A 143,475-nucleotide genomic window follows, 5' to 3' on the forward strand; every position below is an offset into this window, starting at 1 on the left:
TGGTCTGTCCTTGCAAGCCTGGGAGCCTTAACTCAGCATTCAGTCTCCATAAAATAAAATATATAATCGTAATGTACTTTATTTTTCATTATTTGATTTTTCCTTTTCTATTTGGGTTAAAAAATAGAATCAGACCAAACACTACTCACTCAGTTCCAGGTTGGAATGGTGTCCTCAGGTCTCTGCTGTTAGAGCACCCTCTGTATAGCTTGGAAAAAGAAAACCTTGGAAGTAGTAATCTCTCCGGTTAACTTTGGACAAAATTAGGTTGTAGGTTTGGAGTTCTGATCTGGAGCGAATGCCATGCTGTGAAGGGTAGAATCCTGCATATGCACCTCCTGAAAAATCCAAGTTTATCTAACTACAAATCTATCCTTTTGTAAAAAAAACATGTTGAAAAATGTGAGAGCTCACATTAAGCTGTCTCTCTCTCTCTCTCTCTGAGTGGGGCGTGTTAATAGGCAGTTACTTTATAGTATTTTTTTGTTGCATGTATTTACATTGTGTGCGCATGGTTCAGGTAATCGAAATCTGAACGCTCTTCCAGCATTTTGAAGTCTGTTTAAAAATGATTTCCTTTGGATATTTTGTAAAAAATGTCCAGCTGCATAAGGACCAACCACTGACAACCAGTAGAGTAAATTCCAATGTCATTTTATTCAGTATCTTGGCAGTCACATAACTGTTTAAAACAATTGTATTGCTATATTTCAGACGGTAGTGTTAGCCCAAGCTATCACCGGATGATGGATCAGGCTACCTGGATGCCTGCTTCTCTACAGCTTATGATGTGATGAAACGGTCCCCAACATACACTTAGTATACAACACATTAGGAACACCTTCCTAATATTGAGTTGCACCCCCTTTTGCCCTCAGAACAGCCTCAATTCGTTACGGCATGGACTCTACAAGGTGTCAAAAGCGTTCCACAGGAATGCTGGCCTATGTTGACTCCAGTGCTTCCCACAGTGCTGTCAAGTTGGCCGGATGTCCTTTGGGTGGTGAACCATTCTTGATACACACTGTTGAGCATGAAAAACCCAGCAGCATTGCAGTTCTTGACACACTCAAACCAGTGCGCCTGGCACCTACTACCTTAACCTGTTCAAAGGGACTTAAATATTTTGTCTTGCCCATTCACCCTATGAATGGCACACACAAAATCCACGTCTCCAGGCTTAAAAATCCTTATTTAACCTGTCTCCTCCCCTTCATCTACACTAATTGAAGTGGATTTAACAGGTGACATCAATAAGGGATCATAGCAGCAGGTAGCCTAGTGGAGTGTTGGACTAGTAACCGAAAGGTTGCAAGATTGAATCCCAGAGCTGACAAGGTAAAAAAAATCTGTTGTTCTGCCCCTGAACAAGGCAGTTAACACAATGTTCCTAGGCCGTCATTGAAAATAAGAATTTGTTCTTAACTGACTTGCCTAGGTAAATAATAGTGCAGTGATTGTGACTATCTGTATTGGTCCCTGCTTTACAGAACAATAGGCCCATTGTTTGAATGTCTGCCACTGACAAACAGTCGGACCTTTTCCATTAGCCCTACTCCTCCTGATGTACTTACTTGCACTGCTGCGTCTCTACATCATCAAGGTCTCCTTTTCAGATTTTCTCAGGTAATTTTACTTCCACCTGTGCATGTTTTTCAGAGATCAGGAGAAAAGGACAAGAGGCCGTAGATTTTACATTTACATTTACGTTTACGTCATTTAGCAGACGCTCTTATCCAGAGTGACTTACAGTAGTGAATGCATACATTTCATACATTTTTTTTTTCTTCTGTGCTGGCCCCCCGTGGGAATCGAACCCACAACCCTGGTGTTGCAAACACCATACTCTACCAACTGAGCTACAGGGAAGGCTATTTTAGGCAGTTAACTTGAGATGCATCCCCAGTCAAACACAAAGTATCATGTCCCTAAAAAGTAGTGGGCATTCAGTAAAGCTCTTGACAGAATATTTTCTTCATTGGCAGGTACAGTAGTAGGCCTATCCTACAAACAAAGAGAAATACTGTAATGGCCTTAACCCTTTTCTGGGTTACACCCAATGACTTATATAAACACTAGAGTGATAAGGGTGCTGTTTTGAAGCCACCACGCATCCATCTTGGCACTCCCCCACTGTCGTAAAAGGTTTTTTTTGGAAGGTATAGAAAAGCATTTATTAATGTCTACATTTGTTTTTTTCCACGTTTATTATATTACAGATACCTTAATGCATAACATACACATTTAAAATTAAACCGGTAGCTTCAAAGACTCTCACTTGCCAATACATAGCATCAGCAATCCTGAGGTGCGTTCAGGTCACTTGAACGTTTGCTACGTTGCGGAACGGTTTGCACTGAACGTCACGTTTCCCCTAAACATTCTTGAACAGGCTTTGAGGTATGTTGTTCCCGTTTGGTGGGTGTGGCTTGAAACAATGAGTTAAGTATTTAAAGGGCAGTGGCCATGCTGACAGCATTACCCAACTCACAACCTCCGTTTTTCAACTGGTCTTTCAGTACAGCACGTCTTCTGTTCAATTTAACGTAATATAGAAACGTACTGTACACATCCCAGGGTTTACGCCTCGATCACACAGACAGTGTTTGTGCGCAAAATGGTATGCAGCATCATCTGGATATTTGTGCAGCAAAAGTTAAACCTTCACCTTCTATTACCATTTCTGTCAAGCCGTCAACGCATACAATTTGTTGTATATGTTCTATAAATCCAATGTATGTACCACACAAAACGCACTGCAAATGCCTCTGCAATGCAATGCTGCAAGGCAAACACAGAGTTCCGTTGGAAAGGAATGTACTTCTGTACCAGAAGTGCAAAAGCACTGTCGGTGTGATGAAGGCATTATACAACATTGATACGCCACAACTGAGGTGTGTTCAGTTTGCTTGAACATTTGCTACATTGTGGAACGGTTTGTACTGAACAATATGTTTCCTCAAAACGTTCTTGAACAAACTTTGTGGTATGTTTGCTTTTGTTTGGTGGGTGTGGCTAGGTGTTGCTTGAATCAATGAGTGACGTATTTAAAGGGCAATTGGTGCTTTCAAGACAACTGGTGCTGCGTTCAAAACAACTGGGAACTTTGAAAAAAACAAGCTCCGACTGGGAAAAATCGATTTTAACTCAAGCGTCTTTCTAGAGCTCCGACTTTCCGGCCTGAAGATTACTGACGTCATGATTTGACCTCATATTTTTCAGAGTTCCCAATTTTTTTAACATGGCATTAGAAGTCAAAAAATGAGGTCAAATCATGACCTCAGTGATCTCCAGGTCGGAAAGTCAGAGCTCTAGAAAGATGCCAGAGTTTCCGACTTGGAATTCCGAGTTGGATGACAATTTTTCCCAGTCGAAGCTTGCTTTTTTCCCCGACTTGCCACTTATTTTAAACGCACTGAATTCAGAACTCAGAGATTTCCCGAGGTCCGAGTTCCCACTTCTTTTGAACGCAGCAAGTGGCCAAACCATGCTGATGGTGTTGCTCAACCCACAAACATTTTACAATTTATGCCACAACCCAACCCCGTATTTCAACTGGTCGTTCAGTACAGCACCATTTCCGTTCAATTGAACGTTACAGAACGTAAAAACGTACTGAACGCAGCCCTGGATACTACAGGGGTGTATTCACTAGGAACCAAGCGGAACAAAACGGGGAGGGACCTACCTGCATTTGTCCAACAGAAACTCTTGTTTTCCTTGCAAAACGCAACTGTTTGGACTTTGAACTAATGATTACACACCCCAGGCGTGTATTCATTAGTCGGATTCAGTTGTTGCAGAACGTTTTGCAACTGAAACAGTTTACTCCAAACGGAAACGTTTTGAAACGAAAACGAGAGTTTCTATTGCACAAATGCATGTAGCCTACGCAAGTCCCTCTCTGTTTCGTTTGCTTCCATTTGGTTCCTAGAGTAAACGGTTTCGGTTACGAAACGTTGTACAACGGAATCCGACTAATAAATACACCCCAGGATCCATGATGATGACTAACCACGGAAAGGCAGTATGACATCACCAACCCTGCCTTTACATGCCAGGAATCATTTGCTAGTTGTTGGTACTCACACAAAGGGAAGCTACTTCGAATACTGTATAATTTCATCAAAGGAACAAAAACTACTATAGATAGTTCAGTTATTTGGAACCGCGGAGAAACACAAAACAATTGTGTCCGAGTTACAGTGAAACAATGTCTTTCATCCCAGGACAACCAGTTACTGCTGTTGTGGTAAGTTTTGGAACAGGCTACTCTTCATTCAGTAGCTACGGCATCCATTGTTCAGGTCTAAAATCCTTCAATCAGTGCCTAGATGCAAACTATAAATAGGTAAAGTATTTATTCCAAAAAATGTAGACTAGCATTACTGGTTACAAAAGTGAATTTAACATTGTGGTCATGCGTGCTTGCTTACTCTTGGCTATGTAACTGTCTGAACTTACCCTTGTCAAAATGGTTACATTGTAGCAGCAAAGTTCCTATGAAACATTGATTAGAACCTATCGAACAGCAAACTTCCAACAGTATGTACGTTTTACTCCTTTATGTTGTAACGTTAGCTGCTGTATCCAGCTGGATAACAGTTTAGGAGCACTTCATTTAATGGGCTATGAAGTTAGTTGTATTTCATTTTCACATGATGAGAAATCTTTTCCCCTAAAATACATGTATCTAGTTAGCTAATATTACACAGTGCGGCCTTGCCAACATGTTTTTTCTTTAGGGGTAGCCTGTTATCTCTACATTATGGATAGCAGCTAGCATTATTAGCCAACTTGTTTGCTATGCTGCATGCATGAAAGTGAATTGTTTCAGAGAAGGGTGTCACCTACCTACCTGAGACTGCTTGCATAACGTTAGCCTACTCTATTGACACAGCCATTGAAGTGACATGGTCAATAGTCTGTAATTCATGAAAGGCCATGCCTCTCAACACACTGTTCATTCCTAACATCCAGCTAGAAATATGAGTCATGAAGTAATTGCCTAGTGACAATGGGTTTTATTTCCATTAATACAGAGATCCTGGTGGTCAGCCTGCATTATACAATTCCATGAGTGTTTCCATGTTCTCATCACCAAGAACTTCAGATCCACTGAATGATGGTTAACCATATTGACCACTGAGTGCAGTGTTAAGAAATTCTGACCACTGACACTCCTCTTATTCACCATCACACAGACTTGCTTTGTGCTGTAAAGAGCAGTGAGCTGGATGTGCCAGAATCCACCATCTGTTTTATTGAGAGGGCAGCTGTCTGAGGACCATGACGATAGCTAGACTGAGAACTCAACATAACACACGACAGGGAGATTATCTTTGTCCCTTCAGGGAACTAGTCTATTCATAACCCTAGTGTTCTGGACAATTCCACAGACAATTCCACATAATGATGCTGAGACTTAGATTTTTCATTTTAAAATGATTGGCAAACAAAAACCAATTATCAATGACTACTTTTAACAATTTCCACAAACATTTAGAAAAACACATTTACTTGAACAGTGCAGATGCAACGTTTGGTAACAGAATCATGGTTTGTGCTGTCATTCTGTTACCAAACTTTGGTTACCAAACCATGGAGATGCCCTTCTGCATTCTTAAAGGAAGCTCAGTGCACGATGTGAGGGACTCTGCACTGAATTTTACATTCTATGTAAGTCATCACCTCATTCTAGATATTGTGGCTAGTTATGCCATTGGAACTATTGGTAGTCATTTACCACATTTTTATAACATGTTGCAATGGTGGAATGCGAACAGATACTTGGTGGTTGTTGAAGTTATGAGTTCTTTCCTCTCCCAGCTCCACTTTCAACTTTCATGTGCTTTACAGCAACGAATTGAAATCTGCAAACTTCGCCAGGGGGAACATTTGATCCTGGGTTTCAGCATTGGAGGGGGAATAGACCAAGACCCTGGTCAGAACCCCTTCTCTGAAGACAAGTCCGACAAGGTACGAGTAAAACACATGGAAATACTCTCCCTGTCAGTTCTTAGTGAGCTCTGCTCTGGCAAAACTCTAACATCAACAGTAAACTAAGGTATTAGAGAGGCAGGCCTGAACACATCGAGTCTAGCCTCAGGTAGCTACTGTAGTAACACTGCAGACCCAGATAGCTGATCGCATACAAGAGCATGGATGGATTACTCAAACAGTGACATTTTATAGTTCGGATTTATCATCAAACCAGTCAAATGAATTGACGTTAGTTAATACATTTTATATGTAGATGCACAGATTTTGGACTTTCATATGTATTTCTCTCTTGCTGTATTGATGTTTTCTGCATGATCACAGGGCATCTATGTGACACGGGTGACACCAGGGGGACCAGCAGAAGTTGCGGGCTTGATAATGGGAGACAAAGTAATGCAGGTATGCAATTTTCTTACATTAATTGCTTCAGAAATGCATGTTTCAAACTTTTGACCCCGATAAACATTTTAATTTTACCTTATTGATACATTTCCACAAGGTGGCACCATTTACTAAATTTCACTTGGGATGATATACACTACAAAAGTATGTGGACACTTGCTCGTAGAACATCTCATTCCAAAATCATGGGCATTAATATGGAGTTGGTCCTCCCTTTGCTGCTATAACAGCCTCCACTCTTCTGGGAAGGCTTTCCACTAGATATTGGAACATTGCTGCGGGAATATAGTTCTATTCAGCCAAGAGCATTAGTTAAGTCAGGTGTTGATGTTGGGTGATTATGCCTGGCTTGCAGTCTGCGTTCCAATTCATCCCAAAGGCGTTCGATGGGGTTGAGTTCAGGGCTCTGTGCAGGCCAGTCAAGTTCTTCCACACTGATATCGACAAACCATTTCGGTATTGGCATCGCTTTGTTCACGGGACCATTGTCACGCTGAAACAGGAAAGGGCCTTCCCCAAACTGTTGCCACAAAGTTGGAAGCACAGAATTAATCTAGAATGTCATTGTAGCATTAACATTTCCCTTCTCCACACCATGAAAAACAGCCCCAGACCATTATTCCTCCTCCACCAAAACTTTACAGTTGGCCCTATGCATTGGGGCAGGTAGCGTTCTCCTGGCATCCGCCAAATTTAGATTTGTCCGTCGGCCTGCCAGATGTTGAAGCGTGATTATCACTCCAGAGAACGCGTTTCCACTGCTGCAGAGTCCAATGGCAGCGAGCTTTACACCACTCTAGCCAACGCTTGGCATTGCACATGATCTTAGGCTTGTGTGTGTGGCAGCTTGGCCACGGAAACCTATTTCATGAAGCTCCTAAACGGAAAGCTTAAAGATCATGTAGGTTTTCTGAGTGTGAGATGTTATTGGTCCCAGATTTCAGTCTGTTTCAAGAGGAGATTCAGTTTGATACTCTGTAGTTAGTGTTGCAACCGAGGACAGACTATTTTTAACGGGCTACAGCACTAGGGGGTCCTGTTCTGTGAGTTTGTGTGGCCTACCACTTCGCGGCTGAGCCATTGTTACTCCTAGACATTTTCACTTCACAATAACAGCACTTACAGTTGACCAGGGCAGAAATTTGACAAACTGACTTATTGGAAAGGTGGCATCTTATGACGGTGCCACGTTGAAAGTTACTGAGCTCTCCAGTAAGGCCATTCTACTGCCAATGTTTGTCTATGGAGATGTGCTCAATTTTATACACTTGTCAGCAACGGATATGGCTGAAATAGCCGAATCCACTAATTTGAAGGGGTGTCCACCTACTTTTCTATATATATATAGTGTATATGCCAATTAGCAGACGCTCTTATCCAAAGCAACTTTAGTCATGCGTGCATACATTTCATGTATGGGTGGCCCTGGGATTCGAACCCACAATCATGGCGTTACAAGCGCCATGTTCTACCAAAGCGAGTCTGCATGATGGTGAATAAGAGGAGTGTCAGTGGTCAGAATTTCTTAAAAACACTGCACTCAGTGGTCAGTATTGGTAACCATCATTCAGTGTATCTGAAGTTCTTGGTGATGAGAACATGGAAACACTCATGAAACTATTCACTCTATACCAATATTCCACTTACATCGCAGCAAGAATATATAATACTGTAATGACAAACTATTGTAGGACTTAACATTGTTGATATCTGTCTCCACCAGGTAAATGGATGGGATATGACCATGGTGACACACGACCAGGCACGCAAACGGCTGACGAAAAAGAATGAAGACATTGTGCGGCTACTGGTGACCAGGAAATCGCTGGAGCAGGCTGTCAGACATTCTATGATGTAATGACTCCAACGCTAGTGCTTTAGTTCAGACAGTTTGCTATCGGACGTGAGACAATGCCAGTGACCGAGAGCATAGTATTTCAAATCTTTTCTCACATACTGTAAGTTTGGGCTGAATTCCACATCTATTCTGTCAATTCAGGAGATGGAATGAAATTGAAAAGTGTAATTTATTTTCATGAAGGATTCCTGAGATGAAAAGGAATTGATTATGGCTGTTCTCGCATATTCCCAAACAGGGTACACTCCATTTATACCATGTCTCTACAATTCATCAGTATGGTTCTAGTTATTGGGATCATTAATAATGCCTTTAACTAGCTGACTTGTGTATTACTTGTTCAGTTATTAGTACATTTCATTTCATGACCTCATGATTTGATTTACTCTACATTTTATATCTATGTTTTCGAGTCAATGTCTCTACAAGCCAAAAGAAAACAATTCAAAGGAACTATAGACTAACAAATGTAACTGTCATGTGGTGTAACATCCATATATTTTGCATGAGCAGTTTTGTAGTGGGGATAGAGGTTGTTATGCAACATATACATACAAAGCACATATGGTAATGTCCAGCATTAATCTGCAACACTAATTTGTATGTCTTCCATAGAGGTGTCCTCTTTATATGACTTATGTTTTTGAGTTTAATATATGGCTTTAATAACAATTTAGCACTTAAGTGCTTAACACTGCCATGTCGTCTGGAAAATTAATGAATATTCATCATCAGGCTTGGATGATATATTTTGGAATCTTTATTTTGGTATCATCCATGTTGTGCATCTACCAAAGTAACAGGCACAGCTGAACTGCATACTTTTTATATTTCATTTTACAATATTGTACTTCATGTCTACCAAATACTGTAATATTCATTTGAGGATTTTAGTTTTGTATGTCGTGCAGGAAAACAGTAACTACATCCAGATGGTTGAGAAGTAAATCTGGTGTTGCATCCATGACTTGAAATCAAGGCTAGGGCATAGTCAACCTTTTACAAGTGCCTTTCTCACGTTCATATAGAGAAAGTGGCATGTTGGATTGTTCATTAGGTCACTTGCTGGTTGATCTTAGACAGCTAGTTGCACACTGGAATAGTTTGGACCAAGGTTGAAGGATCTAATGAATTGAGAGATGTTTCATACACAACAGCCTTAAATGAAACTCTAGTGATTGTACCACTAAATTGTGATGGTGCGAAAGTGTTTTTTGTATTCAAGCCCTTTTCCATTCCTATTGTTCAATGATATGTAAACTTTATCACTGCATCAGCCGTACAATAAACAGCAATGCCTCACTTATTTAATCCAATCTTCTCAGTACCTATTAAAATGGATCAAAGATGTTGTAATGCATATTCCAATGGTACCTAATATACATACACCCTAGTATGTCCTACTAATTTAGTATTTGATATGGCTTTGTTTTTTTGGTTTTTTTTAGATTATAATTACATAAAAACTAGGTGGTTTGTGCCCTGAATGCTGATTGGCTGACCGCCGTGGTATATCAGACCATATTCCAAAGGCATGACAAAACATGTATTTTTACTGCTCTAGTTACGTTGGTAGCCAGTTTATAATAGCAATAAGGCACCTTGGGGGTTTGTGGTATATTGGCAATATACCATGGCTAAGGGCTGTGTCCAGGCACTCCGTGTTGCGCATAAGAACAGCCCTTAGCCATGGTTTATTGGCCATATACCACACCCCCTCGGCCCTTATTGCTTAAATATCAATGGCAGAGTGACACAACTAACTCCACACCCAACCTTTAAAAGAATAAACACTTCAAAAGACTGACCAACATTTTGGTAAATGTAGCCTTGTATGAACATTTTCTATGAGGTTGATTTCTATCTACATGTCAACTGTTAAACTATCTATTTTACTTGTTCTCCATAAGTACTCAGAGTATATGAGGAAAACCTTTGAATTTACCATTTTGACATATGATTGTATACTTTACACTTCGAATGTTCTTTAACATAAATCAAAATCAACTGAAAGAATGCATCCTTTTTTGGTATATGTTTGTCAGGCACTTTGCAAAATTGACTTGTCACCGATCGGGGATATTCTCTGACAGACCAGGGAATATGTGGTTCTGTGACATGAGCAGGGATAATATTTTCTCTGTGTGCAGTGTATGTTGGAAGAAGTAGCCTATGCCAAGACAAGCTAATTTTATGAAAAAATGAATGATGAAAAGCAGCTGTTCTTCACAGATCCACAGCTGCTAATTAAATGGTGTTTGTTAGCATTAGAAAGATGGGGGGGAGGTGTGAATTTTAGATTTGAGAAGCTGTTAGAGCATCCTGGTGTGTGCATAGATTCATGGTGTGTGTGGGCAGTTGCACAGCTTACCACCACCCTGTCACTGACCATTGTATGAAGCATATTAATCAATAGAAATACAGATGTGGGTATATATGTGATACAGTATTTCCATAGGTTGACTTTTATTGTTGACATATTGATAGATTAGATCTTGCATCATACTGTATTTGGTCCAATTGTCTTGATCTTTGGCCTTTATCACCACCATTGGCTTTAGATATCTTCATGTTACCAACTTGAAAGTAATCAGATGACATTTCAAAGCAGTGAATCTATTACCTGACCTTTCCTTGTGTACTCAGGCGTTTTATATGAGCAGTTTCTCCACTTTCATCTCTTAATATTGCCACTTGTCTAAAAACAAACACTCCTCTTTTAACTGCAGGTGTGGAGACAACACCCGATGCACCACCCAGAGAGCAACCTGGTCCATCCTCTCCCCAATCTCTTCCCTTTAAGAATAGCAGCACATTCCTGAATCAACCAGGTTCATCCTCTCCCCAATCTCTTCCCTTTAAGAATAGCAGCACATTCCTGAATCAACCTGGTCCATCCTCTCCCCAATCTCTTCCCTTTAAGAATAGCAGCACATTCCTGAATCAACCAGGTCCATCCTCTCCCCAATCTCTTCCCTTTAAGAATAGCAGCACATTCCTGAATCAACCTGGTCCATCCTCTCCCCAATCTCTTCCCTTTAAGAATAGCAGCACATTCCCGAATCAATTTATCACATCAGCTTTTATCCAATTCAGCATCTTTTTATTCATGGCTGTCATTATCAAAGAAATACATGGCACAGTTTTTAATAACTTACTAATAATATTGCTAATGACATACCCAAATGGGTTATGCTGTTCCCAGAATCAGGGGAAGGGGGGCTGATCGATTCAGTGTGAGGCTTAGCTAAAATCCCTTTTGAGAAATAATTGATGAAGTGTGTGTGTGTGTGTGTGTGTATCTGTGTGTGCTTTCTCAGTATGAGAGAGTGAGTCTGTTGACATGAAGACATCAGTAAGAGTTTTGTTTGTCTCATAGGGACTTAGCTACATACATTATTTTGGTTCCATTCCACTTGCCTAAACACTACCCAGGGAGATATGAGCTATGACGTGGGGCTACAGTGAATGTGGTTGAGCACACATTTTCCACAAAGAAATCACACCAGTAATCCATTAGAATTGTCTGTGTTCTCACCAATACGATCCAATTGTGTCATATTGTCCACAACATTATCACATTGCTTGTTGCTAGGTAACTGGATTTATAATGAGCGAACCACCTCCATCTCAATAAATAACAATACTACAGTACTGTATACAGTACTACTCATCCTAATAATATGTAGAGTAGTTGTTGTTCATGTTGAGGTAATCAGTTCATTGAATTAGAAACTCAAACCAAAACGATGCCAAACAATAACCTCCAAATATTACTATTACTATACACTTCAGTGTTTTGATGCCCAAATCCTAGCAAAATGCATAGTGCATAGTATTGAAAAGGTATTGTTGGATATTATTAATCCTAATCAGACAGGTTTTGAACATGGACAATGCATTGGAGATAATATAAGACAAGTACTGTAAACAATAGAACACTATGAAAAATATGGGAAACCAGGCCTGGTATTCATAGCTGAGTTTTGATAAAGTACAACTGGAATTTATATATACATGTCTGGATTATTACAATTTTGGAGAATCTCTTATACAATGGGTTAAAGTTATGTATATTAACCCCAGGTGTAAAATAATAAATAATGGCTACTTCTCAGAAAGTATTAAATTGTCAAGAGGAGTAAAACAAAGTTGTCCACTATCGGCATATCTTTTTATTGTGGCCATCGAAATGTTAGCTATTAAAATCAAATCCAGCAATGATATCAAGGGGCTACAAATCCAGGGCTTAAACACAAAGGTGTCATTGTACGCTGACAATTTATGTTCTCTTTTAAATCCGCAATTTGGATCCCTGCATAGCCTCAGAAGATCTAGATACTTTTTCTAACCTCTCTGGATTAAAACCGAATTATGATATCCATATTAGGCCTACGTATTGGATAAAAAATGTGTTTTTTTTACTTACATTACCATGTAGTTTACCAATAAAATGATCCGACTGTGAAGTGGACATACTCGGTATTACTATCCCGAAATAAATAAATAATCTTACTACAATACATTTAAATAGAAGTTAGGCAATATAGATTAGATCTCGCTACCATGGAAAGGACAACACCTATCTATTTGTGGAAAAATCACCCTGATGAATTCTTTAGTCATACCCCAGTTGACACATTTTTTATGGCCCTGCCTACACCTAACAACTTATTAAAAATACAGTTAATTCGGAAAGTATTCAGACCCCTTGACTTTTTCCACAATTTGTTACGTTACAGGCTTATTCTAAAATGGATTTAAAAAATAACAAATACTCATCTATCTACACACAATACCTCATAATGACAAAACAAAAAGTATTTTTTGCAAGTGTGTGTGTGTGTGTGTGTGTGTGTGTGTGTGTGTGTGTGTGTGTGTGTGTGTGTGTGTGTGTATGTATGTATGTATGTATGTATGTATGTATGTATGTATGTATGTATGTATGTACACTGCTCAAAAAAATAAAGGGAACACTAAAATAACACATCCTAGATCTGAATGAATGAAATAATCTTATTAAATACTTTTTTCTTTACATAGTTGAATGTGCTGACAACAAAATCACACAAAAATAATCAATGGAAATCCAATTTATCAACCCATGGAGGTCTGGATTTGGAGTCACACTCAAAATTAAAGTGGAAAACCACACTACAGGCTGATCCAACTTTGATGTAATGTCCTTAAAACAAGTCAAAATGAGGCTCAGTAGTGTGTGTGGTCTCCACGTGCCAGTATGACCTCCCTACAATGCCTGGGCATGCTGCTGATGAGGTGGCGATGGTCTCCTGAGGGATCTCCTCCCAGACCTGGACTAAAGCATCCGCCAACTCCTGGGTAGTCTGTGGTGCAATGTGGCGTTGGTGGATGGAGCGAGACATGATGTCCCAGATGTGCTCAATTGGATTCAGGTCTGGGGAACGGGCGGGCCAGTCCATAGCATCAATGCCTCCCTCTTGCAGGAACCGCTGACACACTCCAGCCACATGAGGTCTAGCATTGTCTTGCATTAGGAGGAACCCAGGGCCAACCGCACCAGTATATGGTCTCACAAGGGGTCTGAGGATCTCATCTCGGTACCTAATGGCAGTCAGGCTACCTCTGGTGAGCACATGGAGGGCTGTGCGGCCCCCCAAAGAAATGCCACCCCACACCATGACTGACCCACCGCCAAACCGGTCATGCTGGAGGATGTTGCAGGCAGCAGAACGTTCTCCACGGCGTCTCCAGACTCTGTCACGTCTGTCACATGTGCTCAGTGTGAACCTGCTTTCATCTGTGAAGAGCACAGGGCGCCAGTGGCGAATTTGCCAATCTTGGTGTTCTCTGGCAAATGCCAAACGTCCTGCACGGTGTTGGGCTGTAAGCACAACCCCCACCGGTGGACGTCAGACCCTCATACCACCCTCATGAAGTTTGTTTCTGACCTTTTGAGCAGACACATGCACATTTGTGGCCTGCTGGAGGTCATTTTGCAGGGCTCTGGCAGTGCTCATCCTGCTCCTCCTTGCACAAAGGCGGAGGTAGCGGTCCTGCTGCTGGGTTGTTGCCCTCCTACGGCCTCCTCCACGTCTCCTGATGTACTGGCCTGTCTCCTGGTAGCGCCTCCATGCTCTGGACACTACGCTGACAGACACAGCAAACCTTCTTGCCACAGCTCACATTGATGTGCCATCCTGGATGAGCTGCACTACCTGAGCCACTAGAGTGAAAGCACCGCCAGCATTCAAAAGTGACCAAAACATCAGCCAGGAAGCATAGTAACTGAGAAGTGGTCTGTGGTCACCACCTGCAGAACCACTCCTTTATTGGGGGTGTCTTGCTAATTGCGTATAATTTCCACCTGTTGTCTATTCCATTTGCACAACAGCATGTGAAATGTATTGTCAATCAGTGTTGCTTCCTAAGTGGACAGTTTGATTTCACAGAAGTGTGATTGACTTGGAGTTACATTGTGTTGTTTAAGTGTTCCTTTTATTGTTTTGAGCAGTGTATATATATATATATATACAGTGAGGGAAAAAAGTATTTGATCCCCTGCTGATTTTGTATGTTTGCCCACTGACAAAGAAATGATCAGTCTATAATTTTAATCGTAGGTTTATTTGAACAGTGAGAGACAGAATAACAACAAAAAAATCCAGAAAAACGCATGTCAAAAATGTTATAAATTGATTTGCATTTTAATGAGGGAAATAAGTACTTGACCCCTCTGCAAAACATGACTTTGTACTTGGTGGCAAAACCCTTGCTGGCAATCACATAGGTCAGATGTTTCTTGTAGTTGGCCATCAGGTTTGCACACATCTCAGTAGGGATTTTGTCCCACTCCTCTTTGCAGATCTTCTCCAAGTCATTAAGGTTTCGAGGCTGACGTTTGGCAACTCGAACCTTCAGCTCCCTCCACAGATTTTCTATGGGATTAAGGTCTGGAGACTGGCTAGGCCACTCCAGAACCTTAATGTGTTTCTTCTTGAGCCACTCCTTTGTTGCCTTGGCCGTGTGTTTTGGGTCATTGTCATGCTGGAATACCCATCCATGACCCATTTTCAATGGCCTGGCTGAGGGAAGGAGGTTCTCACCCAAGATTTGACGGTACATGGCCCCGTCCATCGTCCCTTTGATGCAGTGAAGTTGTCCTGTCCCCTTAGCAGAAAAACACCCCCAAAGCATAATGTTTCCACTTCCATGTTTGACGGTGGGGATGGTGTTCTTGGGGTCATAGGCAGCATTCCTCCTCCTCCAAACACGGCGAGTTGAGTTGATGCCAAAGAGCTCCATTTTGGTCTCATCTGACCACAACACTTTCACCCAGTTGTCCTCTGAATCATTCAGATGTTCATTGGCAAACTTCAGATGGGCATGTATATGTGCTTTCTTGAGCAGGGGGACCTTGGGGGCGCTGCAGGATTTCAGTCCTTCATGGCGTAGTGTGTTACCAATTGTTTTCTTGGTGACTATGGTCCCAGCTGCCTTGAGATCATTGACAAGATCCTCCCGTGTAGTTCTGGGCTGATTCCTCACCGTTCTCATGATCATTGCAACTCCACGAGGTGAGATCTTGCATGGAGCCCCAGGCCGAGGGAGATTGACAGTTCTTTTGTGTTTCTTCCATTTGCAAGTAATCGCACCAACTGTTGTCACCTTCTCACCAAGCTGCTTGGCGATGGTCTTGTAGCTCATTCCAGCCTTGTGTAGGTCTACAATTTTGTCTCTGACATCCTTGGAGAGCTCTTTGGTCTTGGCCTTGGTGGAGAGTTTGGAATCTGATTGATTGATTGCTTCTGTGGACAGGTGTCTTTTATACAGGTAACAAACTGAGATTAGGAGCACCCCCTTTAAGAGTGTGCTCCTAATCTCAGCTCGTTACCTGTATAAAAGACACCTGGAAGCCAGAAATCTTTCTGATTGAGAGGGGGTCAAATACTTATTTCCCTCATTAAAATGCAAATCAATTTATAACATTTTTGAGATGCCTTTTTCTGAATTTCTTTGTTGTTATTCTGTATCTCACTGTTCAAATAAACCTACGATTAAAATTATAGACTGATCATTTCTTTGTCAGTGGGCAAACGTACAAAATCAGCAGGGGATCAAATACTTTTTTCCCTCACTGTATATAAAAAATTATGTATTTACAAAAATATGTATGGGGGATTGGAAATGATGCAGACAATTACATTGATAGAAGCCACATCTATCTGCAATATTAAAGCTGATCTACCCCCTAAAAAATATATATTACTATTGTGAAAGTATTCATTCAGGTATTCTACTAATAATTCTACTATAATGCTAACTAATCAACTGGACTCTTGTCAATATCAATTTCCGTTGGCTTTGAGAAGACAAAATATAGTATTGAAGACGTCAAAGGGAAATTTCACAATGTGAATTTAACCAATTAGTAGGCAATGCCTACTCATAATTGGTTGAAATCACATGAAGCACACCAGATGATTCGGTGGAAAAACATATCTTCCTCTATCTTTTTGACTACAAAACATAGAAACGTGCCATTTTCACATATGTTGATGTTGGGGTAGTGCTGGAGATGATGAATATGAAGTAGAACATATTTGACATTTCCCTTTAATTACTTTTTTGTTATCTGCATTCATTTTAATCGGATCAATCAACCATTTCACACTTGAGGAAAACACGTCGATTTAATTAAGAAATCAGATTTCATGCAAGACAATGAAGCCGTCATCCATTACACATACTATCCTGCAAATGACGTGTTACTTTCTACAGGGAAGTGCATAATTATCTGGCTAAATGTGGATCATACACGGGCCACACCTCCCACGCTGAGGCAGGGTAATTGTGTTTCCATAGTGATGCAATCTGCTTCCATCACTTTTGAGACACCAGTTTGGAATCATGTGATCATGGCACCATGGCTTCCAATCTCTGCTTCTTCTGAGGGAAAAGGATTTTCAAGCCATTCCTTATGATGATGGTTTACCACATAGTTAAGACAGTGAAATAATGTAGAGCACAATGTATTTATAGCTGTTGGTCAATTCCAGTCTTCACCATTTGAGTGGGAAAAAAACCTAGATTAAGAGCATTGCTCATACTCACTCAGTACTAGGGATTAGGAAATACATTACATTGTGATTAAACAGAAGCACACATTTGGAGGGTTTAAGTGGAAAATGTCCAAATATTGCCTTTAATAACTCTCTTGGCTTGAAATTTGTTTCTCATTAGGAACAATATTGCATACTATTGGAGATCAGATGGTATTCACGTGTTAACACCTGATTTATTTCTGAGGCCACCTGGGACAGTTTAAAAACAATGTCAAATGCTCATGGTAGAATGCTTGAAGATGTCCAAGACACTTCCTCTTTATTCTTAAATCACCCTTTATCACAGTGGTCTAAATGTCGTCATGAATATAAGAAGGCATTTTTCACATAAATATGAGAGGAGTATATCGGAGTTATCAGAAATAACAATGGCAATGCTCACATGATTGAAGGATATTCACCTGTTTTCTATTGTTTTCTACCTGGGGCGGCAGGTAGCCTAGTGGTTAGAGCGTTGGACTAGTAACCGCAAGATCGAATCCCCCGAGCTGACAAGGTAAAAATCTGTCGTTCTGCCCCTGAACAAGGCAGTTAACCCACTGTCCCTAGGCCGTCATTGAAAATAAGAATTTGTTCTTAACTGACTTGCCTAGTTAAATGAAGGTAAAAAATAAAATAAACAGGACTGAGAGTTTTGCATGACCTCACCCACATTACAGCTCCAATACTAAGCATTATTTTACCACTTTTGAGAAAATCAGTGAAAATACTTATGTCAATGGCATGATGATGAGAGGCCAATGCATTCTGAACATGGAGTTCTTTGTAGCCCCCTGTAAAGTTCTACAATATCCACATTGAAGTAATGATTGTATACACAGAGGGCCTAAAACAATATGTGTGGGCAGGAGTGTGGGTAGTTATACATATACAATATGATTCCCTTTAGCTGCTAAGGCCAGACCCTGAGCAAGTGCGGAAAGGCCGGTTGTCATGGAAATAAGAGCAGCGTTTATGTACGTATCTTCACCTCTCTCTCAAAGTTCACAATATCCAAGGAGAAAACAAAACGATTAAAACATTTTGGAGAACAAATGTCTCAATACAAATCAAATTCTCAATCATGTCAACCTCACAATCATCTCTATAATGACAGCAAATTGATTAAGCTTTTAACTGGTAGAGCATTTAGGATATTTTTAGGCAGCAAATTATCTCTCATCATTATTGCCATAACCACTCTACCACCCACAAATATTGGGACTACGCGAGCTCCACGGATTCAATTGGGCAGCAGGTGGCTTTTCTTCACGCCAGAAGAATCCTTAAAACCTCTTCCCTCCCACGCAGACCTCTGCTCGATATCGAGGCGTTTTTCTATCGCGCAGGAGGGCTAGGGAAAAACTCAAGCTCATGTAATTTAGGGAAATGAACTGTAGATGTGAATGTGTGCTACTTTGGGCTACTTCAGTTACGTGAGTGGAAGGCAAGCAAAGGAATTAACCATGCCGTGTAAGGATCGTCTTGAGAGAAGGTATGAAAATACACCTTTTTTGGATTGTAATAATTTTAAATTAACGGTTAATTATAACATGCAACACATGTACTTCTCCGATTTAGGTGAATTCACTCTCACTTAACAGCTAGATACATTATTTAATGTCTATCAAAGATATCAACTTTGATAACTTGTACACAAGTTATAATATTGTAATTTTTAAGCATATTTTATGATTATACCACCAGTTGAAGACATTCCACCCAGACCAGAAGAGCTCTCCATGACTGTATGTAATCTGTGAAGAGAAAAAACATCATTTTATTTTATTTATTTATTTATTTATTTCACCTTTATTTAACCAGGTAGGCAAGTTGAGAACAAGTTCTCATTTACAATTGCGACGTGGCCAAGATAAAGCAAAGCAGTTCGACAACATACAAACATACATCATAAACAGGGTATCTTTTTCTTTGCAGATTTTATTTAGCAGTTATTAAAAAGTGTACACATTTAAAAGTGACAATGAACTTGACAGTAATAACTGAAATATTGTCCTAATTTGCTGTCAGTGTTTGGAGAAAAAAAGAACAACAGCTAATATCCTCCAGCATTGAAAAGGAAAAAGGGAGCTCCCAGAGCTGACACTGACAGCTCACTTGTTGATGCTCAGTTAGTATCTCTCTTAACCATATATTGGGATTAGGTCTAGTTGTAATGATTCTGCTCTGCTAGGTTTATCACAGCCCCGTGGTAGAATAGTGCCAGGGGTGGTGATGTAATGTCCACCAACAAAAAGAGCAATGGCTTTACATGAATGGTACAAATAGAGGACCAATTTCAAAAACTGAAGTTGCATTGTCATGTCTTACTATTTCCAGCCCTGGAACTGCTGGGGAAACTAATGTTGGCTAGGACAGTGGGACATGGGTGGAATAGGTGGGGGTTAGACTGTACCTGCGGTTGTCCCAGGGCTTTGTAGTTGTGTGTGTGCTGGTGGGTGGGTGGGTGGGGCAGAGCATGCATAAGAAGGTTAGGTCAGACGAGATGACAGACCTTTTCATGTCTGCCCGCTTATGAAATCAGCGAACCGTCACCTCCAGTCAATTTGCCCCTGACAGTATGGGTAGACTGCATCTGTTGTATCTCTAGGCTTTGGACTGTTTGGAAAAGAAGCCCTGAGCTAAACCATGAGTGGTGAGTATGCTATGCTTAAAGAGTATCCCACTGGGCACAGATGTCAGTTCAACATCTAGTTTTGATTTACATTTGGTTGAGTTGTCAGCTAACGTGAATTCAACATGAAACCATAAACAAAAATCACCATGTTATTGGATTTAGGTGAAAAGTTGGATAAAAAATACTAAATTCCCTTACATTGGCAACTTTTTGCAAATCCAGTCAGTTTTCCACGTATAATTTTTTTGTGGAAATGATGTGGAAACAATCTTGCCCAGTGGGATATTAAAGGTAAGGCAGATTGTGTCAGTTTGAAAAAAAGTGGGAGTTTAAGGGACCAGTTGATATTTTCAGCATATTTTCTTGATATTCATTGTGTTGTTTGATTTTTGCTTCTTTGTTTACAAAACTTGTTGCATAGAAAAGCTGTGATTTGCTTCTGGCTTTTACGTGTTAGAATCATACTGTAGTGTTGGTACTCTGTGTTCCTGCGTATTTTAGCAGGATAGTTTGAAGAGGCTCAAGGCTTTCTTGTAAGTTAGGCATGAAATACCATCACATTTTTAAGCCAACTTCTCCATACATACCATGGCAAGGCTAATGTAGGTTACCTGTGCCCTGGCTGGTGACATCCAGGGACTCGTCCAGTAAGAAATGCATGCACACAGGGCATGTTCATTAGGGGGAAATATTCAGAACATTGCAGATATAAATATAATGTTGCCTATAGAGCTGCCAATGTCTATAAACCCCTACAAAAATGTCCATTAATTATAACCCACATAATAATTTACATTTCCTGTTTTTGCAGGATTATTTTTCCTGCTGTAGCTAACTGGCTCAAATTAAGATCCTACTTCTGTAGTATGTACTGTAGTTGAATCGTCATTAGTTTCAAAATAATGCCTGTTTGCTGCCTGTATGCACCCCTTTGGGAGTAAAATCAATATTAAATCAAATTAAATTGTATTTGTCACATGTGCCGAATATAACAATACAAGACCTTACCATGAAATGCTTACTTGAAAAAGCCCTTAACCAACAATGCAGTTCAAGAAATAGAGTTAATAAAATATTTACTAAATATACTAAAGTAAAAAAAATCGAAGCGATCAAATAGTAACACAAATGTACATAACAATACAGAGTCAATGTACAGGGGTACAGGTTAGTCAAGGTAATTTGTAAAGTGACAAATCATAGATAATAAACAGCGAGTAGCAGCAGTGTAAAAACAAAGGGGGGGGTGTAAGTAGTCCAGGTGGCCATATGATTAGTTGTTCAGCAGTCTTATGGCTTGCGGGTAGAAGCTGTTAAGGAGCCTTTTGTTCCTAGACTTGGCGCTCTGGTACCGCTTGCCATGCGGTAGCAGAGAAAACAGTCTATGACTTGGGTGACTGGAGTCTTTGACAATTCTTTGGGCCTTCCTCTGACACCGCTTAGTGTATAGGTCTTGGATGTCAGGAAGCTTGGCCCCAGTGATGTACTGGGCCATATACACTACCCTCTGTAGCACCTTACGGTCAGATGCCGAGCAGTTGCCATACCAGGCGGTGATGCAACCAGTCAGGATGCTCTTGATGGTGCAGCTGAATAACTTTTTGAGGATCTGGGGACCCATGCCATATATTTTCAGTCTCCTGAGGGGGAAAAGGTATTGTCGTGCCCTCTTCATGACTGTCTTGGTGTGTTTGGACCATGATAGTTTGTTGGTGATGTGGACACCAAGGAACTTGAAACTCTCGACCCGGTCCACTTTAGTCCTGTCAATGTTAATGGGGGCCTGTTAGGCACTCTTTGTCCTATAGTCCACGATCATCTCCTTTGTCTTGCTCACATTGAGAGAGAGGTTGTTGTCCTGGCACCACACTGCCACGTCTCTGACCTCTTCCCTATAGGCTGTTGTCGATGATCAGGCCTACCACTGTTGTGTCATCAGCGAACTTAATGATGATGTTGGAGTCGTGCTTGGGTGAACAGGGAGTACAGGAGGGGACTAAGCACGCACCCCTGAGGGGCTCCAGTGTTTAAAATCAGTGTGGCAGATGTGTTGCTGCCTACCCTTACCACCTGGGGCGGCCCGTCAGGATCAAGTTGCAGAGGGAGGTGTTTAGTCCCAGGGTCCTTAGCTTAGTGATGAGCTGTGTGGGCACTATTTTGTTTAACACTGAGCTGTAGTCAATGAACAGCATTCTCACATAGGTGTTCCTTTTGTCCAGGTGTGAAAGGGCAGTGTGGAGTGCGATTGAGATTGCATCTGTGAATCTGTTGGGGCGGTATGCGAACTGGAGTGGGTCTCGGGTTTCTGGCATGATGGTGTTGTGAGCTATGACCAGCCTTTCAAAGCACTTTATGGCTCGCGTCACTGGGCAGCTCGTGGCTGGGTTTCCCTTTGTAGTCCATAATATTTTTCAAGCCCTGCCACATCCAATGAGCGTCGGAGCAGGTTTAGTACTATTATATCTTAGTCCTGTATTGACGCTCCTTGAAACCGGAAGCTCTAGCCTTTAGCTCGGTGTGGATGTTGCCTGTATTCCATGGCTTCTGGATGGGAAATGTACGTATGGTCACTGTGGGTACAGCGTCGTCAATGCACTTATTGATGAACCCGGTGACTGAGATGGTACACTCCTCAATGCCATTGGATGAATCCCGGAACATATTCCAGTCTGTGCAAGCAAAACAGTCTTGTGGCATAGCATCCGCGTCATCAGACCACTTCCATATTGAGTGAGTCACTGTACTTCCTGCTTTAGTTTTTGCTTGTAAGCAGGAATCAGGAGGATATAATTATGGTCACATTTGCCAAATGGAGGGCAAGGGAGAGCTTTGTATGCATCTGTGTGTGGAGTAAAGGTGGTCTAGAGTTTTTTTTTCTTTCCTATGGTTGCACGTGACATGCTGGTTGAAATGATGTAAAACAGATTTAAGTTTGCCTGTTTTAAAGTCCCTGGCCACTAGGAACGCCGCTTCTGGATGAGCATTTCTTGTTTTCTTGTTATAAGGACATATTAGGTGAATTTCCTGGGATTAGTTATATGATATGGTTTAGAACAGGCCCTTACCATACTGGAAGGAGCAGTGAGGGAATCTGATACACTACTTGTCTTATAGGATTGCCTTGGACCAGGTAGGATGATAGGATCATCATTCAGAAAATAACTCATATTTAAATGCAGAGCTGTGACACTGCACTGTATGTATTTGTCATGCATTTCATCAACGCTCATCCAGTACTGTTTGAGTATTAGCAACAATCATCAGATTCTTGAGTGCTCTTTTGCAATCCATTTTAATAATTTTCTGACTTCAGTGTTGCTGAATTGATATTAATATGTCCAACCAACTCCTGTATCAAGCAGTCATGTACACTTCATATACATTTTTCCTTCACTACATTATAACAGAATGCTTATGGTCTCCTCCATCTCCTCTCCTCCAGTTTCACAGGAAACCTGCCTCCTGGACCAGGTGCTGGAGCTGATTATGAATGAGAAGCCCGCCAACACCGCCAGCCTTTTCCTGAACGAGGACGCCGACAAGCCCTCCCTCCCTGAACGAGGCCTCTGGCGGTGGCTACATAGGGCCATGCAGAAGAGAGCGGCCAGTGCCAAGGACACGATGAGCTCCATCACTAAGGAGAGCGTCAAGGGCTTCCTGAGACGCAACCTCTTTGTCCTCCTCACCATCGCAGCAGTGGCTCTAGGCAAGTGGACAAAATACTTTGTTACTGTCTTATTGGGGTTAGGGTTAAGGTGATGTTAAGAGCTAAGCTTATGGTTAGTTTGTTGATTGTTTGTTTATAGTTAATACAATATTAATTTTTTTAAACTATAGTAATTGCAGTGTTATTACACAGGCATATGAGCTGCAGCCCCCAAGTGTAGACTCCTGTGTCAAGAAGACTTGAAATACATACAGGATTTTTCATCAATGATCCAGCCTTTATATCATGTCTCCTGTGTGTGTATCCAGGTGTCATGCTGGGTTTTGCCCTGCGGCCCCACAACCTGACCCTCAGGGAGATCAAGTACTTTGCCTTCCCTGGAGAGCTGCTGATGAGGATGCTGCAGATGCTGGTTCTGCCTCTCATCGTCTCCAGCCTGGTCACAGGTAGCTGGTCACAGGAGTTCTGCTTTCTTAGCATCATTATAATTATTTGCAATTACAGTATGTATTGCTTTTGTCAAACTCAAAATGATTTACATTTCAAGGACATCTCTCACACCTTCTGCATGTTATTACTCTACATTTTCCATACTTCTTGCTATTTTGAGTTCAAAGTTAGTTGGTACAGTAATAGTCTTGTGGTAGTAGCTAGAGTATTCATGAGAAAATGATGAACTTTGTCTTGTCTTGCAGGTATTTCCTCTCTGGACAGCAAAGCATCTGGGAAGATGGGAATGTGGGCTGTGGTTTATTACATGGTGACCACCCTCATCGCGGTCTTCATTGGCATCGTCATTGTGATTGTCATCAAACCAGGGAAAGGCCATAGGGACAGCCCAGTGGTCTCTGGCAGTACCATAGAGCCGGTACAAGCAGCTGACGCCTTCCTGGATCTCATCAGGTGAGTAACTATTGTAGGATCCCAGTGACAGTAAGTCAATAGAAGATATTAATAATGGGTTGTCCTTTATTCACTGTGATAATAGTTCTGCATTGTTTATCTTTCAGGAACATGTTCCCACCAAATTTGGTGGAAGCCTGTTTCAAGCAGGTAAGGGAATCCACTTGCCAATTGATCAATCAGCTATTCTTCAATAAACTGTGTTAAAATGCTTACTCACCAAATACATTGTTAAGGACTGATACTCTTTACTTATACAATACATACATGTATTCAATGCATGCACTGTTTCCACCAGTACAAAACAGTCTACAAGAAGACCATCTACACCAAGAACGTGACCGTTACCCTCAACCTGACTGACTCCCTAAACGCTACAGAGGCTGCTGTGGCTGCTAACATGAGCAGAGTGCTGCAGACCATCCAGGTGGGTGACACATCGGTGGTGGGGTGACTTACCCCAATGTCAAGTCCTTTGGGGGAACAAGTGCTACAGTTACTTTGGATAAGTGTAAATGTGATGTGATGTGAAGGGGCTGTTCTGCTCCAGGAGACAGTGGTGGAGACGATCCCAGTGTCTGGTTCCTCTAACGGGGTAAACGCCCTGGGTCTGGTGGTGTTCTCCATGTGCTTCGGCCTGGTCATCGGCAGCATGAAGCAGCAGGGACAGGCTCTCAGGGACTTCTTCGACTGCCTCAACGAAGCCATCATGCGCCTAGTGGCCATCATCATCTGGTTAGTAGTCAGATTAGTGGTTGCAAAGTAACGTGTTAATGTACTCGTAAATGCCTTTACCATTACTTCTCACATACAGTATATATCGCAAAACCGTTGCTTTCGGGAGAATTGTGTGGGCTACAAATATCTCTCTCTCTCTCTTTTATCTCCTTTCCTTCCTCTCCCCATCAGGTACGCTCCAGTGGGCATCCTGTTCCTGATAGCAGGTAAGATTGTGGAGATGAAGAATCTGGCCGAGGTGGGAGGTCAGCTGGGGATGTACACGGTGTCTGTCATCGTGGGTCTGCTCATCCACGGCCTCTTTGTCCTGCCCCTGCTCTACTTCCTGGTCACCAGGAAGAACCCCTACACCTTCATCGCTGGCCTGCTGCAGGCCCTCATCACTGCCCTGGGGACGTCCTCTAGGTGGGTGTAGGAACAGATTCAGGGTCAGATGTAGCTAATTCATTGCCCTGGGGATATCCTCTAGTTCAGTGGTTATCCGGTCCTCCAGTAACCCAAACAGCACACATTTTTGTTGTAGCCCCAGACAAACTCACTTGATTCAACTCATCGAGGGCTTGACGATTGGTTGACAAGTGGAATCAGGTGTGCTTGTCCGGGGCTACAACAAAAATGTGTGCTGTTGGAGGTACTCGATGATTGGAGTTGGGAAACACAGCTAGTTGTTGTTTGGACCATTATGATCTCACAGCGTCCTCTATTCTCTGCCACCCTGCCATAGCTCTGCCACCCTGCCCATCACCTTCCGCTGTCTGGAGGAGAACAACCGTGTGGACAAGAGAGTGACACGCTTCATCCTGCCCGTGGGTGCCACCATCAACATGGATGGCACTGCCCTCTACGAGGCTGTGGCAGCCATCTTTATTGCTCAGGTCAATGACATGGAACTCAACTTTGGCCAAATCCTCACCATCAGGTGAGTGTTAAGACACCATTCATCTGATAAGCCACAATGCTACCAATGAGCTAGACCTTCAACTATGAAGTTATTTTTAAGTATTAAGTGTTTTTCAACTATTAAGTTATTTTTAACAACACATCTTTTTTAAAATCTCAACTTGGAAAGAATATACAAAAGCATATTAGCTAATTTTGTAACTACATTAAGAGGAGACTCATAACTCATAACAATGAGTTTTCGTGGTTTTGATAAGATGGATTTTGTGGTCTCTGCCGAACTTCTCCATGCTGTTGACTTTCTTCTATTGACTTCACAAGCCAAGATGGATTACCTCAACCACGGAGTGTTGATTTAGCTCAGGGATGGGCAACTCCAGTCCTCGGGGGCCGGAGTGGTGTCACACTTTCCCCCCCATCCCTAGCAAACACAAATAAAAAAATCACATGCTTCGTAATAAACAGGTATAGACTAACCGTGAAATACGTACTTATAGGTCCTGTTCTAACAATGCAGTTAAAGATATACAAAAAAGTATTTTTATAGTCACAAAAGGAATAAATACACAGTGAATAACAATAACGAGTAAAAATAACATGCTATATACACAGAGTACCAGTACCGAATCGATGTGCAGGGGTACAAAGTAATTGGGGAAGTTATGTACATATACTGTAGTGGGGGTAAAGTGACTAGGCAACAGGATACATAATAGACAGTAGCAGCAGCATATGTGCAAGAATATGCTAATTTAAGAGATGGCTAGTCATTATTAGCAGATACATTATGGGACACAGGTCAAGTTATTATCGGCGTGCAGTGGTTAGTCTACAACCATGTCCTCCCGGATCAGCCTTAAGTATTTTTCATACATCACTCACCACCGATTCCCTAATGCAATGTGTGTTTCTCTTTCTTATTAAATGGTGCCATCCCTCCACAGTATCACAGCAACAGCTGCCAGCATTGGAGCAGCAGGCATCCCGCAGGCTGGTCTGGTTACCATGGTGATTGTATTGACATCGGTGGGACTGCCCACAGAGGACATAACGCTGATCATTGCTGTGGACTGGTTCCTGTAAGTCTGCCTAAATGTCACTGTAAGGCCGCCACCCCACTATAACAGAGAACAGATCCCCCTGAAAGGTTGGCCATGCATTATGCGCATCAGATTATTGATGAACTGTTAACAACTAGCCCTCTAATGTTGTGGTGTTGTATACGCTTTTCTGCATGCCTCATAGTTGGATTTACACACGATGGTTAGAATATTTTTTTTTAATAACTTGTGGATGGATTACTCCAAGGATTGCATTGTGTTTTTGTGTGGCTGCGCAGAGGTTGACACCCTGAGGGAGTGTGTGTGTGTGTGTGTGTGTGTGTGTGTGTGTGTGTGTGTGTGTGTGTGTGTGTGTGTGTGTGTGTGTGTGTGTGTGTGTGTGTGTGTGTGTGTGTATGCACTATATAATGTCTGTGTTTTATAATGTATGTGCCTGTGCAGGGACCGACTGAGGACCACTACCAACGTGCTGGGGGACTCTCTGGGGGCGGGCATCGTGGAGCACCTGTCGCGCCAGGAGTTGCAGAGCCAGGATGTTGAGGTGGGCAACTCGGTGATCGAAGAGAACGAGAAGCCCTACCAGCTCATCTGCCAGGAGAACGACTCAGTGAAGCGCCACAACAGTGAGACCCCCATGTAGGGGTCAGGACAGGGGAATCTATAGGCCCAGTCTGAAAACAATCACTAGCCTCTACTGTACTTCTTCTTTTACTCAACGCCACTCCAACATTGCTCGATCTAATATTTATATATTTCTTCATTCCATTATTTTACTTTTAGATTAGTGTGTATTGTTGTTAGATACTACTGCACTGTTGGAGCTAGGAACACAAGCACTTCGCCACACCCACAATAACATCTGCTAAATATGTGTATGTGACCAATATTTGATTTGATTTTCAGTGTTTGTAGATATGGAAGAACTGGGTACAGTAGATGTAAACAATATGGGGAAAGATATTGGATGCCTAGGTTGAGCCATCACCAAATTGCTAACACCTATCTGGTTAACTTCAGATCTGCAAACACTCTAGGGATAGTGGTTTGGAATTGTTTTGACACTCTTAACCATATCACCAACTCTTTTGGTTATTTCAGTCCAAATCTGAGTCCATGGATGCATTGTCTACTCTAGAGGACACTGATAAAAGAACCGGACAGGGGAAATCACATTTTCCATAGATATCTAGCTATCATATTGATTTCATTTATCCCATTTTTTCATATCAGTAGAGAACACTTTAGACTGTTGTTATGTACTCAGTATCTGATTCATTTACATGATCAAGAAAATAATTTCCATTCAATGACCTTTTTAAATATGTGAATAAATGGAAAATCCATTCCTATACTCACCATCACGTAGATGGTTTTGTTGCATGACTTTAATTTGTATTATATTGACACTTTTAGCATCATTGACGTAATCAATTTGAGTTTATAGCAGCCTCAGTTGTACTTCTGTAGTTGGTGGTTGTTGTTTTCATTGTGAATCTACCTCTAATATAATTCAAGTGAACATTATGCTTTCTCTTAAGCCATTTGATTTTCTGCCCCAAACATTACCTAGAGCAAATGTTGTAGGCCTATCATATTATCAATGCTACCAACTTTGATAACCAGTTTTTCAACAGTTTTGAAAACAGACATTGACGTATTGTCATCAGTTTTGATATAATGTACTTTGCTTGATCTCTGTCAATAGCATCAATGTGAATGTACATTATATATTTGTACGGATATCTGTAATAATATTTTACACTTGGGTGATTTCTATGTTACTTATTGAGGTAAATTGGGGTTGTTAGACTTTTTTATTTTTGAAAACAATATTGGTAACAAAGATTTATTTTCAGTGTTAACTCTAGTGTTTCTTAACTGAACATATGTTGATACTAGTGCCCTGTTATTTTAACACAAGTCACTCAAGGCTGAAGTATGTGAAATGTTGATATACATTTGGTCCATTTGAAGAATATGAGCAGGGTGATCTAAGTAGATTTATTGACTAAAATAACTAAAATGCTCACTAGATATTCCCTTTCCTTGATGCTGTAATCTTACATGGTCATTTCAGTTCATTTCAATTCAACATCCAGTGCTTTATGGATGAACCACTACCACCTGTTGTGGTAGTGGTTCATTTATGATTATGGCTTTTCTCTTTTATTTGACTGTGGGAAAAAAAGTGGAAAAATGTTATGCCTAAAGCAGTTACATGTATATACATAATTTAAAGGCAATTAAGTTCGATGTTAAAGAGGCATTCCAGAAGATTTGAAAACAACCTAGTTATTATAAACCCTCTGCAGTTCTAACATTTTTACCTGTCATCATTTAGTGCACAAGATACGCGCTCATTCATGTCATGTAGCCTAATTTGTGCCTCTTGTTTTACGTATTAAATAGTTGATTTATGTTTTCGTGAGATGGTTTACATTTTGATGGCTTTAGTATTTTGATGGAAGAATATGAAAGTTGCAACAAATAAATGTCTCAGGAATTGACAACAATTGTGTGAATCTGTAGGCTGTGACAAGTGTGGTCGAGAGAGACAGAAGCCTTGTTTGTACCTGGTGCTTTTAGGCTCACATTTGTTGACAGGTGTATACACTCAAAACACACATTCTGATAAGATTGTTTTCAGATCTTCCTGACCACCAACGGAGGTAGTCAGGCACGCACTCCGTGCCTGACTACCTCCGCACTCAGCACGTCTCTGGATATCTCACAGGTGTAGACAGATCTGGACAGTAAAACCATTTAAAGCGGCATTATCCTTCCTTCTAAAATCATTGACAGCTGGCACCATTGACTTATGACATCAATATGTGTTTTAAAATAAATAAATATTATTTTGGAAGAATATCTGTCAAATAATTTGCACACAGGGAGGGACCAGGAAATGTGGTCACAATGCAGACACAGTGGAGGGATAACAGACACATTTTACTACCATGTGTAGACGCATATCTGAAAATGTGGCATAATCAGAATGTGGACAAGATCAGGACCAAGGATGCATGTTAGCTCCAGGTATAAACGAGTCTATTCAGACAGCAAGAGATTCCCCAGGAGATTCCTGTTCTTTTGGGTGATCTGAGGAGATTGTGTAATAGCATGGCTGTATTCTTAACACACAGAAAAGGGCTACCCCTGGTGGAGAATCTCCTGTTTTTGGCCCTGATTCACCATGGATTCTTCCTCCGACCAGTCTAAACTGCAGTACTGAACACCTGTGGTGCATTCCAGCTGGCTTCACACTTACAGTACTGCCTCTCATTGAGTAAAGCCTCCACATTTTTGCCAGTTAATAGGTCTAAACCTGTAGGTAGTGATATAGTGTCAAACTGTCTTTGTTGAAATTAACAAACTGTCAAATGGAGTGCCAGAGCAGCTTTGGGCATCTCAAACAGTGTTGAGTCAGAAGCTCAATGCTATGGGAAGCATTAAACACCTTTTATCTGGGAGTGAAGATGCTTGGCACCTCAACATCAAACCGAGTGCATCCACCCAGACACAGTAAACAGAAGCAGCGTGTGGTTTCAGCCAGAGGGGAACCAACGCTGCCTCTCTAGGCGACACAGTTTTGTTCCAAACTATTAATACAGCAGTTATTCTGCTTGTTTTATACCAGTACCTTTGAGAACTGTACCTATAAGAGAAATAATAGGGTAACCTACTTGAACCAATGTATACAAAACGATATCAATATTTAGGTGTTCCTAATGTTTGGTATACTCAGTGTATATAAGCACATGGATACTCAGTAACCCACTGTGGCCTGTAGTCCAGCAGTTAAAGCCTCTGACCCCGGCACACATGTATGTCAGCATAGGTTAGAATCCGGCCCACTGCCTTTTGACTGCCCCTCCCCCAGTCTTTATCTCTTCAATAAAGCAAAACAATTACAAAAATATACCTTCAAAAAGTAAACAACCCACTAACCTATAATATAGATTTTTGAAGAATGAGCCTATGCGGCAATAAGACACAATGAAGAAAATCTAACTCTTTCAGGTTAATTTATTTATAAAAGATCCACTGAAGATGTGTTTAAACATACAGTGCATTTTTCTAAATAACATTGTGTTTCAGGCGAGAACAAGCCGTCTATGAAGTTGAACAGCCATACATAGATGGTGAAGACCGGTTTCTCGGAATAAAGAGTAATCAGAAATACTTGGCAAATACTTTGGCATAGTTAGCGACAGTGTGTAAAAGACATTTAGCTATATATCAAAACCTCTCATGTACTCTGCAATGTATGGCGATGACAGCTCAGCCACTACACACTCCCAGCCAGATAGATAGTGACACGAGACGACTGGAGAGTCAGCAAGCTTGGCTGAGTTAGGATGAGAAGCCGCTGGAAGTTTACTTGGCCTGCAATGACAAGAGAGATAGTTCAGTTCAATACATCTTTATTGTCCCAAAAGGCCAATTTAAGTGCAGCATAAATGTCAGACACTAAGTTTATGCGGAGAAAATACAGTACAATATTGCTGGAGTAAAATGATAAACAGCTGTCACCTATGACAATAATTCTCCTTCTGTGGTAACAGCAACCTCACACTCATTCCACATGGAGGGCATCCCACCCATCCTTCTTATCCTGAGAGAGAAAAGTGTGGAAAATCATTGTCTATGGTGACATAACCAGGGAGAACTACAGCACACTTTTCAAGAATGCTAACATTACCACTCTCTCTAATAAAGCCATTTGGATGTACAGGCTGGATTTCATCTCTCCCACCATAGGAATGTTTATGTAGTATTTTAAAGTAGTATACGTAACTGCAATGTGCGTTAGATTAAATTGAGCCCTATGTGTATAAACAAGGTGCATATTTCCCACCTCCGACATGACTGGCAGGTTGCCATGAGGGTGGAGCCACATGGTCCTATGTGCTTTGGTCCTCTGCCTCTGGAGCAGCTTCCTCAGTAACCTCTTGACCCTTCTATCTCTGGGGTCAGCACACTTCACCGCCTTCTTGGTGTACAGTCTGCAGCCACAACAGATAAAGAACATTCACCAAGCCAACTTTTCAAATGAAACATACAGAACACACTATAGATATGGAGCATGGTTTCAAGAGAGCCTTCTCTGAACCAAAGCTTCAACAAAGTTGGCTAGCGAGGCATCTTTTCTTTTTATGTCTTGTTATTCCCACATATTTCCTTCCTCACATCCCTGGCAATTATAGTAGAATCTGAGCCATAACAACATGACCTGGATAGATGACAATGCCTCACATCTCTGAGAGAAATATTTTCTATGTCTGCAGGTTGCTTGGAGATAGTTGGAATACTTGCATGATGGCTTGTATGCTGCAGTCTGGCCCCTCCGTCTGCACTTCAAACCTCAGCACGTCTTTGGTGCGCACGTTCCCCTGGGAGTACTGCATACAGCACTGAACGTCTCTCTGCATCTGTACCCCATCACCTGAGAAAGAGGGAGAGAGAGAGGAAGTGAGGGGGAGAGAGACATACCCTTATGTCAGACTCGTCAAAGCACACTTACGGTATATGATGGCTGATCGCTATTGACTCATAAGGAGGGTTGTTATGATAGATATGAGCTCAAATAGCTAATATTTTTGTAGGAATGCAAGGCATTTCATTGCACTGTTCTATACAGTATAGTTGGACTATGCAAGGTTAATATGTAATGGTTGCTCTTGCTGACAGGATATGTAATATTGTGTGCAGACAGAGTCAGGAGTATTGCACACCCCCTATACACACAAGAATGCCAGAGGAATTAGCTAGATCATCCCATGATCCCCAACAATGTACTGTTATGCCAGTGGCACTGTGACTACATGACAAGCCTTTTCATCCAATCAGAGTGAGTAAACACAGTAACATTAGACGAGATAACAGTTACCATATGCATGTCATATAAAAGCTGCTCTGAACCTTGTCATATATTATCATTGACATCATCTATCACTTTTTCCCATGAAAGTCTATGAGGTATTCAGTTAGCTTGTTATTAGCATTCAAGGTTTTGATGTGAAATCATTGTCTTCCTGCATTCTAGCCCTCTGTTTACATCCATGGCTCTCCCTGCTGCTGCTCCAGTATTGGCTCTATTCCCCTCTCCTCCCTCTCTCCTCTAGCTTCATCTCCTTCGCCATCACTTCCCTGCTAAACTGGCTCCCAGCAGGGTGCATACTGCCGACGGTCTAGTGTAGGTGTTATTGTGTCTTACCTTCCACTGCGTCCAGGAGAACGACAGTCAGAGAAATAACAGTCACAGTCTGCAGCAGAAACATGGTGAGACTGACAGGGAAGTTATCCGCTGTATTACCTTCCCCTCTATTGCCGTGTCTCTTATATTTCTCCCTCCCTCCTTTTCACTCTCCCTCCCTCTCACACTCTCCCTCAAACACACACACTCTCCCTCCCTCTCACACTCTCCCCCTCCTCTCTCTCTCCTCCTCTCTCCCTCCCTCTCTCTCCCCTCCCTCTCTCTCCCCCCTCCCTCTCTCCTCTCTCCCCTCCTCTCCCCTCCTCTCTCCCCCTCCCTCTCTCTCCCCCTCCCTCTCTCTCTCCCCCTCCTCTCTCCCCCTCCCTCTCTCTCCCTCCCTCTCTCTCCCCTCCTCTCTCTCCCTCCCTCTCTCTCCTCCCTCCCTCTCTCTCCCCTCCCTCTCTCTCTCCCCCTCCCTCTCTCTCCCTCCCTCTCTCTCCCCTCCCTCCTCTCTCTCTCCCCCTCCCTCCCTCCCTCCTCTCCCCCTCCCTCTCTCTCCCTCCCTCTCTCCTCCCCTCCCTCTCTCTCCCTCCCTCTCTCCTCCCTCCCCTCTCTCTTCCCCCTCTCTCCTCCTCCCCCTCTCCTCTCTCTGCCCTCTCTCCCCCGCCTCTCTCTCACCCCTCCCCTCCCCTCGCTCCTCTCCCCCTCCCTCCTCTCCGCCTCCCTCTCTCTCTCACTCCTCTCCCCAACTCTCCCCTCCTCTCTCCCCTGCCCTCTCTCTCGCCCCTCCCTCCCCTCTCTCGACTTCCCCCTCCCTCTCTCGCTCCCTCCCTCCCTCCCCCTTCCCTCTCCTCCTCTCTCTCCCCATTCCCTCGCTCTCCCTCACGTCTCTCCTCCTCCCCTCCCGCCCTCTCCTCTCTCCCCTCACTCTCTCCTCCTCTCCCACTGTCCCTTCGACCCTCCCTCTCTCTCCCTCCCTCCTCTCCCCCTCCCTCTCCTCCCCCCCCCTCCCCCCCCCTCTCTCTCCCCCTCCCTCTCCTCCCCCTCCCTCTCCCCCCCCTCCTCTCCCCCTCCCTCTCTCTCCCCCTCTCTCCCCCTCCCTCCTCCCTCCCTCTCTCTCCCCTCCCCCTCCCCTCCCTCCTCCCCCCTCCCTCCCTCCCTCTTCTCCCCTCCCTCTCTCTCCCCCCCTCTCCCCCCCTCCCTCCCCCTCCTCTTCCCCTCCCTCTCTCCCCCCTCCCTCTCTCCCCCTCCCCCTCCTCCCCCCTCCCCTCTCTCCCCCTCTCTCCCCCTCCCTCTCTCTCCCCTCCCTCTCTCTCCTCCCCTCCCCTCCCTCCCCCCTCCCCCCTCCCCCCCTCCCTCCTCTCCCCCCTCTCCTCCCCCCCCCCTCTCTCCCCCCTCCCTCTCTCCCCCTCCCCTCTCTCCCCCTCCCTCTCTTTCCCCCTCCCTCTCTCTCCCCCTCCCTCTCCCTCCCCCCCCCCCCCTCCCCCTCCCCTCTCTCCCCTCCCCCTCCCCTCTCCCCTCCCTCTCTCTCTCCCCTCCCTCCCTCTCTCTCTCCCTCCCTCTCTCTCCCCCTCCCTCTCTCCCCCTCCCTCCCCTCTCTCCCCCTCTCTCCCTCCCCCTCCCTCTCTCTCCCCCTCCTCTCCCTCCCCCTCCCTCCCTCTCCCCCCTCCCTCCCCCTCCCTCTCTCTCCCCCTCCCTCTCTCTCCTCCCTCCTCTCTCTCCCCTCCCTCTCTCTCCCCCCTCCCCCCCCTCCCTCCTCCCCCTCCCTCTCTCTCTCCCCCCCTCCTCTCTCTCCCCCCTCCCTCTCTCCCCCTCCCCTCCTCTCCCCCTCCTCTCTTCCCCCTCCCTCTCCCTCCCCCCCTCCCCTCCCTCCCCCCCCCCCCCCCCCCTCCCCCTCCCTCTCTCTCCCCCTCCCTCTCTCCCCCTCCCTCTCTCTCCCCCTCCCTCCCCCTCTCTCTCCCCCCTCTCTCCCCCCCCTCCCTCTCTCCCCCTCCCTCCCTCTCTCCCCTCCCTCTCTCTCTCCCCCTCCTCCCTCCCCCTCTCTCTCCCCCTCCCTCTCTCTCCCCCCCTCCCTCTCTCTCCCCCCTCCCTCCCTCTCCTCTCCCTCCCTCCTCTCCCCCTCCCTCTCTCCCCCCTCCCTCCCTCTCTCCCTCCCTCTCTCTCCCCCCCTCTCTCTCCCCCTCCCTCTCTCTCCCTCCCTCTCTCTCTCCCCTCCCTCTCTCTCTCTCCTCCCTCTCTCTCCCCCTCCCCCCCCCCCCCTCCCCCTCCCTCTCTCTCCCCCTCCCTCTCCCTCCCCCTCCCTCTCTCTTCCCCCCTCCCTCTCTCCTCTCCTCCCTCTCTCTCTCTCCCCCTTCTCCTCTCTTCCCCCTCCCTCCCTCTCTCCCTCCCTCTCTCTCCCCCCCCCCCCCCTCTCCCCTCCCTCTCTCCCCTCCTCCCCCTCTCCCCCTCTCTCCCTCTCCCTCCTCTCTCCCCCCTCCCTCCCTCTCCCCCTCTCCCTCCTCTCTCTCCCCCTCTCCCCCTCCTCCTCTCTCCCCCTCCCTCCCTCTCTCCCTCCCTCTCTCTCCCCCCCCCCCCCCTCTCCCTCCCCTCTCTCTCCCCCTCCCTCTCTCTCTCTCCCCCCTCTCTCCCCCCTCCCTCTCTCGCTCCCCCTCCCCCTCCCTCTCTCTCCCCCTCCCTCTCCCCCCTCCCTCCCTTCTCTCCCTCCTCCTCTCTCCCCCCCCCCCCCCCCTCTCTCCTCCCCCTCCCTCTCTCCCCCTCCCTCTCTCTCTCCCCCTCCCTCTCTCCCCCTCCCCCCTCTCTCCCCTCCCCCCCTCCCTCCCTCTCTCTCCCCCTCCCTCTCTCTCTCCCTCCCTCCCCCTCTCTCTCCCCCTCCCTCTCTCTCCCCCCATCTCTCCCCCTCCCTCTTCTTTCTCCCCCCTTTATCCGCAAGCCCCCCTCCTCTCATCCTACCCCCTCTCCCTCGCTCCTCCCCGCCTCCGCCCCTCCCTCGCTCTCCCCCTCCCTCACCCCCCACCCCCCCCTCTCTCGCCCCCTCTTCTCTCTCCCCCCTCCTCTCTCACCCCCTCCCTCTCTCTCCCTCTCTCTCGTCCCCTCCCTCCCTCTCCCCTCCCTCTCTCCCCCTCTCTCTCTCCTCCCCCCCTCTCGTCTCGCTTCCCCCTCCCTCTCTCTCCTCCTCTCTCTCTCTCACCCTCCCTCTCGCTTCCCTCTTCTCTCTCTCCCCCTCCCCATTCTCTCTCCCCCTCCCTCTCGCTCCCTCTCTCTCCCCTCCCTCACTCCCTCTCTCTCCCCTCGCTCTCTCTCTCACCCCTCCTCTCTCTCCCTCTCTTCTCTCTCTCCTCCCTCTCTCTCCCCCTCCTCCGCTCCCCCTCCCTCGTCCCCCTCCCCTCTCTCCCCCTCCCTCCCCTCTCCTCCCTCTCTCCCCCCCCTCCCTCTCTCCCGCCTCCGCTCTCTCTCTCTCACTCCCCCTCCCTCCTCTCCTCTCCCTCTCTCCCCCTCCCTCTCTCTCCCCCGCCCTCCTCTCCTCTCCCCCTCCTCTCTCTCCCTCCCTCCTCTCGTCTTCTCCCCCTTCCCTCTCCTCCCCCCCTCGCCGCTCTCTCCGCCCTCCCTCCTCTCTCTCCCCTCCCTCTCTCTCTCTCAGTCGGCTCTACTCACTCCTCTCCCCCTTCCCTCCTCTCCCTCCCTCTCCCTACCTCTCTCTCCCCCTCCCTCTCTCCCCCTCCCTTCCCTCTCCTCTCCCCGCTCCTCTCTTCCCCCTCCTCCTCTCTCTCCCCCTCCTCCTCTCCCCCTCCCTCCTCTCTCCTCCCCCTCCCTCCTCTCCCCCTCCCGCCCGCTCTCTCCCCCCGCCCTCTCTCTCCTTCCCCTCGCCTCCTCCTCTCTCGCCCGCCACTCTCTCTCGCGCTCCTCCCTCTCCTCCCCTCCCTCCCCCTCCTCTCTCTCCCCATCCTCTCCGCTCTCCTCCTCCCTCCCTCTCTCTCTCTTCCCCCTCCCTCTCTCCCCATCCGCTCTCTCTCCCCCTCCCTCTCTCCCCTCACACTCTCATCTCCCCCTCCCTCTCTCCTCTCCCCCTCCCTCCCCTCCCTCTCTCCCCTCCCTCTCTCCCCCTCCCTCCTCCCTCTCTCCCCCTCCCTCTCTCCCCCTCCCTCCCTCATGTGGTTTTTATCCATGCAAATGACTAAGGCATCAGTAATACCGACATGGTTCAAAATACAAGAAAGTTACACGCAGCCAGTTTCCAAAACCAACCACCACCGTACGCTTGAAGGCTTTAGCTTATCTGTGGTTCAAGCATCAACAATTCACATTATTAAAGAGTGAGTTGAACCAACAGCAGCAGGATGTGATTACCAGGAGAAAACACAAGTATTAGGTGTGTCTGCTCCTGTTATGGTTTTCATTTAAACTAAATATGTTAAAAACAGATGTCAATAGTCAGATGATGACATAAAGCGGCAACCAGCTCTCTACCATTAGACAGATCACAAGATTATGATACATATTGAAAACAGGAGCTGATCTGCCAGACTAATGTACATTACAGCTTCCATATTCCATAGTCTCAACTGTGACAGACTTTGTATAGAAGCTTGATTCTAACATCCTCAATACAACACCTAACAACCTTGTCAAGAGGTTTTGACCTCTCTTGGTGTAATGGCAAAGGTCTTGGCCTGACAAAACAAGTCCCAGAAGGCTACCACATGAATTTACAACATTTGGTGTCAGAAATGGGATGCATCGTGCTGCCCACGAGAGTATCCAAAGTGTAATAGAGAAGTTGGCAAGTGCATTACTTAATTGCCTTTAGGACCAGTGTGGAACAAGCCCCCAAATTCACCACTATAACTAAATAATAAAATGTCAAATATAAAATGGCTTATGTTAGAGGAAATGGATACAAAGTTAACGCTGGTTGGCGTTTGAGGCTTGAATGACCCGGAGACCCAGAGTGGTGGCTTTGGGAAGAGACCGTTTGCTTTGGCAGGTTGGGTGTCATTAGAACCCAGCTGATGCTCCCTACGATGTCAGAAACCTCCCTTCTAACCAAGCAATGAAACTATTGCAGAATTACAGCACGTTCTCTAATGCCTTTGGTATTCAATTAAATAAACGAGGTTGAAAAAGGAAGTGTAAGGAATGCTATAAAAATATTTGATACATAAAATATACACAAAGTTAAAACTGAACAAATGAAATAAAACCCTTGTCTGAAAAACAAACCAAAAACTGGAGAAAAAAAAAGCTTTTGGACAAGAAACCCCAAATAACCCTTTGGACTAGAAAACCCAAATAACCCTTTGGACTAGAAAACCCAAATAACATTAGTCTTTTCATTTTGAGACTGAATACCCACTGTTTAATGTACCTTAGAATAAATGCTTCCAGTGAATACAAGGAAGTGTTAAGCTTTTAACTACTGTAACATTAAGACACTTCATATCTTGTTTTGTATTTTACAGCAGTAGCTACTGGAAATGTATTGTTCTATATAATTATGTTGTTGTACAAAGGAATAATACACACCTGGAGAATTCCAAATTCAATGAATAGTCAACGTGGTAAAACACACCGTCAATGAATACAGGATAAATTATGCTTTAAATCCCTGCTGAATGGTGGGATTTAGGTAGTGGTATTTATTAAGATGACAAGGCCACAGTGTAATCCCTACTGTGTGCATACCTGAGCCCTGGAAGTGAAACTATGCAGTCTGTTGAGGGGTGTGGAGGGGGCAAGAATTCAACCCTTAAGAAATCAGGTTTGGTATCTTTCAGCTGCAAAAACATACCTTCCCCATTACTCCAGTCTGCTCCTGAGCCAAACACATTTCATGCATATCTTTGGGGCGATTAATAGATCATTGTAAAAGTATTTTAAAAAACACAAGTGACTGTAAATCCACCTATGAAGTCATGGACTAAACCAGTATTCCTTTTTGAGGAGGTAGAGAGCCGGAGGAGGGATAAGTATGTCCTGGGGATGTTGTAGGGCAAGGATAACTATACCTGTGGTCCAGGCCAGGGCTGTTTAACCCAAAAGTGTTATTAACTAGGCAAGTCAGTTAAGAACAAATTCTTATTTACAATGACGGCCTACCGGGGAACAGTGGGTTAACGGCCTTGTTCAGGGGCAGAACAACAGATGTTTACCTTGTCAGCTCGGGGACTCGATCTAGTGTTAAGTTAGGTTTCAGGGGGCACACCTTTGTCCACTTTTGAGATGTATAATTTATCAAGCACATAACATTTGGTATGGAATGTCTGGAACAGTGTGAATGAATGGGTGATTATAGTCATTTTGGGACATGGTCTTCTCTACAACTTCCTGAAGATTGATCACTTTTAATCAGCTTTATGCCCCAATTTAAAGGGTGTTTCACAGTTCTTTATGTTCTGATCTTGTAAAAAGCATGAGTTGACACAATCACCAAAAAGTTGGGGATGTTTTGACTTAGGGAATAGTAAACTTTAGAAAAAAATAAATCAAGTCACATATTCTATATATGCTCACAATCATTTAAAATGGGTGTAAAACACAAACACTTCTTCATGGTTACATAATGAATGATTGAATGTTCTTATCTTGACATAAGTGTAGATGGAACCATCTTACTTTATATGAGAAGTTCCTTATTTACAGTGGAAAATAAAATGACGTCCATCCATGCAACATGTGAGGATATTTTATTATAGCCAGGGCACTAGATGTTCTATGCTGCCTGGCATTCTTCCGGTGGGAGTAGACTGGGACCCTTTGAGGCAGTCCTCAAACTAACATCTCTGGTTCACACAGGTTTGTATTTATACACTGTAACACTAAACCAGAACATGTTTGGTTAAACATAGAAATCAATTATTTAAAATCATTGCAACACTCAATGGTCTTGACAGTGCTCAATGTGGGAAAACTGAACACTTTTCCAAAATGGACGTGTTAATCAAAAACTGCAAAAAGAAAAACGTCAAATCGAAAAGGTAGGGGACCTTTTAATAAATAATCCTCCCAATTTTACTGGTGCTAGGAAATAAATTACAATGACATTAAATGACAGACATTTCTCAGAAATACTGAAAAGTAACCATGGGATGAGTTACATCCATCAGATTTGATATATGTTTAATGAAGTGTGTAATTGTTCATTAGAAATAATTTGGGAATGAAATATATTGTTCTGCAGGTGGGCTAAACTGCATCCAACCCACTATTCTGTTGATACACTAAAGCAGAATCTATTCAGGAATGCACAAGGATGTTGGGTATTTTTTGTCCAGCCTTGATTTCCTCCAGATACATTTCATTTGCCATAGCTCCAGACCACCAGCACAGCCACTTTCCCCGGCATGTGTGTCTGTCCTGGCGTGAGCCATCGTAATCTTCAGAAAAGCTCATATTATGCTTTTTTGATTATGGACCTGTCCTGCAGCTCAAGTCCCTCCCTCTGGCCCGATAGTTTATAGAAACAGCAAAACAAACAGGATATAATGGTATGATACGTAAATATAGTCTCTAAGCTTGGAACCTGCAGACAGAGTAATAGATATTAGGAAAGGAAATGCCCAACGTCTTACCCCTTAGTCCGCAAAATATAGACCTGGTCATTTGCTAGACCCCCTGTAAAGCATTGTGTCTGCTAGAGGTTTTAAATGATTTTGGCTGGATAGAATTTGATGTCTCGTACTTTCCATTTTATTAAAATGTTAAGTCTATATTTTCCTCACATTGGAAACTGGCACAGTGTAGTTGTTGCCTAAACAGCTGGACACTACGGAACACTAAATGAAGATGGATGTATTTCTTTTGGAGAAGAAAATGACAGTTCCCAATAAAGCTTTCTTGATTAAAAACGACAATTATTAGATTTACAAACATTTGTATGATTTATTTCAACACACATTATTTACAAAAAAAAAAGTCTGATTCCTTGCATACAAGACTAATTGAAGGAGGATCATCAATGATGTCAGTATATACTGTACATGTTCAGGAAGGGAACTCCTTGCAACCAGTACCAAAACCTTCTCAAATATGTATTTACCAACTCAGTGATGTCACTTCAAAAGCAAGACAGGTCAGTCTGGTTTCCAAATGCCTCTGATCTTTGAACTGCTTGCTTTCTTCTGAGAGTGTCTAGACATCTAGAGTACCTTTAAAGAGAACATAGAAAAACAAAATAGTCAACCATACTATTCAAATCTATTATTAATATATACTACCGTTGAAAAGTTTGGGGTCACTTAGAAATGTCCTTGTTTTTTAAAGAAAAGCATTTTTTTTTACCATTAAAATAACATCAAATTGATCAGAAATATAGTGTAGACATTGTTCATGTTGTAAATGACTATTGTAGCTGGAAACGGCTGATTTTTAATGGAATATCTACATAGGCGTACGGAGGCCCATTATCCACAACCATCACTCCTGTGTTCCAATGGCACGTTGTGTTAGCTAATCCAAGTTTATCATTTTAAAATGCTAATTGATCATTAGAAAACCCATTTGCAATTACGTTCACACAGCTGAAAACTGTTGTCCTGATTAAAGATACAATAAAACTGGCCTTCTTTAGACTAGTTGCGTATCTGGAGCATCAGCATTTGTGGGTTCGATTACAGGCTCAAAACGGACAGAAACAAAGAACTTTCTTCTGAAACTCATCAGTCTATTCTTGATCTGAGAAATGAAGGCTATTCCATGCGAGAAATTACCAAGAAACTGAAGATCTCGTACAATGCTGTGTACTACTCCCTTCACAGAACAGCGCAAACTGTCTCTAACCAGAATAAAAAAAGAGGAGTGGGCGGCCCCGGTGAACAACTGAGCAAGAGGACAAGTACATTAGAGTGTCTAGTTTGAGAAACAGATGCCTCACAAGTCCTCAACTGGCAGCTTCATTAAATAGTACCCACAAAATACCAGTCTCAACATCAACAGCGAAGAGGCAACTCCGGGATGCTGGCCTTCTAGGCAGAGTTGTAAAGAAAAAGACAAATCTCAGACTGGCCAATAAAAAGAAAAGATTAAGATGGGCAAAAGAACACAGACACTGGAAAGAGGAAGATTGGAAAAAAGTGTTATGGACAGACAAATCTAAGTTTGAGGTGTTCGGATCACAAAGAAGAACATTCGTGAGATGCAGAAAAAATGAAAAGATGCTGGAGGAGTGCTTGACGCCATCTGTCAAGCACGGTGGAGGCAATGTGATGGTCTGGGGGTGCGTTGGTGGTGGTAAAGTGGGAGATTTGTACAGTGTAAATGGGATCCTGAAGAAGGAAGGCTATTACTACATTTTGCAACGCCATGCCATACCCTGTGGACGGCACTTAATTGGAGCCAATTTCCTCCTACTTTATTTATTTTTATTTTCTGTCACCTTTATTTAACGAGGTGGGCCAGTTGAGAACAAGTTCTCATTTACAACTGCGACCTGGCCAAGATAAAGCAAAGCGACAAAAACAACAGAGTTACACAAACAAACGCACAGTCAATAACACAATATAAAAATCTATGTACAGTGTGTGCAAATGTAGAAGATTAGGGAGGTAAGGCAATAAATAGGCCATAGAGGCGAAATAATTACAATTTAGCATTAACACCGGAGTGATAGATGTGCAGATAATGATGTGCAAGTAGAGATACTGGAGTGCAAAAGAGCAAAAAGATAAATAACAATATGGGGTATATGAGGTAGTTGGGTGTACTATTTACAAATGTACTGTACCTGTACACAGCCATCGGTAAGCTGCTCTGACAGCTGATGCTTAAAGTTAGTGAGGGAGATATAGGTCTCCAGCTTCAGTGATTTTTGCAATTCGTTACAGTCATTGGCAGCAGAGAACTGAAAGGAAAGGCGGCCAAAGAGGTGTTGGCTTTGGGGATGACCAGTGAGATATACCTGCGGGAGCGTGTGCTACGGGTGGGTGTTGTTATGGTGACCAGTGAGCTCAGATAAGGCGGGGCTTTACCTAGCAAAGACTTATTATAGATGACCTGGATCCAGTGGGTTTGGCGACGAATATGTAGCGAGGGCCAGCCAACGAGAGCATACAGGTCGCAGTGGTGGGTAGTGTATGGGGCTTTGGTGACAAAACAGATGGCACTGTGATAGACTGCATCCAATTTGCTGAGTAGAGTGTTGGAGGCTATTTTGTAAATGACATCGCCGAAGTCAAGGATCGGTAGGATAGTCAGTTTTACGAGGGTATGTTTGGCAGCATGAGTGAAGGAGGCTTTGTTGCAAAATAGGAAGCTGATTCTAGATTTAATTTTGGATTGGAGATGCTTAATGTGAGTCTGGAAGGAGAGTTTACAATCTCACCAGACACCTAGGTATTGTAGTTGTCCACATATTCTAAGGCAGAACCGTCCAGAGTAGTGATGCTAGTCGGGCAGGCGGTTGCGGGCAGAAATCGGTTGAAGAGCATGCATTTAGTTTTACTAGCATTTAAAAGCAGTTGGAGGCCACGGAAGGAGTGTTGTATGGCATTGAAGCTCGTTTGAAGATTTGTTAACACAGTGTCCAAAGGGCCAGATGTGGTGTCGTCTGGTAGAGGTGGATCAGAGAATCACCAGCAGCAAGATCGACATCATTGATATATACAGAGAAAAGAGTCGGCCCGAGAATTGAACCCTGTGGCACCCCCATAGAGACTGCCAGAGGTCCGGTCAACAGGCCCTCCTATTTGACACACTGAACTCTGAGAAGTAGTTGGTAATCCAGGCGAGGCAGTCATTTGAGAAACCAAGGCTATTGAGTCTGCCGATAAGAATGCAGTAATTGACAGAGTCGAAAGCCATGGCCATGTCCGGCTGCACAGTACTGTCTTTTATCGATGGCGGTTATGATATCGTTTAGGACCTTGAGCGTGGCTGAGGTGCACCCATGACCAGCTCGGAAACCAGATTGCATAGTGGAGAAGGTACGGTGGGATTCGAAATGGTCGGTGATCTGTTTGTTAACTTGGCTTTTGAAGATTTTAGAAAGGCAGGGCAGGATGGATATAGGTCTATAACAGTTTGGGTCTAGAGTCTCCCCCTTTAAAGAGGGGGATGACCGCGGCAGCTTTCCAATCTTTGGGGATCTCAGATGATACGAAAGAGGTTGAACAGGCTAGTAATAGGGGTTGCAACCATTTCGGCAGAATTTTAGAAAGAGAGGGTCCAGATTGTCTAGCCCAGCTGATTTGTAGGGATTCCGATTTTGCAGCAGGACAATGACCCAAAGCATCGCTCCAAACTATGCAAGAACTATTTATTTAATTGTTCTTTTCTCACCCATCTACACACAATACCCCATAATGTAACACAATATCAGGAAGGCATTCCTAATGTTTTGTTCACAGTGTGATAGATACTGTGTGTGTGTGTGTCTATCACACCATGTACAAAACATTAGGAACACATGCTCTTTCCATGACAAAGACTGACCAGGTGATCCCTTGAAGAGGAGGAGACCGGTTAAAGAAGGATTTTTTTTAGCCTTGAGACATGGATAGTGTATGTGTGCCATTCAGATTGTGAATGGGCAAGACAAAAGATTTAAGTGCCTTTGAACAGGGTATGGGATTAGGTGCCAGGCACACTGGTTTGAGTGCTTCAAGAACGGCAACGCTGCTGGGTTTTTCACACTCAACAGCTTCCCGTGTGTATCAAGAATGGTTCACCACCCAATGACATCCAGCCAACTTGACAACTGTGGGAAGCATTGGAGTCAACATGGGCCAGCATCCCTTTGGAATGCTTTCGACACCTTGTAGAGTCCATGCCCTGACGAATTGAGTTTGTTCTGAGGGCAAAAGGGGGTGCAACTCAATATTAAGGTGTTCCAAATGTTTTGTACACTCAGTGTAATGTAATATATATATATATATATATATACTTTGGATTGTTATTTCTTGATTTGATTATTTGTATTTGCAAGATATTCTACTGCACTGTTGGAGCTAGTAGCATAAGTATTTTGCTGCACCTGCTATAACACCTGCAAATATGTGTACGCGACCCATAAACTTTTATTTGATTCATTACCGATTCAGTATAGCCAATGAATCAGGCTAATGCATCACAGCAGGATCATCCAATTACAAAAAATCTATTAGCAATCTGATGAGGATAAAAACATGGTAGAGGTTTAGTAAAGAAGCATGCTTGGAAGAGAATGGAAGAGAACTTACCTTCCAGAAAAGCAAACTCATCTATGGCCTCGATTGCATTGTCTGTTAGTGGAAACAAAACAAAAAAAACAATAGTTAGGAACAACTAGTCAAAGGCTAGCCCAGGGGTAGGCAACCCTGTTCCTGGAGTAGGGTCTATGGTTGCCTACCCCTGGTCTAGCATAAGTGGCCACCAATCCTGGTCCTGTAGTGTTAGGCCTATACCTGATTCAACTTACCAAGGTCTTAGTGGTGAGGTAGAACAAAAGCCTGCACACCAACTCAAATACACACTTTTGCTGTAGCCCCAGACAAACACCTGATTCCTCTTGTCAACGAATCATCAAGCCCTCAATGAAATGAATGAGGTGTGTGTGCCCTACAATGAAAGTGTTTACTGTTGGTGGGAGTTGGTGTGCAGGCTTTTGTTCTACCTCAACACTAAGACCTCGATCAGTTGAATCAGGTATAGGCCTAATACGTGTTTAGTACTGGGATGGAACTAAAGTCTGCAAACCCTGTGGCTCTCCAGAACCAGGGGTTGGTAACCATTACACTAAGCAATAAGCATATAGTATATAGGATCAATGTTTGGTCTACATGTCCACTTGACATTACTAACCTAAATCTTTCCTCTGCAAAGTTTTCCTCTTTCCATGCTGGGCATACACCAGGGCATCTTTGGCAATCATCTCAACAAAGAGTTCCTGGAAGACATGAACTGAAGTTTAGTATAGAGTGAGTAACATCCAGGGATGTAGTGCTGCCGGAGCGCAAAGGAGCGGCGCTCCCTCACTTTTCAATTTTAGAATACATGGAGCAGGTAAAACTATTTCTGGAAAATTCATTCTTATGATTTCTAAATCAAATGATATTTAATTACCACTAAAATTCCATGAAAAATGATAGAATAATGACAAACCAAATAAATATGTATAGCAGCCTAGAGGTAAATGGTGGTTTCTTCCCTGTTATCTCTGACAGTGGCTAGAATTATTAACTATAGGCTGTGTGTGTGTACTGCAGAGACCCGTAGGAGGCTTGACCACTTTGGCCAATTAGAACTCAAGTCACTGTGCGTCTGCCTTGATGTTCATAAAACTCCACGAACCCCCTCTTGCGCAGTGGAACCCAGAACAATGTGTGACCACTTGTTTACAGAGACAGCGTCCTGCCGAGGACACCCAAACCAGAGTAGCCACCGCAAAGCCCAAGGAGCCTGACCCTCTCTGGAAGTTGCTAAATAATTGCTTGGCTATTGGTTGAGACGTAGGGCCCGTTCTAGCTTGGTATGTCAGGATGGGCAATTGGAAATGTGAATTGGGCCAAGTTGGAGGAAATAATGCATTTACAGAAATACAGGGTGTGGAGATCAGGGTGCCTTGTGAGAATTGGGAGGTGTGAACAACGTCTAGTATTAAGGAAGTCTCGAGGTATTGCTAGCTTGAGGTAGAGTATCTCATGATAAGCTGTAGACCACACTTCTACCGAGAGTTTTCATCTATATTATTCATAGCTGTCTATTTACCACCTCAAACCGATGCTGGCACTAAGACTGCACTCAACGAGCTGTATAAGGCCATAAGCAAACAAGAAAATGCTCATCCAGAAGCGGCGCTCCTATTGGCCGGGGACTTTAATGCAGGGAAACTTAAATCTGTTTTACGTCATTTCCATCAGCATGTCACATGTGCAACCAGAGGGGAGAATAATTCTAGACCACCTTTACTCCACACACACAGAGATGCATACAAAGCTCTCCCTCGCCCTCCATTTGGCAAATCTGACCATAATTCTATCCTCCCGATTCCTGCTTAGGAGCAAAAACTAAAGCAGGAAGTACCAGTGTCTCGCTCAATACAGAAGTGGTCAGATGACACGGATGCTACACTACAGGACTTTTTTGCTAGCACTGACTGGAATATGTTCTGGGAGTCATCCAATGGTATTGAGGAGTATACCACCTCAGTCACTGGCTTCATCAATAAGTGCATCGACGTCCCCCCCCCACAGTGACCGTACGTACCTATCCCAACCAGAAGCCATGGATGACAGGCAACATCCGCCCAAGTTAAAGGCTAGAGCTGCCGCTTTCAAAGAGTCGGACACTAATCCGGATTCTTATAAAAAAAATCCCGCTATGCCCTCTGACGAACCATCAAACAGGCAAAGCATCAATACAGGACTAAGATCAAATCGTACTACACAGGCTCTGACGCTCGTCGGATGAGGCAGGGCTTGCAAACTATTACAGACTACAAAGGGAAACCCGGCCGCGAGCTGCTCAGTGACGCAAGCCTGCCAGACAAGCTAAATACCTTTTATGCTTGCTTTGAGGCAAGCAACACTGAAGCATGCATGAGAGCACCAGCTGTTTCAGACGACTGTGTGATCACGCTCTCCGTAGCCGATGCGACCAAGACCTTTAAACAGGTCAACATTCACAAGGCCGCGGGCCAGACAGATTACCAGGACATGTACTCCGTGCATGCGCGGACCAACTGGCAAGTATCTTCGCTGACATTTTCATCCTCTCCCTATCCGAGTCTGTAATACCTACATGTTTTAAGCAGACCAACATAGTCCATGTGCCCAAGAAAGCGAAGGTAACCTGCCAAAATGACTACCGCCCCGTAGCACTCACGTCGGTAACCATGAAGGACTTTGAAAGGCTGGTCATGGCTCACCTCAACACCATCATCCCGGAAACCCTAGACCACTCCAATTTGCATACCGCCTCAACAGATCCACAGAGGACGCAATCTCAATCGCACTCCACACGGCCCTTTCCCACCTGGACAAAAAGAACACCTGCGTGAGAATGCTGTTCATTGACTACAGCTCAGTGTTCAAGACCATAGTGCCCATAAAGCTCACCACTAAGCTAAGGACCCTGGGACTAAACACCTCCCTCTGCAACTGGATCCTGGACTTCCTGATGGGTCACCCCCAGGTGGTAGGGGTAGGCAACATCTTCCACGCTGACCCTCAAAACGGGGGCCCCTAAGGGGTGTGTGCTTAGTCCCCTCCTGTACTCCTTGAACACCCACGACTGTGTGGCCAAGCACGACTCCAACACCATCATTAAGTTTGCTGATGACACAACAATGGTTGGCCTGATCACCAACAACGATGAGACAGCCTATAGGGAGGAGGTCAGAGACCTGGCAGTGTTGTGCCAGGAAAACAACCTCTCCCTCAACGTGAGCAAGACAAAGGAGCTGATCATGGACTACAGGAAAAGTAATCTCTGTATACCCATCGCAAGACCCACTGGTTAATGCTTATTTATAAAACCCTCTTAGGCCTCACTCCCCCCTATCTGAGATATCTACTGCAGCTCTCATCCTCCAGATACTTGACCCGTTCTGCCAGTCACATTCTGTTAAAGGTCCCCAAAGCACCCCTTGAATTTGCATACCGTCCCAATAGATCCAGACCATGCAATAGACATCGCACTGAACACTGCCCTAAGAGGAATGTCTATGTAAGAATACTGTTCATTGACTACAGCTCAGCCTTCAACACCATAGTACCTTCCAAGCTCATCATTAAGCTCAGAACCCTGGGTCTGAACACCGCCCTGTGCAACTGGGTCCTGGACTTCGACGGGCCACCCCCAGGTGGTGAAGGTAGGAAACAACACCTCTACTGCGCTGATCCTCAACATAGGGGCCCCACAAGGGTGCATGCTCAGCCCCCTCCTGTACTCTCTGTTCACCCATGACTATGTGGCCATGCACGCCTCCAATTCAATCGTCAAGTTTGCAGACGACAACAGTAGTAGACCTGATTACCAACAACGATGAGACAGCCTACAGGGGGGAGGTGAAGGCCCTGGCGGAGCGGTGCCAGAAAAATTACCTCTCCCTCAACAAAACAAAGGAGCTGATGGTGGATTCAGGAGACTGCAGAGGGAGCACGCTCCCATCCATGGGACCACAGTAAAGAAGGTGAAAAGCTTCAAGTTCCTCGGCTTACACGTCAATGACAATCAAATGGTCCACCCACACAGACAGTGTAGTGAAGAAGGCGCAACAGCGCCTCTTCAACCTCAAGAGGCTGAAGAAATTTGGCTAGGTCCCTTAGACCCTCACAAACTTTCACACATTGAGCGCATCCTGTCAGGCTGTAGAACTGCCTGGTACGGCAGCTACACAGCCTGAAACCGCTGGGCTCTCCAGATGATGGTGAGGTCTGCCCAACACATCACCAGGGGCACACTGCCTGCCGTCCAGGACACCTACAGCACCCGATGTCACAGGAAGGCCAAAAAGATCAAGGACATCAACCACCTGAGCCATGGCCTGTTCACCCTGCTATCATCCAGAAAGAGAGGTTAGTAAAGGTGCATCAAAACTGGGACTGAGAGACTTAAAAACAGCTTCTATCTCAAGGCCATCAGACTGTTAAATAGCCATCACTAGCAGGCCTCCACCCAGTATCCTGCACTGAACTTAATCACTGTCACTAGCCGGCTACCATCCAGTTACTCAACCCTGCACCTTAGAGGCTGTGCACTAAGTACATAGACATGGATTCACTGGTCACTTGAATAATGTTTACATACAGTTTTACTAATTTAATATGTATATACTGTATTCTAGTCAATGCCAATCCGACATTGCTCTCCCTAATATTTATTTATTTCTTAATTCCATTATTTTCCTTTTAGATGTGTGTATTGTTGTGAATTGTTAGATACTACTACACTGTTGGAACTACATACAAAGAAGCATTTCGCTACACCCGCAACAATAACTGCTAAATACGTGTATGTGACCATTAAAATTTGATGTAGGCTTACCCTGGCGTGACATTTTGATAACCATTTAAATCTCTCTCGGACAAGGTGACTTATCAATATATTCGGCTCTATTTACGCTCAGATTCAAAACTGCTAATTAGCATCAAAATAGACATCATGCAAAACTACAAATCCCTGCAAGCGCCACCACGTCATCGCTAACTGATCCCTTTGCTAACAGGTATTGTGTCAATAAAAAAAAGAATTGTCTATTTAAAGAAATGTAGCATATCTATTCACTACTACATCTAGCTAAGATTATATAGTTAATCCAGAGAATCTTAGTTTTACCTCAATTTGGCAGTCTTGTCCAGATCAACATCGCATTTGTAGTTCCTTATGATCACCAATTAGCATTTTATTTTTGGAAGGGTAAATACATACAAATATTTGTTAGGAGAGATTTACGCAGCTATGAAAACGTCGCGCCAGGGTAAGCCTACACGAAACACAGCCCTTATTTTAATTGTTTCCAAAATCCCCTATGGGAAAAATGAAAAACGGAAAAACGATAGGAACCATTTCCCTGTTTGACCTCTAGGTTTTATGGGTATTATGACATCCTGTGGTACTCAATTAACTAACTACAACAAGGACCATAAATCAGCTGGCTAGCTAGTTACATGGCATTAGTCCATGTTGACTGTAGGCTACCAAATATGAAAACAAACTATCATACTGGTAGCTACCCCACGTAATAGTTTTAACTTACTGTGGCTTTAGCTATGATAAACACAGACTCTTGACTGGCGAGGGACACGTCTGGGTCGGCTTTCATCAATGCCTTGATGCGGGATAGCGGTAACTTCGCGAGACGGTTCTGGGTAGCTCCTGCAACAGGCCCAGTTTGTTTGTTCTCTCCAGCCTCGTTCCCCCGTACCTCTTCCTCGCCTTCACATCGCTCTGGGTCCGACTCTGTGGGTCCCAAGGGGGCGACAGAGAGTGCAACATTTTCCGCCATTCTCTTGTAGCCACATACAGTTCGGAGCTAGCATGTGCTACTTTCCTAGCGTAGAAAATGGGTTCGAATTCGAGAATCACACATTCGAATGTCCCTCCCCTTTCATTCCCGCCAACTATTCCTTGTGTCTGATTGAAGAAATTGCCGACTTCATGAGGCGACGATTGTCTCGAACGGAAGCCAAACAATTGTTCACAACTCCTCAGCGCTCCTAAACGTTGTGAAACATTGACTACAGAACGCCCACGATGCTGAAAAGAAATCATGACAGATCATGACACTAATTAAGAACTTTATCATATCTGTTACATTCAATTGCCTTCTCTATTGCTGTAGAAATGTGAGCAAGTATTAATTGTTTGTAGATAGACCTGTCATAAATATTGAATTTGATTGGCCTACCTTTCAATAAAATGTGCAATGTTTATCGTTACATTATATTCACGTGATATAGAAAAGTGCTCCAGCTGCGTGTCCAGAGATTTAGTGCTGCCTTGTCTATATCAGTCTCTAATGGATATTAATACACGGTGATAATAGGATTGGCAGGGTGATGCCCTGAGGTTTAGTGATGGTGAGCCACTCCAGTCACACACACTATAATCTCTACTGCTGGACTTGAAGGATGAGGGATCCGCAACTACCAGGTAACACTTAAAACTATTATTTTGTGAGTAGTTAGTTATATGCGAAAGAGCATATAAAGTGCATATAAATAACTTTTTTGCTGTTGTTTATTTTAGATGCAGATGTGTTCATTACGCCAATATGGGTTGACATATAGTCTAATTGCATGTAGTCTACTTATTTAGGCCTTTAATTTGGTCCCAACAAATTTAGATAAAATACATAACATGTTCTATCAGATCAATAAGACAAAAGCAGTCATTTATTGTGCCCCATAACAATATGAGTTGCCATTTCTATAGGGCATTATGAAATGCTGTATGTAACTGCAATAGTAGAATAGAATCAAACAAATGAATCCAAATGGTGGTTTTAAATTGGAATTCTGTGCAAACCTCATTGCTTTTTACCTGGGAACTGCTGTTATTACATTCATTTCTGAATCAATGTACTGTATAAGGCAACAGCAAGGCAAAAAGAATGGCATGCATTTAATATTAGTGTATGTTTAAAAACATTACAGGTTACAGAGAAATTATAAGGAATTGTATTGCATCAGAATATATTATCACAAAGTTCAGGGGAACCAATCCAGTTGTAACTGATCATTGTGTTGTGTAACAGTTTAACCAGATAGCTTCTTGTAGCACAGCAAGAGAGTGCACTACTGTACCAGTGAGAAAAATTGGTTGAAAGATGTCTTTTCAACGTCTTTTAAACCAAAAATAAGTATTTTCAACATCTTGTGCTCTCCCTATACTGAGTGTTATCTATTGCATTTTCAGTTGTATTTTCAGAACAGAACTAACCTCCTAAACTGAGCTCTGTCTAATCCTGACCTGCATTGGGACTGTTTCCAAAGGGCAGAGCAACATCTTTGATGTGTCAGCATCCATTAAATATAAACCAGATTGAGATGACAAGTATATAGAGATGAGCTAAAGCTAAATGTATAAGTATATATACCCTTATCACTTTTAAAATGGTTCTGTGCTCATAAAGGGATAGTTCACCTAAATAACAAAATGACACATTGGTTTCCTTACCCTGTAAGCATTCTATAGACAAGGTATGACAGCAATCCATGTTTTGGTTTTGTTTCCTTTTCATGGTGGCCTACCAATATCAGCATTGTTCGCTCATCATGTCCAAATAATCCGAAAGTATATGAAATTGATTGTGAATGGGATTTGTGACAGGGAAGTTAAATCCAAAGCATGGATTGGTGTCATACCTTGTCCATAGACTGATTACAGGGTAAGGAAACCAATATGTAATTTAGTAATTTGGGTGAACATTTCCTTTAAGCCTGACTTGCCTAGTTAAATAAAGGTTAAATAAAAATAAAAAAGCCTGATGCACCTGTTGTCTTGGGCCGTCATGACTTTAATAGTATTTTCCAGTCTATTGTTTGAAGGCTACATTGGTTCATACCGTACGCTACATTACAGAACCATGGGATTCAGTCCCATCCTATTTTTACATTTAATTCACGTATTCATACTCTTTACAAGAGCAATGTCTTGGGATATCATGGATTAAACATTGTTAAAAAAAGTGCTTCAATGCCCAATTATTACTTTTGATTCAGTTTATTTCTCAAAGCAGTGTAGGAATGCACAATACAGTTATACTGTACATAAGATACTGTATAACACTATAATGGCCTGCCCAGGCCCAAAATGAGATCCTCTGCTCTGACCTTATTAGACCCAGGCCCCATTGGCTAATCCTACCAACTATTTATTATAGATGTTGGTGCTGACCTCACAGTCATATATCTCCATGACCCAACCTGACCTTATCTGTGCCCACAAAATAAATAATGTAGTGATGCTGTGTGTAAGGTCAATCCCCACCTCCTTTTATGCTTCGAGCTGATGATCTTCAGTTCAAGTACAAGGCCACATATCATTTAGGGGATAGTGCTTGATGTGCCATATATTGTAATCAGCAGTATGCACACATGCCAATCACTGCCTTTTCTCCTCTTACTAGACAGTTTAGTTTAGTTTATTAATACGACCATTTTAAAAAAATAAGCACACATAAAACTTGGAAAAAGCCGTACATGCACATGAGTAAAATCCTTGAGGATAACACAATAAAGTCTGGGACTTATTTCCATTGTTAAATGCATTGCTCTTTATGTCGTTTTCCTTTCGATTTGTAAATCGTTCATTATTGATTGATTTACTGTATCTGAGGGACTGAATTATTTGTTTCGCTGGGATAAAAAACTAAACAGATCCATGTATTTGACCATAGGGAGTTCTTAGAGTCAATACTGCTGTGCTATTTCCTAGTGTCGCTGTCTCCAATATGCACTAGTAAGAATAGTCAATGTCACTTAAAGCTGTTAAGATGATTATTTAGCTGGCCGGACATTCCGTTCAAGTCAACAGGAGTCTCCTGCATGGAGATTAGTGTGAGCCAATCTCATTATGACTGTCCTGCAGACTGCACATTTACCCAGAGGTAATGGTGGAGCTCCACGTCTGCAATTAAATCACCTTTTGTAACGATGACCTAAAAGACATATTGACGGCTATTATGAATCCTTAAGGCCAGTCAGAGCATCAGCAGAGCCGTGCCCCAAGCCTCTAACAAAGAATGCCAGATAGAGAGAGTTATAATATGTAACAGTTTGAATCGATGATCCTTTGTATCAATGCTCAATGATCCATTTGATCCAATAGGAGCTAACAGGAATAAGAAAGACGGGTAAGTCATTTGTATCAATGCATGATAGAAGGGAGCAGTAGAATATTTAAGAAGTTGTGTGATGTTATTTTATGTGAATAGAGCTAACTGGAGAGGCCAGAGAACATCTACCCCCAATAGTCCCAAATCGGAATCCCTGCCATTGAACACAGGGAACCTCACACAAATTAAAATCTCACCTGTAATTCATTTTTTTTCTTTGTGTCTTTTAGGACTCAAATCCAGACTAGCATGGCCGAAACGCAAGGACAAGGAAGATAAGAAAGCCAAGCCAAGTGAGACGAGTGTAACGCCATTGGACAAAACACCCAAAGTCCTTTCAACCCGTCCTATTATACCAGAACTGACCCCAGAACAGAGGATGAGGCAGACACCGTTTGAGAGGGTGCTTTATGACATGAACCATGACCAGAGGGTAGTCAACGACCTCATACTGGGCCGGAGGATCTCCTTCTACGAGCTCAGGGGGGAAATAGGGTGTGGGAACTTCTCCCACGTTAGATTGGGTATCCATGCTCTGACTAAAGGTAAGGAGGGATTTATTTGTTTGTCATCTTTTCAGTAGTTAGTTAAAATTATTAATTGGTTAATTCATTAATCTAGTCAAGCCTGACTGGTACAGTAACCAGAGTGAGAGTTGAGCAATACACTGTACCTCGTCTCCAATGATATAATCATATGTTCCATTCAGTACACCAGCTGATGCCACTTTGGAAAATGTAACAAAATGGACATTACAGTTCCTACTCAATGGTTGGGACCTGGCAGTATGAAGATATAGCTCTCTAACACATTCCTACTGACTGGTTCCCTCTGAGCTGACCCTGTCTCTAGCCTCCCCTGCCTGCCACACAGACTCTGTCTCCAGGGGGGTATTATAACAGGGTGAATACTGATGCCAGAAGACAAGGGGTGGTCACCTGAACTAAGCACCTCCTGATCGCCTCAGATTCCCCCTCACCCCCTGTGGTGAATTCATGTTTTATACAGCTCTGTTTAATTTCTGTAGCGGGCAGTTAGAGATCCCTGCAGGGAAATAACACAGGAGAGATGGCGAGATGGGGGGTGGGGAAAAGGAGAGGTCTTCATTTACCCTCACATTCTCCTCTCAGGCACATGTTTCACTGGACGTTATATAATTTGGTGAAACTTCAAATTAAATTACACCAGTTGCCATGTCTCATCACCCTTCCTGCTCTCTTATCATTTCTGTATTGATTTCTCCCTCTCCCCCCTTCTCTCTCTGTGTCTTTCTCTCTCTCACTCCCTCCCTCAGAGAGGGTCGCAATCAAGATTTTGGATAAGCTTCGGCTGGACAAGAAGTCTCAGTCCCTGTTTGCCACAGAGATCAGCTGTATGGAGAAGCTGTCCCACCCTAACATTGTTCGTCTCTATGAGGTGATTGAGACCACCAAGCGCCTGTACCTGGTGATGGAGTACGGTAGTGGAGGAGACCTCTACTCACGTATCACCAACCGGGGGCGTCTGTCTGACCTGGAGACCAAGCTCATCTTTGCCCAGATTATCTCTGCCATCAAACACATGGTGAGCTATAGCCAGTCAAAGCATTGAACAGTAGACGGGCACAGATGTCAATTCGACTCTGTGATTAAGGCAGCTTCCTAACTTGAGGATTGGATGCATAACTTTTGCATAAATCATGCATTGTCTATGGCCAGGATTTGGCAGAATGTATCCAATTATTGTAGGCTATTCTTGCTTGATTGATTCAGAGAGCACATCGTCATTTTGTAACAACATCCAACTAACGTACCCCCACCCTACCCCTTTTTGTTATAATTTCAGCATGACAACAACATCGTCCACCGAGACCTGAAAGCAGAGAACATCTTCTACACCACCAGCTACTGCATCAAGGTGGGAGACCTTGGCTTCAGTATCGTGAGTGCTCCATCTGAAGTCCTCACCACGTTCTGTGGCTCCCCACCCTACGCCGCTCCAGAGCTCTTCAAAGACAAAGGCTACGTGGGTCGTTACGTGGACATCTGGGCCTTGGGAATCCTGCTCTACTTCATGGTCACCGCCACCATGCCTTTCCACGCCGACAACCTTGGTCGTTTGAAGCGCTGTATCATGCAGGGAGCCTACGCCTTCCCTGACTATGTACCCAACCCCTGCCAACTGGCCATAAAGGGCATGCTGAGGTCCTTGCCCGCCGACCGTGACTCCATCTCCCTGATAATGACCAGCACGTGGCTGAAGAGCATTGAGTACCCTCGGGCGTACGCCCCCCTGCCCCAAACACCCTTTCACCTGGCTGAGACTTCCCAGGCCCTGTGTGTGGAGGAGCAGGAGGTGAAGTCGGCCCTGTCGGATCTGGGCATCAAGGGAGTCCACCTGCAGAACAACACCTATACAGACAATCGCAGCCCCCTGACGGGGACGTACCGTATCCTCCTCCACCGCGTCCAGAAGAGGAGGTCTGTGGAGGCGGTGGGATACGCAGCCCTTTACCCTGAGGACTTTGGCAGTAAGAACGGCAGGACGACCACTGCTGTTATGGACAAGCACAACCCTACCAGTGTCTGTGTTATCCTATAGACCAGGGATTTTGCAACAGTTTTTGAACCAGGGACTGGAAAATTATGGATCTTCTCTTTGGATTAAAACAAACAATTTTGGTGGGCCACTTATATTGAAATTGAACACTTGAGAAGTGAAGTTCTCCCATAACTATGAACTATCTGAGGGACCTGTCAGCATCATCTCAGGAACCAGTGCTGCTCCATGGACCTCCATGGAGGTTGAGAAATAATGCTACAGAGTCTGGCCTCCTGTATAGCCAGGCTCCACCAGAAGAGAATCACAAGACAAACACACACGCACGCACACACAGACACCACAAACGCACACACACATACACACGCACAGACACACACGCACAGACACACAGGCACAGACACACACGCACACACCACATACACACACTACACTCACGGATCTGTTGTCGCTTATTCATCGCAGTACAGATGATGGATAGATAAATAGCACCATCTTGTGCTCCTATTAATCATTACATTTCAGTACTCCTAAGAAATCTGTGACAGAAAGATACAATGGTGAAAAGGTTAAGATTTCAGGGTTGTACTGTAAAGTACATTAATTATATTGAAGCTTTATGTACTAACAAGGCTACAGTAATTGACTTCAGCTTGTTGTGACGTTACATCACTCAATAGGTCTATGTTTTGTACAATTGGCTTACAGCGAGAGACAAAGGATTAATAATGCTATCAGCATCAGCATCTTCCAAGCCTACTTAGTCCTGTGCTTCGTCAAAATATAACCGGGGTTGTGCTCGTGGAAGGACATGGCTAATTTGTCTTAGCTGTGATACAGGAAAAGTGCTTTGTTCAGATATTAATTGTAAGGGAGTCGAGCACGAAGCACTGGCCAATGCCCTGATATTTGAATTACAATACTTAGGTTTATCCTCAAACACTTGTATGCCTTCAACATTAATGTAAATATAACGAATATAATCTTTAGGTAAATATATTGTAAATAAGATGCTCTATTGACAAGTACATTGTAAAATTTGTAAAACATAGATGTTTTGTGCACAGATCTTTATTTTGGCTATTCAGTGGCTTGGAAGTGCAATGTTTTGTCTGAAGATGAACATCTTTATTATGATATAATGTAATTAAACTGCAGTTACACATTGCTGATGTAGATATTTATGTACAATCATTTTATAAATGCTTTACTGATATACTTTATGTGGATTAAGTATATCACTAAAGTATTTATAAAATGTTAATAAATATTATTTGCCATTGGATGTGCCCATTAATGCTCAAAAGAAATGTCATTTGAATATGAGCCTGACTTGAGTAAAAAAAAAAATATTGCATTGTGTATTGCTATGCCATTTAAATAATACAAAATAAATAAAACATACACATCAAGACAAATTCATTAAAAAAATGATAATAATCGATCACCTCTTGTGAGTTCAGGGGGCATCCCTGGTGCTAGTAACAGTGGAAAGGCCTTTAGGGAAGACTGACAAGTTTACATTGTGAGTATCCCCTGAGTGGAAATCTTATGAGTAGCATTTGAATGTCATCTGTGTACTTGAAGCACATATTTGTTCATTTTTTACATCATGGACATCACAGAACCTCAACATCTTACAGAAAATAGATACTATGAAAAATACTATGAAAGTATAAAACTTCCAAAGCCTTTTTAGAGGTTTTGCAGGTTCTTATGAGGTCACTCATAAAAATCAGGACGGTTGGATTGTATAAACATTAGCAGTTTTTCTAACTGCCCTCCCATCTTACTCAACATACATTTCCCCTGAAGCTATTACCACCTCTATGATCCAAGCAGTGATAAAAGTGTCAGCACTTTTCCTTATCTCTCATTATTGTGTGCCAGTTTCTTACAGTTTGTACATGTACCTGTTCTGTTCCTCTCCATTGATTGGCAGTCTGGCAGGGCAATATATTTTGCAATAATGAGATGAACCCCAGTCATGCCTTTGTTAATAAGGATCCGCCCCTTTAAAAAAAATGTTTTGCCTAAAATTACATACCCAAATGTAACTGCTTGTAGCTCAGGACCTGAAGCAAGGATATGCATATTCTTGATACCATTTGAAAGGAAATACTTTGAAGTTTGTGGAAATGTTAAATTAATGTAGGAGAATATAACACATTAGATCTGGTAAAAGATAATTCAAAGAAAAAAACGTTTTTTTTGTATTTTTTGTACCATCAACTTTGAAATGCAAGATAAAGGCCATAATGTATTATTCCAGCCCAGGCATAATTGAGATTCTGGCCACTAGATGGCAGCAGTGTATGCGCAAAGTTTTATACTGATGCAATGAACCATTGCATTTCTTTTCAAAATGTTGTACCAAGACTGCCCAAATGTACCTAATTGGTTAATTAATACATTTTCAAGTTCATAACTGTGCACTCTTCTCAAACAATAGCATGCTATTATTTCACTGTAACAGCTACTGTAAATTGGACAGTGCAGTTAGATTAACAAGAATTTAAGCTTTCTGCCAATATCAGATATGTCTATGTCGTGGGAAGTGTTCTTGTTACTTACAACCTCACGCTAATCACATTAGCCTAGTTAGCTCAACCGTCACGCGGGGGACCCACCGATCCTGTAGAGGTTTTAAGACAAGCATGTGAGTACAAAATGATGGAGAGACAAACTATCAAATTATCTCCAAGCTGGTGCCTAAGTGGAGTCCTGACTTAATCACTTTGAATGTATACTTTTTTTTAGGCTATTGCTAAATAAGTCTGAAACATTGCTTTTCCTTTTGTCTTCGAGGGTGCAGGCTAATTCTTTCAAATGAAAGGACAATAATAAATCATGTTTCTGAATGGAGCATTTTGGTGATAAGGGGTAACTAATCACATCCATTATCCAGTGTGATGTTTGGAATGGTCTGTTTGTTGTGGTTCTGGGTAGCTTTATGTCTTAGCTGAGTCAATAACCTGAGGTGATGCCGAAGGTTGTTGTGTGTGGTTGCTACTTTAATGTATTGTCTTTCAATGAATGACACATGATTCCTTCTACAGTTGAACAGTTCCCTCCGCTGAATATCATAATGAAGTGTTGAAAGCCTGTGCTGAAGGTTTGTGGAACTTGTGTGTCTACTGTTCACACTTCATTTCACAATTACCCAATTCATTTCAGCTTTACCTCAAGATTTCTGATTGGAATGAGAGTTCGGTATCTGCAAAAACATGTTGAGTGGATAATAATTTCAGCAAGAATGTAATAAGAAGCTAATTCTCTCTGTGCTTACACATAGATGGGGGCAGGGTAGCCTAGTGGTTAGAGCGTTGGACTAGTAACCGAAAGGTTGCAAGTTCAAATCCCCAAGGTACAAATCTGTCATTCTGCCCCTGTCATTGAAAATAAGAATTTGTTCTTAACTGACTTGTCTAGTTAAATAAAGGTAAACAAATGATAATTTTCTTAGTATTTCATTCCAACCATGCATCTTTGAAATAAAGAAAAACAAACTTCTATGAACTGAGTACTGAGTCACTAGTGAATGTCTGCTCAAATTCAAATGTTGACCTGTTTCCTTTTGGCATTGCAACAGCATACTTTCAGATTAATCACTTGTTATTCTCTTCCTCTCAAGTGAGACTGTTGAGAAATATGAGGTATGGGCCAAAAACAAGTTTATAGATAGTTTATAGTCTCACAGTGCTCCTGGAAAATACAAAGAAGTCAGTGTTCTGGAACATTGATCACAGTCCATGTTCTTCATATTGCATTGTATTGACAGTTGTATTGACAGTTGTATGCCTTGTTCACTGGAAGTTGGGTATGTGGCTTATAGTTCAGAAGCAGCCATTCAGATGTCTGAGATTGATTGAATACATTACTCTTGAACCCTGATAGAACATCTTTGAGTGTAATTTCATTGTAGTAGTTCAGTGGCTGTATAGCAATAGTGTTAAATCAACATTAATAAGAGGAATAGGCCACTAGTAGCGATGAAAGAGATACTGTGTGTGTCCTTGGAAAGAAACAGAGGCAAACCAATTAGACAGGGTTGGATTTATATCTCATTGTGTAGTCTCAGAGATCTTCTCATGGGAACCTTGTCCTCTGCAGCATATTGGAGCCTCCCTGTCACACTCCACTGAGGGCAGGGACAGGATGTGATACAAAGAGAGATTTATCCTGGGGCATTACACTTGCCTTAACTGTAGCAAGAATGAACATGTATAAACTGTGATTGATTCTCTGCCCATCATACTGTATCACATTTCAGGTAGAAATGTGGCATTACAAGTGATAAGCTTCAGAGAGCTGAAGTTCTGTGTCGGTAAATGCTGAAGGCAATGAGAGGAGTGAAAGCTTTTTTTTTCAAATGAAACGTGTGCAGTATAAAGAGTTAATGTATAGAGTGTAATGATCTGTCCTTGGAATCATACAATTAAAAAGGATGAATATGAAGACAACTGTGGGGAAGATGGTTAATATGGACATCATGAAAATATGTCTTTCTATTAATATATATTCTTAGTTAGTTTTATGTATTTCCTATTGACATATGCATTGATATTTCTGAGATGTATCAACATTTTGTACTTTATTACATTTTTATTACAAATGTGAACTTATACAAATAATGTTTTGACATAGTAGTGATTGAAATCAAAATAGAAATTGTAGCTTTATATAAAAGTTTAGTGGTCAGGGGCCCTATAGGCAGCATGTAGTCTACGTATAGGCAGAGGCAGCACAGCACACACACAATAATGCTAAGCTGCCAAGTGGCTCATTACTAGCAGGCACCATTCATGGTTAGTCATCTAATGCTAACAGTGAATACAGTAATACAGTATAGTTGTCTTGCTATGCTACTGGATTGCCACCTTAACATTGGAACCTCAGGTATTCTCACAGAAGCATGTGATATAAACTCATTAAGCCAAACTGTAATATAATGAGTAATATAATGATGAAGCTCACATTCTACTTACAGGATGATATGTCATATATTTGCCCACACATTTCACTTGACATATGGAAATTGGCATACACTGGTTAAAAGACTCTCCAACGAAGCAGCAGCTCAACTACATCCCCTCATTCTCTTTTCTCAGGAAGCTATTGATACAAAAAAGCCATAATTAGATAGTGTAAACTTGTCAAACGCAGAAACATTTCTAAAATGATTAGTTAAGAGTGAGAGTTGTACCTAGTTGCTTTGCTGCTTATCAACAACAGTCATCAGATTCTGTACCCACTTCTGGCTGGGATTGGCACAAACAGTCTTCTGTTTCTTCAGCATGAACCTACAGATATGAGACACGTGGTGGGATAAAAAGTGTTTGTTTTCCGTTAGACACTCAGACTCAGTATTGTTTTTTATATTCACATTCTACGAGGAGAAAAAAAGGAAATCAGAATATGTAGAAAAATACAAAATGTCTCTGTCAAAAAGCCTTCTTGGCATCCATTGCAGGCAACTGGAGGATTTGTTCTACCTTACCAGTGTCTCAATGATTAACTGACTGTGTAGCTTTGTTGTTCTTTGGGGAGTGAGGACTTAGTGACAGAAGATGAGGAGGTGTTCTAACACACTCACACAACAGCCTTGATGTTGCAGTCGCCATCTGTTTCCTGTATCCTGTAGCTCATCACGTTCCTCTTGGTGTTCTTCTTCAGGCCAGCAACGTGCTTCAGACAGCAGTTCCCATAAGAGCCTGACAACAACCAGGGGGAAAGGAAATGGTTACTATTATACTCCTTTTGTGCTTACATTTCAATGTAATAAATTATAATGTACTAACATCACAGGAGGTTGGTGGCACTTTAATTGGGGAGGACGGGCTCGTGGTAGTGGCTGGTGCGGAATGAGTGGAATGGTATCAAATACATCAAACACATGGTTTGATGCCATTCCATTTGCTCCATTCCAGCTATTCCAATGAGTTGTCCTCTCCTCAGCCGCCTCCACTGACTGACATTTCAGTTACACATGGTTTGAAATGTGCAGTTGAAGTTGCGAAATAGTACAGTGTGATCATTTTCTAAGAATGTTTTTTTGAGTAAATGTATTGCGTGTATTGTGTATGTATTGTGTGCAAGAGAAGACATATCACCAGGACTATTCATATTCACAATTTCTAATAAAGCGAATATGAGAACTGCCTGTAAGTGCAGCATAAGCCATGTATATAACTATTGAAATGGTTGTGAAATCTAGTGCCAGGTGATTTGAGACAATGTTTTGAAAGGAGCGGATCACAGAGACAAACATCAGTCTGTGTAAAATTGTCTGGTAAAAAAAATATTTGGAGCCGACAGATCTTTCTCTTCTGGACAAAGTATGGATCAGTTGAAGCTTGTAAAAAAAAAAAAAAACATTATTTTGAAATAACTGACTTTGTGCAGGATAATGCTCTCCATTATGAGAGCTTACCACTCTATCTGCAACAAGTTATTAGTGTACAGAATGTGGAGTGGCTATAAGTAAAGTTGATTTTTCAACAATACCTTCATTACAAGAACAAATCAGGACAAACAATAGGTTTTAACTGTTACACCAATTACAGGGAACATAAGCTTCAGAATAATTCGTCTATAGAATGTACAGTACAGTAAATGTAATTGTGCCTACCTTGAGCCATGCTGAGGTACATGCATGCCAGGAGAAGGAGAAAGAACAGAGCCTGGAACTTCATGGTGTCACTGCTTCTATGGTCCACTGTAAGAACAGGACAGGATGTAAAGCCTGAGAAACGTTCTCTTTTTAATACCACCACACTGTCAACGGGATGTTTTCCTGATAGGGCCACCCCATTTACCATACTGGTATGTTTGTTTCCCAGACCCCAATCCTGACCTCTTGATTTCAAACACTTGGATGTGTGTAGCTGTTTTGTGCAGCTATGTTGGGTTTGGCAGAAGCTCTGACTATGTTCTAATAAAAGTTAACAGCATGCATACATCAGATTAACCATAACCTCTGTCTCTTAAAACAGCTGCATCAACTTGTTTCTTTTACCACTTAGAAATGCAAAAGTGCAGAATGCTTACAGCATAGGCTAAAAGTTAGTTAAATATGAATTAAGAATCAGGCAAACATATAAACAAGCATTAGGTCAGCATATATATATATATACACACAAGCCTACCAACAAAGCAGAACATGTCGCAAATAAGCTTCTCAAAACACAAAATATCCTTGAAGAAATTACCTGTCTTCTCTGTCTTGTTGAGTTCCCTACTGATTTATACAGTAGCTGCCATTTGATACCTTCTTCACCCCTCCACCAACCCTGTTCTCTTAATCAGCCACACCTCCTCTCGCATGACAACTAGTAGTACAGTATGTTTTACAATTGCTGGGAAGAGGTAGAATTTGAACAACTTGAGCATCACAATCAAATGCCACTGCAATGCTTTCCTTGGCTTAAGTCCAGTGAAAAGATGAGTGACAAACTGTTGAAGACCCTCACAAACTTCTAAAGATGCACCATTGAGAGCATGCTGTCGGGCTGTATCACCGCCTGGTACGGTAATTGGACCGTCCGCAACTGTAGGGCTCTCCAGAGGGTGGTGCGGTCAGCGCAATGATTCACCAGGGGCACACTGCCTGCCCTCCAGGACATCTACAGCACCCAGTGTCACAGGAAGGCCAAGAAGATCATCAAGGACTTCAGCCACCCGAGCCACGGCCTGTTCACCCCGCTACCATCTAGATGGTGACGACAGTACAGATGCATCAAAGTTGGGATCAAAAGACTGATACACAGCTTCTATCTCCAGGCCAACAGAATGTTTAATAGTCACCACTAGCCGGCCTCCGCCTAGTATCCTGCCCTGAACCTTAGTCAGTATTACTAGCCAGCATCCCTGTGGAATGCTTTCGACACCTTGTAGAGTCCATGCCCCGACAAATTGAGGCTGTTCTGAGGGCAAAAGACCACTCAATATTAGGAAGGTGTTCCTAATGTTTGTACACTCAGTGTATATATTTACATTCTGGATTTTGACATTGCTCATTATGATATTTCATTTATATGTCTTTCTTTTCATTTTTGGGATTTGTGTGTATTGTTTTGTATTGTTAGGTATTACTGCACTGTTGGAGCTAGAAACATAAGCATTTAGCTGTAAATAAGCATTTAGCTGCACCTGTGATAACATCTGCAAAATATCTGTACTCAACCATAATTTTTAAATGTTTTATGTGATTATGTTTTTTGGGAGGGCTTCCATTTCCCTGAGGCCCCTCATTGCAATTGGAGAAGGATCTAAGGTACAAGGAGCCAGGCCAGCAATCAGTGTACAGGACCAGAGTTTGTTTTAGTCATTTATTAACTGTAAAAATCAACTACATCCTTAGAATTAAGAAAATGTGGACCACACGCAGACTCCTTAATATCTTTTGTATAACAGCAATGAAAACACTGTCTGGAAACCCACTGTCTGCAATTGATTGAATATCAGCCTGTGTGTTTATGTAAGATTCAATACCTGATTTTGACACAAGCAATTATGTTAAAAGTAGCGTCCATTGTTGTTGAAGCTATAAGAGGACGGGCTAATTTTAATGGCTGGAATAGAATAAATGGAATGGATTCAAACATGTGGTTTCCATATGTTTTATGTGTTTGATACTGTTCCATTAATTCTATTCCAGTCATTACAATGAGCCCACCAGCCTCCTCTGATTTAACAATACATAAGGGCTGAGACAAGAAAATAATATTTAGGATGTCTTGGGTGGCAGTTTTTTTGTTGTGTTGGTCATTGCTTAGTAAAATTAATTTGCTAGGAACTTGCAAAGACTTGCATTATGTTCTGAAATGTAATTGTCCCATCAGTCTGAATTTAAATGATTACACCCTTTTAGTTTTGAGACCATTTTCCTTGTAAAAAGAAAACTCTTGCCATACTAGCCACTATGTGACATCCCTGAACTTGATTCATATTAGATTTGTATAGCATCCCCAAAGTCAATTGGGCAGTTGGGAAAATACTTGTACCTCCCATTTGGCAAAGTGTTATTGAGACCAGATGGTATCAGTCAACATAATACAAGTGTAAATATCTTCAAATCAACTTGAAAATGTGACTTACTTTGATAGTTTTAAGATCTAATTCTCCCAGGCTTTTTATCTACTTATCCTCAACAATTTGATTCTATGATCCATTTGTATCCATTGAAAAGTTAACACTTTACATATTTTGAAAGTAGTGACAGATATCAAACAAACAATCATCACACTGGGAAGGAAATATGTTGCCATTAAAATAATGTTGTTGGTATCCTTTGGCCAAAAAATTATGCCCTAATGGCCCTTGAAACTTTAAAAGCTATGCAATATACAATTACGTAAAATGAGAGAAAAGAGATGCCCATGAATAATTTACTTCCATTTGACATATTACTCAACAATGTCTCAGGAAGAACATTTCCAAGAACATGGTGTATTTAAAAAAAATTGTTTACCCCATCTCAAACTGGCAGTAACTGGAGGAGGTGAGTTTCTGTTTATTGTGAAACCAAATGTTATGTAAAAAACTGCCAAAGAAATTATGTTGAAAATGTTTAGATAAAACGTAACGTGATCTTGTTACGCTTTTACAATAAAATATTAAATCTTCTTGTCAAAACTAAAGGGGTCACAATCAAGAAACAAAAGCCTTACAGTCATGATTGATAGAATTTCCTGTAAGATGTACTGCACTTTAGAAGCATAAGCATGCTTGGTATTAATCCCAAAGGAAAAAAATACCTAAAATGTATTCTGTTTCTTCTTTCACTGCAGGATAAGATATATTTAGAAAATTAAGCCTGTATAGGCTACTTTTCACTTACGTGGTTGTGACCATAGAAATAAGAATGACCTTGTGTTTTATTATAGGCTGTGTTCTATTTTAAACATGACAGCTCTACACAAAAATACATGTATTTGTTTTATGTTCATTGCTTGGATAAAAAGCACATAATTATCCTGTGAAGGCTGATGAGGACTAGCCTGACTGACACGACTCGTAGCAGGAGGACTTCGAGTTAGGTCGAGGACAGGCCTAGGTTAGAATAATATCCTTATAGCATAGCCTACTATTAGCCCAACCAGCCGAAAGATGGCGCTATAGCTCCTTTTACGTCGTTTCTCGTTTTCCGTCAGATTAATGTATTCAGCTGGTAATTTACTAGTGTCTCTAGTGGACCGTCTCGTAAATAAAACATCCTCCATTCAAACTGCAAAGGCGTCAGTTTCCTCCTTAACTCGATCTAATGGCTCGTCGGTGGAGAAAAAAACGGGGGAAATATATTTACTACTGTCTTATTGAAACAAAAAAATGCACAATTATCACGCACACTTGGCTCTTGTAATGATGTTTACGTCATCTTGGTTGGGTATTTATTTAAATGTTGTCGTTATAAAAAATAATATTATACCGGGATTCATGACCAATGCTTTCTGTTTTATAGTTATAACAAATGCACTCCACGAATACAATTTATTCAACACTTATGTTTTATTTTACACATATAACCACATAAGAGGTCCCGTGACCAAAACGTGCCCCAGCCCATGGAAATCAAATGCCCGTGCAAACGGATTCGTTCTGGGCGCCGGCTCTGAAGCAAATCAGCAATCTGTTCGCTAGCTAACCCGACCTGTGTCGATTTACAGTTTGCTGGTCCAATCAGAGGCCCTAGTCTGCATTTGAACGCGGCACGTGTATAACTACAATCAGTTAGCAAGTCTGACGTTTCCTAGTTTCGACTAGCACATCAACGCGGCTACTGTGCCACAAAATGAGTGACAAAACCTGGACAGATATTTTCCAAGTCATAAGTCAAAGTAGAGTCACGAGGCTCCAAGTCAATGCGCTAGTTGGAACTAGGAATTGCTTAAGTGTCCGATTTACTAACTGGTTGTAGTTCTAGGCTACACACGCCGTGTTCAACAATTCAGAAAGTTGCACATTTTCCAATGTCCTAGTTCCGACTATAATGTGAACTCGGCACAAGTCAAAACGTCTCTATATCACAACCGTCCATGATTGGGAATCCCATAAGGCGGACACAATTGTCCCCGCGTCGTCCGGGTTTGGCCGATGTAGGCCGTCATTGTAAATAAGAATGTGTTCTTAACTGACTTGCCTAGTTAAAAATAAACATCCCACAACATTGAAAGTCTTGAACGCGCCTAAAACAGCTCGTCATACAAGTCAGATGAGCAAAGTCATATGACCTAGTGCCAGTTAACGGAAGCAGAGGAAAACAAAGCACCACTCAGCTGCGGTAGCGTATAACGTTTATCTGTTGATTTTACGATTAGTTAATTGAACTAACTATTGTTAAGACGCAGCCATGTAGCAAGCTGATTTACCGTAAATGAATATGGCACATTGCTGTTGTAAGTCTGGCTTTATATGGCAGCATATGTTACCTAGCTAATGCAGATAATTTGGTCAGCAGTGCTTCTCATCTGTTCCTCTTTTGCACTTTTAGAGTTCAGCAAAGCCCGTGCCCTGAAGATGGCAGATAATAACTTTCTTTCAGTCTTGGTCATAACACTCTGTACGGTCATTACATGTGGTGAGTTTGCCCTTGTTCAACCAACAAGCTCTGATTTTAATAGCTGGTAATCTTGCAGCGTTCAAAACAACTGGTAAATCGGGATTAATCGGTCATCCAACTCGGGAACTCATGCTGCGTTCGCATGCTAGTCAGAACTAGGAAACTCGGAAATGTAGTTCAAATCAAATTACATTTATTTATATAGCCCTTCTTACATCAGCTGATATCTCAAAGTGCTGTACAGAAACCCAGCCTAAAACCCCAAACAGCAAGCAATGCAGGTGTAGAAGCACGGTGGCTAGGAAAAACTCCCTAGAAAGGCCAAAACCTAGAGAGGAACCAGGCTATGAGGGGTGGCCAGTCCTCTTCTGGCTGTGCCGGGTGGAGATTATAACAGCACATGGCCAAGATGTTCAAATGTTCCTAAATGACCAGCATGGTCAAATAATAATAATCATAGTAGTTGTCAAGGGTGCAACAAGTCAGCAACTCAAGAGTAAGTGTCAGTTGGCTTTTTCATAGCCGATCTTTGAGAGTATCTCTACCGCTCCCGCTGTCTCTAGAGAGTTGAAAACAGCAGGTCTGGGACAGGTAGCACGTCTGGTGAACAGGTCAGGGTTCCAGCAGGTCTGGGACAGGTAGCACGTCCAGTGAACAGGTCAGGGTTCCATAGCCGCAGGCAGAACAGTTGAAACTGGAGCAGCAGCATGGCCAGGTGGACTGGAGACAGCAAGGAGTCATCATGCCAGGTAGTCCTGAGGCATGGTCCTAGGGCTCAGGTCCTCCGAAAGAGAGAATAAGAGAGAGCATATTTAAATTCACACAGGACACCGGATAAGACAAGAGAAATACTCCGGATGTAACAGACTGACCCTAGCCCCCCGACACATAAACTACTGCAGCATAAATACTGGAGGCTGAGACAGGAGGGGTCAGGAGACACTGGCCCCATCCGATGAAACCACTAGTAAGTTGAACGCTGTATAACTACAATCAGTTAGCAAGTTGGACATTTCCGAGTTTCCTAGTTCCAACTAGGATGTGAGCGCTGTAAAACAACTTAACTCAAGGTCAAATCATGACGTCAGTGATCTTCAGGTCAGAAAATCGAGTTGGAATTCTTGTTTGTATGACCGTTCAAATAGATTTTTCCCAGTCGGAGCTAGTTTTTTTCCGAGTTCCTAGTTGTTTTGAACACGGCATGAGGCTTCTTTCTACAGCTCCAACCTGAAGATCACTGATGTAATGATTTGACCTTGTATTTTTCAGAGTTCCCAGTTTTCTTGAAGGCACCATCTGAACCAGTATCTTGGCTTGAGAAGAAGAAAAATAGGACAACATCTTCTCTGGCACCCAGGATCCTGCAATTCAAAATCCCATTAACCAGCTCTGCAAACATAGTCAAATTGTATTTCTCATGATCGCCGAATAGCTTACAACAGATGTTGACTTTACCGTGAAATTCTTACTTACGAGCCCTTCAACAACAATGCAGGGTTAAAAAGAAAAGGTGAGCAAATAACAAAATAAAAACAAAAGGGAAACGGTAACAAAATAACCATAACAAGGCTATAAAAAGAGTACCGGTACTGAGTCAATATGCAGGGGTACGAGGTAATATGTACATGTATGTAGGTGTAAAAGTCACTAGGCAATCAGGAAAAGGTCTAAATAAAATCAATGATCTTTCGGGATACTGTGCTGCTGGATCAGCCAACCTGTGAGTGGCAGTAATTAGTGAAGTTATTGGAGGTGCTGAAGGTGAATTTAGCGCATGCGCACTTGGTCAAAAACTATTTTTATTTATACCTTTTTTGGAAGTGCATACTGTGTGTAACGGCAGTAATGACTATAGTTGTTCTGCGAAACTCGATATTTTGGTGAGTACCATTATGACGTTTGCAGAGCTTGTTAATGGGACTTTTGCCGCGTTCAAAACAACTGGGAACTTGGAACTCTACAGCTTCAAGACAACTTGGAAGTGGGAAAAATCGTTTTGAACAGTCATTCAACTCGGAATTCCAAGTCGGGAACTCGGGCCTCTTTCTAGAGCGCCAACCTGAAGATCACTGACGTCATGATTTGACAGTTTTTTCCCGAATTCCCAGTTGTCTTGAAAGCACCATCAGAATTGAAGGACCCTGGGCGTCAGAGGAGATCTAGTCATATTCATCGTCTCCTCAAGCCCAAGTACTGTTTTAGGAATAATCAATTTTGCTAAACAGCCCTATCTGAAAACTGCAATATCATATTCCTGTTCAACAGATGGGAGTGTATCCTTGTCTGCTCCAGCCACTGTAAATCTGGAGGTCAACGGTTCAGCCAATATCACCATAACACCTAGGTAACTTTTCTTCTATCTTGGCATCTATTGCCAGTTTGTATCAGTATTCTATGTATGTCTATTTGTTGTGATGTGTTATGTTATAATGCAGTGTTTGGCATTTTACTTCTTTTTGCAGCTCTGCTCTTAATGTGTCCGCACTTATTTCTTTTAACTTCACTGACTCCTCTGCAAATGTTACCTCGATACTTCAACTGCCTCAGCAGGTATACTTTTTATACCACTCAAACTCACTGAAAAGCATGACCAAAACACCATGTAATTGATTATTAATGCAATCTGAGATCTGAATCTATCATATTTCAATGAACTACAGTAGCCACAGTGTAAAAACCATCAATACTAGCGGCTCTGTTGTAGGCATAACTGTTTTATATATTATTTATATGTGCTGTATTTCTGATTTCCAGGTACAATTGTCTGCAAACGCCATATCAAGCACATTTGAGGTTCATGCAGAGCATGTGGGTCAGGTGACCTCCTATTTATACAGTAACAACACTGACATTGCAAGGTGAGTTGTTCTCAGTTTCTGTCTTTTAGTGAATTTCAACTCTATGAGAATTTCCCACGTCACATTTCAGACAGATTTTAAACCAACACAATGTACTAAAAGTCTCTTGTTTATGTTTTCCAGCTTTAAGACCAGAATCCGTTTCTTGGTCATTAGAAGCAACATCATCGATATCATTAACCAATTAATTGGTTGGATTTACTTCCTTGCATGGTCTATCTCATTCTACCCTCAAGTATATGAGAACTGGAGAAGAAAAAGGTAGTGCCTCAAACGGTCATATTTATTTTTTAAACAATTTAATCTCAGCCTTAAATGATTTAGAGTTAAAGGGCATCTGGATTTGATTTCTGACTTTGTCTATTTGACAGTGTGGTGGGGTTGAACTTTGATTACCTGGCACTCAACTTGACAGGCTTCATTGCGTACAGTGTCTTCAATGTAGGACTCTTCTGGGTTCCGTACATAAAGGTAAGAGCTCTGCATGCCCTCACTAACAGTGTAACAAATTGGGACGAATCCTAATTTGAGATCTACACGCACAACTCAGATTTCTGTGTCATTCATGCATTGACACCAATAGGGATTTGTTCAAATATTTTGGTCTTCTATGGACCTATTGACTTGGTTTTTACTCCATATAGTTGTTATATTTTAAATATATTTTTTTAGGAAGAGTTTGTGAAGAAAAATCCAAACGGTGTGAACCCAGTGGATGCCAATGATGTATTTTTTAGTCTCCATGCAGTTGTGCTGACACTTGTGTATATCTGTCAGTGTGCCATCTACGAGGTGAGTAACAGAAGACTAGTAAAATAACTTCCTAGATGTCCCCCTTTGGTTATAGGCCGGAGACGGATGTTGGCTGGACAAATAATGATCATATAATGATCAGCTTATGTTTTGATTGTTGGCAAAAAGAGATACTGTATGTCTGATCCTTTGAAAGGAAAGCATTGTTGTCAAGGCCTCAAATGAACATTGACAGTTAAACGCTTGTTGAAAGTAATGACTGTGTTCCTGTGTGTCTGTGGTAAAGAAAGGAGGGCAGAAGGTGTCCAAGGTTGCTATTGGCCTTCTGGTGATTGGCTGGACATTCGCCCTGGTCACCCTCTTTGTTGCTGTGGCCAATAAGATCACCTGGCTGGAATATCTCTATTATTTCTCCTACATTAAGTTAGGTGTCACCCTTGTCAAATACATCCCACAGGTATGGATTTCACAATATTTGACTGCATATTGAATGGTTTTACCTTATACACAATTATCATTTGTCACAGTAGATATTGTTGATTTTCATGATCACCACTACATTGTCTATCATCAATACACTGTCTGTGTGTGTCCTCAGGCCTACATGAACTACCAAAGACAAAGCACAGAAGGGTGGAGCATTGGCAATGTGTTGCTGGACTTCACAGGAGGCAGCTTCAGTCTCATTCAGATGATCCTTCAGTCGTATAACAACAGTAAGGCTCCTCACGCCTACCATAGATCACCAATATGCAGACACCTCAGTAAAACATAATTAGCCAAAGTGAAAACCACAGTCAAAGGACAGTCCCAACAATTGAAAATGTGTCAATTGCAGCCATTCATTGTTTATTTATATAGCTTCTATCTTCATGGGTTTTTTTTACTTTAAAAATATATATATATATATTTTACAATTATTCCTGCACATTAACATAAGAGACAGTGGCACAATTATGTAGAAGAATTTCCTTTTCATGCCCACCCACCCACGCACGCACAAGCCCGCCCACCAATTCACCCATCTCTTTCCCTGTGGCTGGGAGAAGAGCAGACAAATCATAAGAAAAAAAGTTATCAACATAAAGAATAACAACAACTTAACCATAAAGAAAGGGAAAAAATAAAATGGTTTAAATAATGGTATTAAACATGTTATAATAGTAAATTGAAATAGTGATACATTTTGATGTTGTTTTTCAGATTAGTTCCATCAGTCACACATTCTGCCTTACTACATCACATGCTGAATTATTTAATGGTTTATGTCAGGGGTTCATAGAATGTTTCTATTGTTTCCTAGATGAATGGAAGCTCATCTTTGGCGACCCCACAAAGGCTGGACTTGGTTTGTTATCCATATTCTTCGATGTGGTGTTCATCATTCAGCACTACTGTCTATACCAGCATAAAACACATTACGAGCCTATGGGTGACCAGAAATAGGCTAATAACCTCTCACTCTCTACCTCTGCCAGTGAAACTGGGGCCAAATTAGTTCCTATAGGGATTTATTCTATGCAGTGTTCACAGCCATTGAATGAGAAGCTATTTTAAACACAGGGCCTTTGCTTAAAAAGTACTTTTTTTCAAAATGATTGTTTAGGATAATAGGGGTTTCTTTTTGTTCCATCATTTGTGAAGAAATTATTAGTTATGGTTTGATACCACTAAGGGAAGAACTCTAATCTTTTTTAAAACTGACTGTATAGGCCTATCACTTTTACATCTGTCAAAGCAATAGTTCATTTTATACAATACAATTGTTTATTTTGAAATGTGTTCTATATTTGAAAGGTAATTTCTATTTTGAAATGTAAATAGAACATCATGCTTTGTCAAATTAGTAAAATGTTTTCCGCGAATAAAGATTAGTGTGATGTTTCATTATGCTTAAATTGATTTTATGATGGACTACAGTGCACAGCACAAAATTGGCGGTGGGGACTATTTCTGTTTTGTTGCACAAATGTGTAAACATGTCTCCCCCTAGAGGTTGTAACATTTATTTGTCCAGCCATAACGCGCATGTCTACCGCGGAGTATTGTGGGTGTCAGTAAGGAAGTAAAATGGCGGACCTGGCAAACGAAGGTAAGGAATCGCTCAGGGAGAAAGATAAACAAATCTAATGAATGAACCACAATAGCGAGTGAATGTCAGCAGATGTGCAGGGAATGCTCCGTTGTGTTTGCAGCTCGATGTGGAGGCAGCAGTTTGACTAAACATTAGAATACGTTAGATCCCCGGCCTTTGCTGGCTATATTTGACAGGGATGTGGAGTGGGGGGCGGCGGTCTGGACGGTGTGGCACAACCGGGGGAGGGGAGGGGCAGTTAACTTTTTGAAAATATCACATCTTTCTAGAACTAGCTAACATAAGCTACCTACCAATATATCAGCATGTTTTTGTAGCTAGTTAACTAGACAAGAAAAGCAAAGAAATTAAATACTCACGAATGAACAATAGAAATCACATCTGGGTCACATGTGGGAAACACCGGGTGGAATTTGTCTCCTCGAATAGCCTTTTTAAACCTCCCACCATCTCCATGTAGCTTGATCTACTATGGTCAGAAACTAGCTAACGACAAAACGCAGACAACAATGTCTATGTCCGACCGTAGCTAGTGTTTTGCACGGCGGTGCTGCTTACAGACAGAAGTTCAGAACTAGGTCATTCTTGTTCTTGCTCATTGCCGGAGGTTACAAGTCACAGGTGTCTGACCCATTGTAACGTTAGGCCCGACAGACTACATGTTCCAAATTCAAAGCGTAAGTAATTTGCTGTACTAGCCTAGTGACATAACAGGATTAGCAACGTGCTAAACTAGCTATATGGATTTGAATGACTTTGATATATATGATCAAGTCAATCCATTTCATGTAGCTAACAATGCAACCCTGTCTCAGAGCATTTCGTATTATTCTGTACATAACTCAGAGCGTTTAGTTTGATATGTTATGTTTTGCTTGGTATGTATTAATTTATGGATGTTTATCACCCATTCGTATGATATAAATTACAAATCGTATATGTTAAGAATTTGCAAAACGTACAAAGTTCAGAATTTGCAGAAGGTATGATGTGTTATGAATTACTTTTACATTTTCCCACGGGGGGCCAGCACAGAAAAAAAAAAAAATGTATGAAATGTATGCATTCGCTACTGTAAGTCGCTCTGGATAAGAGCGTCTGCTAAATGACGTAAATGTAAATGTAAATGATTTTTACATTTGAATCGTTTAGCAGACACTTATCCAGAGCGACTTACAGTAGTGAGTGCATACATTTTCATATTTGTTCATACTAGGTGGCTAACGTTAGCTGGGTTAGGTCAGCTGAAAGTCTTACGGTTAGGGGAAGGGTTAGCTAAAATGCTAAGTAGATGCTAAAAATTTGTTAAAGTTGCTAAAATGCTAATGTTGTCTGTGATGAGATTCAAACTTGCAACCTAGACATTCGCGTCATACGCCCGCTCCGACCAACCACCCGACTTTCGTTCTTGCCTTAAGTAACCATCTGTCTTATGTAACTGTACCAAACGTAACATATCATACTAATTTGAGTGTCTTTGATTAACATTTACTATGTTACGTCTAGTCTATGAGACCAGGCTGAACATTGATGCCAAGATGGTACAATGATGCCAATGCAAATAGATATCTTGTTGAGCAGGGCCAGTATTGAACAGTATCTATCGCTGAAATGCGCAATCTACTCAGCTGCACATAATGCCTCAATCAGACGAACAGTGTCATTGCGTTTTGGTACACCAGCAGTACATTCATTTCCAATGGAATGCTGCGTTTGCCTTACAGCATTGTGTTGCAAAAGCAGTGCATTTTGTGTGTTGTTTGCATCAAACTGTATGTGTACACTTGACATAAATGGTAGCAAAAGGTGATTGTTGAATTTTGTTGCACACATATCCAGTAATAATTTTGGATTACATGGATGAGCTAGACACTGCAAAATGTATTACTCTGCATTGATGCCATGACACTGTCGGTCTTTATTATACATTTTATCTTAATTGTTTTGCACTGGCTCTATGCACACTGACGCTCCAACACACTACATACACTCACACACACAAAATACACATGCGTATTGACCCCACACACACTCACACATAGGGTGTTTCTCAAAATGCATACTACCATGCTCCGAGCCCGAGAGGGTGGGAGTATGAGGCCAAATCAAAGTATGCGAAATGGAGCACGGAGGGCACTTCTCAAATGCGTACTCCGTTTGTACATATTTTGAAGAATGAATCGATGCAAGCTTCAATGGAAATTATGCAAAGAAATATGACACAACCATGTAAAAATGACCTACATTTTCTTGAAATCAATCAATCCATTATTTGAGTTGAAGCAAGAGAGAAAATACACACTGACTTCTGAATGGAATTCTGCCTATTCTATCTTATGTGATGCCTGACTACAATATTGTATCTTAATATGTTAATAAATACATGCTGTGTTAATTTTGGCATGGTTACCTGCCTACAATACCCACTGTAGTGTGCGTAGGTCGTAAACCAACATTAAGTCAATAGAGCTAACTGGTCTAGCTACTAGTTTTAGCTAGCCAGATAGCCATGTATAATTGTTAGCTAGCTAACCACGGAAAATTGACATCTACCTTGGATAACATTGCTTTTAGGTCATTTTTGACTAGCTAGCTGGCTAGCTAGATTACGACTTCCATACAGTAACAGTCAAAAGTTTGCACACACCAACTCATTCCAGGGTTTTTCTTTATTTGTACTATTTTCTAAATTGTAGAATAATAGTGAATTCATAAACTATGAAATAACACATGGAATCATGTATTAACCAAAAAAGTGTTAAACAAATCAAAATATATGCTATAGATTCTTCAAAGTAGCCACCCTTTGCCTTGATGACAGCTTTGTACACTCTTGGCATTCTCTCAACCAGCTTCACCTGGAATGCCTTTCCAACAGTCTTGAAGGAGCTCCCACATATGCTGAGCACTTGTTGGCTGCTTTTCCTTCACTCTGCGATCGAACTAATCCCAAACCATCTCATTTGGGTTGAGGTCAGGTGATTGTGGAAGCCAGGTCATCTGATGCAGCACTCCATCACTCTCCTTGGTCAAATAGCCCTTACACAGCCTGGAGGTGTGTTTTGGGTCATTTTCTTGTTGAAAAACAGTCCAACTTAGCGCAAACCAGATGGGATGGCATATTGCTGCAGAATGCTGTGGTAGCCATGCTGATAAAGTGTGCCTTGAATTCTAAATAAATCACTGTCAGTGTCACCAACAAAGCGCCATCACACCACCTCCTCCATGCTTCATGGTGGGAATCAGACATGCGGAGATCATCCGTTCACCTACTCTGCATCTCACAAAGACACAATGATTGGAACCAAAAATATCAAGTTTGGACTCATCAGACCAAAGGACAGATTTCCACCGGTCTTATGCCCATTGCTCGTGTTTCTTGGCCCAAGCAAGTCTCTTCTTTATTATTAGTTTCCTTTAGTAGTGGTTACTTTGCAGCCGTGAAGGCCTGATTCACACTTTCCCCTTTGAACAGTTGATGTTGAGATATGTCTGTTATTTGAACTTTGAAGCATTTATTTGGGCTGCAAGCTGAGGCTGGTAACTCTAATGAACTTATCCTCTGCAGCAGAAGTAACTCTGGGTTTTCCTTTCCTGTGGTGGTCCTCATGAGAGCCAGTTTCATCATAGCGGTTGATGGTTTTTGCGACTGCACTTTCAAAGTTCTTGAAATTGTCCGCGTTGACTGACCTTCATGTCTTAAAGTAATGATGGACTGTCGTTTCTCTTTGCTTATTTGAGCTGTTCTTGCCATAATATGGACTTAGCCCTATTTGGTAAAAGACCATCTTCTGTATACCACCTCTACAACTGATTGGCTCAAATGCATTAAGAAGGAAAGAAATTCCACAAATTAACATTCCAGATGACTACCTCATGAAGCTGGTTGAGAGAATGCCAAGAGTGTGCAAAGCTGTCATCAAGGCAAAGGTTGGCCACTTTGAAGAATCTCAAATTTTAAATATATTTAGATTTTTTTAACACTTTTTTTGTGTTATTTCATAGTTTTGATGTCTTCACTATTATTCTACAATGTAGTAAAAATAAAGAAAAACCCTTGAATAAGTGTGTCCAAAGTGTGACTGGTACTGTATATCTAGCTGATAATTATGAAGTAAAACATTTGCTTTGTGTATATTTTGTTTTGTCTCTATTGTGGCATTGTCCTGGCTGGAAGAAGGTTCAGTGAATGTGGAGATATAGCGTGAGGTAATACATTTGAGAAGCACTCCCACTACTGTAATGTTTTATACGTTCTTCACACTCTCGTCCTCACAAAAACGTACTCAAGAGAATGTCCTCGGAGTATGCACTTGGAGCATGAGTGTGGAGTACGGTAGTATCATATTGAGAAACACCCTTACACACACTTTCACACTTCACATACGCTGCTGCTACTCTGTTAATTGTATATCCTGATTGCCTAGTGACTTTCACCCCTACCCACATGTACAAACTGTATTAGCTCATCTACCTCGTACCCCTGCACATTGACTTGGTACTGGTACTCCTTTTATATTACTTCGTTATTGTTTTTGTGTCACAATTACATTTTTTTTTGGAAAATATTTCTTATTTTTTTAACCTTGCATTGTTGAGAAAAGCTCGTAAGTAAGCATTGCACTGTAAAGTCTACACCTGTTGTATTCGGCGCATGTGACCAATACAAATCTATTTTTATTTGATCTAGGCATAAGAGCACAGCCACCGGAAGTCCAAACTTTCAACTGGCTCTCTACTCTGGATTTTTTTTCTGATTTCACCATGTAAAAAAAACTGCCTTGTAACACTTTTCTTCAGTGCATGCTCGTTCATTCAAATGTGTGAGATTTAAGATGTGAAATTGAAGGTCGTATGGCTAGCTTCAAAATAAGAGGCTTAGACGGTAGGCCCTATGTGAATAGCTAGAAGACTAATGAGATTAATGCCTGTAGCCACTCTTTGCTCCAGAATGTCACTGTGTTTCTCTGGAGTTAGTCTATTTGACAGCTGCTCCGTTGAAAGACACTGGAACTCCCATTCCATTTTGTGAAACCCTCTCACTTCTTTTCTGTGGCCTGGATTCCTTTCTCATTTCGTCAGATGCACAAGGTCATAGGAGACGTGTTTGCTATTTGAATCTGCGACAGTCATTGGACGAAGCCTATCACACACATCATTCATTTCTGTCAGTTTCTAATTTCAATCAAATGAGAAGAATAATCAGTTGTTTTGGTCTCGACAACTTGTTCCGCTTACTGAAACTCATCTGATTTTCCTTCTGTTCTTAGCAGGAAGAATGTGAGATGTTCAGTTTGTGATGGTTAGAGGTAGGGATCAAAATTGACAGCATGGACAAGGGTGAGTGGAGATGGGTGAGGGCTCTATGCTGAGTGGGTAGGGGACCCAGAAGCAAAACCAGGTTGCACTCGATCTTACTTTAATCTGAGATAATATTTTGGTCCGAGGTGGATCTTTGTAAGTTTTTTCCGAATAATTTTTCCTTGTTAAAGATAGTTTGGGTGCAATATTGTGCAGGCCTTTTATCTTGTCCAGCACCTGAGTTCCAGTGATGTGAGCAAGTGTCACCTCACTGATTTCTAGATAAGTTATCCTCTCATGGAAAGAGCTGAGGCTATATGCTGCACGAAGTAGATTAGGTTATACTGGACAAAAATATAAACGCAACAATTTCATTTATTTTACTGTGTTAGAGTTCATCTGAGGAATTCAGTCAATTGAACTAAATTCATTAGGCCACAATCTATGGATTTCACATGACTGGGAATACATATATGCATCTGTTGGACACAGATACCTTTAAAAAAAAAAATGGTCCTCACAAATGCAATTGTGTTCGTTGTCCTTAGCTTATGCCTGCCCATACCATAACCCCACTGCCACCATGGGGCAGGCACCATGGGGCAGGTTGGCATCAGCAAACCCACAAATTCTCTAAAACTATGTTGGAGGCGGCTTATGGTATTGAAATGAACATTCAATTCTCTGGCAACAGCTCTGGTGGACATTCCTGCAGTGTCAGCATGCCAACTGCACGTTCCCTCAAAACTTGAGACATCTGTGGCGTTGTGTTGTGTGACAAAGCTGCACATTTTAGAGTGGCCTTTTATTGTCCCCAGCACAAGGTGCACCTGTGTAATGATCAGGCTATTTAATAAGCTTCTTTATATGCCACACCTGTCAGATGGATTGATTATCTTGGAAAATGAGAAATGCTCACTAACAGGGATGTACACAACATTTGAGAGAAATAAGCTTTTTGTGCATATGGAACATTTCTGGGATCTTTTATTTCAGCTCATGAAACATGGGACCAACACTTTACACGTTGTGTTTATATTTTTGTTCAGTGTACAGTATTTTGTAGCCTTTACTGTATCTTAACAACAGACATTCATCTTTCAGTGTGAACACACTGAAATAACTAGCCTAGTCAGAAAGGCTATACAGAACATTTCAACAGGCTAAGTATAGACTAGAGTGTGAAGGGTATATCGAGTTTAACCCAGCATTGTGACACATTTTTATTAAATCAAGGATGTGCAGTTTGTTTTATCCACTTCATTAATTTGATCAAGTAAAAATGCCATCGAGTTTATTTTGTGACAAAGCAAATCCATTCAGTGTCCTTTAGGTTTTCATAAAAAGGGGAATGTTTCATTGCCATATCACAGATAATAGCACTAGTGTGGTTGGAAACCTCAGTAAAACAATGTAATTATGCAGAAGTTCTCGTCAAAGGCCTTGTGCATCCACCATGCATGTTTCACACCTGGAGGGCAAATGAGCAATGCCAAGCCATTACAAAGCCTTTTGCCTCAGCTGGGGATGACTGAACACACACACACACACACACTTTCACATTCTTCACACACGCAGTTGCTACTCTGTTTATTATCTATCCTAATTGCCTAGTCACTTTTACCCCTAACTACATGTACATATGACCTCAACTACCTCATACCCCTCCACACTGACTCGGTCGCGGTACTCCTTGTATAGCCTTGTTTTTTACATTTAATTGTGTTGCTAATTTTCTTCGTTTTGAACTCTGCATTGTTGAGGAAAGTGCTCACAAGTAAGCATTTCACAGTAAAGTTTAGACCTGTTGTATTTGGCGCATATGACAAGTATAATTAGATTTGATTTACTAGGCCTACATATTGAAAAGCTATCTTTTTAGGTTGGAAACAAAAATCTCTAATCTGGACTCATCAGACCAAAGGACAGATTTCCACCGTTCAAATGTCCATCGCTCGTGTTTCTTGGCCCAAGCAAGTCTCTTCTTCTTATTGGTGTCCTTTAGTAGTGGTTTCTTTGCAGCAATTTGACCACGAAGGCCTGATACACGCAGTGCCTCTGAACTGTTGATAATGACGTGTCTGTTACTTGAACTCTGAAGCATTTATTTGGGCTGCAATTTCTGAGGCTGGTAACTCTAATGAACTTATCCTCTACAACAGAGGTAACTCTGGGTCTTCCTTTCCTGTGGCGGTCCTCATGAAAGCCAGTTTCATCAAAGAGCTTGATGGGTTTTGCAACTGCACTTGAAGAAACGTTGAAAGTTCTTGAAATTTGCTGGATTGACTGACCTTCATGTCTTAAAGTAATGATGGACTGTTGTTTCTCATTGCTTATTTGAATTGTTCTTTCCATATTATGGACTTAGCCCTGTTTGGTAAAATAGGACCATCTTCTGACTGGTACTGTATCTGCTTAATATCAGCTTTTACTGTTCAGTGTCAGTAGCTAGGCACATCTGCCTTCCCATCCTTCTAAATTAGGCTTTGCTGGCCTTTCTGTTCTGCATTTTTCTCATACCATGACCATCTCAACTTCACCATAGTTCAACATAGCTTTCTTTCTGTCATTTTATTGCCTTTAAAATGGGTGCTTTCCTCCTTTATACACATTACTGATTTATCATTTCAACAAAATGACGTTGAACCGCTGTGGAATAGACGTTGAATTGTCGTCTGCCCAGTGGGTAGAGCCTCCTCAATTAAATTATGACTGGAGTTCTAATTATAGCTTGGGGAAAAGATTTACTAGGTCCTGGCTGAGGTTCTATCAAAGCTTTGTGGGCACTGACAGTGACAGGGGAGTCCACTTACACTGACTTGGATGCCTGAGCCCTGAGGTGTGTTGTGTTATGGGGAAGGTGAAGTAAGTGCACAGTTGTACAAAACTTGTCACGGTTTCATTGGTTTCACTTTGGCCTAACCTGCGGGTCTTTGTCAGCTCTGTAGAATTCAACTTGTAATATTTGTAGTCTAGAAATGCAGACAAGGCTCATAGTAGGAGAGGGGTTTTTATAGACAAAGTGAAGAGACATCCATCATAAAGCTTTTGCCCAAAGATGTGCAAAATGAGATCTCCAACAGCGACACATTCTGATTTCTCTTGCAGAGAAGCATGCCATAGCCCCACCAGTGTTTGTGTTCCAGAAAGATAAAGCTCAGAAGGTGAGAAACACTCATTTCATACCTCTTCTGAAAATGTAAACAGTGTGATGGCATGCTATGGAGCGGACTTGGCTTCACACTGACTGGATAATTTCCTTGGTTTCCTCTGTCTGAATGTCTGTTATGTTCTTCCTCTCTCATTCTTTCTCTATCTCCATCTTTCTCTGTCAAACCCTACAGAGATCAGTAGAAGGGTCCAGTGCAGAGGATGGAGAAGGTAAGGATGAGGAGGGTAACCAAGCAGGTTCTAGTGCTTTGGAAAATTGAAAATGCCTGTCTTATATTTTGCACTGAACAACAATAACTGCGTTACAGTTCATATAATGAAATCCGTCAATTGAAATTAATTCATTAGATCTAAACAATGGATTTCACATGACTGGGAATCTAGATTTGCATCTGTTGGTCACAGATGCCTTAAAAAAAGGTAGGGGCGTGGATCAGAAAACCAGTCAGTATCTGGTGTGACCACCATTTGCCTTATGCAGCGTTACGCATCTCCTTCACATAGAGTTGATTGTGGCCTGTGGAATGTTGTCCCACTCCTTTTCAATGGCTGTGCGAAGTTGCTGGATATTGGCGGGAACTGGAACACGCTGTCATACACGTTGATCCAGAGCATCTCTAACATGCTCAATGGGTGACATGTCTGGTGAGTATGCAGGCAATGGAAGAACTGGGATATGTTCGTCTTCCAGGAATTGTGTACAGATCCTTGCGAGATGGGGCTGTGCATTATCATGCGGTGATGAGGTGATGGCAGCGGATGAATGGCACCGAAATGGGCCTCAGGATCTCATCACGGTGCATTCAAATTGCCATCAATTAAATGCAATTGTGTTCGTTGTCTGTTGCTTATGCCTGCCCATACCATAACCCCACTGCCACCATGGGGCACTCTGTTCACAACGTTGACATCAGCAAACAGCTCGCCTACACGACACCATACACGCTGTCTTCCATCTGCCCGGTATAGTTGAAACCGGGATTCATCTGTGAGGAGCGTACTTCTCCAGCGTGCCAGTCGCCATCAAAGCTGAGCATTTGCCCACAGAAGTCGGTTACAATGCCGAAAGGTAGTCAGGTCAAGACCTTGGTGAGGATGACGAGCACTCAGATGAGCTTCCCTGAGATGGTTTCTGACAGTTTGTGCAGAAATTCTTCAGTTGTGCAAACCAATAGTTTCATCAGCTGTTAGGGTAGCTGGTCTCAGATGATCCCTCAGTTGAAGAAGTCGGATGTGGAGGTCCTGGGCTGGCGGGGTTACACGTGGTCTGGGGTTCTGAGGCCGGTTGGACGTACTGCCAAATTCTCTAAAACGACATTGTGGTAGAGAATTGAACATTACATTTTCTGGCAACTGCTCTGGTGGACATTCCTGCATGCCAATTGCACACTCCCTCAACTTTAGACATCTGTGGCAGTGTGGTGTGACGACTGCATGTTTTGAGTGGCCTTTTTTCCCCAGTACAAGGTGCACCTGTGTAATGATCATGCTGTTTTATCAGCTTCTTGATATACCGCACCTGTCAGGTGGATGGATTATATTGGCAAAGTAGAAATGCTCACTAACAGGAATGTAAGCAGTCGGTGACTAAAATGTGTATATATATTTGTGCACAAAATTTGAGATCAATATTTGCGTGCGTATGGAACATTTCTGGGTACTTTTTTATTTCAGCTTATAAAACAAGGGACCAACACTTTACAGTTGAAGTTGGAAGTTTACATACACTTAGGTTGGAGCCATTAAAACTTGTTTTTCAACCACTCCACACATTTCTTGTTAACAAACTGTAGTTTTGGCAAGTTGTTTAGGACATCTACTTTGTGCATGACACAAGTAATTTTTCCAACAATTATTTACAGACAGATTATTTCACTTATAATTCACTGTATCACAATTCCAGTGGGTCTGAAGTTTACATACACTTAAGTTGACTGTGCCTTTAAACAGCTTGGAAAATTCCAGAAAATGATGTCATGGCTTTAGAAGCTTCTGATAGGCTAATTGACATAATTTGAGTCAATTGGAGGTGTACCTGTGGATGTATTTCAAGGCCTACCTTAAAACTCAGTGCCTCTTTGCTTGACATCATGGGAAAATCTAAAGAAATCAGCCAAGACCTCAGAAAAAAAATTGTAGACCTCCACAAGTCTGGTTCATCCTTGGGAGCAATTTCCAAATGCCTGAAGGTACCATGTTCATCTGTACAAACAATAGTATGCAAGTATTAACACCATGGGACCACGCAGCCGTCATACCGCTCAGGAAGGAGACGCATGCTGTATCCTAGAGATGAACGTACTTTGGTGTGAAAAGTGTAAATCAATTCCAGAACAACAGCAAAGGACCTTGTGAAGATGCTGGAGGAAACCGGTATCTATATCCCCAGTAAAACGAGTCCTATATCGACATAACCAGAAAGGCCGCTCAGCAAGGAAGAAGCCACTGCTCCAAAACTGCCATAAAAAAGCCAGACTACGGTTTGCAACTGCACATGGGGACAAAGATTGTACTTTTTGGAGAAATGTCCTCTGGTCTGATTAAACACAAATAGAACTGTTTGGCCATAATGACAATCGCTATGTTTGGAGGAAAAAGGGGGAGGCTTGCAAGCCGAAGAACACCATCCCAACCGTGAAGCACGGGGGTGGCAGCATCATGTTGTGGGGGTGCTTTGCTGTAGGAGGGACTGGTGCGCTTCACAAAATAGATGGTTCATGAGGAAGGAAAATTACGTGGATATATTGAAGCAACATCTCAAGACATCAGTCAGGAAGTTAAAGCTTGGTCGGAAATGGGTCTTCCAAATGGACAATGACCCCAAGCATACTTCCAAAGTTGTGGCGAAATGGCTTAAGGACAACAAAGTCAAGGTATTGGAGTGGCCATCACAAAGCCCTGACCTCAATCCCATAGAAAAGTTGTGGGCAGAACTGAAAAAGCGTGTGCAAGTAAGGAGGCCTACAAACCTGACTCAGTTACACCAGCTCTGTCAGGAGTAATGGGCCAAAATTCACCCAACTTATTGTGGGAAGCTTGTGTAAGGCTACCCGTAACGTTTGACCCAAGTTAAACAATTTAAAGGCAATGCTACCAAATACTAATTGAGTGTATGTAAACTTCTGACCCACTGGAAATGTGATGAAAGAAATTAAAGCTGAAATAAATCATTCTCTCTGCTATTATTCTGACATTTCACATTCTTAAAATAAAGTGTTGATTAAATGTCAGGAATTGTGAAAAAGTGAGTTTAAATGTATTTGGCTAAGGTGTATGTAAACTTCCCACTTCAACTGTGTATGTTGAGTATATTTTTGTTCAGTATAGTTACTTTGCTAATCTTTGCTCATTCTGTCTCCTCCAGACTCTGATAAAGATGAGAGTAGTTACTGTCCCCCGGCCAAGAGGGAAAGGACATCGTCACTAACACAGTTCCCACCCGCACATTCAGGTAATTGTGCATTTTGTTTAATTAAAATACTTTCCTTAAGTGTGTGGAGAAAGGGTGTGTACTCATTTTATTTATCTTTGTCTCTTGCAGTTTCTAAGAACAATGTGTTCATGCCATCCAGTTTCTGTCAGTCCCCGACAGGAAATAATAATTCGGATTCAGAACCTGGTGAGTTCATGAATAGTTATCTTAAGATCTCCTTTTCCATCTTCTTGATATTTGCATGATAAGGAAAACTACCCTTGAAGGATCCAATTTTTAATAAACCAAGTTCTGGCTTAGCTTCCAGCTATCTCACGTTCCCTCTCTCTTTCTCCATCTTTCTCTGTTCTCATGTCAACAGAGGAGAAGACGGTTGGGTTTCGCCTGAAGCCTCCCACCCTGATCCATGGACAGGCTCCTAGTGCAGGTGGGTGCACTCTCTCGAGTCAATGTTATGTTAGTTCCAAAGGCTTTATTGTCCATTTAAGGGACAAAGGAAAGGGGTTTTGGGGGTCTAGTATACAGGCTCCGTAACAGGAAAAAACACCATGTACAGAACATCACAATAAGATTGCAAAAAGATGGCCCTTCTTTGTCTGGCTTTGGTCTGTCCAGAGCCTTATATTTAGGCCAAGTATAATGTGTTGCAGGTGTCCCGAGCCAGAAACCCAAGGAGCAGCAGCGCAGTGTACTACGACCCGCAGTACTGCAGGCCCCACTGGCCACCAAATCACTAACCCAGACCGGTAAGCACACTTTCAGGATGGCTGAACCTTACTCTTCAGATCCTCTCAAACAGCTTTACTACTTTGTTCTGTTCTGCGATGGCCATTCTCCTTCAGCTTTCTTTCATCTCAATGTGCTTCGACAAAACATTTGTTGAAGGTGAAAGGAATCCAACCAGTCTCTTCTTGTGGTCCTGATAGGGTTGAACAGTGGTACAAATGGAGTGAACAGGTCATCAGAGGGTCTGCCAGTCACCCAGAATAACACAGAGAACTGTGATGACACGACCACGTCACAGGTAGGCTGAGAGGTGAAAGGGCGTCAAAAGTTTGGGGACACCTACTCATTCAAGGGTTTTTCTTTATTTTTAATATTTTCTATATTGTAGAATAATAGTGAAGACATAAACTATGAAATAACATATATGGAATCATGTAGTATCCAAAAAAGTGTTAAACAAATTTTAGATTCTTCAAAGTAGCCACCCTTTGCCTTGATGACAGCTTTGCACACTCTTGGCATCTCTCTCACCTGGAATGCTTTTCCAACAGTCTTGAAGGGGTTCCCACGTATGCTGAGCACTTGTTGGCTGCTTTTCCTTCACTCTGCGGTCCAAATCATCCCAAACCATCTTATTTAGGTTGAGGTCGGATGATTGTGGAGGCCAGGTAATCTGATGCAGCACTCCATCACTCACCTTCTTGGTGAAATAGACCTTACACAGCCATGAAAAAGAAATTATAGTCCCACCAAGCACAAACCAGATGGGATGGCATATCGCTGCAGAATGCTGTGGTAGCCATGCTGGTTAAGTGTGTCTTGAAAGCTAAATAAATCATCGATAGTGTCACCATTGCTTGTGTTTCTTGGCCCAAGCAAGTCTCTTCTTATTGGTGTCCTTTAGTAGTGGTTTCTTTGCAGCAAATCGACCATGAAGGCCTGATTCAAGCAGTCTCATCTGAACTAGAGGTCGACCGATTAATCGGAATACCGATTAATTAGGGCCGATTTCAAGTTTTCATAACAATCGGTAATCGGTATTTTTGGCCACCGATTTGCCTATTTATTTATTTTTTAAACCTTTATTTAACTAGGCAAGTCAGTTAAAGAACACATTCTTATTTTCAATGACGGCCTAGGAACGGTGGGTTAACTGCCTTGTTCAGGGGCAGAACAACAGATTTTTACCTTGTCAGCTTGGGGATGCAACCTTACGTTAACTAGCCCAACGCTCTAACTACCTGCTTTACATTGCCAAGGTAAGTTGCTAGCTAGCATTAAACTTATCTTATAAAAAAAAACAATCAATCAATCATAAACACTAGTTAACTACACATGGTTGATGATATTATTAGTTTATCTAGCCTGTCCTGCTTTGCATATAATCGATGTGGTGCGCATTTGCGAAAAAGGACTGTCTTTGCTCCGACGTGTACCTAACCATAAACATCAATGTCTTTCTTAAAATCAATACACAAGTATATATTTTTAAACCTGCATATTTAGTTAATATTGCCTGCTAACATGAATTTCTTTTAACTAGGGAAAATGTGTCACTTCTCTTGCAAACAGAGTCAGGGTATATGCAGCAGTTTGGGCCGCCTGGCTTGTTGCGAACTGTGAAGACTATTTCTTCCTAACAAAGACAGCAGACTTCGCCAAACGGGGATGATTTAACAAAAGCGCATTTGCGAAAAAAAGCACAATCGTTGCACGACTGTACCTAACCATAAACATCAATGCCTTTCTTAAAATCAATATACAGAAGTATATATTTTTAAACCTGCATATTTAGCTAAAAGAAATCCAGGTTAGCAGGCAATATTAACCAGGTGAAATTGTGTCAGTTCTCTTGCGTTCGTTGCACGCAGAATCAGGGTATACAGAATCTGGCTTGTTGCGAACTAATTTGCCAGAATTTTACGGAACTATGAAATAACATTGTAGGTTGTGCGATGTAACAGGAATATTTAGACTTATGGATGCCACCCGTTAGATAAAATACGGAACAGTTCCGTATGTCACTGAAAGAATAATGTTTTCGAGATGATAGTTTCCGGATTTGACCATATTAATGACCTAAGGTTTATTATAGTTAAGTCTATGATTTGATATTTGATAGAGCAATCTGACTGAGCGGTGGTAGGCAGCAGCAGGCTCGTAATAGTCAAATAACTTGCGGCTGAACTTGAAACTTCGTGATTTTACCGTTCATGTCTTCCATAGAGAATGTCTTGATCTACTTCAAATATGGTCTGTGTTTTGTGCTTAAACCGCCTCGGCATTTTGAAAATCTCACTAGGTAACATTTGTCAACATATTTTCATAAATCCACTCTACAAAAAAATGTATCTTCGCTTATATTGATCAGAGTTATATCCTATGGATATCTACACAGTTATAAAATTGGCAAGGTGGTGTAAGCCTAAACCAAACACAGACCTTATTTTAAGTTAATCTAAAAAATATCCTATGGAATAAATGAAGGAACCGCTTTTCAGATTTTGCTAGAAGGTGTCATGGGAATTATGACTCGCACTTTGGTAGTCAATTCTTACCATGCCCATTATTAAAATAGGATTTCCTGCATATAGAAATTACAGTTTTTGTTTTCAGCATTCATCACAGGTAACTTAAACTCTATTTGTATTATTCAAACAGTTGAGTATTTGTCTCCTAAGCAGACTCTTCAGTATCGTTGTCACTTCAGAGCTGTGTGTGTGTATATATATATATATATATATATATACATACATACATACATACATACATACATACATACATACATACTAATAATCGGCCGATTAATCGGCACCGGGTTTTTTGGTCACCCAATAATCGGTATCGGCGTTGAAAAATCATAATCGGTCGACCTCTAATCTGAACAGTTGATGTTGAGATGTCTGTTAATTGTGACTGCACTTGAAGAAACTTTCAAAGTTCTTGAAATTTGCTGGATTGACTGACCTTCATGTCTTAAAGTAATGATGGACTGTCATTTCTCTTTGCTTATTTGAGCTGTTCTTGCCATAACATGGACTTGGTCTTTTACCAAATACGGCTATCTTCTGTATACCACCCCTACCTTGTCACAACACAACTGATTGGCTCAATTGCATTAAGAAGGAAATAAATTGCCAAATTACCTTTTAACAAGGCACACCTGTTAATTGTAATGCATTCCAGGTGAATACTTATGAAGCTGGTTGAGAGAATGCCAAGAGTGTGCAAAGCTTTCATCAAGGCAAAGAGTGTCTACTTTGAAGAATTTAAAATATAAAACACTTTTTTGGTTACTACATAATTCCATATGTGTTATTTCATAGTTTTGATGTCTTCACTATTATTCTACAATGTAGAAAATAGTAAAAATAAAGAAAAACCTTTGAGTAGGTCTGTCCAAACTTTTGACAAGTACTGTATATAGTTATCAAGCTAGTTCATAACAACAACAAAAAACACAACAGGACAAGCCACAAAGGCAGGTTTTATGCTTGAACATTCATTATGGAATTTCCATGAATGTCTCTCGCTGCATTAATCTTCTTTCAAGGAGAAGAAAAGCAAGAGGGATGAGAGCAGGACAGGAGGAGGGAAAACTGATCCTCCTGTGGAATACACATTTGTATTTGACCAGAGTGTCAGAGCCAAGCTGACCTTGAATAGTTAACTAAAGTGCATGTCATATGGAATACTTTTGAAAGATGTTGTGAAGTGCTCTGGGCTTTGCCTCATACCTAACAACAGCCCATTGGGTGTGTGGGTAAATCACAATTTAGCAGCGTCTTGTGGCCTTGCATGCTTTGTTACATTCTTTTGATCTGTTCCTTTTTTGTTATTTGTCTGATCCTTACCTTTTTCTCCATTGGTCTAGGTTGAGCAAAGAAGTGAACAGAAAGGCTCTACATCAGCAGAATCAGGGGAAACCAATTATTTCCTACAATACAGAAGCACTCCCAGGTTAGCCGTTTATGGATTCTGTCTACAATGGATATGATCAGTCATCTGTTTATTAGGCTACTCTTTCATCTCCCCTATCTAACATCCTTTCTCCTGTATGTTTCCCACCCAGCTTACAGAAGGCTGAGAACAAGGCTGACGACAGGGATAAGTTTGTGTTTGGACAGAACATGTCGGATCGTGTCCTGGTAAGACTTGCTCTTTGTGAGACTAATCTAGTCATCTTTTATCCGTTTTTATCCGTTTTTTTCTATCATTTGTCCCTCTTCCAACTAATGATGGCATCCACAAAGTTGTGTTAAAGCATGTTGTATAACATTCTTGTTTTGCAGAGTCCGTTGAAATGTGAGCAAGCAGCCGAGGGCAGCAGAGATCCCCCCACCGCCCCGCCCTGTGAGCTCCTGTCAAAAGACAGCAGCCCTGATAAAGGTGGGTAAATAAAGACCATACTGGATATGAAAGGAATGTTAAGAGGCTTATGTAATGGCAATGTAATGAAGGAAACACCTGGCTTTTTTCAGGCCCCTACTATGTGACAGTGTTTAAGTGCGGTTCTGGTTCTCTTGTTTGCAGATAACAATGTGACAGAGTCTTTGGAGGAGTCGGCGGCGGCCTACACTAAAGCCACAGCCAAGAGGTGTTTGTTAGAGAAAGTAGAGGTCAGAACTGGAGAGGAGTCGGAGAGTAACGTTCTTCAGGTATGCAAGAGGTTTCCTACATGTTTGGTGTTTAATGGCTTGATTTCAATGTCAGAGAATGTTTAGTTTACTTTACCATGAAATTGAGCAATTGTTGATTGATAGTTTTGTGTTTACATGTCTCCTCAGACAGTTGGAAATAGGCTGAAATGGTCCATGGTCATTCTCTGACAGTGGCATGTTTTTTTGTCTCATTAGGTCCAGTGCAAGTTATTTGTGTTTGACAAAGCTTCCCAGTCTTGGGTTGAGAGAGGCAGAGGACTGCTAAGGCTCAATGATATGGCTTCCACAGAGGAGGGATCGTTACAGTCCAGGCTGGGTACAGTCATTAATCATGAATTAATCATTAGTCATGAATCAAATCATATCAACAATTTAGTTAATTTAAAAATCTCAACACACTTTACTGTCATGCCACACTGCCCTGGATTGTATCGTATGATTCTATGGAGTTATTTTTGTCCATCTGTCAAAATGCAACTCCCATTTGAAGGTATTACATTGGTTATTCTATGCATTGTTTCTGACCTGAGTTTGTATTATTTTCTGTGCTGTAGTGATGAGGACCCAGGGCAGTTTGCGTCTGATCCTCAACACCAAACTGTGGCCTCAAATGCAGACGGACAAGGCCAGCGAGAAGAGCGTCCGCATCACAGCCATGGACACTGAGGACCAGGGGGTCAAGGTCTTCCTCATATCGGTATGAGAAAGACCACATTAGTTATTACTAGAGTTATATATTTAAGAGTGTTTGACCAACTTTTAGAATGTTTAATATTGTTATAATGCTGTCGGTTACAAAGAATAGTTTAAATATTCCCCATGTAATGTTAATGGGGAACTAACATGGCTGCCATAGAATGTTGAAGTGTCATGTAAATACATCAAAACGCAGAAACCGCATTGGCCCAACTCTCTAAATACATGGCTCTGGTTATTACATAGATGTTGAGTATATCTAACACTTCCAGAACATCCAGTTTATTGCTGATGTGTCATGTCTGTTCCAGGCAAGCTCTAAGGACACAGGGCAGCTGTACGCAGCGCTGCACCATCGTATTCTGGCCCTGCGGAGCCGCTCTGACCAAGAGCCAGAGCCCAGGGTCCCCATCCCAGATGGCCACATCCCTCATCCCCAGTCTAACGGGGAGGATAGTGATGAGGACGAACCGCTCACACCCACTGCCAACACCACAGGTAAACTATATAACCCCTTAGCCTAGCTGTTACCCTAACTTTTCCAATCACCACAAACTGATCTGAAGACCTCTTACTGTGATTGTTCAAAAAAGTGATCTAATGATATCCTGGACACAAACTAATGGTCCAAAACTGTTATCTGGACATGATCTGGGGAAAGTTGTCTGGCGGTCCAAGAAAGTTATCTGGACATTGCCCCTAACGGTCCAACAAACACATTTGAAAGTCCCAGTAAGTGACCTTCGACACCCTCACTAATGGTCCAAGGAAGTGATCTGGGGGGGTTCAAGGAGGTGATCTGGGTGTCTTTGAATAGGACCCTTCTACGTTTTCCTTGGATGTTATGAAGTGTCTTGGATTTTCCCTTATTTCATGCAAGCAAAAAATATCTGTCCCATTCAAAAAGCCCAAGAATGTCATTTAAAACACTATTTGATTGGACTGCCCTAGTCTATCACTCACCAGGCCTCTCTCCTCTCCCCAGAGGGTCCAGAGGCCCAGTCCTGCGGGACTGGCAGTGGGAGTGGGTCCTCATAGCACCTGCCCCCCTTCATCGGCTCACGCACTGCAGTCAGGACCACCTTACAGACCCCTCCATGGACACCTCAGGCCAGCATCTCCCCAGTGGTCTGAGGTCACAGTGGAGCGACAGGAAGGATCCTGTGTAGGTGTTACTAAGTTAACTCTGCAGTTCACACTCTGGATTCACAGTATATCCGGGATGGATGGTCTTTTTTGTTTAGTTTTTCTTTTTTTCTTTTTTTACCTCTAGAACTGGATTTTGGGGGGAGTGGGGGGTGTTGTGAATTGGATGCTCATCATATTGATGAGTGAGAGGGAATGAGAAAGCAGTTTTCTTTTCTAGCTGATATAAGTACATTCTAAATAGTTTGCTGTTAAAAGTGTGACTTCTTTAGCCACCTTGCAAGAGAACAGACCTCAGGCACTTCAGTGGGGCTTGTATTTTGTTCAGCGAGGTAAAGATTGAGTTGCTTAGCAAATATTTGTTTATAAAGTCTTTTTTTATTTCACTGAGTTTTGTCATTGAAGAGTGTCTGAACTCTTACTTCAAGTTGTATTTTTCTAAGGCAAAATGCTTGCACACGCTCTAGCTAGGAGTAGTCCGTCAATACCTCCTCTGGCCACTGTTAGTTTTTAGTCTGTAGTCCACATTGTCATTTATTTTTTTTACCACAAATCGGTTGAATTTAGAATCCCTTGTGCAAACACCTGTTTGATGTTCGTAGCCATAAAATATTTAATTTAATAGTGGAATTTACCTGTGTTCATGATTATTATTATTATTACTGGTACATTACGTTTTTATTGATAGTTAATATTATCCACTTTGTTTTTGAAATTCATGTGAAAATTAACAAATTCTGTAAATAAGAAAGCTTGTTGGATTTGATCATTTTACAACAGGTTTGCACCATGACCCCAAAGTTTACCCCGAATATAGCCGTTAGATTTGTTTGTTTCAAAAATATAAACATTTTTTAGATAGATCAGAAAAATATACATGTTCTCAGATACATACATACATACATATGTGTGTGTGTGTGTGTGTGTGTGTGTGTATATATATATATATATATGTATATATATATATGTGTATATATATATATATGTATATGTGTATATGTATGTATATATATATGTATATGTGTGTGTGGAGGAAACCCATTTTATGTTTGAGTTGTTTACAATTATGTAACTAGTTTGCTTTAAATAAGTTCCAATCACAAGGCTTTGTTTATAACAACCACGATCTCAGAGTCATGTAAGACCATTGCAACAAAAGAAAATCCCTATTTTTTTCATGCGATCAGAAAGGCCAATATAATAACTTTTAGGTTAGGGTGTTGGCATTTGGTGTATCTAGCATGTCATTATTTGCATCTGTCCTAAATTTGTTTGACATCAAAACCCTATAAAATGCACATATACTCTCAGAACAGCGAATGCTGCCATTCAAAGAGCTATAGGCATTGGAACAGGTGGCACTACGCACACAGGGTACAGTATTTTTCACCAATAGTCTGGTGCTGAGCCCTCAATTTATTCCTTTGTTAAATATATGGCTCTGGTTTGGTGTATTTAAAACAAACAGACCCCTTAAAGAGAAGTAGGTGACTAATGTAATATTTTCTTCAGTGAAGTATAGTTCCTTTTGTTTTAAGCCTCTTTCTTCCTCATCGGTGGAATGAGTAATATTTCTAAGTTGTATTATAGCGTTCTGCTTTTTCATCTACTACAAGCCTTTGATGTGAAAAATGTATTTTAACTAAAAAAAGTATACTAAGAAAAGTTAAGGAAAAAAAACAGGCAAGTAGACATATTATTGGTTAAAATGTATAAATCCTGTAATGTATATTATTGAATAAGCAGCCTTTAAAGGAATAATCCACTCAAACTTTATTTGGGTAATTGTCATTTCACTGTTGATAATGAAACAAATTCCAAAATATAGTTTTTGAGTGGATTACTCCTTTTAAGTGTAAAAAAGGACAACTCCTTATTTAGTACTGTTCTTCACTGCAGTCTATAGAAACCTCACCGTGTAATGTGCTCCGTAAAATTGTGTTCTCTTCATTTTTCACATTCTGCTTGTGTAGCTACAAACAGGACTATTCCTAATGGCCCAGTTTTAAAAAAGTTATCTGGGTTTCGCCTATCAGATAGAATAGAATGAATAGAACGGAAGTCCCCATTCAAGTCAATGTTTTGTCCATTCTATTCATTCTATTTCTATGCATTTAATCCTATCCGATAGGTAAAATCTAGATAACTTAAAAAGAAACTGGGCCCTGGACATGAATGTATGGCAACTTGTCTCTATATAAAGGGCCAGGGGCCGACGTTCTTCAGCACTTTTCCTTCTCTGTGATATTTCTCCCATCAATATGAATTGTTTTAATGTTCGTAAATGCACATGAACTGGGGCTGTCCATGGATTAATTGGCAAAGGTGGTTGATAATGAAGTGTTGAATGTTGTTTACATTGGGGTCATTGGTTATTTGTTGGGGAGTGACTGTAAGACAGATATACACTTTTGTTCATGTTCTATTTTTGTTGCTGAAATTTCTGTTATGTCTGCTATAGTTCCCTTAAAACATCTACCTGTTTTTTTTTGCTTTTTTTTAGTTATGCCTAGCTGTCGTTGTTCCATAACCTGGTGCTATTTTGTTGCATTTCCTATCACTATACAAGTCAATGTTGATATTCTGTTAGATCGAGATCAAAACAGTACATCTTTGAATGGAAGTCGAGTGAAGAGGATGTTATGAAACCTAGTTGACATGGACGCGCTCTTGCTGCTATTGTACAAGGGCACCTGTCTCATACTGTATCTGTGACTGGAATATGTTTTCATAGGAACATGTTGTCTGCGTTGGCCTCTTAACATGCCATTAACTTCAATATATTAGGTGATAGTTTACAGTGGTGGCATTGCTGCTTATTGCGATTGATCCAATACAACACAAGTGTGTTCATAGAGTAGGTATGCCAGAGATACGCAAGGGATCGGGAGTGTTGCATTAATAGACGTTGGAATGGTCCGAAAAAGAAGATTAATTTCAAACAGGCCCACTTATGAGGGAAAGGCTTGCTTACCACCTATCCTCTCTTTCCAATGGAGACATCTAGAGAGGGACCAAACCTATCAGGATAAAGATGCTTGTCATTGAGGAGCACTAGAATAGCTACATGTCTCCTTTCAACAATGCCCACCTTAACCAGTCATTTTGATATCAATCGCCCAATATGTGTGAAATAAGTGCAAAGATGGGCTTCAGAGTCATAGCAAATCTCCATTCAGGCAACACACAGGAGGAGATGCTGTACTGTACCATTCACCCCTGTTGATGTGTGTATCACAGAAAGGCTACTTTGAATCTCCTCCTGTCTGAGATCTTGTACGGCTGTCAGAGCATCTACTAGCTGTAGTATATTATTTACCAATCTCTAATGCGTTCACTCGATGGAACGCCTCTTTCTAATAACCCTAGTAGATTGCTGTCAAATGTCGTTGACAAATTTGAGTCTTTTGGTCTAGGTTTTTCTTCATTTTTTTCCCTTTAAAGGTTTTGAGGATATTAAAGAAGGCAGTAAATATCCCCCTCCCCTCCACCACCCTATAGATGTATAAGAGTTCAGGGACCATGATGTGACTATGCTTAGATTGCTGAGGGATTGAGCTGTAAACATTGGGCTGGAGAACCACAGCATTGCAGTGAGTCATTCTAGCGGTCTGGGCCTACTCAAGGGAGGCAAGGGAGCTAGTGGCATGGATTTCTGTTTATAACGCTGCTGTCTGTCAGCAAACTCTAGAGGTCTGTCCATCCGTCCAAACAAACCACAGGGATACTTGGAGATCTGGGTCAGGACTCTCTTCCCCCAGTCCTAGGGATGGGCATCTTGGGGCCTGGAGCGCTGCAGGGAGTGCAGGCTTTAGTGCCGTTTAGTTAATTCGCTCATAATGGTTTACAATAAAATAGAAGATTAGAATAAGCCCTGAAGGCTGGTGAAACAAAGGCCTGCACAGCTCTCCATGAACAGAGTTGCCCACCCCTGTCTCAGTCCCTTCACCTGAAATTCATTGTTGAGCCTACTGTTTTGACAGGTGAAACAATCATGTTATTTTTTGCTTTGAGCTTTAGTATAAAATGACTACAAAAAAAGGCAAAAACATAAACAAAAAACTAATATAAAAAAAAATCACTTGTGTTATAAAAAAATGTTTATGTAAAATTGTCATATCAAATGTATTTCAAAATTACATTAAAACTTTTAACAGAAAGCAAAGCTTGTTTTGTTGTTTTCATGGTTTAATCAAATAGCTTTGATCGTATGGTTTCACTTGCATGTTAGGTGAACTAGAGTAAGTCGTTTCGAAGTACAATAGCTAATCCTGCAAGCTCAGACTGTCTCAGTGTAGTGAGTGTTGCTCTCTTGCCACAGGAGGGTGATCTTGGTCTGAAGATGGTTCACTATCAACAGGAGGGTGATCTTGGTCTGAAGATGGTTCACTATCAACAGGAGGGTGCTCTTGGTCTGAAGATGGTTCACTATCAACAGGAGGGTGCTCTTGGTCTGAAGATGGTTCACTATCAACAGGAGGGTGATCTTGGTCTGAAGATGGTTCACAATCAACAGGAGGGTGATCTTGACCTGAAGATGGTTCATTATCAACAGGAGGGTGCTCTTGGTCTGAAGATGGTTCACTATCAACAGGAGGGTGCTCTTGGTCTGAAGATGGTTCACTATCAACAGGAGGGTGATCTTGGTCTGAAGATGGTTCACAATCAACAGGAGGGTGCTCTTGGTCTGAAGATGGTTCATTATCAACAGGAGGGTGCTCTTGACCTGAAGATGGTTCACAATCAACAGGAAGGTGCTCTTGGTCTGAAGATGGTTCATTATCAACAGGAGGGTGCTCTTGGTCTGAAGATGGTTCACTATCAACAGGAGGGTGATCTTGGTCTGAAGATGGTTCACTATCAACAGGAGGGTGCTCTTGGTCTGAAGATGGTTCACTATCAACAGGAGGGTGCTCTTGGTCTGAAGATGGTTCACTATCAACAAGAGGGTGATCTTGGTCTGAAGATGGTTCACAATCAACAGGAGGGTGATCTTGACCTGAAGATGGTTCATTATCAACAGGAGGGTGCTCTTGGTCTGAAGATGGTTCACTATCAACAGGAGGGTGCTCTTGACCTGAAGATGGTTCACTATCAACAGGAGGGTGCTCTTGACCTGAAGATGGTTCACAATCAACAGGAGGGTGCTCTTGGTCTGAAGATGGTTCATTATCAACAGGAGGGTGCTCTTGACCTGAAGATGGTTCACAATCAACAGGAGGGTGATCTTGACCTGAAGATGGTTCATTATCAACAGGAGGGTGCTCTTGGTCTGAATATGGTTCACTATCAACAGGAGGGTGCTCTTGACCTGAAGATGGTTCATTATCAACAGGAGGGTGATCTTAAGGAACTATATTGAGCCATTACATCACTTCTGTTTTCACTAGGGTATAAAAATGAGGTAACACATGCAATATCCCTTTGTCATCCAACACCATGAAGAAAACAAAAGAACTGGCAGTTCAAAAGAGACAGATGGTCGTAGACCTTCATAAATCTGGTATGGCTACAAGAAGATCCACAAACGATTAAATATACCACTGAGCACTGTCAGAGCAATTATTTAAAAATTCAAAAGATATGGAACAGTTGAAAACCTCACGTGTAGAGAACGCAAATGCATTTTGCCCCAGGATAGGGAGGAGGATGGTGAGAGAAGCAACAAAAACCCCAAGAATCCCCGTGAAATAATTGCAGGCTTTGGGGACGTCTTGGGGTCACCAGGTTTCAAAAAGCAATATGAGACCCCACCTCCACAACCACAGGCTCTTTGGAAGGGCTGCCAGAAGAAAGCCTTTTCTGACCCCAAGACACAGACGCAAGCACATCGAGTTTGCAAAATGTCATTTAAATTATGACAGAAGAAGGTGATCTGGTCAGAAGAGAACAAAATTGAATGTTTTTGTCAGATACAGCATCGGCATGTTTGGCGGCGAAACAGAGATGCATACAAGGAGAGGCATCTCATACTCATGGTGAAATATGGTGGTGGGTCAGTGATGTTTTGGGGCTGTTTTAATTCCAGAGGTCCAGGGGAACTGGTTAAGATTGATGGCATAATGAACTCCAAGTATCAGGCAATTTTGGCTGACAATCTGGTTGCCTCTGCCAGAAGGCTGGGACTTGGCCGTAGGTGGACTTTCCAACAAGACAATGACCCAAAACATACCTCAAGATCCATACAGAAATGGTTCTGTGACAACAAAATCAATTTTCTGCCATGGCCATCTCAGTCGCTGGACCTCAATCCAATCGAAAACCTGTGGGCTGAGTTGAAAAGGGTAGTTGATAAGCGCAAACCCAAGAATGTGAAAGATTTTGAAAGGATCTGCATAGAGGACTGGTCCAAAATCCCTCCAAATGTGTTCCTTAACCTTGTCAAACACTACAGGAAAAGACTCCATGCTGTTATCCTTGCCAGAGTTGGCTGCACTAAGTACTAAATGGGGAGTGCCAATAATTATGCAACCTTGATTTTGGTGAAATGTATTTTGTATTAAATAATTGTATGATTTTGGTTGGTTCCCTTGAAACATTAATAAAGTACAGTATTTTTCACGTTATTTTGAGTTTCTCTATAATTATATTGTTTTTTTATTTTTTATTATTGTTTGTGCATTCTCAGTCAGGGGTGCCAGTAATATTGGAGCCCACTGTATATGTATTTATCTAATTTGGCTATTTCTGCAGTTCCTGCTGAATAAATAGCTTGCAGTATACACTCAGTGGACAGTTTATTAGGTACAACTGTCTAGTACTGGGTTGGACATCCCTTTACCTCCAGAACAGACAGAATTTTCCGGGGCATGGAAACGTAGCTAAATTGGTATCAACGTGCGCCAGGAAAACATTCCCCACACCAGTACGACCAGCCTGTACTGTTGACACCAGGCAGGATGGGGTTATGGACTCATGCAGCTTACGCCAAGTCCTGACTCTGCCATCAGCATGAAGCAACAGGAACCGGGATTCGTCGGACGAGGCAACATTGTTCCACTCCTCAATTGTCCGATGTTGGTGATCGTGTGCCCATTGGAGCGGCTGCTTCTTGTTTTTAGCTGATTGGAGTGGAACCTGGTGTGGTCGTCTGCTGCAATAGCCCAACCGTGAAAAGGGCCGACAAGTTGTGCGTTCCGAGATGCTGTTCTGCACACCACTGTTGTACTGCGCCAATGTTTGCCTGTTTGTGGCCTGCCTTTTAGCTTGCACAATTCTTGCCATTCTTCTTTGACTGCTCATCAAGGAGCTATTTTCGCCCACAGGACTTACACTGACTGGATGTTTTTTGTTTGTCGCACCATTCTCTGTAAACCCTAGACACGTGAAAAGCCAAGGAGGCTGGCTGGCTGTTTCTGAGATACTTGAACCTGCGCGCCTGGTATCAACGATCATACCTAGGGCTGTTGTGGTGACCGTATTACCGCCATACCAGTGGTCACGAGTCATGAAGGCAGTCAAATTCCACGTGACCGTTGAGACACGGTAATTAGGTGTCTCCAAGCTCCGATGCTGCTGATGGTCATTAGTAGCCCACCAAACTTGCTAACTGCCTGGTACTCAGCACTCTAATCACTCTGACATCAATGCAACTATAATCGGAAATCTAATCAAACACTTCTTGAGATCCCATTAGCTCATGTTGCACAATATTTCTATAGGCTATGCAATTGAGCAAGAAAACAGAGTGATGACCTCTATTAAAAAGAGGAGGATCCCATCAGCTTTCTATAGGCTAGGCCTACTATATTTATTTCTGAACTTTCCTAATATTAAGCACATTGTTTATATTTACAACAGGAGTATAGCCTACCTACCTGGCTGGCATGAAAATGAACCACGGTAAAAGCGTCCTCCATTCACTATTTAAGTGTGTAGATGACATGTAGTTTTTTCCCTGCCCCTGTTTTGAGACAGGTGCATGATAATGGTCCATTCTAAATCAATACAGTACCAGTCAAATGTTTGGACACCTACTCATTCCATTTTCTACATTGTAGAATCAAAACTATGAAATAACACATATGGACGACGAACCGCTCACACCCACTGCCAACACCACAGGTAAACTATATAACCCCTTAGCCTAGCTGTTACCCTAACTTTTCCAATCACCACAAACTGATCTGAAGACCTCTTACTGTGATTGTTCAAAAAAGTGATCTAATGATATCCTGGACACAAACTAATGGTCCAAAACTGTTATCTGGACATGATCTGGGGAAAGTTGTCTGGCGGTCCAAGAAAGTTATCTGGACATTGCCCCTAACGGTCCAACAAACACATTTGAAAGTCCCAGTAAGTGACCTTCGACACCCTCACTAATGGTCCAAGGAAGTGATCTGGGGGGGTTCAAGGAGGTGATCTGGGTGTCTTTGAATAGGACCCTTCTACGTTTTCCTTGGATGTTATGAAGTGTCTTGGATTTTCCCTTATTTCATGCAAGCAAAAAATATCTGTCCCATTCAAAAAGCCCAAGAATGTCATTTAAAACACTATTTGATTGGACTGCCCTAGTCTATCACTCACCAGGCCTCTCTCCTCTCCCCAGAGGGTCCAGAGGCCCAGTCCTGCGGGACTGGCAGTGGGAGTGGGTCCTCATAGCACCTGCCCCCCTTCATCGGCTCACGCACTGCAGTCAGGACCACCTTACAGACCCCTCCATGGACACCTCAGGCCAGCATCTCCCCAGTGGTCTGAGGTCACAGTGGAGCGACAGGAAGGATCCTGTGTAGGTGTTACTAAGTTAACTCTGCAGTTCACACTCTGGATTCACAGTATATCCGGGATGGATGGTCTTTTTTGTTTAGTTTTTCTTTTTTTCTTTTTTTACCTCTAGAACTGGATTTTGGGGGGAGTGGGGGGTGTTGTGAATTGGATGCTCATCATATTGATGAGTGAGAGGGAATGAGAAAGCAGTTTTCTTTTCTAGCTGATATAAGTACATTCTAAATAGTTTGCTGTTAAAAGTGTGACTTCTTTAGCCACCTTGCAAGAGAACAGACCTCAGGCACTTCAGTGGGGCTTGTATTTTGTTCAGCGAGGTAAAGATTGAGTTGCTTAGCAAATATTTGTTTATAAAGTCTTTTTTTATTTCACTGAGTTTTGTCATTGAAGAGTGTCTGAACTCTTACTTCAAGTTGTATTTTTCTAAGGCAAAATGCTTGCACACGCTCTAGCTAGGAGTAGTCCGTCAATACCTCCTCTGGCCACTGTTAGTTTTTAGTCTGTAGTCCACATTGTCATTTATTTTTTTTACCACAAATCGGTTGAATTTAGAATCCCTTGTGCAAACACCTGTTTGATGTTCGTAGCCATAAAATATTTAATTTAATAGTGGAATTTACCTGTGTTCATGATTATTATTATTATTACTGGTACATTACGTTTTTATTGATAGTTAATATTATCCACTTTGTTTTTGAAATTCATGTGAAAATTAACAAATTCTGTAAATAAGAAAGCTTGTTGGATTTGATCATTTTACAACAGGTTTGCACCATGACCCCAAAGTTTACCCCGAATATAGCCGTTAGATTTGTTTGTTTCAAAAATATAAACATTTTTTAGATAGATCAGAAAAATATACATGTTCTCAGATACATACATACATACATATGTGTGTGTGTGTGTGTGTGTGTGTGTGTGTGTGTGTATATATATATATATATGTATATATATATATGTGTATATATATATATATATATGTATATGTGTATATGTATGTATATATATATGTATATGTGTGTGTGGAGGAAACCCATTTTATGTTTGAGTTGTTTACAATTATGTAACTAGTTTGCTTTAAATAAGTTCCAATCACAAGGCTTTGTTTATAACAACCACGATCTCAGAGTCATGTAAGACCATTGCAACAAAAGAAAATCCCTATTTTTTTCATGCGATCAGAAAGGCCAATATAATAACTTTTAGGTTAGGGTGTTGGCATTTGGTGTATCTAGCATGTCATTATTTGCATCTGTCCTAAATTTGTTTGACATCAAAACCCTACAAAATGCACATATACTCTCAGAACAGCGAATGCTGCCATTCAAAGAGCTATAGGCATTGGAACAGGTGGCACTACGCACACAGGGTACAGTATTTTTCACCAATAGTCTGGTGCTGAGCCCTCAATTTATTCCTTTGTTAAATATATGGCTCTGGTTTGGTGTATTTAAAACAAACAGACCCCTTAAAGAGAAGTAGGTGACTAATGTAATATTTTCTTCAGTGAAGTATAGTTCCTTTTGTTTTAAGCCTCTTTCTTCCTCATCGGTGGAATGAGTAATATTTCTAAGTTGTATTATAGCGTTCTGCTTTTTCATCTACTACAAGCCTTTGATGTGAAAAATGTATTTTAACTAAAAAAAGTATACTAAGAAAAGTTAAGGAAAAAAAACAGGCAAGTAGACATATTATTGGTTAAAATGTATAAATCCTGTAATGTATATTATTGAATAAGCAGCCTTTAAAGGAATAATCCACTCAAACTTTATTTGGGTAATTGTCATTTCACTGTTGATAATGAAACAAATTCCAAAATATAGTTTTTGAGTGGATTACTCCTTTTAAGTGTAAAAAAGGACAACTCCTTATTTAGTACTGTTCTTCACTGCAGTCTATAGAAACCTCACCGTGTAATGTGCTCCGTAAAATTGTGTTCTCTTCATTTTTCACATTCTGCTTGTGTAGCTACAAACAGGACTATTCCTAATGGCCCAGTTTTAAAAAAGTTATCTGGGTTTCGCCTATCAGATAGAATAGAATGAATAGAACGGAAGTCCCCATTCAAGTCAATGTTTTGTCCATTCTATTCATTCTATTTCTATGCATTTAATCCTATCCGATAGGTAAAATCTAGATAACTTAAAAAGAAACTGGGCCCTGGACATGAATGTATGGCAACTTGTCTCTATATAAAGGGCCAGGGGCCGACGTTCTTCAGCACTTTTCCTTCTCTGTGATATTTCTCCCATCGATATGAATTGTTTTAATGTTCGTAAATGCACATGAACTGGGGCTGTCCATGGATTAATTGGCAAAGGTGGTTGATAATGAAGTGTTGAATGTTGTTTACATTGGGGTCATTGGTTATTTGTTGGGGAGTGACTGTAAGACAGATATACACTTTTGTTCATGTTCTATTTTTGTTGCTGAAATTTCTGTTATGTCTGCTATAGTTCCCTTAAAACATCTACCTGTTTTTTTTTGCTTTTTTTTAGTTATGCCTAGCTGTCGTTGTTCCATAACCTGGTGCTATTTTGTTGCATTTCCTATCACTATACAAGTCAATGTTGATATTCTGTTAGATCGAGATCAAAACAGTACATCTTTGAATGGAAGTCGAGTGAAGAGGATGTTATGAAACCTAGTTGACATGGACGCGCTCTTGCTGCTATTGTACAAGGGCACCTGTCTCATACTGTATCTGTGACTGGAATATGTTTTCATAGGAACATGTTGTCTGCGTTGGCCTCTTAACATGCCATTAACTTCAATATATTAGGTGATAGTTTACAGTGGTGGCATTGCTGCTTATTGCGATTGATCCAATACAACACAAGTGTGTTCATAGAGTAGGTATGCCAGAGATACGCAAGGGATCGGGAGTGTTGCATTAATAGACGTTGGAATGGTCCGAAAAAGAAGATTAATTTCAAACAGGCCCACTTATGAGGGAAAGGCTTGCTTACCACCTATCCTCTCTTTCCAATGGAGACATCTAGAGAGGGACCAAACCTATCAGGATAAAGATGCTTGTCATTGAGGAGCACTAGAATAGCTACATGTCTCCTTTCAACAATGCCCACCTTAACCAGTCATTTTGATATCAATCGCCCAATATGTGTGAAATAAGTGCAAAGATGGGCTTCAGAGTCATAGCAAATCTCCATTCAGGCAACACACAGGAGGAGATGCTGTACTGTACCATTCACCCCTGTTGATGTGTGTATCACAGAAAGGCTACTTTGAATCTCCTCCTGTCTGAGATCTTGTACGGCTGTCAGAGCATCTACTAGCTGTAGTATATTATTTACCAATCTCTAATGCGTTCACTCGATGGAACGCCTCTTTCTAATAACCCTAGTAGATTGCTGTCAAATGTCGTTGACAAATTTGAGTCTTTTGGTCTAGGTTTTTCTTCATTTTTTTCCCTTTAAAGGTTTTGAGGATATTAAAGAAGGCAGTAAATATCCCCCTCCCCTCCACCACCCTATAGATGTATAAGAGTTCAGGGACCATGATGTGACTATGCTTAGATTGCTGAGGGATTGAGCTGTAAACATTGGGCTGGAGAACCACAGCATTGCAGTGAGTCATTCTAGCGGTCTGGGCCTACTCAAGGGAGGCAAGGGAGCTAGTGGCATGGATTTCTGTTTATAACGCTGCTGTCTGTCAGCAAACTCTAGAGGTCTGTCCATCCGTCCAAACAAACCACAGGGATACTTGGAGATCTGGGTCAGGACTCTCTTCCCCCAGTCCTAGGGATGGGCATCTTGGGGCCTGGAGCGCTGCAGGGAGTGCAGGCTTTAGTGCCGTTTAGTTAATTCGCTCATAATGGTTTACAATAAAATAGAAGATTAGAATAAGCCCTGAAGGCTGGTGAAACAAAGGCCTGCACAGCTCTCCATGAACAGAGTTGCCCACCCCTGTCTCAGTCCCTTCACCTGAAATTCATTGTTGAGCCTACTGTTTTGACAGGTGAAACAATCATGTTATTTTTTGCTTTGAGCTTTAGTATAAAATGACTACAAAAAAAGGCAAAAACATAAACAAAAAACTAATATAAAAAAAAATCACTTGTGTTATAAAAAAATGTTTATGTAAAATTGTCATATCAAATGTATTTCAAAATTACATTAAAACTTTTAACAGAAAGCAAAGCTTGTTTTGTTGTTTTCATGGTTTAATCAAATAGCTTTGATCGTATGGTTTCACTTGCATGTTAGGTGAACTAGAGTAAGTCGTTTCGAAGTACAATAGCTAATCCTGCAAGCTCAGACTGTCTCAGTGTAGTGAGTGTTGCTCTCTTGCCACAGGAGGGTGATCTTGGTCTGAAGATGGTTCACTATCAACAGGAGGGTGATCTTGGTCTGAAGATGGTTCACTATCAACAGGAGGGTGCTCTTGGTCTGAAGATGGTTCACTATCAACAGGAGGGTGCTCTTGGTCTGAAGATGGTTCACTATCAACAGGAGGGTGATCTTGGTCTGAAGATGGTTCACAATCAACAGGAGGGTGATCTTGACCTGAAGATGGTTCATTATCAACAGGAGGGTGCTCTTGGTCTGAAGATGGTTCACTATCAACAGGAGGGTGCTCTTGGTCTGAAGATGGTTCACTATCAACAGGAGGGTGATCTTGGTCTGAAGATGGTTCACAATCAACAGGAGGGTGCTCTTGGTCTGAAGATGGTTCATTATCAACAGGAGGGTGCTCTTGACCTGAAGATGGTTCACAATCAACAGGAAGGTGCTCTTGGTCTGAAGATGGTTCATTATCAACAGGAGGGTGCTCTTGGTCTGAAGATGGTTCACTATCAACAGGAGGGTGATCTTGGTCTGAAGATGGTTCACTATCAACAGGAGGGTGCTCTTGGTCTGAAGATGGTTCACTATCAACAGGAGGGTGCTCTTGGTCTGAAGATGGTTCACTATCAACAGGAGGGTGATCTTGGTCTGAAGATGGTTCACAATCAACAGGAGGGTGATCTTGACCTGAAGATGGTTCATTATCAACAGGAGGGTGCTCTTGGTCTGAAGATGGTTCACTATCAACAGGAGGGTGCTCTTGACCTGAAGATGGTTCACTATCAACAGGAGGGTGCTCTTGACCTGAAGATGGTTCACAATCAACAGGAGGGTGCTCTTGGTCTGAAGATGGTTCATTATCAACAGGAGGGTGCTCTTGACCTGAAGATGGTTCACAATCAACAGGAGGGTGATCTTGACCTGAAGATGGTTCATTATCAACAGGAGGGTGCTCTTGGTCTGAATATGGTTCACTATCAACAGGAGGGTGCTCTTGACCTGAAGATGGTTCATTATCAACAGGAGGGTGATCTTAAGGAACTATATTGAGCCATTACATCACTTCTGTTTTCACTAGGGTATAAAAATGAGGTAACACATGCAATATCCCTTTGTCATCCAACACCATGAAGAAAACAAAAGAACTGGCAGTTCAAAAGAGACAGATGGTCGTAGACCTTCATAAATCTGGTATGGCTACAAGAAGATCCACAAACGATTAAATATACCACTGAGCACTGTCAGAGCAATTATTTAAAAATTCAAAAGATATGGAACAGTTGAAAACCTCACGTGTAGAGAACGCAAATGCATTTTGCCCCAGGATAGGGAGGAGGATGGTGAGAGAAGCAACAAAAACCCCAAGAATCCCCGTGAAATAATTGCAGGCTTTGGGGACGTCTTGGGGTCACCAGGTTTCAAAAAGCAATATGAGACCCCACCTCCACAACCACAGGCTCTTTGGAAGGGCTGCCAGAAGAAAGCCTTTTCTGACCCCAAGACACAGACGCAAGCACATCGAGTTTGCAAAATGTCATTTAAATTATGACAGAAGAAGGTGATCTGGTCAGAAGAGAACAAAATTGAATGTTTTTGTCAGATACAGCATCGGCATGTTTGGCGGCGAAACAGAGATGCATACAAGGAGAGGCATCTCATACTCATGGTGAAATATGGTGGTGGGTCAGTGATGTTTTGGGGCTGTTTTAATTCCAGAGGTCCAGGGGAACTGGTTAAGATTGATGGCATAATGAACTCCAAGTATCAGGCAATTTTGGCTGACAATCTGGTTGCCTCTGCCAGAAGGCTGGGACTTGGCCGTAGGTGGACTTTCCAACAAGACAATGACCCAAAACATACCTCAAGATCCATACAGAAATGGTTCTGTGACAACAAAATCAATTTTCTGCCATGGCCATCTCAGTCGCTGGACCTCAATCCAATCGAAAACCTGTGGGCTGAGTTGAAAAGGGTAGTTGATAAGCGCAAACCCAAGAATGTGAAAGATTTTGAAAGGATCTGCATAGAGGACTGGTCCAAAATCCCTCCAAATGTGTTCCTTAACCTTGTCAAACACTACAGGAAAAGACTCCATGCTGTTATCCTTGCCAGAGTTGGCTGCACTAAGTACTAAATGGGGAGTGCCAATAATTATGCAACCTTGATTTTGGTGAAATGTATTTTGTATTAAATAATTGTATGATTTTGGTTGGTTCCCTTGAAACATTAATAAAGTACAGTATTTTTCACGTTATTTTGAGTTTCTCTATAATTATATTGTTTTTTTATTTTTTATTATTGTTTGTGCATTCTCAGTCAGGGGTGCCAGTAATATTGGAGCCCACTGTATATGTATTTATCTAATTTGGCTATTTCTGCAGTTCCTGCTGAATAAATAGCTTGCAGTATACACTCAGTGGACAGTTTATTAGGTACAACTGTCTAGTACTGGGTTGGACATCCCTTTACCTCCAGAACAGACAGAATTTTCCGGGGCATGGAAACGTAGCTAAATTGGTATCAACGTGCGCCAGGAAAACATTCCCCACACCAGTACGACCAGCCTGTACTGTTGACACCAGGCAGGATGGGGTTATGGACTCATGCAGCTTACGCCAAGTCCTGACTCTGCCATCAGCATGAAGCAACAGGAACCGGGATTCGTCGGACGAGGCAACATTGTTCCACTCCTCAATTGTCCGATGTTGGTGATCGTGTGCCCATTGGAGCGGCTGCTTCTTGTTTTTAGCTGATTGGAGTGGAACCTGGTGTGGTCGTCTGCTGCAATAGCCCAACCGTGAAAAGGGCCGACAAGTTGTGCGTTCCGAGATGCTGTTCTGCACACCACTGTTGTACTGCGCCAATGTTTGCCTGTTTGTGGCCTGCCTTTTAGCTTGCACAATTCTTGCCATTCTTCTTTGACTGCTCATCAAGGAGCTATTTTCGCCCACAGGACTTACACTGACTGGATGTTTTTTGTTTGTCGCACCATTCTCTGTAAACCCTAGACACGTGAAAAGCCAAGGAGGCTGGCTGGCTGTTTCTGAGATACTTGAACCTGCGCGCCTGGTATCAACGATCATACCTAGGGCTGTTGTGGTGACCGTATTACCGCCATACCAGTGGTCACGAGTCATGAAGGCAGTCAAATTCCACGTGACCGTTGAGACACGGTAATTAGGTGTCTCCAAGCTCCGATGCTGCTGATGGTCATTAGTAGCCCACCAAACTTGCTAACTGCCTGGTACTCAGCACTCTAATCACTCTGACATCAATGCAACTATAATCGGAAATCTAATCAAACACTTCTTGAGATCCCATTAGCTCATGTTGCACAATATTTCTATAGGCTATGCAATTGAGCAAGAAAACAGAGTGATGACCTCTATTAAAAAGAGGAGGATCCCATCAGCTTTCTATAGGCTAGGCCTACTATATTTATTTCTGAACTTTCCTAATATTAAGCACATTGTTTATATTTACAACAGGAGTATAGCCTACCTACCTGGCTGGCATGAAAATGAACCACGGTAAAAGCGTCCTCCATTCACTATTTAAGTGTGTAGATGACATGTAGTTTTTTCCCTGCCCCTGTTTTGAGACAGGTGCATGATAATGGTCCATTCTAAATCAATACAGTACCAGTCAAATGTTTGGACACCTACTCATTCCATTTTCTACATTGTAGAATCAAAACTATGAAATAACACATATGGAATCATGTAGTAACCAAATCAAAATATATTTTATATTTGAGATTCTTCAAAGTAGCCACCCTTTGCCTTGATGACAGCTTTTGCACACTCTTGGCATCCTCTCAACAAGCTTCATGAGGTAGTCACCTGGAATGCATTTAAATTAACAGGTGTGCAAAACCCATCAAGCGCTATGATGAAACTGGCTCTCATGGTGACTGCAACAGGAAAGGAAGACCCAGGGTTACCTCTGCTGCACAGGATAAGTTCATTACAGTTATCAGCCTCAGAAATTGCAGCCCAAATAAATACTTCACAGAGTAACAGACACATCTCAACATCAACTGTTAAGAGGAGGCTGCGTGAATCAGGCCTTCATGGTCAAATTGCTGCAAAGAAACCACTACTAAAGGATACCAATAAGAAGAAGAGACTTGCTTGGGCCAAGAAACACGAGCAATGGAAATCTGTCTTTTGGTCTGATGAGTCCAAATTTGAGATTTTTGGTTCCAACCACCATGTCTTTGTGAGACGCAGAGTAGGTGAACGGATGATCTCCGCATGTGTGGTTCCCACCGTGAAGCATGGAGGAGGAGGTGTGATAGTGTGGGGGTGCTTTGCTGATGACACTGTCAGTGATTTATTTAGAATTCAGGCACACTTACAACAGCATTCTGCAATGATACGCCATCCCATCTGGTTTGGGCTTAGTGGGACTGTCATTTGTTTTTCAACAGGACAATGACCCAACACACTTCCAGGCTGTGTAAGGGCTATTTGACTAAGAAGGAGAGTGATGGAGTGATGCATCAGATAACCTGGCCTCCACAATCACCTGACCTCAACCCAACTGAGATGGTTTGGGATGAGTTGGACCTTTAGAGTGAAGGAAAAGCAGCCAACAAGTGCTCAGCACATGTGGGAACTCCTTCAAGTCTGTTGGAAAAGCATTCCAGGTGAAGCTGGTTGAGAGAATGCCAAGAGTGTGCGAAGCTGTCAAGGCAAAGGGTGGCTACTTTTTTGGGTTACTACATGATTCCATATGTGTTTTGATGTCTTATTCTACAATGTAGAAAATAGTAAAAATAAAGAAAAGTGTCCAAGCTTTTGACTGGTACTTCGTATGTCAAGACAAGATTTAATCAAGAATAGTCTGATGGCTGACAATATTAGCCTGTCACATGTGAATTATATATTAACGTTTGTGAATGATGCCTAGCATAAGGCAAGAAACAATGCCTTTTTTGACTCATAGTCACTCACCTCATGTAGCCTAGCCCATAGGCCTATATGTTTTGATAAGGTTTGTCTCACAACTAAAGTGGCCAAATAACTTCTTAAAATGAAGCACATAAATATGCTTTACAAGGAGTGTAGAGCCTAACTGGCATACATAAGCAGCGCGTGCGTTTCAAGTTTGGGGAAGATAATTTTCACAATAAAAATGCACCTTTATAATAAAAGCATAACATGCATAATCACATTTGCGGTTATTTTGATAATGGTGTTTTCCCACTAATGGAAAATTTGCGCGTATAGCCTACTGGCGTGTGCACATTGCTGCGCTTATAATGTGAAGAAATAGCCCAAAGGTTTATCAACATTTTAAGCTAAATGTTCTGATCTGTTGCGTCAGCCACATTACGTAAAAAATGTTTTTTGATGCTAGTGATTGTATTAATTTGGGATCTATTGCGTCTCACAACTGTCCCAGACTTTGTTTGGACTATGTTTCTTGCACAGAATATAATAGGTTAACTTTTGTACTAAGAGGGATAGTAGATTGACATAGGCTAGTGCTTTTGCTGTTCGTTAGGCCTACTCATCTTGTTGGCTGACGAAAGGTAAATGTGGACAGTTCTTCCAATATCTTCATTATGCACCTCGGAATTGGATAAGGACCCTCGCAGTTGCGGCACTTCGGGGCAAGGGAACAACGACCACTGGCCGCAAAAGGCATGGAATGTTTTAGGGTGCATTCGGCGACACAAAGGTGAAGCCGCCGTGAAATTCGAGGCATTATCAAGTGCTTGTCAAATTGTGAATGAGAGACTGATGAACTGTGTACAGCCTGCGCAAAAAACAAAGCAGAGCTCATGTCTATCAAGCATAATTTCAAATCATATTTAGAGTCACATCATGCAACCTTACAATGTATTAAAAATCAAAACATTTAGCCCAATGTTTGTAGAACGTGCTTATTTAGACCGGTCTACAATAAAATGTATTGTGAAGGTGTAAGCTATATTACATAGATTTATAAACTTTTTCAAATGTAGATATTCCAAAGGTCTGCATCAGTGGATTGAACCAGGTTTTTGTTGCTTTAAGATAATTTATTGAATTGTGTCTTCTATGCAGAATGATGATAATATAGGCTTAAACAGTGTGTCTCTCTCTCTCTCTCTCTCTCTCTCTCTCTCTCTCTCTCTCTCTCTCTCTCTCTCTCTCTCTCTCATAATAACAATACCACTGAGTGCTGATATTTGGCCAGTGATCCGGGTGTGTCTGTAATAAAGGCTTGTAATTGGTTACACCTGCAGAGTGTTGGATGGCAGTGAGGCTTCAGGGTTCATCAGAGACATCTTAATCCCTGTAATAAGTCAGAGGGATTTGGATACTTCTCTACCACAGTCATGGTTCACCTAACACTCCTCTGTAGCGCTGCCCAATATATATACAGTATCCAGCTGCAGCATGGAATAGGCACGCTCAAGTCTCACAAATACAGACTACGTCCCAGACACTGGTGTCCTGTTTGGGTAGAGTGAGTGTTGATGTAGGAGTTAAGGTTAGTTATTAGGGATGGGGTTAGGGTTAAGGACTGGACCATGTTATGTTGGCATCCCAGTGCCTGGGAGTGAAAGTGACTGGGTTAGCTGAATCCTGTACCTTTGTCAACTAGCTGTTCCTGTTGGGGTTTTGTCAGAAGTTTCATATTTAGATGGATTGTTTCCTGAGCATGAAATATCACACATGAGTTATAGGCCTATCTTTTGTGTCAAAACACAGCTAAAGAAGTCACTGAAACCCTTAATAAGGAGTTTAGTTTTGGAATGGGTGGCTAGTAATAAATTGGTCCTGAACATCTCTAAAACTAAGAGCATTGTATTTTCTACAAATCATTCCTTAAGCTCTAGACCTTAGCTGAATCTGGTAATGAATGATGTGGCTGTTGAACAAGTTGAGGAGACTAAATTACTTGGTGTTACCTTAGATTGTAAACTGTCATGGTCAAAACATATAGATTCAATGGTTGTAAAGATGGGGAGAGGTCTGTCCGTAATAAAGAGATGCAAGCTCTAGTTTTGTCTTATCTTGTCATGTGGTCAATTGCTGCAAATAAAGACCTAGTTAAGCTGCAGCTGACCCAGAACAGAGCGGCACATCTTGCTTTTCATTGTAATCAGAGGGCTGATATAAATACTATGCATGCCAGTCTCTCTTAGCTAAAAGTTGAAGAGAGACTGTCTGCCTCATTTCTTATTTTTAAAAGAAAGATTGTGTTGTAAATTCATATTTGTTTGCATAGTCAACTTACACAAAGCTCTGACACACACACACACACCAGACCTGCCACCAGGGGTCTTTTCACAGTCCCCAAATGCAGAACAAATTCAAGAAAGCATACAGTATTACATAGAGTCGTGGTTGTTCTACTGGATATTATAGGTGAATGCACCAATTTGTAAGTCGCTCTGGATAAGTGCGTCTGCTAAATGACTTAAATGTAAATGTAATGTAAATGAGTTGTACTGCGCCATTGTTTGCATGTTTGTGGCCCGCCTTTTAGCTTGAACGATTCTTGCCATTCTCCTTCGACCTTTCATCAAGGAGCTGTTTTCGCCCATAGGACTGCCGCTGACTGGATGTTTTTTTTTTGTCGCACTACCCTTGTTGCACCATCCTCGGTAAACCCTATACACTTTTGATTGTGAACTCCCTTTCATCTCATATTGCTCAAATGAACAGCAAACCTGTTTTTAAAAAAGAAACTGATGAAGCAACACCTCACGTCACAACGCCTCTCCCGTATTTGACCTAAATATTGATATGTATGCTATGTGAGCCGTTTTTAAATGTATGTAGTTCTGTCCTTGAGCTGTTCTTGTCTATTAATTTTTCATATTTTTTATTTATTTTTTTATTTCACCTTTATTTAACCAGGTAGGCCAGTTGAGAACAAGTTCTCATTTACAACTGTGACCAGGCCTCGATAAAGCAAAGCAGTGCGACAAAAACAACACAGAGTTACACATGGGATAAACAAATGTACAGTCAATAACCCAATAGAAAATCTGTATACAGTGTGTGCAAATGAAGTAAGGAACAAAACACAAATATGGGGATGAGGTAGGTAGTTGGTTGGATGGGCTATTTACAGATGGGCTGTGTACAGCTGCAGCAATCGGTAAGCTGCTCTGACAGCCGATGCCTGAAGTTAGTGAGGGAGATATAAGTCTCAAACTTCAGTGATTTTTGCAATTCGCTCCAGTCATTGGCAGCAGAGAACTGTAAGGAAAGGCGGCCAAAGTAGGTGTTGGCTTTGGGGATGACCAGTGAGACGTGCTACGGGTGGGTGTTGCTATGGTAACCAGTGAGCTGAGATAAGGCGGAGCTTTACCTAGCAATGACTTGTAGATGACCTGGAGCCAGTGGTTTGGCGATGAATATGTTGCGAGGACCAGCCAACGAGAGCAAACAGGTCGCAATGGTGGGTAGTTCAGTATATGGGGCTTTGGTATTGGTAATGTTCTGTATTTTGTTATGTTTCATGTTTTGTGTGGACACCAGGATCGTAATAAAATACCAAATACCAAACCGTGTGATACATCAATTATGTTCACGTGATATTGGTACTGTGCATTATGTCTATTTGTCTACTATATTCAATGATCCAAAAATACCCCCTGAGAAGTATAATAAAGCATTTCTTTATGCACAATAAAATTGTATGTTAAGATAATCACTAACTTTCTAAAACATTTTCCGCTGTAACATGTTGTGTAACAGCTGTCATAAGGATGTTGAAATATGAACGCAGTCTCCCTACTGTTTGTTTAGTAAACCACAACCACACTGATCAGAATCCGACATGCCTCTAACCACTTTAATTTCACTTGTGACTAAATCTAAACAAATATTGTGTGTGAATGGAGAGCATTTGTTCCTTGTATGTCATATTAAATCAATCTCATAGTGATATGGTTACTGTTAAAATGTTTACAAAACATTCATTCACTTTCAATTTTATATAATGAAAATTGGCAAAGAATAACAATAAAGATAGATGGTTTTAACTGTTTAATATATATTTAAATAAACACATAAACATGTCCAATTAGTCTATAAGAAAAGCTTTAAGAAATGCCTGTCACGTCTTATGCCAATAGGGAAATTAATGTGGCAGAAAAATTGTTAAATTCTAACTCCAACTGTGCCAATGCAACTCACAATTATTAAGACCATATTTCTTTGGGGGAAATGTTGTTAAAAAAAGTGTTACAAGATATTAATCATAAAACATCTGAAAGTTATGTCTTGATATACATTTTCACAGCTTAGCTTTGTGTGTCTCTGCATCATAAAAGCAAGTATTAGCTTCCATATTTTTCTGCAAGACAGTTTTATTTCTTGGGCAAATTCTTAAATGCTTCACTTATTATCAGAAGCATTAGACTATTTATACCCTACTGTCTTACCCTGCCAGCCAGGTAGTCATTTCATCAGTGCTCCCTTGGGAGAGGTTTGTCAGTCAATTTATTGTAATTCTTTGTACTGTGTATTTAATCCTGACATTAAGGTCAGACAAGTCATTAATTCAAACAAGGATCATGATGTTTTAAGGTCCAGTGCAGCCATTTTTATCTCGATACCAAATAATATCTGGGTAACAATGAAGTACTTTACTGTGAATGTTTTCAATTAATATGATCAAAAAGAAACAAAAATAGCTTCTTAACAAAGATCAATTTCTCAAGCAAGAATATTGCTAGGAATGTCTGGGAGTGGTCTGAGTGAGGAGGGGAAAACTGTTATTGGCAGAGAGGTTTGGAACTCTCTTATTGGTCTATTAACTCATTCACGGCCTGATGATGTCACCAGGCAGGCCAGAACTCCATCCCACCAAAACAGGCTGAAATTTGAGGCGGTCTTGTCAAACTCTTACACTAAAAGGGCCCTATCATAACTTTCACAATTTCACAGTATTATTCCAATCTCATAGTGTGAAAGTATATATAAAACACAGGAAATCACGTTTTTGACTGTACTGGGTCTTTACAGAAGAGAGAGCAATGAAAGTTGACTACAACATAGAAAATGTTAATGTTTCTCTACCATTGTTTTTTCTACCGTTACTCAGTTTCCCTTCCACCTGCTTTCATTTGTTCTTTCTGTCTACTCTTTTTTACTGACCCTTTTTGTGACAGCGTAAACATTTTACATGGTACAACCTTGTTTGTTTAAACAAGAAATCCAAGTCATGTACCTTTCAGTTGCCAGGCCTAGAAACAATTAACTCAGGCAGGTCATGTGCTCAGTCTGGCATTTTGACTGGTATTAACACTGACTGGAGTGTGTGTTAGTGGCAGGGCCAGATGTGTTATTTTCAGGAAGAGATCAGGGAGGAGTTTGAAGCGAGCGAAAGGTTCAACCTCCCTTGATCTTGAAGGCTGTCACGCCCTGGCCATAGAGGGGGTTTTATTCTCTATTTTGGTTTGGCCAGGGTGTGACTAGGGTGGGCATTCTATGTCCTTTTTTCTATGTTTTTGTATTTCTTTGTTTTGGCCTGGTATGGCTCTCAATCAGGGACAGCTGTACATCGTTGTTGCTGATTGGGAGCCATACTTAGGTTGCCTGTTTTCCTTTGGGTTTTGTGGGTGGTTATTTTCTGTTTTGTGAGTATTACCTGACAGAACTGTTTGGCTGTCATTTTTGTTATTTTGTTTAAGTGTTCACTAGAAATAAATACATGATGAGCACTATCCACGCTGCGCCTTGGTCTACTCTTTCAGACGGCCATTACAAAGGCTGCATGATCTCTGTAAAGTCCTAGATTCCCAGCTTGATAAGGAGGAGGTGGTGTACCTCCAGGAACTCCACAGATCTTCTCTCCCAGACTCTGTTTACACCAAGGGGGTGTCTAGTACCAGATTTTACATGAGATGGGACACCTCAATACCAAAACATTCTCCACCACACCATGTATTCCGTTTCCCTACCTACGGGATGTGTAGGCTTTTCTAAACGGAGTGTCATTTGTGACATGTCATTTGCATACTTGGTTGTTTGTGGCACTCTATTTGTTGTTTTGTATTGGTGACATTGATACAGTAAGAGATTCCCCCACATTCTGGGACCATTTAAGACCATTTAAATCTGTGTTATTAACCCATTTCTCAGTTGCTCCCATATTCATGTCCAAAATTGTCTATCACAGTGCCATCCGTTTTGTCACCAAAGCCCCATATACAACCCACCACTGCGACCTGTATGCTCTCGTTGGCTGGCCTTCACTTCATAATCGTCGCCAAACACATTGGCTCCAGGTCATCTACAAGACCCTGCTAGGTAAAGTCCCCCCTTATCTCCGCTCACTGGTCACCATAGCAGCACCCACCTGTAGCACGCGCTCCAGCAGGTATATCTCTCTGGTCACCCCTAAAGCCAACTCCTCCTTTGGTCGTCTCTCCTTCCAGTTCTCAGCTGCCAATGACTGGAACGAACTACAAAAATCTCTAAAACTGGAAACACTTATCTCCCTCACTAGCTTTAAGCACCAGCTGTCAGAGCAGCTCACAGATCTCTGCACCTGTACATAGCCCATCTTTAATTTAGCCCAAACTACTACCTCTTCCCCTACTGTATTTATTTATTTTATTTATTTTGCTCCTTTGCACCATATTATTTATATTTTAACTTTTAACTTTCTTCAAACTACAAATCTACCATTCCAGTGTTTTTCTTGCCATACTTTATTTACTTTGCCACCATGGCATTTTTTTGCCTTTACCTCCCTTATCTCACATCATTTGCTCACATTGTATATAGTCTTATTATTATTTTTTTTAATTATTTTATTTTTTTATTTTTTATACTGCATCATTGATTGTATGTTGTTTTACTCCATGTGTAACTCTGTGTTTTTGTATGTTGTTGAACTGCTTTGCTTTATCTTGGCCAGGTCGCAATTGTAAATGAGAACTTGTTCTCAACTTGCCTACCTGGTTAAATAAAGGTGAAATAAAAATTCAAAAAAAATTATTGGGACATTTGTTTTTAGAAAATCAACATATGGGTTTGTGTGAGAGTTGTCCAATTAGCTGTTTGAGAGTAATTCTGATTAATTTAATTTAACTGCATAATATAGTAGCGGTACTGGAGTGCCATTTCTAGGTCCAAGAGGCTTCTAAACAGCTTCTACCCCAAGCCATAAGACTCCTGAACATCTAATCAAATGTTGCATTGCCCCCCCCCCCTTTTACGCCGCTGCTACTCTCTGTTATTATCTATGCATAGTCACTTTAATAACTCTACCTACATGTACATATTACCTCAATTACCTCGACTAACTGGTGCCCCCGCACATTGACTCTGTACTGGTACCCCCTGTATATAGTCTCGCTATTGTTATTTTACTGCTCCTCTTTAATTACTTGTTCCTTTTATTTCAAATTCTTGTTCGTATTTTTTAAACTGCATTGTTGGTTAGGGGCTTGTAAGTAATAATTTCACTGTAAAGTCTACTATACCTGTTGTATTCTGTGCATGTGACTAATAACATTTGATTTGATTTGATATAAAAAATGTTTCTTCCATTGTGACCTTCCCTACGATCAATGGAGACCAGGTGTAGAAGAGCCTGGCTTGGGTTAGAACAGGATAGAGGGACCATCATAAGCACCCAATATAATCCCTATTACTTCAATCATACCTGACCCAATGGGTCTGTGAGAGGAACAACCATGTAGCCTAGACATGGTCATTATTTCTCTGCTAGGTTAATGGCAATCAATCTGCTAGGTAGCTATTAGAAACAGTTAAAGCGGTTATTAAAGAGATTTTACTTTGAATGAAAAACAGTAATTGATCTCTTAGCACTGTCATGACTGTGTCATGTATTACACTTACCCATGAAATGACACTGTTATTGCACAGCAATAGACACTGAGCAATAGTGTAGGAAACATTGACTGAGGGCTGCAGAGCGTTCCTAATCCAGTCCTGAAAGATAGTATGCACCTTCAGTTAAAAAAGATGTAGGTTGATTCACTACAACTATATACAGACCTTGATTTTTACTACGAGTCATAATTGTGGGGGGAATGTTCCAGGACACCAAAGCAGCGCTTTCATAAACGGAAAGTCCATCATGTGTTGAAACCCAACTTGTCCAATCAATTGATGTCATTTCTCAGAACGGTGCTAATAACATGTCTTAAAATGATTTCTTTGGCCAAGAGAGGTACAAAATCCCAAATCCTGTAAAGATCTTTTCCATGCGTCTCCATTCCTCCAAATCTCTGATTGGCCTAAGTCGTAAACACAGGGGTGTTATAGGAGTGTGCGTGGAAATCTCTGAACTCTTATGGGCACCTTCGCCTGAAAAGGCAGGAATCTAGAAAGTTCCACTTAGTTGTTGATCATCACCCCACATAAGTCCACACTCATGGGCGAGCGAATAGCAAGAAGCAAAACCGAAATCTCTTTTTAGTAAAGGGATTATTTTTCTTTGTCTAGGCCTCAAAAGTCTGCCATTATAGCTGTAGCTCAAGCAGTTTCAAGTGGCCATGGCTGTGTTTAGAAAACACATCTTTTCCCAGAGAAACTGACACAGTGCAGAGTTGATCTCAGTGTAAATACTCTCCATCTTTTTTCCGTTGCAGATGTAAATATAGAGCATATTTTGGGAACGGTGTTCAGTGCGTAGGTCACATTTTTCCCCTTTAGTAAACCCAGCATTGTGTAGCGTTACGAGTGTGAAATCCTATTACAGGGAGTCTCACCCTAGGGCTCTCTAACTGAACCCATGTCTGAATACCAGTGGTTCATTTGAACACTCCACCAGGACAGTGGCAATACTAGGTCCTCAATCAGCGGAACTGATTCGGACAGGAAGGTACCAAACCCACACTTAAAGCGGCCTCAATGTCAACTAATGAGGTTGAGCACATTAAATTAGTCTGGATTATTCTAATCAAATGTTATTTGTCACATGCTTCATAAACAAAATGTGTAGACTAACAGTGGAATTCTTACGGGCCCTTCCCAACAATGCAACAAAAAAAACAACACAAGAACAAAATACAGAATGAGTAACGATAACTTGGCTATACATGGGCACCAATACGGGGTACCAGTACAAGGTATTTGAGGTAGATATGTACATATAAAGTGTAGGGATAAAGTGACTAAATCAAATAAAATGTTATTTGGCTGAGCAGTTGCCATACTGTGTCAATTTCACCAATACAAAACAACAAATAGAGTGCCACAAACAACCAAGTATGCAAATGACACGAAAATATTTACTAAATAAACTAAAGTAAAAAAATGTAGTAAAAAGTAGCACAATAATATAACAATATTGAGGCTATATACAGGGGGGTACCAGTACCGAGTCAATGTGCGGGGGTACAGGTTAGTCAAGGTAATTTGTATATGTAGGTAGGGGTAAAGTTACTATGAATAGATAATAGACAGCGAGTAGCAGCAGTGTAAAAACAAAGGGGGGAGGGTGTCAATGCAAAAAGTCCCGGGTGGCCATTTGATTAACTGTTCAGAATTATTTTGGCTTGGGGGTAGAAGCTGTTAAGGAGCCTTTTGGACCTAGACCTGGCGCTCCGGTACCGCTTGCCATGTGGTAGCAGAGACCTGTCTATGACTTGGGTGACTGGAGTCTTTTTACAATTTTTTAAGCCTTCCTCGGACACCGCCTAGTATATATGTCCTGGGTGGCAGGAAGATTGGCCCCAGTGATGTACTGGGCCATACGCACTACCCTCTGTAGCTCCTTACGGTCGGATGCTAAGCAGTTGCCATACCAGGGTGGTGATGCAACCGGTCAGGATGCTCTCAATGGTGCAGCTGTAGAACTTTTTATGGATCTGGGGACGCGTGACAAATCTTTTCAATCTCCTGAGGGGGAAAAGTGTTGTCGTGCCCTCTTCACGAATTTCTTGGTGTGTTTGGACCATGGTTGTTTTTTGGTGATGTGGACACCAAGGAACTTGAAACTCTCGACCGCTCCACTACAGCCTCGTCGATGTGAATGGGGGCATGTTCGGCCCTCCATTCATCTCCTTTATCTTGCTCACGTTGAGGGAGAAGTTGTTGTCCTGGCACCTGTCGGTGATCAGGCCTACCACCGTTGTGTCGTCAGCAAACTTAATGATGGTGTTGGAGTCGTGCTTGGCCACACAGTCGTGGGTGAACAGGGAGTACAGGAGGGGACTAAGCACGCACCCCTGAGGGGCCCCTGTGTTGAGGATCAGTGTGGCAGATGTGTTGTTGCCTACCCTTACCACCTGGGGTGACCTGTCAGGAAGTCCAGGATTCAGTTGCAGAGGGAGGTGTTTAGTCCCAGGGTCCTTAGGTTAGTGATGAGCTTTGTGGGAACTATGGTGTTGAACGCTGAGCTGTAATCAATGAACTGCATTCTCACATAGGTGTTCCTTTTGTCCAGGTGGGAAAGGGCAGTGTGGAGTGCGATTGAGATTGCATCATCTGTGGATCTGTTGGGGCGGTATGCGAATTGGAATCGGTCTAGGGTTTCCGGGATGATAATTTTGATGTGAGCCATGATCAGCCTTTCAAAGTCCTTCCTGGCTACCGACATGAGTGCTATGGGGCGGTAGTCATTTAGGCAAGTTACCTTCGCTTTCTTGGGCACAGGCACTATGATGGTCTGCTTGAAACATGTAGGTATTAGGAACTTGGTCAGGGAGAGGTTGAAAATGTCAGCGAAGACACTTGCCAGTTGGTCCGCTCATGCTCTGAGTACACGTCCTAGTACTCTGTCTGGCCCAGCAGCCTTATGAATGTTGACCTGTTTAAAGGTCTGGCTCACATCGGATATAGAGAGTGTAGCAACAGCATAGATAATAAACAGTAGCAGCAGCGTATGTGATGTCGTGACTGTCACAAGCGTCAAAATTAGTAGATCAAGGTGCAGCGTGGAATATGTTCATCTTGATGTTTAATGAAAGAAAAAAATGAACACTTTACAAATAAACAAAAATGACAGCAGACAGTTCCGTCAGGTACTCACAACTAAACGGAAAACAACTACCCACAAAAAACAAAGGAAAAACAGGCTGCCTAAGTATGGCTTCCAATCAGAGACAACGATAGACACCTGCCTCTGATTGGAAACCATACCCGGCCAAAACATAGAAAACTAAACATAGAATGCCCACCCACCTATCACACCTTGGCCTAGCTAAACAGAGAAAACACAGCTCTCCTAGGTCAGAGCGTGACAGTGACTTTAACATTAATCTGAAGACTGTTATTTATCTAATACCTAATCATGTTTAATTGTTACCCGATTAAATTAATCATGTAACAATTAACTCATTAGGATCTGGGGCACCATGAGAGCAGTTCTTTAAAGAGTTACCATCTCTCCTATCACATCCTTAAACAGTCAACTTATTAATCATAACCTCGTATCATATAATCATTCTGAACAGTCGAAACCTTGCATCTGCAAAAACCTGAGCCTTTCTTATGATTCAGTACTACACAAATTGGTTTAATTATTTATTTACTAGCTAATTAAATGGGAACACAAGATAAACATACACACTTTGCATTGGTTATTGACTGGAGACTTAATACGCTAAAACAGGTCTCTAGCGGAATGACAACAGCAGGGCTGCTTGTTAAAGAAAATATGGAGAGGGAGAGAAAGAGGGACAGAGCCACTTAACATTGGTAAATTCAGAAACTACTCTCACTTACAGTAACCATATACTTTGCACATGACCCCCGCCCGCTTGAATATGAAATAATTAATGTATTTACGTGAAATGCCTGGGTTAGCCAGGGTCTCTCGGTGAACAGGGCAACCTTAGAAAGGGAGTTGGGCTTTTTCGCGGCACGCTTGTAAGGCTCTGATTGTCCAAATTGGTTCAGACGAGTCTTCTATTGTTGTCCTTCTCTGTAGTTGTCTGGTATCACGTGACTTGTCGTGGTCCTGAACAGAACTACAGAGCTGAGTCCTTCAATTCACTCTTGAAGAGTCTTCTCTAAAGATAGGTTAGCCGGCCGTGTCGATGGTTCCCCAGTGGGGTGATGAGAGTTGCGTAATACGATGGTCTGAGCAGAGTAAAAGAATGGTCCTACTTAAATTCGCTTTCGAAGATACTTTACTTAGGACAGCTAATCAGCCGTGCCAGTGGTTGTCCGGGAGGTGAGTTTATCGTCTCTACCTCGTGTTGAGATTCAAAGTTCAAACCACCACACGTGCAGCTGCAGCTTCACGTCTTTCTGGTCTGGTATGTTATTTTCTTAACCCATCATTTATACAGTTTGCAAGAAAGGGGCTGTTCCAGCAGGCTGACACATTCTCTGACCTGACTCAGGGGCGGTGAGTACTTACTGTGCCGAGTGATAAATAAACTATTATCTCTTATAGCTTCTCAAATTACATCCCTCTCTTAACAAAAACATAGTTTTTCATATTACATGAACAATGCATAGCATGGAAAGTGGGTATACTTTTCCTGGATGGCAGGGAGCTCAGTCCCAGTGATGTACTGGGCTGTACGCACTACCCTCTGTAGCGCTTTGCCGTCGGATGACCAAGTAGTTGCCATACCAGGCGGTGAGGCAGCCAGTCAAAATGCTCTCAATGGTGCAGCTGTAGAACTTTTTGAGGATCTGAGCACCAATGACTAATCTTTTCAGCCTCCTGAGGTGGGTGGTGTAGGTGAGGCGGGTGGTGTAGGTGTAGGTGTCCTGGAGGGCAGGTAGTTTGCACCCAGTGATGCGTTGTGCAGACCTCACTACCCTCTGGAGAGCCTTCCGGTTATGGGCGGAGCAGCTGCCGTACCAGGCGGTGATACAGCCCGACAGGATGCTCTCGATTGTGCATCTGTAAAATAAAATTGATTACATCAATTTTCCCATTATTAAAGTGGCTTGAGTTGAGTCAGTATGTTGGCAGCAGCCACTCAATGTTAGTGATGGCTGTTTAACAGTCTGATGGCCTTGAGATAGAAGCTGTTTTTCAGTCTCTCGGTTCCAGCTTTGATGCACCTGTACTGACCTCGCCTTCTGTATGATAGCGGAGTGAACAGGCAGTGGCTCGGGTGGTTGTTGTCCTTGATGATCTTTTTGACCTTCCTGTGACATCGGGTGGTGTAGGTGTCCTGGAGGGCAGGTAGTTTGCACCCAGTGATGCGTTGTGCAGACCTCACTACCCTCTGGAGAGCCTTCCGGTTATGGGCGGAGCAGCTGCCGTACCAGGCGGTGATACAGCCCGACAGGATGCTCTCGATTGTGCATCTGTAAAACTGCATCTTGCCATCTTGATGTAATTAGATGTATCACTAGCCACTTTGTTGGTGTTTTTGGTGACAAGCCGAATTTCTTCAGCCTCCTGAGGTTGAAGAGGCGCTGCTGCGCGTTCCTCACCACGCTGTCTGTGTGGGTGGACCATTTCAGTTTGTCCGTGATGTGTACGCCGAGGAACTTAAAACTCTCCACCCTCTCCACTACTGTCCCCACAAGGGTGCGTTCTCAGCCCTCTCCTGTACTCCCTGTTCACCCACAACTGCGTGGCCACACACACCTCCAACTCAGTCATCAAGTTTGCAGACGACACAACAGTAGTAGACCTGATTACCAACAATGACGAGACAGCCTACAGGGAGGAGGTGAGGGCCCTGGGAGTGTGGTGCCAGGAAAATAACCTCTCACCCAACGTCAACAAAACAAAGGAGATGATCGTGGACTTCAGGAAACAGCAGAGGGAGCACCCCCCTATCCACATCGACGGGACAGCAGTGGAGAAGGTGGAAAGCTTCAAGTTCCTTGGTGTACACATCACTGACAAACTGAAATGGTCCACCCACACAGACACTGTGGTGAAGAGGGCGCAACAGCACCTCTTCATCCTCAGGGGGCTGAAGAAATATGGCTTAGCACCTAAAACCCTCACAAACTTTTATAGATGCACAATCGAGAGCATCCTGTCGGTCTGTATCACCGCCTTGTAAGGCAACTGCACCGCCCGCAACCGCATGGCTCTCCAGAGGGTGGTGCGGTCTGCCCAACGCCTCACCGTGAGCAAACTACCTGCCCTCCAGGACACCAACAGCACTCGATGTCACAGGAAGGCCAAAAAGATCATCAAGGACAACAACCACCCAAGACACTGCCTGTTCACCCGCTGTCATCGAGAAGGTGAGGTCAGTACAGGTGCATCAAAGCTGGGACCGAGAGACTGAAAAACAGCTTCTATCTCAAGCCATCAGACTTAAATCACTAGCACATTAGAGGCTGCTGCCCTATATACATAGACCTGAAATCACTGGCCACTTTAATAATGGAACACCAGTCACTTTAATGTTTACATATTTTGCATTACTCATCTCATATGTATATACTGTATTCTATCCTATTCTACTGTATCTTAGTCTATGCAGGTCTGACATTGCTCGCCCAAATATTTATATATTCTTAATTCCATTCCTTTACTTTAGATGTGTGTGTATTGTGTGTATTGTTGTTAAATTGTTAGATATTACTCTATAGATATTACTGCACTGTTGGAGCTAGAAACACAAGCATTTCCCTACACCTGCAATAACATCTGCTAAACATGTGTATGTGACAAATCAAATTTGATTTGAACAGGGTTGACAACTTCATCTTAAATCAGCCATAAATCAGGGAGTGGCAATTGAATGCAAGCTTCACCCAAAACATTTTTTTGCTAAAACATTTCTAACCAATCTATCTATATTTATCTATGCTCGACCCGTTCAGTTTTCACAAAACAACAGAAAATGGCCAAAAAGTGTAGAACCATCTCACTTGTTTTAACGTTATGATTTGACTATAAGATGTTCAATGTTTCTTTGAATATATATATTTTTTAAGGGATAGTTTCACCATATTAAAATGAGAGTTCGGTTCACTTAACAGGGTTGACCTTAAAATGAGGGACATATGTAAATGAATCACTAATCACATGAAATAAATATGAATCTTCAGAAATCACTTTGTCAAAGCAACAAAATAACTACAGTAAAGATTTACAATGATGGTGAAACTTGGAAAAATGTTGGATTAAGTGGGTTGAAATCTTCCCAGTAGTGACACAAGATTGACAGAGGGACATGTCAAAATGCAGAATTTTGGCACTTTAGCAATCCTTTATTCATATAAAAATGTAAGATTTTTTAAATTATCCATGTGCTCTAGCCTTCCCTGTAGCTCAGTTGGTAGAGCATGGTGTTTGCAACACCAGGGTTGTGGGTTCGATTCCCACGGGGGGCCAGCACAGAAAAAAAAATGTATCAAATTGTATGAAATGTATGCATTCACTACTGTAAGTCGCTCTGGATAAGAGCGTCTGCTAAATGACTAAAATGTAATGTAGAATGTCTCTATATTAAAGGGAGTTTAGTTTAATATAGCAGGCTTTTAAATTCAATATTGGTGCATAATTTCTACTTAAAATATCAAAGGGACGCAAAAGGCACTCTTTTTGTGGAACGACCCAGATACAGTATGAGTCACAGCAACATCCACAGACCCCATGATCAGGCTTTTATTTATTTATCCCACCCTCTCTAATTATGCCTTTAGGACTTACAAATGAACCTCTCTCTCTGTCTCTCTACCTCCCTCCTCTTCTCTCTCTTTCTCCATCCCTTAACATTTCACTCTATTATAAAATAACTTATGACATAGTAGGAGGTTGTTTAAAAAGACGTTCTTCAAGTCTTACCCTTTCCAACACACAATGAAAGAAAGTATGAGGATGAGTCAATTACCAATGCACTAATGAAGTTTTAATGCATTGTTTCATATTGGACTCATGAAGTGGTGCAGCTGTGTGGCTGTCTGTAAATGTCTTAACAGCACACATGATCAAATCAAAATCAAAGCAAATTTTATTGGTCACATACACATGGTTAGCAGATGTTAATGCGAGTGTTGCGAAATGCTTGTGCTTCAAGTTCCAACAGAGCAGTAATATCTAACAAGTAATCTAACAATTATTTAAGATGAAATGAATATACCTATTATAAGGGTGCGTGCAAATGCAGATGTTGGGTCCATGTAGCCACAATGCAAGATGATGCAATGCTCACTTTCACATGACACAAAGTGGGAATCTACAGATTCAAACTAGTACATACTTACGGTTCCTTGCTCTCCTATTATGAGAAACCGATGAGGCATTCATTGTGTAAATTAGTGACAGTAGTTGCCTTGGTAAACAAACAAACAGACTTGCTAGTTTAGCTAGCCAAACCATCAGTCCAAGCTTGCTATTATGAAAATCGAATTCAACAATGCCAATAAGGTTATCAATTAGACTTTTTTTTTCAAAAGCAGTTCAAAAATTGAAGAAGTAAGAATAAACTATAGCCATTGAATTGTACTGTGTAAATATACCGTGCGTTATGGGGAAATAATGCCCTTCAAACCAATCAGAAATTAGTATCCAACAACGTCATGGTATAAACTGTACTAAATAATGTTGCAAGAATATTGTTCAGATATTACATCCAAACCCTTTCAATCATCAAGTGTCCATCAACAGTTATACAGTGCCCTAAGAAAGTAATCAATGCTCTCATTACTTACCAAAACAAACAAACTGTTACAATCTGTTGTTAAAAAAGTAGATTTGCTCGAAAGGAAAGCTGAGTCTATCGTGTCAGATATGCATATACAGGGTGGGCGTGTGGACGAACAAGGCAACAAAATTGGCCTTCTGGAAACAAAGTGCAAACTTTGGAAGATGAACTGGATCAGCTAGAAAATAGATCGAGAAAAAATGATATGAGAATATTGTCCCTACTGGAAGACAAGGAAAAATGGGACCCTTTCCAGCTATGTGATCAAGATAATATCGGAGGAGCTTGGAGTATCATCGGAGGAACTGAAGTGATGCCATCAGTTCGGCGTGAAGCAGAACAACGCTAAATACCCTCGCATGATCATATTTAAACTAGAACTACCAGAACAAAGTCAACATTATGAGGGCAGGGGGGAAAGGAGATCAGGGTCAGTCCATTCAATTCGTCCAGGACTTGTCTGCTAGGCTAAGGAAAAAACGCAAGCAATTCATTCCGATCAGACAGTCACTGGAGGAAAAAGGAATGAAGTTTCTACTCCGATTCCCGGCAGTACTGTGGGTATGGAAGGGATCACTGAGAATGGATTTCAGATACACCGTTGAAGCCCTGAACAGGCTGCAGGAAACCTTTCCAGTTGAAAGAGAGCCCAGTGCCCCGAGGAGAGGAAGAAGCAGAAAAAACAGATATGCACAGTAGGCTACATACAGTGATGCCCAAGCTTATTGTAAGTTGAGACAATATTTCTTCGCCCTCCCTCCAATACAAACTAGACTCTATTGTCCCCAAGTAACTGTTCTTCTTTAGTAAGTAACGATAGAATTAACTCATGCCAATGAGATACATAGACACTGAAAATACAATATAAAAGAGGAAATGTAGGATGTTTGTCAATAGTTGTTATATGGATGTATGTGTGTGGGCGAGAGGGTGTGAGTGGGTGTATGGGAGGGCATATGTGGCTCTGCATATGAATGGGAGTGGGAGAGTGAAGGAGGGTGAATATGAATATGTGTATGATGGCGGGAGAGAATGGGTCTGTGGAGGCATAGGGTATATGTTGTGTGTGAATGAAGAAGAATGGATGAGTAGTTAGATGTATAGAGGAGTGTAAATCTGTTTGACAAGAAAGGAGGGGGGAAAGACGGAGGTTGGGATTAATTTGGCCTGGCTGGGTAAGGGAGGGCAAGGAAGGGAGGTGGTGATAAGATTAGCTTGGAAGTGCAAGCGTGGGTACGGATGGGAGGGTGGCACAAGCTTGGCTTGGGATGGCAGGGGGGAGTAAAGATGGGAGGTGGGGATAAGCTTGGCTTGGGTGGGGTAAAGGGGGAGAACAGGGAGTGGGTGGTGGAGAGGGATGGATTTGGTTTGGGAGAGAGAGAGAGAAGGAAGGAAGGAAGGACTTAATTATACTACAATGTAATTGTATTTTTTTATGACTTGTAAACTTGTTGAATAAGAGTTCTGGACAGATTAGGACAGGATGTTGAACTATTATTATTATTATTCCTAGTTTTTCATTACAACTAACATATCATGGTGCTTATTGGTGAGAATGGAGAGGGGCTATATCTGAGGGATTGGGATGGAGTGACTGGGAGGGCATCAAACACTTCTCTGAGGTGTGTGTGGGGCCTCCACTCATCCCATTTCAGTCTCTCGGAGGACCCACTCACCCCAAGTAGACCCCCACCAGACACTATACTTTAATTGAATTTATAAGGTAGTACAAACATAGATTTTTTTTATGTTTGTGCTTTTCTAATAACCAATTTGAATGTGTTCATGCAAGTGACTGATTGATCGTGCCTGGAAGGAATCCTCACTATCAGTATAAGCAATTTGGCAGTACATACAGGAAATTGTTTTGAGAACGGAAAGGGATATCTCAGTTTCTAGTGTCAGCTTGGAGAGAAGAAGCCTCGTGAAGTATTGGTCGGTCACATACATGAACCAAAAGTGAATGATGAATTGACAATGAATAATGAATAAATGTAAATGTAAATCATGCAATTAGAACTTGTCTGTGTAAGCAGTATATAAGAGAACTGTAGAACTGTTGTGGTAATTCTAACCAAAAGGAGAGAGACTGTGTTCTTCAAAACAACTTTATTATAAGATTTGCAAAGATTAAGCAATCAATAACAACCACTCAACAGTGCATCGTTAGGAAAGCCCAACGAACAGAGCTGCCTCTCTCCTCTTTTAGAAAAAGTACAACCTATTTTGTCTATGTGGCAGTGTAGCAGATGGGTGGAAACAGGGATGGAACATGGTGTGTAAAAGCTGATTTAGCTTGTCTGTGCAGATTAAGATAGCTGATATTTCCACCATTGTCTGTTCCTTCCTGCATCTTTCCACACATCTAAATTCTTGTAGATTGTGAAAACAGGATGTCACATACTGCAGTCCACCCACACAAGACAAGCCTGTATCAGCAAAATACTAACATATAACAATGGACAATTATTGAAGTAAACACAGCATAGTATGTCTAATCAAACAACATAGTAGGTAATTAAATAATTTCCTCCACAGAACTAACGGGACTGCCCCGAGAGCGCTCACTTCAGACCGGTACTTTATGCATCTAAGTTTGACTGTGACCTCTTGTCAGCTTAAGAATGATTCATTTATGACTGACTTCAAGTGTCCCTGTGTGGAATTTCCACTACAAAATCAACTGCAGTACTTAAATGACAGTCTTTATTCAAATGTACAGTGCATTAAGAAAGTATTCAGACCCCTTGACTTTTCCCACATTTGTTACATTAAAGCCTTATTCTAAAATGGATTAAATGAATTATTTTCCTCATCATTCTACATACAATACCCGATAATGACAAAGCGAATAAAAGGTTTTTAGAAATTCTTGCAAATGTATTGAAAATAAAAAACAGTATTCAGACCATTGTTATGAGACTTGAAATTGAGCTCTTATCTGTCAGAAAGATATCAGTTTGTCTCTGTGGATAGATTGTCCTCTGATAAATCAACTGTAAGTGTTGGTGTTCCTCAAGGTTCTGTTTTAGAACCACTATTGTTTTCACTATATATTTAACCTCTTGGTGTTGTCATTCGGAAACATAATGTTAACTCATTGCTATGCGGACGATACACAGCTGTACATTTCAATGAAACATGGTGAAGCCCCAAATTTTTTTACTTTTAAACTTGGACAAAACAGAGATGCTAGTTCTAGGTCCCAAGAAACAAAGAGATCTTCTGTTGGATCTGACAATTAATCTTGATGGTTGTACAGTCGTCTCAAATAAAACTGTGAAGGACCTCGGCGTTACTCTGGACACTGATCTCTCTTTTGACGAACATATCAAGACTATTTCAAGGACAGCTTTTTTCCATTTTCGTAACAAAAATCTGAAACTTTCTGTCCTAAAATGATGCAGAAAAGTTAATCCATGCTTTTGTCACTTGTAGATTAGATTACTGCAATGCTCTACTTTCCGGCTACCCGGATAATGCACTAAATAAACTTCAGTTTGTGCTAAATCCGGCTACTAGAATCATGACTAGAACCAAAATATTTGATCATATTGCTCCAGTGCTAGCCTCTCTACACTGGCTTCCTGTAAAGGCGAGGGCTGATTTCATGGTTTTACTGCTAACCTACAAAGCATTACATGGGCTTGCTCCTACATATCTCTCCGATTTGGTCCTGCCGTACATACCTACACGTAAGCTACAGTCACAAGACGCAGGCCTCCTTATTGTCCCTAGAATTTCTAAGCAAACAGCTGGAGGCAGGGCTTTCTCCTACCGAGCTCCATTTTTATGGAATTTTTCTGCCTATCCACGTGAGAGACGCAGACTCAGTATCGACCTTTAAGTGTATATTGAAGACTCATCTCTTCAGTAGTTCCTATGATTGAGTGTAGTCTAACCCAGGGGTGTGAAGGTGTACGGAAAGGCACTGGAGCAATGAACCGCCCTTGCTGTCTCTGCCTGGCCGGTTCCTCTCTCTCCACCGGAATTCTCTGCCTCTAACCCTATTATGGGGGCTGAGTCACTGGCTTACTGGTGCTCTTCCATGCCGTCCCTAGGAGGGGTGCGTCACTTGAGTGGGTTGAGTCACTGATGTGATCTTCCTGTCTGGGTTTGGCGCCCCCCTCGGGTTCGTGCTGTGGGGGAGATCTTTGTGGGCTATACTCAGCCTTGTCTCAGGGTAGTAAGTTGGTAGTTTGAAGCTTACTGGTCACCATAGCAACACCCACCCGTAGCACGCGCTCCAGCAGGTATATTTCACTGGTCATCCCCAAAGCCAACACTTCCTTTGGCCGCCTTTTCTCCCAGTTCTCTGCTGCCAACGACTGGAACGAATTGCAAAAATCCCTGAAGCTGGAGTCATATATCTCCCTTTCTACCTTTAAGCATCAGCTGTCAGAGCAGCTAACTGATCATTGCACCTGTACATAGCCCATCTGTAAATAGCCCACCCAACTACCTCATTCCCATATTATTTCTTACCCTCTCACTCTTTTGCACCCCAGTATCTCTACTTGCACATCATCTTCTGCACATCTATCCCTCCTGTTTAATTGCTAAATTGTAATTATTTCCCACTATGGCCTATTTATTGCCTTACCTCCCTAATCTTACTACATTTGCACACACTGTATATAGACTTTTCTATTGTGTTATTGACTGTACATTTGTTTATCCCATGTGTAACTCTGTGTTGTTTGTGTCGCACTGCTTTGCTTTATCTTGACCAGGTCGCAGTTGTAAATGAGAACTTGTTCTCAACTGGCCTACCTGGTTAAATAAAGGTGAAATATATATATATATATATTAATCCTAGTCTTTCTCAAACTCAAAGCAGTAACCTCTCAACGTAAACTTCAAAGTCTGATAAAATCTCTCGAAAGCACCTGAAGACTGGGTGCTAGGCACTAGAGGGGCAATGGGTTACACCCAACTATTGTAGCACTTGCTGGAAGACCTTTGACATGAAATTCAACCCTTGGTCCAACTGCACTACGTGCAGAAGTCCAAATGTTGAAAATAATTTCACCAGGGCCTTAACAATACTGGAAGCCGTGATTTTCCTCAGTGGAATGGCCTCAGGGAAACGAGTGGCAGCACACATAATGGTCAAGAGAAACTAGTTACCACTCTTGGCTTTGGGCAAAGGACCAACACAGTCCACCAGAACCCTGCTGAAAGGTTAGTCAAAAGCAGGAATAGGCTGCAAAGGTGCAACCGGTACAGCTTGGTTCGATGTCCCCTAGCAAAAAGTGACAGGATTTACAGTAAGACACAACATTCTGTTTCAGACTAGGCTAGAAGAAGTTACGCAAGATATGGTCATATGTCTTGTTGACACCAAGATGGCCTGCCATACTATCATCGTGAGCTAACCTCAGTATATAATGTCAAAGTGTAACTGGAACGACACTTTGAGATACACTGGGATGCCATTTCCTCATTAGAACCCACACAAACCTCATCAAACTCCTCCTCTGGATGTATCTCAGCAAAAAGAGGGGAGAGGGAAACACCTTCACTCTGTTCCGCAATCAGCTGCTTCCTAGACATCAAAGTGTCAAAAGTAGGGACCCTTTTCTTTCAGCGATCCTACAAACTCGCTCACCTTTGTGGTTTTTAAAGGAGAGGTCAACTCAGGAGGTTTAGCGAAATCAGGATCACCCATCAATGTCTCAGATAGACCAACCATGGTGGGATCTCTGACATTCTCCTCAACACGAGACTTGCTCCCGGCGACTTTCTTAGACATAGCACGTGTAACGGCACACGCTGGGAATACGCTAGGGTACTTTTCTGATAACCCATCAGGTTCTTCTACTCTGGGTTCCTTACAAACGACAGTATTTGGGACAACCTTCCCTCCAGCTAAATTGTTTCCCAAAATGAATGAGACCCCCTTCACCGGTAATCTAGTCCTCACTCCAATGACAACAGAACCAGAAATAAGATCAGACTTGAGTTCCACATTATTTAAATGAACTTCCATGCATGTCAAGGGTGTGTGTACTGGTGGCGAAGTCAGGTGCAGGAGAGCAGGGAGTGGTGAACTGGCGCACACTTTATTCAGGCTGGAGTGAACAAACAGACGGACGCAAACTGCGTCAACACCTCCAGCAAAAAGGCAAAAGTGCAAAGCGCGAAAAAACACTCACCAAAGCTAATGTACCAAATGAACATACAACGTGCACAAACACGGAACATGGAAACATAGCCCGGCGCATCACAATAACCACATAACAACAAACAATTTCACACAACCACCGCTGAACGCTGCCCGAACAAGGAGAGGAGCCGACTTCGGCGGAAGTTGTGACAATGCAACCCATCTCCATGCCTTGTACTAACACAATGTAACATGTTTCAGAAGTGTCAGACAAAGGTAAAACACCCTCCAAAATGAATGGCTGCCCCAGTGTCTTCACAGGCTGCTTAACAGCATCGCTACTCTGCAGAGACACGAACCCATCTAAAACAAAGGGTTCATACACATCTGATCCAACATTTTGTTTAGGAGATACACCAGTCCCAACCAGAGACTTAATGGGCTGGAATTCTCCCACAAGAAAAAACTGCTTTTTCTCTCTCTCATTTTTCTGTTTCAACTTAGGGCACTGAGAGACAATGTAATGACAAACTGGCGGATACAAAAACCAGTTTTCTGCCGATCTTTATCTTTGGACTGAATGGACTGAAACCTCACAGTACGAGGTGACTTCTCTGGATTTCGTTTTGCGTAGGGGTAACTACAGGGTGCTTTGTTTGTGAAGGTAGTTTTGTGTGTCAACACAAACTCATCTGCCAGAACTGCAGCTTTCTCAAGAGTGAGATACTTGTGCTCATAAATGTAGGTTGCAACCCTTTCGTGCAGGCAATTCTTGAACTGCTTGAGAAGTATGAGTGTCTTTAAATCCTCAAGATCCTTGACCTCTTGAAAACCACACCACCGATCAAAAGGACATGCTTGTTCCTTTGCGAACTCAACATGACTTTGTGATTCTGTCTTTCGGAATTTACAGAACTGTATTCTGTATGCCTCTGGGACCAACTTGTAAGCCCAAAGGATAACAGCTTTAACAGTGTCAGAATCTGAACTCTGGTTAACAAATAAAGTGGCGTACATATTCTGAGCTTTTCCCACAAGAACACTTTGGTAGGAGCAGTGATGAAATGTCTCACGGCCATTTTAGAGATGTGTCAATCCACTCAAACATAGTAAAATATACATCCACTTCCTTTTCGTTGAAAGGCGGTACAAGTCGGTTGTTCCGACCAAGATCAAACTCTGTTGAGGGTGCAGGATGGCCTGACTGGAGTGCTTCCAGATCTATACTTTCTGAAGTATGACAATTACACTACCGGTCAAAAGTTTTAGAACACCTACTCATTCAAGGGTTTTTCTTTATTTTGACTATTTTCTACATTGTAGAATAATAGTGAAGACATCAAAACTATGAAATAACACATATGGAATCATGTAGTAACCAAAAAAGTGGTAAAAAATAAAAAATAGATTTTATATTTAAACCATCTGAATTTGGTTGAGGTCGGGTGATTGTGGAGGCCAGGTCATCTGATGCAGCATTCCATCACTCTCCTTCTTGGTAAAATAGCCCTTACACAGCCTGGAGGTGAGTTAGGTCATTGTCCTGTTGAAAAACAAATTATAGTCCCACTAAGCCCAAACCAGAAGGGATGGCTTATCGCTGCAGAATGCTGTGGTAGCCATGCTGGTTAAATGTTCTTTGAATTCTAAATAAATCACACCCAGTGTCACCAGCTTAGCACCCCCACACCATCACACCTCCTCCTCCATGCTTTACTGCGGGAAATACACATGAGGAGATCATCCGTTCACCCACACCGCATCTCATGAAGACACATCGGTTGGAACCAAAAATCTCCAATTTGGATTCCAGACCATAGGACAAATTTCCACCGGTCTAATGTCCATTGCTCGTGTTTCTTGGCCCAAGCAAGTCTCTTATTATTGGTGTCCTTTAGTAGTGGTTTCTTTGCAGCAATTCGACCATGAAGGCCTGACTCACACAGTCTCCTCTGAACAGTTGATGTTGCGATGTGTCTGTTACTTGAACTCTGTGAAGCATTTATTTGGGCTGCAATTTCTGAGGCTGGTAACTCTAATGAACTTATCCTCTGCAGTAGAAGTTACTCTGGGTCTTCCATTCCCGTAGGAGTCCTCATGAGAGCCAGTTTCATCATAGCGCTTGTTTTTGCAACTGCACTTGAAGAAACTTTCAAAGTTCTTGAAATTTTCCTGATTGACTTATCTTCATGTTTTAAAGTAATGATGGACTGTCATTTCTCTTTGCTTATTTGAGCTGTTCTTGCCATAATAGGGACTTGGTCTTTTACGAAATAGGGCTATCTCCTGTATACCCCCCTACCTTGTCACAACACAACTGATTGGCTCAAACCCATTAACTTCTTTGGGATAGGGGGCAGTATTTTCACGGCCGGATAAAAAACGTACCCGATTTAATCTGGTTACTACTCCTGCCCAGAAACTAGAATATGCATATAATTAGTAGATTTGGATAGAAACCACTCTAATGTTTCTAAAACTGTTTGAATGGTGTCTGTGAGTATAACAGAACTCATATGGCAAGCAACAACCTGAGAAGATTCCATACAGGAGGTGCCCTGTCTGACAATTTGTTGTCCTTCTGTTGCATCTCTATCGAAAATACAGCATCTGTGCTGTAACGTGACATTTTCTAAGGCTTCCATTGGCTCTCTAAAGCCGCCAGAAAGTGGAATGGGGTGTCTGCTGTCTCTGGGCAAAGAACAGCAGCAGAATTTGTAAGTGGTCAGCCTGGGGACAGTGAGACTGGAGATGCGCGGTCATGAGAAGACTCAATTTTTTTCTTTCAGCCTTTGAATGAATACAACGTTGCCCGGTTGGAATATTATCGCTATTTTACGAGAAAAATAGCATAAAAATGTATTTTAAACAGCGTTTGACATGCTTCTAAGTACGGTAATGGAATATTTTGCAATTTTTTGTCACGAAATGTGCTCGCGCGTCACCCTTCGGATAGTGACCTGAACGCATGAACAAAACGGAGCTATTTGAATATAACTATGGATTATTTGGAACCAAAACAACATTTGTTGTTGAAGTAGAAGTCCTGGGAGTGCATTCTGACGAAGAACAGGAAAGGTAATCCAATTTTTCTAATAGTAATTCTGAGTTTAGGTTGTCCCAAACTTGGTGGGTGTCAAAATAGCTAGCCGTGATGGCCGAGCTATGTACTCAGAATATTGCAAAATGTGCTTTCACCGAAAAGCTATTTTAAAATCTGACACCGCGATTGCATGAAGGAGTTCTGTATCTATAATTCTTTAAATATTTGTTATGTATTTTGTGTACGTTTATCATGAGTAATTTTGTAAATTCACCGGAAGTTTTCGGTGGGTATGCTAGTTCTGAACATCACATGCTAATGTAAAAAGCTGTTTTTTGATATAAATATGAACTTGATTGAACAAAACATGCATGTATTGTATAACATAATGTCCTAGGAGTGGCATCTGATGAAGATCATCAAAGGTTAGTGCTGCATTTAGCTGTGGTTTGGGTTTATGTGACATATATGCTTGCTTGGAAAATGGCTGTGTGATTATTTGTGTCTATGTACTCTCCTAACATAATCTATTGTTTTGCTTTCGCTGTAAAGCCTTTTTGAAATCGGACAACGTGGTTAGATTAACGAGAGTCTTATCTTTAAAATCGTGTAAAATAGTTGATTGTTTGAGAAAATTGAATTGTGGTATTTTAGTTGGTTTTGTATTTCGCGCCGTGCGATGCCATTGGCTGTTGGCTAGGGGTTCCGCAGGCGGAACGGGGTTCACTGTTGACGTCGAGACTGTTGACGTCGAGACTGGTGTTTTGCGGGTACTATTTAATGAATTAAACGATGTGCCACAGAATGCCGAGGCAGCACGCAAGGCGTGCCACAGCATGACACAACTTTTAAAGGAGGAACCACTGTACCACCCCTACCTTGTCACCACACAGCTGATTGGCTCAAACGTATTAAGAAGGAAAGAAATTCCACAAATGAACTTTTAACAAGGCACACCTGTTAACTGAAATGCATTCCAGGTGACTACCTCATGAAGCTGGTTGAGAGAATGCCAAGAGTGTGCAAACCTGTCATCAAGGCAAAAGGTGGCTACTTTGAAGAATCTCAAATATAAAATATACTGCTTAAAAAAATAAAGGAAACACTTAAACAACACAATATAACTCAAACTGTCCACTTAGGAAGCAACACTGATTGACAATAAATTTCACATGCTGTTGTGCAAATGGAATAGACAACAGGTGGAAATTATAGGCAATAAGCAAGACACCCCCAATAAAGGAGTGGTTCTGCAGGTGGAGACCACAGACCACTTCTCAGTTCCTATGCTTCCTGGCTGATGTTTTGGTCACTTTTGAATGCTGGCGGTGCTTTCACTCTAGTGGTAGCATGAGACGGAGTCTACAACCCACACAAGTGGCTCAGGTAGTGCAGCTCATCCAGGATGGCACATCAATGCGAGCTTTGGCAAGAAGGTTTGCTGTGTCTGTCAACGTAGTGTCCAGAGCATGGAGGCGCTACCAGGAGACAGGCCAGTACATCAGGAGACGTGGAGGAGGCCGTAGGAGGGCAACAACCCAGCAGCAGGACCGCTACCTCCGCCTTTGTGCAAGGAGGAGCAGGAGGAGCACTGCCAGAGCCCTGCAAAATGACCTCCAGCAGGCCACAAATGTGCATGTGTCTGCTCAAACGGTCAGAAACAGACTCCATGAGGGTGGTATGAGGGCCCGACGTCCACAGGTGGGGGTTGTGCTTACAGCCCAACACCGTACAGGACATTTGGCATTTGCTAGAGAACACCAAGATTGCCAAATTCGCCACTGGCGCCCTGTGCTCTTCACAGATGAAAGCAGGTTCACACTGAGCACGTGACAGACGTGACAGAGTCTGGAGACGCCGTGGAGAACGTTCCGCTGCCTGCAACATCCTCCAGCATGACCAGTTTGGCGGTGGGTCAGTCATGGTGTGGGGTGGCATTTCTTTGGGGGGCCGCACAGCCCTCCATGTGCTCACCAGAGGTAGCCTGACTGCCATTAGGTACCGAGATGAGATCCTCAGACCCCTTGTGAGACCATATGCTGGTGCGGTTGGCCCTGGGTTCCTCCTAATGGAAGACAATGCTAGACCTCATGTGGCTGGAGTGTGTCAGCAGTTCCTGCAAGAGGAAGGCATTGATGCTATGGACTGGCCCGCCCGTTCCCCAGACCTGAATCCAATTGAGCACATCTGGGACATCATGTCTCGCTCCATCCACCAACGCCACGTTGCACCACAGACTGTCCAGGAGTTGGCGGATGCTTTAGTCCAGGTCTGGGAGGAGATCCCTCAGGAGACCATCCGCCACCTCATCAGGAGCATGCCCAGGCGTTGTAGGGAGGTCATACAGGCATGTGGAGGCCACACACACTACTGAGCCTCATTTTGACTTGTTTTAAGGACATTACATCAAAGTTGGATCAGCCTGTAGTGTGGTTTTCCACTTTAATTTTGAGTGTGACTCCAAATCCAGACCTCCATGGGTTGATAAATTGGATTTCCATTGATTATTTTTGTGTGATTTTGTTGTCAGCACATTCAACTATGTAAAGAAAAAAGTATTTAATAAGATTAGTTCTTTCATTCAGATCTAGGATGTGTTGTTTAAGTGTTCCCTTTATTTTTTTGAGCAGTGTATATTTTGATTTGTTTAACACTTTTTTGGTTACTACATGATTCCATATGTGTTATTTCATTGTTTTGATGTCTTTACTATTATTCTTCAATGTAGAAAATAGTACAAATAAAGAAAAACCCTTGAATGAGTAGGTAACTGGTACTGTATACTAGCCAGCATAGTTTGAAATTAAGTTGAAATGAAATTATGATACTCTGGGAATGCAAATACATGTAGGAACATAAATACAGAAACATAAAATTCACACGTAGGCACTATTCAAAATGTTTAATGCAACACCTGTAGGTTGAAAGTTGGCCTACAGCAAGTGCATAGAATACTGGTAAAAATACCCAAGGCAACTCAAGGCTGTAATCCCTGCCAAAGGTGCTTCAACAAAGGGTCTGAATACTTGTGCAAATGTGATATTTTGCAAACATTTCTAAAATACAGTTTTTGCTTTGTTGTTATGGGGTATTGTGTGTAGATTGATGAGGCGAAAAAACGATTCAATCAATTTTAGAATAAGTATGTAACGTAACAAAATGTGGGAAAAGCGAAGCGGTCTGAATACTTTTCGAGTACACTGTATTTCTTACATGTTTTAATGGTACATGAGTAATAATAACATCCTTCCTTGAAAGTATTATCAGAGATTCATATGCAGGCTCTGTCTCATTGATCATAATGGAGTTCAGTGGCATGTATTCATGGATGCCAAGAAAACCCGGGCATCCCCCAAAAAATGACCAAGAAATAAGAAAAGAAAAACATACAAAATAATGTATCTTTTGTATCTTTGTGCTTCATAATTTTCCTTCAATTCGCAAGAGGCTGAATGTTTCTCAATGGAAAAAGGATCCGAGCCAGCGAAACCGCACCCCTCTGTTTGTCTAACCAGGGGTGGCAGGTAGCCTAGTGGTTAGAGTGTTGGGCCAGCAACTGAAAGATTGCTAGATTGAATCCCCGAGCTGACAAGGTAAAAAATATGTCGTTCTGCCCCTGAACAAGGCAGTTAACCCACTGTTCCTAGGCTGTCATTGTAAATAAGAATTTGTTCTTAACTGACTTGCCTAGTTAAATAAATAAAAATAGCCCATCTGTCTGGTAAAAAAGAGTATGCTATTGTTGCCACCATAGCACAGAATGCAAGGGAAGCCAGTGACTATTTGGCCTCCCTTGATCATTTTTAAAATAAAATATTAGCCAATCAGCATTGCGCTAAACTGAGTGAGCTCAACTGTGAATGGTCCTGGCTCACCCCAAAAAAAGTGTCAATGGAAGACAGTTTGGATTTGGCTTCACTCCAATCACATCACATAGAGAGCAATAAGGCATTGACAGAAACAACTTGAATTGTTGCATCTCGTTGTGTGGTTCCATCTCGTTGTGATGTAGAAGGCGCACACACACACACGCACACACACACACACACACACACACACACACACACACACACACACACACACACACACACACACACACACACACACACACACACACACACACACACACACACACACACACACACACACACACACACACACAGAGAGAGACACAGAGACAAATCAGAACCATGGACAGACAGTCACATCATACTTAGCTTACGTTGACTGGACTAAATCGTTTTCAGCATCTTTTAGTTGTCACTGTATTAGACTAAACATAGGCGAATTGATGATGTTGAAATGTTGAAGTGTAAATGGTGCTGTAATGGTGGAGGCAGCTCCTGTTTTCTTTGCGACTTGCGGTAACTCTGGTTCTAAATCAATAGTTTTTTAATAGTCCAAAAATGTCGGAAACATTAACCTGTTGAGGATAGGGGGCAGTATTTGCACGGCCGGATAAAAAACGTACCCGATTTAATCTGGTTACTACTCCTGCCCAGTAACTAGAACATGCATATAATTGTTTGATTTGGATAGAAAACACCCTAAACTTCCTAAAACTGTTTGAATGGTGTCTGTGAGTATAACAGAACTCATATGGCAGGCCAAAACCTGAGACGATTCCAAACAGGAAGCGCCCTCTCTGACCATTTCTTGGCCTTCTTTGTCATCTCTATCCAAAACAAAGGATCTCTGCTGTAACGTGACACTTTCTAAGGCTCCCATAGGCTCTCAGAAGGCGCCAGAACGCTGAATGATGACTCTGCAGTTACTGGCTGAAAAACAGTAGCGCATTTGGTAAGTGGTCGATCTGAGAACAATGAGACGGGGGTGCACGTGCACGTGAAGAGTCAATTTTCTTCTTTGAATCTTTGAACGAAAACAACTTCTCCCGGTCGGAATATAATCGCTATTTTACGAGAAAAATCGCAAAAAAATTGATTTTAAACAGCGTTTGACATGCTTCGAAGTACGGTAATGGAATATTTTGAAATTTTTTGTCACGATATGCGCCGGCGCGTCACCCTTCGGATAGTGTCTTGAACGCACAAACAAAACGGCGCTATTTGGATATAACTATGGATTATTTGGAACCAAACCAACATTGGTGAAATTGGTGAAAGCACATTTTGCAACATTTTGCAAAAGTCCCACCTAGCCCAGAGAGGTTTTCTTGCTTGACCATGCTGTAAGTCATGTACAATCGAAGTCGGAAGCTTACATACACCTAAGCCAAATACATTTTAACTTAGATTTTCACAATTCCTGACATTTAATCCTAGTAAAAATTCCTTGTCTTAGGTCAGTCATGATCACCACTTTATTTTAAGAATGTGAAATGTCAGAATAATAGTAGAGAGAATGATTTATTTCAGCTTTAATTTCTGTTATCACATTCCCAGTGGGTCAGAGGTTTACATACACCCAATTAGTATTTGGTAGCATTGCCTTTAAATTGTTTAACTTAGGTCAAAAGTTTCAGGTAGCCTTCCACAATCTTCCCACAATAAGTTGGGTGAATTTTGGCCCATTCCTCCTGACAGAGCTGGTGTAACTGAGTCAGGTTTGTGGGCCTCCTTGCACGCACATCCTTTTTCAGTTTTTCTGCCCACATAATTTCTATGGGTTTGAGGTCAGGGCTTTGTGATGGCCACTCCAATACCTTGACTTTGTTGTCCTTAAGCCATTTCGCCACAACTTTGGAAGTATGCTTGGGGTCATTGTCCATTTGGAAGACCCATTTGCGGCCAAGCTTTAACTTCCTGACTGATGTCTTGAGATGTTGCTTCAATATATCCACATCATTTTCCTTCCTCATGATGCCATCTATTTTATGAAGTGCACCCGTCCCTCCTGCAGCAAAGCACCCCCACAACATGATGCTGCCACCCCCGTGCTTTACGGTTGGGATGGTGTTCTTCGACTTGCAAGCCTCCCCCCTTTTTCCTCCAAACATAACGATTGTCATTATGGACAAAGAGTTCTATTTGTGTTTCATCAGACCAGAGGACATTTCTCCAAAAAGTACAATCTTTGTCCCCATGTGCAGTTGCAAACCGTAGTCTGGCTTTTTTATGGCGGTTTTGGAGCAGTGGCTTCTTCCTTGCTGAGCGGCCTTCAGGTGAAGTTGAT

At 42.0% G+C, this 143,475-nt stretch overlaps 8 protein-coding genes and 1 long non-coding RNA gene across 16 annotated transcripts; 6 read left to right on the forward strand and 3 right to left on the reverse strand.

The window, feature by feature from the left end:
• The first annotated feature begins 3,945 nt into the window (after window positions 1-3,945).
• LOC115151757 (tax1-binding protein 3) lies at window positions 3,946-9,574 on the forward strand. Its single transcript, XM_029695968.1, has 4 exons — window positions 3,946-4,252; window positions 5,860-5,979; window positions 6,325-6,402; window positions 8,129-9,574. The coding sequence occupies exons 1-4, from the start codon at window positions 4,214-4,216 to the stop codon at window positions 8,261-8,263; spliced, it is 372 nt and encodes a 123-aa protein (XP_029551828.1). The 5' UTR covers window positions 3,946-4,213; the 3' UTR covers window positions 8,264-9,574.
• A 9,175-nt stretch (window positions 9,575-18,749) lies between these two features.
• Window positions 18,750-29,766, forward strand: LOC115151758 (excitatory amino acid transporter 1-like). Of its 4 annotated transcripts, XM_029695971.1 has the most exons (12): window positions 18,750-18,841; window positions 19,054-19,094; window positions 23,427-23,690; window positions 23,960-24,097; window positions 24,347-24,554; window positions 24,662-24,704; window positions 24,853-24,981; window positions 25,105-25,289; window positions 25,464-25,697; window positions 26,017-26,211; window positions 27,137-27,271; window positions 27,695-29,766. In XM_029695971.1, the coding sequence occupies exons 3-12, from the start codon at window positions 23,471-23,473 to the stop codon at window positions 27,891-27,893; spliced, it is 1,686 nt and encodes a 561-aa protein (XP_029551831.1). In that variant the 5' UTR covers window positions 18,750-18,841; window positions 19,054-19,094; window positions 23,427-23,470; the 3' UTR covers window positions 27,894-29,766. The 4 variants fall into 4 exon arrangements, with proteins under 4 accessions (XP_029551831.1, XP_029551832.1, XP_029551830.1 ...); XM_029695972.1 differs by lacking the exon at window positions 19,054-19,094 and having other exon boundaries at window positions 18,765-18,841; XM_029695970.1 differs by lacking the exons at window positions 18,750-18,841; window positions 19,054-19,094 and adding an exon at window positions 19,899-20,002.
• A 1,495-nt stretch (window positions 29,767-31,261) lies between these two features.
• Window positions 31,262-33,608, reverse strand: LOC115151298 (C-C motif chemokine 21-like). The gene is made up of 5 exons (XM_029695240.1): window positions 33,471-33,608; window positions 32,570-32,699; window positions 32,112-32,259; window positions 31,787-31,868; window positions 31,262-31,639 (listed from the first exon to the last, which is right to left on the reverse strand). The coding sequence occupies exons 1-4, from the start codon at window positions 33,532-33,534 to the stop codon at window positions 31,830-31,832; spliced, it is 381 nt and encodes a 126-aa protein (XP_029551100.1). The 5' UTR covers window positions 33,535-33,608; the 3' UTR covers window positions 31,262-31,639; window positions 31,787-31,829.
• Window positions 33,609-41,299: 7,691 nt separating this feature from the next.
• pole4 (polymerase (DNA-directed), epsilon 4, accessory subunit) lies at window positions 41,300-51,574 on the reverse strand. The gene is made up of 4 exons (XM_029695974.1): window positions 51,115-51,574; window positions 46,218-46,302; window positions 45,617-45,658; window positions 41,300-41,590 (listed from the first exon to the last, which is right to left on the reverse strand). Exons 1-4 carry the CDS (start codon window positions 51,361-51,363, stop codon window positions 41,574-41,576), a joined length of 393 nt encoding a protein of 130 aa, XP_029551834.1. The 5' UTR covers window positions 51,364-51,574; the 3' UTR covers window positions 41,300-41,573.
• A 44-nt stretch (window positions 51,575-51,618) lies between these two features.
• On the forward strand, window positions 51,619-57,487 carry LOC115151759 (serine/threonine-protein kinase NIM1). Its single transcript, XM_029695973.1, has 5 exons — window positions 51,619-51,703; window positions 51,904-52,010; window positions 54,927-55,241; window positions 55,991-56,259; window positions 56,521-57,487. The coding sequence occupies exons 2-5, from the start codon at window positions 51,989-51,991 to the stop codon at window positions 57,274-57,276; spliced, it is 1,362 nt and encodes a 453-aa protein (XP_029551833.1). The 5' UTR covers window positions 51,619-51,703; window positions 51,904-51,988; the 3' UTR covers window positions 57,277-57,487.
• Window positions 57,488-61,804: 4,317 nt separating this feature from the next.
• ccl25b (chemokine (C-C motif) ligand 25b) lies at window positions 61,805-64,539 on the reverse strand. 2 transcript variants are annotated; one of them, XM_029695977.1, is made up of 5 exons: window positions 64,446-64,539; window positions 63,866-63,952; window positions 62,831-62,948; window positions 62,441-62,537; window positions 61,805-62,349 (listed from the first exon to the last, which is right to left on the reverse strand). In XM_029695977.1, exons 2-4 carry the CDS (start codon window positions 63,927-63,929, stop codon window positions 62,441-62,443), a joined length of 279 nt encoding a protein of 92 aa, XP_029551837.1. In that variant the 5' UTR covers window positions 63,930-63,952; window positions 64,446-64,539; the 3' UTR covers window positions 61,805-62,349. The 2 variants fall into 2 exon arrangements, with proteins under 2 accessions (XP_029551837.1, XP_029551836.1); XM_029695976.1 differs by having other exon boundaries at window positions 64,383-64,450.
• A 3,874-nt stretch (window positions 64,540-68,413) lies between these two features.
• LOC115151763 (cystinosin) lies at window positions 68,414-74,290 on the forward strand. Of its 4 annotated transcripts, none has more exons than XM_029695979.1 (11): window positions 68,414-68,515; window positions 68,726-68,812; window positions 71,060-71,138; window positions 71,257-71,344; window positions 71,549-71,652; window positions 71,776-71,913; window positions 72,024-72,123; window positions 72,325-72,444; window positions 72,692-72,862; window positions 73,004-73,121; window positions 73,709-74,290. In XM_029695979.1, the coding sequence occupies exons 2-11, from the start codon at window positions 68,752-68,754 to the stop codon at window positions 73,849-73,851; spliced, it is 1,122 nt and encodes a 373-aa protein (XP_029551839.1). In that variant the 5' UTR covers window positions 68,414-68,515; window positions 68,726-68,751; the 3' UTR covers window positions 73,852-74,290. The 4 variants fall into 4 exon arrangements, with proteins under 4 accessions (XP_029551839.1, XP_029551841.1, XP_029551840.1 ...); XM_029695981.1 differs by having other exon boundaries at window positions 68,726-68,809; XM_029695980.1 differs by having other exon boundaries at window positions 68,482-68,630.
• A 102-nt stretch (window positions 74,291-74,392) lies between these two features.
• LOC115151762 (ran-binding protein 3-like) lies at window positions 74,393-94,476 on the forward strand. Its single transcript, XM_029695978.1, has 16 exons — window positions 74,393-74,497; window positions 82,910-82,965; window positions 83,146-83,182; window positions 86,337-86,423; window positions 86,514-86,591; window positions 86,767-86,832; window positions 87,056-87,151; window positions 87,332-87,429; window positions 91,006-91,091; window positions 91,204-91,279; window positions 91,424-91,520; window positions 91,665-91,789; window positions 91,988-92,108; window positions 92,347-92,489; window positions 92,800-92,986; window positions 93,474-94,476. Exons 1-16 carry the CDS (start codon window positions 74,476-74,478, stop codon window positions 93,524-93,526), a joined length of 1,428 nt encoding a protein of 475 aa, XP_029551838.1. The 5' UTR covers window positions 74,393-74,475; the 3' UTR covers window positions 93,527-94,476.
• A 7,188-nt stretch (window positions 94,477-101,664) lies between these two features.
• On the forward strand, window positions 101,665-103,205 carry LOC115151764 (uncharacterized). The gene is made up of 2 exons (XR_003867352.1): window positions 101,665-101,698; window positions 102,186-103,205. It is a non-coding gene; the product is annotated as an uncharacterized LOC115151764 (long non-coding RNA).
• Window positions 103,206-143,475: the final 40,270 nt, after the last annotated feature.

This window comes from Salmo trutta, chromosome 17 (genome assembly GCF_901001165.1).
Source record: "Salmo trutta chromosome 17, fSalTru1.1, whole genome shotgun sequence".
NCBI classification, from domain to species: Eukaryota; Metazoa; Chordata; class Actinopteri; order Salmoniformes; family Salmonidae; genus Salmo; species Salmo trutta.

Bases quoted from the DNA above. Each gene is read 5' to 3' on its own strand.
- LOC115151762 (XM_029695978.1), top strand. From the start codon at position 74,476: ATGGCGGACCTGGCAAACGAAG. The intron at 82,966-83,145 runs GTGAGAAACACT...CAAACCCTACAG, and splicing joins AGAAAGATAAAGCTCAGAAG to AGATCAGTAGAAGGGTCCAG. The intron at 86,424-86,513 runs GTAATTGTGCAT...TGTCTCTTGCAG, and splicing joins GTTCCCACCCGCACATTCAG to TTTCTAAGAACAATGTGTTC.
- pole4 (XM_029695974.1), bottom strand. From the start codon at position 51,363: ATGGCGGAAAATGTTGCACTCTCTGTCGCCCCCTTGGGACCCACAGAG. The intron at 46,303-51,114 runs GTAAGTTAAAAC...CATGTCTTCCAG, and splicing joins TTATCATAGCTAAAGCCACA to GAACTCTTTGTTGAGATGAT. The intron at 45,659-46,217 runs GTTAGTAATGTC...TTCCACTAACAG, and splicing joins TTTGCAGAGGAAAGATTTAG to ACAATGCAATCGAGGCCATA.
- LOC115151763 (XM_029695979.1), top strand. From the start codon at position 68,752: ATGGCAGATAATAACTTTCTTTCAGTCTTGGTCATAACACTCTGTACG. The intron at 68,813-71,059 runs GTGAGTTTGCCC...CCTGTTCAACAG, and splicing joins CTGTACGGTCATTACATGTG to ATGGGAGTGTATCCTTGTCT. The intron at 71,914-72,023 runs GTAGTGCCTCAA...TCTATTTGACAG, and splicing joins GAGAACTGGAGAAGAAAAAG to TGTGGTGGGGTTGAACTTTG.
- LOC115151298 (XM_029695240.1), bottom strand. From the start codon at position 33,534: ATGTTTCTGCTGCAGACTGTGACTGTTATTTCTCTGACTGTCGTTCTC. The intron at 32,260-32,569 runs GCAAGTATTCCA...TTGTGGCTGCAG, and splicing joins TGCAGCATACAAGCCATCAT to ACTGTACACCAAGAAGGCGG. The intron at 31,869-32,111 runs GTGGGAAATATG...TTTCTCTCTCAG, and splicing joins ACCTGCCAGTCATGTCGGAG to GATAAGAAGGATGGGTGGGA.
- LOC115151758 (XM_029695969.1), top strand. From the start codon at position 23,393: ATGCTTATGGTCTCCTCCATCTCCTCTCCTCCAGTTTCACAGGAAACC. The intron at 24,705-24,852 runs GTAAGGGAATCC...TGTTTCCACCAG, and splicing joins TGGAAGCCTGTTTCAAGCAG to TACAAAACAGTCTACAAGAA. The intron at 24,982-25,104 runs GTGGGTGACACA...GTTCTGCTCCAG, and splicing joins GAGTGCTGCAGACCATCCAG to GAGACAGTGGTGGAGACGAT.
- ccl25b (XM_029695976.1), bottom strand. The intron at 62,949-63,865 runs GTAGGCACAATT...GGTTGTTGTCAG, and splicing joins GTACCTCAGCATGGCTCAAG to GCTCTTATGGGAACTGCTGT. The intron at 62,538-62,830 runs GTGAGTGTGTTA...TCATATCTGTAG, and splicing joins TGCAACATCAAGGCTGTTGT to GTTCATGCTGAAGAAACAGA.
- LOC115151759 (XM_029695973.1), top strand. From the start codon at position 51,989: ATGAGGGATCCGCAACTACCAG. The intron at 52,011-54,926 runs GTAACACTTAAA...TGTGTCTTTTAG, and splicing joins GAGGGATCCGCAACTACCAG to GACTCAAATCCAGACTAGCA. The intron at 55,242-55,990 runs GTAAGGAGGGAT...TCCCTCCCTCAG, and splicing joins TATCCATGCTCTGACTAAAG to AGAGGGTCGCAATCAAGATT.
- LOC115151757 (XM_029695968.1), top strand. From the start codon at position 4,214: ATGTCTTTCATCCCAGGACAACCAGTTACTGCTGTTGTG. The intron at 4,253-5,859 runs GTAAGTTTTGGA...TGTGCTTTACAG, and splicing joins AACCAGTTACTGCTGTTGTG to CAACGAATTGAAATCTGCAA. The intron at 5,980-6,324 runs GTACGAGTAAAA...GCATGATCACAG, and splicing joins CTGAAGACAAGTCCGACAAG to GGCATCTATGTGACACGGGT.